This window comes from Oryctolagus cuniculus, chromosome 10, assembly GCF_964237555.1.
Source record: "Oryctolagus cuniculus chromosome 10, mOryCun1.1, whole genome shotgun sequence".
Taxonomy (NCBI): Eukaryota; Metazoa; Chordata; class Mammalia; order Lagomorpha; family Leporidae; genus Oryctolagus; species Oryctolagus cuniculus.
In genome coordinates this window covers 3,214,793-3,358,971 of record NC_091441.1, presented here as the reverse complement: position 1 = coordinate 3,358,971, position 144,179 = coordinate 3,214,793, and the positions used below count along the sequence as shown (strand labels likewise).

The following is a 144,179-nucleotide window of genomic DNA, read 5'->3' as shown; positions in this document are numbered from 1 at the left end:
CACTGAATTTACAGCCGGCAGGACTGTGAGATAGTGCGCTGTGTGCTGAAGGCACTGGATTCGCGGTCACTTGTCAGGCAGCAGTGGGTGACAACAAGCCCTCTGTGCCACAGGTTGTGCTCATGGCACCTGCTGGCTTCACATGGGATGCGTCTTACCTGCCTTTGCCTTCATGGCTTCTGGCTTTGATGCTGAAAAAGGCTTCATCCTCGTCCCAAACCTTTAAGATGTACCCCACATGCTTGCATGTTTACGTGGGTCTTTAAAAATTCACCTGGAACTCATTTTCCTTGAAGGTCGAGGATGTTTACCCTTGTTTGCTTTATGATTAGCCTGTGGTCAGAGGAAAATTTTAAAGAAACTACATCCTCCCCATTGATTTGGCTGATATCTGGATTTAGAAATTTAGCCACTCGGGGGTCAGCACTGAGGCGCAGTAGGTTAATCCTCCACCTGCGGCGCCCGCCGGCATCCCATATGGACGCCGGTTCTGGTCCTGGCTGCTCCCCTTCCCATCTGGCTCTCTGCTGTGGCCTGGGAAAGCAGTGGAAGATGGCCCAAGTGGGAGACCCAGGGGAGGCTCCTGGCTCCTGGCTTCAGATTGGCGCAGCTCCGGCCATAGTGGCCCTTTGGGGAGTGAACCAGCGGATGGAAGACCTTTCTCTCTGTCTCTCCCTCTCACTGTCTGTAACTCTACCTCTTAAATAAATAAATAAATCTTTAAAAAGAAAAGAAAAGAATATAGCCACTCCACCTAGGAGACAACCAACATAAAAACAGACTGATGTTACCTTCTGTGTTTGACGTCTTACCTCGTTGTCCACATAAAAATGTATTCAAGGGGCCAGCCCTGTGGTATAGTGGGTTAAGCCACCGCCTGCAGTGCTGGCATCTCATATGGGTGCCGGTTCAAGACCCAGCTGCTGCATTTCCAATCCAGATCTTGTTAATGTGCCTGGGAAAGCAGCAGAAGATGGCCCAATGCTTGGGCTCCTGTGTTTTTCATGTGGGAGACCTGGATGAAGCTCCTGGTTCCTGGCTTCTGTCTGGCCCAGCCCTGACCATTGATGGCCATTTTGGGGGAGTAAACCAGTAGATGGAAGACTTCTCTCTCTGCCTTTTCCTCTCCCTCTCTGTAACTCTGTCTTTCAAATAAATAAATAAATCTTCAAAAATAAATTTGAGATTGGCTTGCATAAACTAATGCATTAAAGTAAAACACCTTAACAATATATAGGTTAAAGTAATTTCAACAGTGTATGTTACTTACCTTCTCTAAGGAAGAAGTATTTCTTTGAATCAGCGTCAAATGTGATGTACTTGAAACCAAATGGATCCCTTTTTCACAAGGTCTTTGAAGCTAAAGAGCGCGTGTGGATGGCGTATTTGCTCAGTGGTTCCTGAGCTGAGTTATTCTAGCTGTGAAAATACTGCTATAGATTGCACACAGCTGGCGTGTCCCGCGTTTTCTCTGCTAATCATTGGTAGTGGAACAATCAATCTAGAATTCGATCATTAAAGGATACATGGATTTCTAAAATTAAATTCAGAATCCTCATGTAAAGTGGTTGGTGGATCTCTTTCAAATAAAATAGTCCCGATGGTGTTTGTCTTGACGATGAGCAGAACTCGGTGTTGCCTGGCCTTTCAAGCTTGCCTTTCTCCTTTCAACAGCTGTAACTCTTCGCCACCTTATCATTCTCTGGACTGCCAATCAGTCTGTCCGTCCATCCATCCGTGCGTCCGTCCATCCATCCATCTGTCCGTCCGTCCATCCATCCATTTAATCAAACTTTGGCTGCACTATTAGCTTTATTTGAGGGGAGAGTGGGTGATTCTTCAGAATATTATTTTGGATGCTTAGAATCATGAAATTTTAAAATGTGCATTCTGTAAGCACAATCAGTATGCTGAATCTTATATTCTGAAGAAAGATTCAGAAAAATGACTCAGAAATAAAAATTTGCAAACCAAGTATTAAAATATCAGCTAAATGTGTTTAATGTCTACTCCATATCACGTTCAGTTGTGTTTTCATTAGGTACTGCTCTCAGTTTCTACTCAATTTTTAATCATCTTTATAGATCTGGTATGAGTTGAAGGGTATTCACTGGGAAACATATACCACAATCTAGGAGGATGTATTCATTATTTTCAAAATTTTTTGCAGCTAATGTTGATGGAATAGGGCTGGTATGGGAGCAGTAGCTAGTGGAATGAAAAGTGATCTGTTTATGGGCATCTTGGAAGAGCTTATTTTTTATTTCCTTTTTTATTTACACCAGATGAATCAGTGTAGTATTTATGGGAAATCGGGGCAAGGGACAGGGTCAGTAATAGGGTCTATTTCCTTTTCTCTTGAGCACAAAGATTGTTATATAGACTGGCATTTGCCAGAGTATTACTGTTCTGGAATGTTAGTCCCAAAAATAAATCTGGTGATTGAAAACACACATTAAAAATAAGCATATTTAGGTTTGCTAAAGTCAGCATTTCTCAAGTCTGTTTGACCAGAGATCCTATTTTTTCAATACTTCTGCTAACATCCCATGGAGCTAGTGTTCTGTGGAAGCGGCAGACACATGCCAGACCAAGATTCTGTCCCCAATACCGCATGGCTTCTGGTGCGTGCCCGGCCCAGGCAGACACGTCTATACCTCCCACAGGAGCCTGGAGTCCTGCTCTACATTCTGCTTAGTAAATAACTTCCTGTAGCTCTTTCTTCTGAGCCTTGCCTACAAACGTCTTCAAACTTGCAAAGTTGTCCTTTACTGATACAGCAATGGAAGTGCCTCCCATTTGCCCCACTGGGGAGGGAAGGACCCCCACCCTGCATAGTTTGAGACAGCTGAACACATGACACCCAGGGCCAGATGGATGGCATCAAACAGAGGTCACCGCCCCAGAAGAGGAGCCCACAGCCCTGCAAGGCCCTAGTGGGGACCCTCAGTAGCAGAGAGCAGCAGCCAGGCCGAGGGGTAGACTTGCTGGTGGTGACAGGTGAGGAGGCCCTGGCTCCCTGGGGGTGGGATCAGCCTATGGGCAGATGTGCATTGGCAGGGAGGTGAGACCCATTAGTTGGGGTCGGCACGGGTACAACTGGTTCAGATGACGGGGAACTCCCTGGATAGGGGGTCCTTTTGGTGTGTGTGGAGCGGATCTGCGGGGAGCAGGGGAGCTCACAGGTAAGCTCTGGGGCAGAGCAGGGCTCACCGTGTCTACCACGGGAGCCGTTAGGCCTCCCGATGCTGCTGGGTCAGGACCCTTGAGGCAGGGCCTGCGGTGAGTTTGCTGGGGAGGGGCAGGGCCGTGCTCCTCTTCTCCTCCTCCGGGGCAGAATGGCCCTCGCCCGCCACCTCAGTGTCTCTCCCGACCAGATAGCCATGTGGATGCGCCTGGTGTTCAGACTCGGCCAGATCCGTATGCAGTAGGCGCTCTGGCTCCCCTGGTGCGGCTCCTGCGAGCCCGCCTGATGGGGCTATTATGCGTGATTCATTACGTGCCATTGATCTTCGGAATTTTGATTAATGACAGGGAAACCTGAAAAGTTCAGAGTTTGGCGTTGGTTCAAATGAGCACCCGGAAGTTCAAATGCTTAATTCAAACTGTCTAAGTCTTTTGGATAAGCAAGTGTGGTTATGCAAAATTAGCCTGAAAAATCTCCTGGAAGCAGCTCCTCTCTTCGAAATTTCTGGTATTTCCTGCTTCTGCTTAGACCACGGGCCATAAATACTGCGAAGACATTCTTTCTTTCTTTCATTTGTTCTGCTCATTTAATTCTGGCTAGAGCCCAGGTTTCTAGGTTTTTGGGGACAGGTAGCAAATCATGGTGGGAAAGTTCAGGGTGGCATTGTGTGACTGTCATGTTTCCACCAGATGTGCAGGCGCTCGTATGCACCTGGGCACACAGAGCCAGACAGGCACATCAGCTCCCAGGGTTCAGAGTAAAGAGTTATCTATTTATCCCTGGCAAACCGACTTCAGTTTTAGATCTGTGAGAATGTGCTGATACTGTGTGAATGCGCAGATGTCAGCTAGACAAAGCAGGGAGTTGATAAATGACAGTGGGAGAAATTCCCTCCGAAACCTGCGTTGACTCTTCTCAGCGCTCACTTCTGGTTTCAGCTGGGTGGGCCTGGGGGACAGACAGTCTGAAAGGTGTGTTCCAAAGGTCAACAGAGATGCTCCCCCTCAGGTCGGGGGCCTGGGGGGGGGGGCGGGGGGAGATGTTCCGGAAGAAGGGCTCTTGAGTGAGAACATTCCAGAACCTTGTCCACTCCAACCCCTCCTGTATACCCTCTTTAAAGTCAGACCCAGGTCCAGGTTTCATGAGCCAGGGCACCCTGGCTCGTCTGGGGAGCAGAGTGCAGCACACTGAGCACTGTAGGACGCGAAGGACTTGGTGTGGGAGCAGAACTCCACAGGGCTCCTCCGGCGTGTGAGGCACTACATGGTTATTTGCAGTCCGTGACCTACTTCAATTCCTCTGAGACCAAACTGTAGTAAATTATGTGTCCATTATGATAAGGAATTCTACTTGGATTTGGGTTATCCTGAAAATATTTGTAAAATAAATTCACATTTCTGACCATGTATTTCTTGTGCACTGTAAATCCTAGAAAACATTAAAACAAGCATTGGACATAAAACCCTGCAACTCAGAATTCTGGTAGCATCTTCACTCGCTCTCCACTCCTTGTGTGCAGCTCATCTGGACATCAGTGATGGTGCGTTCACTCTGCAGGCAGCACAGGAGGACCAGGGACGACTCACGTTTCCTCAAGTTACACAACTTCAGTTTCGAGTCAAACGAAGCCCAATCTCCAGCTTCTGATGAGTAAAAAACGGAGATTTCACTTGAACCACAAACGTGGTCATGGCGTTTATAATGTCACTGCACTATGCCCATATCATTGCTCAAAATTTTAATAAATATTTATGTCTCTGAGAGGCAGAAAGGCAGAGTTACAGACAGAGAGAGGGAGAGGCAAAGACAGGGATCCGCCATCCTCTGGGTCACCCTGTGTATGACCACAACAGCCAGTGCTGAGCCAGGAGCTTCCTGTGGGCCTCCCACGTGGGTGCAGGGACCCAAGCACCTGGGCCATCCTTCCCTGCTTTCTCAGGTGCATTAGCAGGGAGCAGGGTTGGAAGGGGAGCAGCCGGGACTCGAACTGGCGCCTACGTGGGAGGCTGGCACCGCAGACAGTGGCTATACCCACTGCCCCACAGTGCTGGCCCCAGGGTTCAAATTTCTAAACAAACAGAAACATATAATGGCTTTGAACTTTGGCCACAAATTTTCTTAGAAGAGAATATACAAATTTATCAATCCACAGCCAATTAGTAAATCCTAAATGATTCTAGATAGTTATTATGGAAAATCAATAGAAACTTTTGCTATTTTGATTTTTAAAAATAATTTAATTTTAATCTTTTGCAGTTAGAAGTTAACATTTAAGGACCATATATTTCCAGTTTATTAATATTATAAACATAACAATCTGAGGCCAGCACTGTGGCATAGCAGGTAAAGCCGCTATCTGTACTGCCAGCATCCCATATGGGTGTTGGTTCGAGTCCTGGCTGCTCCACTTCCAATCCAGTTCTATGCTATGGCCTGGGAAAGCAGTAGAAAATGGTCCAAGTCCTTGGGCCCCTGCACCCAAGTGGGAGACCCGGAAGAAGCTCCTGACTTCTGGCTTCAGATTGGCTCAGCTCCGGCCATTGGGGCCATCTGGCGAGTGAACCAGCGGATAGAAGACCTCTCTCTCTCTCTCTCTCTCTCTCTCTGTCTTTTAAAGATTTATTATTTATTTATTTGAAAGTCAGAGTTACACAGAGAGAGAAAGAGAGGCAAAGAGAGAGAGGTCTACCATCCGATGGTTTACTCCTCAATTGGCCGCAACAGCCGGAGCTGTGCTGATCTGAAGCCAGGAGCCAGGAGCTTCCTCTAGGTCTCCCACATGGGTGCAGGGGCCCAAGGACTTGGGCCATCTTCCACTCTTTTCCAGGCCATAGCAGAGAGCTGGATCAGAAGTGGGCTAGCCGGGACTCAAACCGGCACCCGTATGGGATGCCGGCACTGCAGGCTGCGACTTTACCCACAATGCCACAGCACCAGCCCCTGCCTTTCAAATAAATAAATAAATCTTTAAAAAGAAACATTAACAATCTGGTTTTTCTTCTTCAGTGTTTTATCACTTTATGTGAAAGTAGAATCTTCTTAAATATCATGCTTAGAAAACGAACACACTTGCAAACACAAAAATAGGGACCCAGTGAAGACTGTTCTGTCATCTTGGTAGCATGTTTGATTAATTTATTAGACTTTCAGTTTCTTTTTTTTTTTTCTGAGTTCTTCCTATGATGGAATTTATGTAAGAAAATGGATTCTTACTGGGTTGACATTTAGCCTTATTTTACACAAAATCGACCCTATCAGGGTGTGACTATGGAATATTAATGGTGAACATGGACGTCTTGTAATGTTCTTGTCCCTCCTTCTGGGGCTGAATCACTGACTTGGAGGAAACACGACCCTCCTGGTCATCTGCAAGTTGCCCTCAGGATAGCGCCCGTGGCTCTGCGCAGGTCGCCCCCAGGTGGCCAAGGCAGCTTGTTCTGTGTTGCAGGGATCTCTCCCCAGCCGGTGCCCTTGGGCACTGACTCGCATGCCCACAGCTTTCAGGGTAAGTGGTAACACAGGAAAATGGCCCTCTGGTTGGAGGAGACATGGCCACATGTCAGCAAGCTTTCTGACATGGAAAATATGGCTCCTCTGATGCAGTGTTCAGAGTAAGATTAGGAAGGCAGGGAACAGGGCTCTGAGGTGTCAGCTGCACCCCTGTCTCCAGACTGCTTCCTGGAAATACCGGGCTTTAAAACTCCAGGCTTTCATTTTGCCGCTGAAAAGCCGCTTCCCATCCCAGGCGCGCGGAGATGTCACGGATGACGTTTGGAGAAGGCAGATGAAATGAAGAAGACAAAGAGGACTTCTTTCCTAACGGGTGAAGTCAAATAAAGAGAGCCCATAGAATTTCCACAAGAGAGTGGATGATTTTATTTTCACAAATGAGAGGACTGTTTTTCAAGACGGCGTCACACACACCACCCCTGCACTAGTCAGGTGATCTCCCTGGCCAGTTCAGAGCAGCTTCCGTGGAGTGGCATCTCATGAGCGTCTCGAGGTTCTGATGTTTTCCCATCGTAGAAGCCAAAGTGGGGTCAATATTCTTGACTTTGCTGGTTCAGTAGCCAGTTTTTGGTGAACGGTTCCTTGGAACCTTGAGTCCTTTAAGGAAATGTAAATGGCACGGATGGGACAGCTGAGAAGTCGGGTTCAAGAGCTGCTTCTGAGCACCGGGAGAGCCGTCCTTCCCCAGATACTTCCTAGTCTAAGAAGCAGGAACAAGTTTGTGAGGCCAGATGAAGGGTAGACCAGATGACCCCAGTTCCTTCCCACCACAGGGTCAGGAGAGAGCTCAGTGGAAGAGACTATGAGTAGCAGACAGGTGTGAGGGGCTGGGTCTCCCTACTCCTCCTCCTCCTCCTCCTCTTCCTCCTCCTCCCCCTCCTCCCCCTCCCCCTCCTTCTCCTCCCCTCCCCTACTCTCCCCTCCTGCTCTTCTTTCTTCTCTCACCCCTTCTACTCCTAGCATAATGGTCCATTAAATTTAAGTCTACTGTGACACACACAGTCAGTGGTAAAATTTTAACCCTGCCTGTAATTCCGATGCTTCCAAACTTTGTTTAATTACAGATTCTGGGTTGAAGTTGAGTTTGGATTAAGATCCTTGGCGGTGAATGGGCAACACCTCTGAATCCTGTGACACCCTAAAACTCTCTGTGCAGTGTTTCCTCTGATGATCTAAGTGCAGATGCTTTTTCCCTAATAAAGGATTTACTTTCTCCTCTTCGTAAATTAACTGCTTTGTTTCCCCCAAATAAGGTAGAAATGAACAAAACCCACCCCGTCCTGGAGTGAAGCAGTCACCAGACAGCTCAGTCTCTGAGCACAGCCGATCACCATTGGCTGTCTTCTGTAGCTCCAAGAATCTGACCCGTGCCGTGCGTTTCTTAGCTGACATTAGTCACATCTACCCTCACACAATGGGCTGTTCCATGTCACTTAGCATTAAAACGTTGAGACCTTGGAAGAAGGCGTTCTCTTGACTTGGCCTCCTCATCTTCACGTGTTCTCCCCGAACCTCTCCTCTCTGTGAATGAATGTTTGAAGTTTCTTTTTCCAGCATCCGTGAACTCTGTCCTGCTGTGATCTGCATAGGAATTACTACACCGAAACTTGAAACAAAGCTGAGAGAGCTTAAAATATCACTTCCGGTACCTGCCGAAAGGCACACAGATGCAGTTAAAAACCAGAGACTTCTGTTTTCCTGTTACCGAGAGAATAAAACAGCATAGAGTAGATTCCATTGGCTAGAAACCCCCGGATACGATTACACAGCATCACTTTAAGTCTTTGTTATATTCTGCTATTAAACTTAAGGAATACAAAATATAAAATGCAGCCCAGGCTGAAGAAAAAGATCACGTGGGTCTTATCCTTGCATGAGAGAAGAGCACCCTCCCAGCTGATGTCTCCTAAAATCTCATGGAGAGGGGCTCCTTAAGGTGCCTACGGATGCGTGTTAATGCACCAGGGCCTTGGCTAGAGAGCACTCGGGGAAGGGAGGGTGACAGTGTTTTGGAGTCTCACAACTTAGTAAAATGAATACATGCCTAAATTTTTTTTAGAGACTGGGATGATAATGGTGATAATGTGTTTTTAAAATGGCATATATATTGTGTATATATTTATATGTTTATTTATTTATTGTCATCTATTTGAAATGCAGAGAGAGAGAGAGGAGAAAGAGAGAAGGAGGTCCTCCATCCACTGTTCACTCACTAATTGCCTGCAAACAACTAAGGTTGTGCCAGGTTGACCAGGAGCCTAGAACTCCATCTGGGTGTCAGGGACCTGAGTACCTGGGCCGACACCTGCTGCCTCCCAGGGTTTTCATTAGCAGGAAGCTGGCCTGAAAGATGAAGCAGGACTCCAACTCAGGAAGTCCAGTGTGGGATGTGGGTGTCCCAAGCGGCTAATTTTAATAGGAACTAAAGTGACCTATAGGTTCAGTTTGGCAATAAAACTTCAACAAAAGATATTATTAGAAATATCACGCAATTTTCTGGCTTGTGCAAACATACAGCGCTCTCTGGAAATGATGGCTGCTCTGGACTTGCCACTTGGCTCAGCTGAGCTGCTAATGTGCCCTTTGGCACCCACTGAAAGAACCTTCTTAACTGAATCAGGAAATCTCAGAGTTGGAAAGGCCACAGAAGCCACTGGTCCACCCAGCTCAGGGCCAAATCCACACAGGAAACTGCCAAGTTCAGACGAAGCAGCTGAGATTGTTTATACAGTATAATTATCTGAATTAATAGGTTATAAAAAGAATTAATAAGACATAAATACTTCCCTCAGATCTGCTCCCTTCCTAACAGTAAAGCTTCAAGGTTGTAAATTTTCTCAAAACATGAATTATGTGATCAATGTGAGTTTGAGTGGCATGACTGATTGATGGCACCTGCTGATTTAGAGTGTTCCTGCCTTGCTCAGTTGGTCCATCCGGCTCTTTCTCAAATTCAAAGTCTTATCCTTACTTTGGTCTGTGTGAGCTACTTTATTCCTGGAAAATTAAATATAACATTTTAATCAAAAAGTAAGGAAAATAACATCGTGTGATTTCTATACAAATACAAGAGAAAAGAAGGAAACACATATTCATCTGTGTGAGAGTCAATGCTGAGATAAAAGGGAACTCCTGGCATCCAAGTTAAGATGAAGAGAGAAGGATATTAGAAATAAAAACCTTATGAAATCAATATGCTCGCCAATATTGAAGAAATAATGAAGTTTTACCAAGGAGTTGGAAAAAAACCGAGGATTCTAAATAAAAATTTGTTTGGTTAAACTAAGATTAAGAAGCAGAGTGTGGACATTCACCACTTTTCTCAGTCTTTCAAACACCAAATTTCACGTGACTATTCACTTGCATAAGTGCAATATTAAATTATATTCCATCTTAAATTCATTTCTGTGTGTCTTTGTGCACTTCCTGGGAAAAACGTGGCATTGCAAGAGTTGCAGTAGGTGACTCATTTGGTGGACGTGGAAGGGAGGCTTATGAAGTGGTTGTGACCTGAAAAACAAACAGGAATCTGCCCTGGCTGGTGCGTCTCCCCCTCTGGGAGGGCCTGAGTGTGGCTGAGTGACTCAGAAAACAGGGTGCACGAGGTCGTGTTCAAGGACTTGTAGCTGCAGATCCCTGGAAGACCCATCTGAAGTCTTGAATTAATGTGAGAAACGAAGACATTTCTATCCAATTATTTGGCTGCCATTGGGTAAAAAATCAAACCAAAACAAACAAAACAAAATGCCCTAATGTTAAGTTTCCTTAGTCAGGGAAAAAAGTCTGCATTTGCATTTCTTTATGAAAAGCTGATGCAAGTCGTTCTGTAATGGAGAAGAATAAGGAGTTGAAGTTGAGAACGTGCTTACGTGATGTTCATACGTGTTCATACGTGCCACACACCTTCACTCTCTCATAATGGATTGACGGCTCTGACCCCTTCACAGACTGCAGGTGTGTCTGCCGGGGCGCTTCGTGCCTGATGATGCTACTTTCCGCTCTTCACAACAAGACGCTGGCTGGAGTCGGGGCCACGTCTGATCTCAGGTCCAGGGGCTGGGGGCAGCTGTGCTGCCCACGTGGCCAAGTCAGCACGGCCATCTGCCAGTTTTGGTTAGCAGATTTTGGTCACTGACATCTCTAGAAAAGGTACTGTCAGAGATTAAACCCAAAATGCTTCCTCCCTGATAAGGGGAGGAGGAGGAGGAGAAGAGGGAGAGGAAGCAGGGGCGAAGTCTTCCTGGATGACGTGAAATGCTGCAGTAGTCCACCCTCATTCAGGGGCACGTGTTCCGAGACCCCCAGTGCCTGTCTGCAGTCACAGGTAATATGGAAGCTGATACACTATACCAGTGACGGACATGGTTGCTAAGCGACTAATGGGTGTGTAGTGGATACACAGGATGAAGGAATGAGGCACGCATGTCCAGGGCAGGATGGAGCACATAGCACAAGATTGCGTCATGCTACTCAAAACTGCACAATTCAAAAGCTAGGGATATTTGAAAATATTTATTTATTTAAAAGACAGAGTGATGGAGAGAGAAAGCGAGATACAGATGAGAGAAGAGAGGGAGGAGAGGGGAGACAAGCGGGGAGGGTTATCCATACACTGGCTCACTCCCAGGTGACTATAACAGCCAGGGCTGTGCCAGGGTGAAGCATGGGTGGAAGAGGCTCAAGTACTTGGTCCATCTTCTGCTGCTTTCCCAGGTGCACTAGCAAGGAGCTGGATTGGAAGTGCTGGGACTCAAACCAGCACTCCGACATGGGTTACTGGTGTCACAGTAGCAGCTTAGCAATCAGGGAAATGCAAATCAAAACCACAATGAGGTTTCCCTCACCCCAGTTAGAATGGCTCACATTCAGAAATCTACCAACAACAGACGCTGGCGAGGATGTGGGGAAAAGGGACACTAACCCACTGTTGGTGGGAATGCAAATTGGTTAAGCCACTATGGAAGTCAGTCTGGAGATTCCTCAGAAACCTGAATATAACCCTACCATTCAACCCAGCCATCCCACTCCTTGGAATTTACCCAAAGGAAATGAAATTGGCAAACAAAAAAGAGGTCTGCACCCTAATGTTTATTGCAGCTCAATTCACAATAGCTAAGACTTGAAACCAACCTAAATGCCCATCACGGTAGACTGGATAAAGAAATTATGGGATATGTACTCTTTAGAATACTATACCGCAGTAAAAAAACAATGAAATCCGGTCATTTGCAACAAAATGGAGGAATCTGGAACACATCATGCTGAGTGAAATAAGCCCGTCCCAAAGGGACAAATATCATATGTTCTCCCTGATGGGTGACAACTGACTGAACACCAAAAAGGAAACCTGTTGAAGTGAAATGGACACTATGAGAAACGGTGACTTGATCAGCATAGCCCTGACTGTTAATGAACAACTTAATACGTTATCCCTCTTAGTATTTTTTGGGTCTGTTCTACTTAATACTACTGGTTTAATTCTGTAATTAATACACAGTTATTCTTAAGTGTTGAAAATTAACTGAAATGTGATCCCTGTTAAACATAAGAGTGGGAATAAGAGAGGGAAGAGATGTACAATTTGGGACATGCTCAAGCTGACTTGCCCCAAATGGTAGAGTTAGAAAGATACCAGGGGATTCCAATTCAATCCCACCAAGGTGGCATGTACCAATGCCATCTCACTAGTCCAAGTAATCAATTTCAGTTCACAATTGGTCATAATGAAAGGATTAAGAGTCAAAGGGATCACATAAACAAGTCTAGTGCCTGCTAATACTAACCAATAGAATAAATAAAGGGGAGAGTGATCCAACATGGGAAGCGAGATACTCAGCAGACTCATAGAATGGTGGATGTCCTAAACAGCACTCTGGCCTCAGAATCAGCCCTAAAGGCATTCGGATCTGGCTGAAAAGCCCATGAGAGTATTTCAGGCATGGGAAGCCAAGACACTCTGGCAAAAAAAAAAAAAAAAAAAAAAAAACAAAACCTAAATGAAAGATCTCTGTGAGTGAGATCCCAGTGGAAAGAACAGGTCTTCAAAGAAGGAGGTACCTTTCTCTGAAGGGAGGAGAGAACTTCCACTTTGACTATGACCTTGTCTAAACAAGATAAGAGTCGGTGAACTCAAAAGGCTTCCATAGCCTTGGCAGCTCATGACTGGAGCATAGGGAGATTACTGATGCCATAAATAGGAGTGTCAATTTGTAAAGTCAACAACAGGAGTCACTGTGCACTTACTCCTCATGTAGGATCTCTGTCCTTAATGTGCTGTACATTGAGATTTAATGCTATAACGAGTACTCAAACAGTATTTTTCACTTTGTGTTTCTATGGGGGTGCAAACTGTTGAAATCTTTACTTAATGTATACTAAACTGATCTTCTGTATATATAGAAAATTGAAAATGAATCTTGATATGAATGGAAGGGGAGAGAGAGCGGGAAAGGGGAGGGTTGCGGGTGGGAGGGAAGTCATTGGAGGGGGGGGAAGCCAATGTAATCCATAAGCAGTACTTTGGAAATCTATATTCATTAAATAAAAGTTAAAAAAAATAAATAAAATGCCAGGTTGAAAAGAAAAACAAAACAACAAGTAGCCGCTTAGTCAGCTGCACCAATACTGGACCTAGGGATTTTATTTAAAGACTTTATTCATTTATTTGAAAGGCAATAGCTTTAGATAGAGGGAAAGACAGAGAGAGAGAGAGAGAGAGAGAGAGAGAGAGGTCTTCCATCTGGTGGTTCACTCCCCAAATGGCGGCAATGGCCAGAGCTCGGCCATTCTGAAGCCAGGAGCCAGGAACTTCTGGGTCTCTCTCACAGGCGCAGGGGCCCAAGCAGTTGATCTGTCTTCTGCTGCTTTCCCAGGCCATAGCAGAGAGCTGGATTGGAAGAGGAGCAGCCAGGACTAGAACTGGAGCCCATATGGCGCCCATAAGCTCCACAGGTGGAGGCTTAGCCTACAACGCCACAGCGCCAGCCCCACTGAGGGATTTTTTATTTGCGGATTTTCCCATTTACTATTTTTGGACCGTGGTTGACAGTGGTAGCTAAAACCATGGACAGAAAACCGTGAATGAGAGGGGCGCTACTACACTTGGCTCTCAGAGGCACACCTGGTACGGCAGCCTTGCCGCGGAGGGAAGCTTCTCTGTCCATCTAGATCTAACGCCAGTTCCTGGGGAGGTGAAGGGATGGAGAAGAAACTTCGCGGGCTTGACGTCCCAGAATTAAGCAAACACCACCAAAATATGGAATTACGAACGCTGATAATAATGCTTTATTTTAAACGCGCTTCTTAAAATGTGTTTTCCAGACGTCTCTGGGTGTTGCGGTGTTTATTAGTGCTGCGTGACTCTTTTCTCTTACGTCTGAATCATTCCATCAAGGGTCTCGTAACCGATGAGCACCTGGGGAGCAATGAGTTGTCTCTGAGGCACCAGCATCGGCCTCACCCAGGAGCTCACGCAAACAGAGACAGGCCGGCCCACACGGCGCTCAGGGCCAGAGTCTGCACCCTTGCAGGATCCTGGGTGCTTGGTGACAGTGCTTGAGAAGTGCCTGTCACATTGCTCACTGCATCTCTCCAAGCAGGGCTCCACCTGCCCAGAGATGGGGACTTAGAAGATGGCTGGGCTTAGTAGAAAGGAGCTGCCATGGTGAGAGTCTAACAGGCACATGCTCTATATCCAAGCTACGAGGGTGTTTTGTTATTTATGTGGAACCATAAAACAACAGGATTTTTAAAGTCCATTTATATGCATAAAGCTGGCCCACATATTCTCCAATCAATGCATTTATTTTCATTATCCTTGCCTGATAGCCAATAACCCATAAATTATCAACCTTGTCATCGCAACTTTTACAAATTCTAAAGTTGCATATAATGAACTTTTTGGATGATTAAAATGACTGTCAGGGGCTGGTGCCGTGGCTCACTTGGCTAATCCTCCACCTGCGGTGCCGGCATCCCACATGTGCGCCGGTTCTAATCCCAGCTGCTCCTCTTCCAGTCCAGCTCTCTGCTGAGGCCTGGAAAGGCAGTGGAGGATGGCCCAGGTGATTGGGTGTCTGCGTAGGAGACCAGGAGGAAGCACCTGGCTCCTGGCTACGGATCGGCGCAGCACCGGCCGTGGCGGCCATTTTGGGGATGAACCAATGGAAGGAAGATCTTTGTCTCTCTCTCTCTCTCACTAACTCTACCTGTCAAAAAAAAAAAAAAAAAAAGTGGCTTTCTTCATCTTAACAACAGTTTCATCTGCAGCCCTGGGATTGTAACTGAGCTGCTTATAATTGGTGAGAAAATGGGGCACGTGTGTCTGCACACCCGCATCGGATCCACACCTGTGCCATCCACTGGGGTATTTCGGCTCCTGGCAGTAAATCCCAGCTTCTGTGTCTCCTAGCCGTCTCTGTGACCCGTAAAGGTGATCTGGCCGTGTCTGCTGTGAGAAGAGACCTGACCAAGATGAGCAAGCTGGTGGTGGCACTGTGAAAGCGTTGCTGTGCAAGAGGTCACCGTAGGCCTTTTATAAAGACCGAGTGCAGAGAAAGAATCTGCTGTCTTGTGCAACAAGGCAAGACGCCTCCTGATGGCTGAACTGAAAGGATGGAGGGGGGGCCGGCGCCACGGCTCACTTGGTTGATCCTCTGCCTGCGACGCCGTTATCCTATATGGGCACCAGATTCTAGTCCTGGTCGCTCCTTTTCCAGTCCAACTCTCTGCTATGACCCAGGAAGGCAGTGGAGGATGGCCCAGGTGATTGGGTGTCTGCACCTGCATAGGAGACCAGGAGGAAGCATCTGGCTCCTGGCTTCGGATCGGCGCAGTTCCAGCCTTAGCAGCCATTTGAGGGGTGAACCAACAGAAGATCTCTCTCTCTCTCTCTCCCTCTCTCTCTCTCTCTCTCACTGTCTATAACTCTACCTGTCAAAAAAAAAAGGATGGAGTGAGTACAGGATAGGAGACTAGGAGACAGACCATGGACAGAATCCACTGAAATAAAATGAGGCGCCACAACACACCTTCTTCTCGCCACAGCAGAACACCTGTGAGCCAGGCTGTGTTCCCGTGACCAGTTGGCTTCTAGAATTTCCAGGTTTTCCTTTCTGGGATAGCTTAGACTTAAGTCTAAATTAAAGGAAAAATGGTCATCCAATTAAAATATGTAAACCATTTGTATATGCTTCTTTGTTGTTGCTAAGTTCAATCAGTGTAGCACCCAAATAATTAATTGATAGTTTCTTGCAAAGTGGAAAAATAATTAGTCATCAAGCACATATTTTTTTTCTGTTGCTCAATGGATGCCCCTTTAAAAAGCTAAGATTGAATATAAAAAAAATGTTTAATTGTCTTATTACTTTCCTTTTCAGTATTGACCACATAGCTGGCATCAATAATTACTTATTATCTTAATTCCTGCTGTTGCTAAACAACCATCGAGGTCCCTGGAGAGGGCAGCAATGCCAGGACACCGGGCCTAGCTGCAGGATGTTCCCCCACTTGGGAGCGAATGCCCGTGGGCGTGCCGTGGGAATAGGGGCAGCTACTTACATTCTAGAAGCCATGCTTTTGTTTCTTGTCTGTAAAGTGGGTTTAGACCTATGTCCAAGGGTTATTTGGCTGTTGAAAAGTTACCTAGGGGAGTTCTTAGTACCGTCTGGGATGCGGAAGCACTTGGTAAACAGAGAGAAGCAGCCCTTGCTGGCTGCCCTGCCTCAGGGCTCCAGGTGGTGGTTCGAGGGGCAGAGCGGAAGAGCGGAGCTGAGAAACGCACAGGCGAGAGCATCGAGAACGCAGCTCGCCTGGTAGCTGGGCCCGGCCTGTGCTGTTTCCTGGCACGGTTCCCGCTTGCTGGCCAAGCCGCAGAAACCGCACTGAAACGCGTGACTGTCTTCCTACAGCTCCCGCTATTTGTACGCCACCTCCCAAAAGGGTTTATTTTCAGTCGCCAAACAAAACTCTGGCAGCCTAAGGACAGGAGGAGGAGTAAATAGAGTCATTCCAAGTTTGCTGTGTGCGCGTTGGGAGTAGGCGTTTGCCCTGGCAGCTAGGATGCCCACAGCCCTTGTGGGCGTAGCTGAGATCCATGGACAGCTCTGCTCCTGTCTCCGTCTTCCAGCCAAGGCAGACCCCTGGAGGCAGTGGTGACGGCTCAGATTATGGGGTTCCTGCCTTCCCTGTAGGAGGTCTGGATTGCCTTCTGCCTTCTAAGCTCCCCGCCTGCCCAATGTTGGACCAGCCCTGGTCTTTGCAGGCATTTGGGGAGTGAAGAAGCACCTGGGAGCACTGTGCCCCTCTCTAACTCTCTCTCTCTATTGCTCTTGTTCTCGCTCTCACCCTCTCTTGCTCTCTTGTTCTTTCTTTCTCAAAAGAAAAAAAAAAAAAAAAGGAAAAGAGTGAACTCTCAACCCTGCTCCAAGGTTTGGTTCATTAACGAGAACTTTCCTGGCAATGCTTCAAGGCCTTGGTTTCCTCAATGGGCTGAAAGGAAGAACTATATCAAAGACAAGCATTGGGTGATTTTTTAATAAGCATGAAGCTTTGGACAAAGCAAGGGCAAGGAAGGACTGTGTGTTTCCTGTTGCTGGACAAGCACATGACCCGGAAGTGGAACTTAGCAGCTGCGTGTCAGCTGGCATGTCACATGGTCCTTGTTAGGGACAGGCCCTAGAGGTGCAATGTTCTGTAGTTTGTACTTAAGGGACTACATCTGTGACTCTCAGAATAACCTGGAGAAAAACCGGGAAACTCACACTGTACTCGCAGTCGTGAAATCTTTCCGGATGTGATGGTCACCTTTGCCCTGCCTCTGTCAGCACACTGAGGAAGCCATGGCTGCACCTGCCTGGAGCACGAGAGTGGAGGTGAAGCTTCTCGAGACCGGTGTGCTGGCCACGGCCACGTGTGTCGGTCTCCAGGGAGTGTGGGGCAGCGGGAAAGCTGCTAGGGGTTGGGTGACACACGTGAGTTAGTCCCTGGCTCCGTCTTCCTGCACACGTTACAGTCATCTGGTAGCCTTCCAGCAAAATCATGGCAATTCATCACGAATTGCCTTTTTCCTCTCACTATTCAAGATGGAAGTTTTCAGTACTGATGCTGCAAAGTGGCATTATGTTGATGTATGCTAATGAGCTCCATGGATGCTGTCATATTACATTGTTAAGAAGCGACACTGGTGAAATATTCTTGCATCTACCATGGTCTTGCCAACAGCCCAGGCGTGCCACAGAGAAGCAGCCAGGGACCCACACCTTGGCTGTTGGGTGGCTTCTGTCTGGGGTGGATTTGCTGAGCGCGGTGGGAAGGGAGGCAGACGGGGTGCTGTCTGTGCCGTTGGGTGTCATCATAGAGACGGGGTGCTGTCTGTGCTATTGGGTGTCATTGTAGAGACGGGGTGCTGTCTGTGCCATTGGGTGTCATCGTAGAGATGGGGTGCTGTCTGTGCCGTTGGGTGTCATCATAGAGACGGGGTGCTGTCTGTGCCGTTGGGTGTCATCGTAGAGACGGGGTGCTGTCTGTGCCATTGGCTGTCATCGTAGAGAAAGCGTGAGCAGAGGTATTCTTTTGTGACACACGCGATGTGCTGTGTGCATGTGTGTGCAAGCGTCGGTGTGAATTTACGGTGGACTCCTGGCCACATGTCATTTCCAGGACAGTACCTCTGTAATGACGCGCTGGCATCTCCTGGAGGAGCTGCTGGCTTTAGGACTTCGGCCGCCTGCTCAGGCACAGTGCAGCGCCTGCTGGAGCCCGGGCGTGGTAAGAGGCCCGTGTATTCTGACGGAGAAGTCTACCAGCTAGACTGAGTTTGTGGTTCCTGCGAGGCTTCCCATGCTGTGTTTTTGTCCCTGCACATCTGAAGCCGCGTTAAACGAGACGAGATAGTGGTGTGTATGGAGGTGTCCTCCCAGGGGTGGAGACACGGCCAGGAGAGCCAGTCCGCAGGCCGTGGGACAGGAAGTCTGTGTGTGCTGCAGTAGGGCCTGTGGGCAAACCTCTCCTGCCAGTGCCTTCACGATGGAGCATGTCATGAGTGTCCATCCTGCTGTCCTAGAACCCCCTGGGTGACCTCCATCCCCTGCCACTGCCCGTGTGTGTGGTCACACGACCTCCATGCCCGCTCGCTGCCCATGTGCCGACACACGACCTCCGTGCCCACTCACCGTCCATGTACCAACACCCAACCTCCGTCCCCACCCCGCTCACTGCCCGCGTGCTATCACACAACCTCTGTGCCTGCTCACTGCCCGTGTGTCAGCCTCCTGACGTCCATACCCACTCGCTACCCGTGTGTCATCCTTGGCCACCATCTCTTGTCCTGTGTGTGCCATCCACTCAGCGCCTATTTGAATAATCAGTCATCTACTCTACTGAAACACTTAATGATCAATAAAAACTGGGCCTGATGCCTTTCAGCCGCACGCCGATATCCGTGCATCGTGGTGACAGCTAGGAAGGGGGTGCTTTTGTGCAGGTTCTGAACAGTGCCCCGCCCTCCTCAGGTGTCATGTAGGCAGCTTGCTACCTGGGCTCTGCCTAAATTCCTCCCTTCCTGACAAGGTGAACGTTGTCATCTCAGGACAGCGACAGAACACCCATGATATTAAAGTACTACACCAAGACTGCTAATTCAAGGAGAAACGAGAACTCACACCCAGAGTCATTACCGGGTGTTGGCTGGTGAGTTCCGTGCATGTATGCCTGTGCCTGTGCCTGTGTGTGTGTGTGTGTGTGTGTGAGGGCTTGAACTGGGTTTTATTTATCTCCAGACCAGAGGAGCTTCCATTCAAAGTCTTTGGCAAACTAGATACTCCAGAAGAGTTAGATAAAAGCCAATAACAGTGTAAAGAAAACTGTAAAAACTGTGATGACGGAAACGTAAGTAGTTCTGAACTACTCGCATATCCACAAACCATGCAGTAATAGCTAAAATAAAGGCTCATATGCTTTTATATCAGTGACGGGATTGCTATTTCAGGGTAAAAGAGCGTGATTTCACGGGGAGCTCAGGTCCATGGTCAGTAAGAACTAATCACCAGGGGCGGGCGTTCAGCTGGGTGGTGAAGATGTGGCTTGGGACACCTGCAACCATGTCAGAGTTCCGGTGAAGGAGTCCTGACAGTGTTTCCAACTCCAGCTTCCTGCTGACACACACTCTGAGAGGCAGCAGGTGACGGCGCGAGGACTTGGGTCTCCGCCACGCCCTTGGGAGACCCCGATGGAGCGCCCAGCTTTGCTCTTCCTGTTGTGTCGCCTCAAAGCCCGGTCACGTCTCACCCGAGGTGCCTGCAGATTGATGATCTGCACTGGGCTGCATCTGGGGTTCTCCTTACGAACCGAGCAGGACGGAGCTGCTTGCTAAAGCAAGAGGAAGCCGTGATCGGAGACCTCTTGGAAGGAGGAGCGCCTGGAGCCCTTCCTGCACCCCCTGCTGTGGAGAGAGAGCAACTCTGCCAATCCTCCTCTGACACTGTTTAGCAAACGAACTGGAGTAGCGAACAGAATGCATTGGCCACCTTGTAGCAACCAAAGCCTTCTCTTTGCAAACAATCACACTGGCTGTCATGTTGCTGCCAGTTTCCCAGGAGGAAATGAGTGGCAGCCGTGGCAGTGAGGCTCCCAGTGCGCTTCCCTCTCCCATGCCCCTTGTGCTGCTCCTGCCGGGGGCTGGAAGTCTAAGTGGGAATTACCACGAGGCAAGGGACCAGCTAGAAGCTAAGCACTCCTCCCGCCACGGCTTTTCTCCTAAGGACTGGATATGTGTGCAGTGTGCCGAGCTCAGGAGGGGGAGGGAGGAGGTCTGGTGTTTACCTTGCGAACAGCGGCATTCAAAGACCAGGAAAGAAATCTGCTGTTTGCTTCTGCTAAATGACAGTATTTATTATGCACTCACAAAGGGGTAAAAACAGCTACTGTTGATTATTTTGACATTCAATCGCTTGCAGCCCGTGAGGGATTAATTATGACATGGCACAGTCATCCTGCACCTGAACTCCCTGGAGCCGAGAGGAAGGGTCCCGTCTACCACATCACGTGTCAGGTGGCCGGAACACGGCTCTCTCTGGTCTCGGTTCTCTTCCTGGAGATCTGACTGTGAACTCCGTGGCTTCATTGACTACAAGCATCTCTGATTCAGATCGAAGTGCCCAGCTGGTCTGTATGGAGGACGCTCTTGTATACACAGTCAGATTTTCCTAGCCGCGGCTGGGTTTTCACTGACTTGACGTTTAACTGACAGGTCCACAGAGACGAGGTTCCTGCTCGTCATCCATAGAGAAGGTGAGCACGGCTCTTGTCCCGTGTCCACCCTTGCTCCCTGGAGAGATGCCTGTGGAGTTCAGGTGGCTGAAGGGATTCCTGAGCTGGAGTGAGAAGCTGGAGCCCCCGTGGAACACAGCCCTCTCATGAGGGAGGTGGCATCCTGACCACTAGGCTGGACGCCTGCCCCTGGCCACCAGATTTTGTGTGTTGTTGTATTTTGAATGCTGGTGAAGGTATGAGGGCACGTCAATAAGTTCATAAAAATATGGAATTAAGAAGAGTTTATTTGGGGCAAAACATATTGAAATCCATGCGTGCATGTTTTTCTAATACTCATTTTTCATGAATTCTCTGTGGACCCTTCCTTCATACATACGGGTCCTACTTATACCTGAGATTATCTGTGACGGATGGATGATGACACCTTGGTGACATGACTGCAAGGTAACGAGAAAGGCATGGAGGGAGAATGGGGACCCAGGCCATAGTCCCTGGGACCCCAAATGGGTTGTGCCCCATAAAAGCCAAGGTTTCCCTCCCGAGAGAGCCGGGAGTGGAATGGCTTTTCCCGCTGGCCACACGCCCATCTTTGCAGGGCCCGGAAGACCCCACTTGTCGGTCTCAGTCCCACAGTGGGAGACAGAGGGTGATGGGAAGACTGGAGATTGCAACTTCGCAGAGCGGCTCCAGGCCTGGGGAAGTCTCAGGCCCCCGTGGCCGGGGGGAGTCCTTTAGAACAAAGAGCTGACCTCAGGGCAACGCTGGGAGCTGCGTGGGAATCCCATTCCACCTGCAGGAACTTTAAACCTCATGAAGAATCTATGTGTGGCAAACACCTGACATAATAGATTTAGCCAGAAGTGATATTTTATTCACTGCCTTGAGATAACTGCCCAGTATCTTACCTTGAGACCCCAACGCAGGCAACCTTGATGGGACCAACCTGCTCTGTTCTGTTCAGCTTTCCTATTTCTGTATTGTATACAAAAGAAAAATCCAATGGCATTGAAGTTAAATAATACATTTTTTCCCTCCTAGAACCAATAAATCTGTTTAAAGATGCATTACTACTTTTCTTGAGGGATAATTTAGACTATGTATCAAAAAAGGAAAATCAATAGTTTTTTCTATTACAAATAATTGCCTGTTTGACTCTTTTCCATTTTTTCTCTTTTATTTATTTTGGCTTCAAACTATTTCCACGGAGAACGTTGCGTGCCTTCAGTCTGGAACTGTGGGAGATGGCGCCCGTCCGTGGGCTCCCCCTGCCCTCTCTGGGATTCGGGAACATTGCACTCTCAGCAGTCAGAAATTACAGAGGGAGCCTGGGAGCATGCAGGGGTGCAGCTGGTGAGCACAGCCCCGCATTGGCAGCAAAGGCCCCCCTGTGTGGCGTGGCTGCGTGCAGGGTGCGGGGCTTGGCGGACTCGTGGCTCGTGGGCATGAGTGAGATGGGCGTCTGTCCCCAGGGTTGAGCTTGTTTGCTGTGGGAACTGTAGCCTGACGACTCAACCCAAGGCCGCGAGAAGCAAGACCTTCAGGTGTGCAGAGCTGGGGCTGATGAAAACAGGCCTGAGCAACAGCGGTGCAAGGGGTGGGGAGAGAGGATTTGGTCCGAGACACAGTGAGAAGGGAGAATGGACAGGGCCTGGCCCCTCCCACTCCCCACCGTGTGTGGGAGGCAAAGGAGAGAGCTGTGCGCAGGAGGCCTCTGCAGTCTCTCTCTGGATTAGGTGACCAAAGGGAAGACGGTGATTGGCACCAAATGAGTGTGGAGTCGGGGACGGGGCCTGCTCAGGTGCCCGTGTGCCGTGAACAGCTTCAGTGGGGATCTGGAGGCTAAGCATGAAGTGGAATGGTGGCAGGAGAGCAGCAGTCAGGGGAGTGGCCGCAAGACGGCCGGGGTGGCAGGAAACCAGGAACGCTGGGCGCACCGAGCACGGAGGCCTCCGCGCAGGGAGCAGAGGCAGAGGCAGACTAGGGGCAGCCGCCGAGACAGGCAGGCCAGTGAGGGGTGCTGCGAGGGCCCCGGCTTGCAGCAGCTGGGCGGGGGGGCTGTGGCCTTGGCCGAGTGAGTGGCGTGGGCTCCTTGCTGGGAAAGAGGGCTGAGTGCAAGGTGTGGAAAGGAAAGGACAAAAGGCAAAAGAAGGAAGAGAAAGATTGGCAGGCTCGATCCCGCACCGGTTTTAAGAATCACTCCCACAAACAGAAAATGGAAAAGCAAATGACAAACCGGGAGAGGCGTTTCTAATAAGCTAGAAAAGGATTCACGTTGTTGATGCACAACCAGTTGCATTTATCTGGTGAGCAAACAAAGAAAGTGGGAAGACAGAAGTAGGCAGACTGCTTCCCAGTGGCAAGCGGAGCCACAGCCGCGTGCTGGCCTCCAGCTCGCTGTGGCCATGTCACCTAAGGGGCTGGCTGTAATTCAGCAAGGGCACGATGGAGCGGAGCTTCACACACTGCTCTCTGTGGATGCAGCCGTCCACTGCAAGCAGTTCCACCCACACTGCGAGACCCTGTGACAGCACACATGTCATTTGGTGCGTGGATCCCTGACCCCAAGGGAGTAATGGCATGTCCGTGAGGGCTGGTGCCTATGAGGCTCTTCACGTTCCTAGAGAGAGCTGCAAATGTCTGAGCGCCTGGGCTGCATGCACTGGGGGTATGGCCAAGGGGAAATGCACTGGGAGAGTAAGAAGCCATTGAAAAATGATATTCGGACATGGGAATGGGTTTATGATGTGGCATGAAGTGAACACAGCAGGATAGCAGTGTAAGATACTAATTATATTTTATTTTTTTAAAGATTTATTTGTTTATTTGAAAGAGTTACACAGAGAGAAGGAGGGGGTGGGGAGAGATCTTCCATTTGCTGGTTCACTTCCCAGATGGCCACAACTGCCAGAGCTACGCTGATCCGAAGCCAGGAGCCAGGAGCTTCTTCCGGGTCTCCCTCGTGGGTGCAGGGGCCCATGGACTTGGGCCATCCTCCACTGCTTTCCCAGGCCATGGCAGAGAGCTGGATCAGAAGTGGAGCAGCCGGGCCTCGAACCAGCACCCATATGGGCTGCTGGTGCTTCAGGCCAGGGCGTTAACCCGCTGCGTTACAGCACCAGCCCTGTAATTTTATTTTTTAAAAGTGCACATATGAAAAACGTGTGCCTATAAACTAAAATTTCTGCTTCCCTTCAAGTTGTAGCACTACAAGCAATTGTCTTTTCTTCTGCATGTCTAGACACAAAATAGTGCACTTTCATGAGAGCACGTTTGTCTAGAAAAGGGAAAACAGTAGGGGCAGACGCTGTGGTGCAGGGGGTGAACACCCTGGCCTGAAGCGCCGGCATCCCATGTGGGCGCCGGTTCGAGTCCCAGCTGCTCCACTTCCATCCAGCTCTCTGCTATGGCCTGGGAAGGCAGTAGAAGATGCCCAAGTCCTTGGGCCCTGCACCCACATGGGAGACCTGGAAGAAGCTCCTGGCTCTGGATAGGCGCAGCTCCGGCTGTTGCGGCCAATTGGGGAGTGAACCATCGGATAGAAGACCTCTCTCTTTCTCTCTCTGCCTCTCCTCTCTCTGTGTAACTCTGCCTTTCAAGTAAAATAAATACATATTTTTTAAAAAGAAAGAAAAAGGAAAAGAGTAAACAATATTGTTTTCAGAAAGAAATAATGGTGACTGGTTGATGGGGAAAGGTGGCTTCCGAGTGGAACTGGGCTTCTGCTGACCAGCGTGATGCAATGTGTCCTCAAGTTCAAAGGCCTTAAGAAAGCGGAGCATAGAAAGGAAGATACACTAAACATACAAGAAAGAATTCATGGAGCCACCCAAGGAGGCAAAGAAAGGCATGGAGCCATGAACTCGGTGGAGGAAGGGGGGTGGCCCTTCCTCTGGGGGAGGGAAGAGTTGTGCGAGGACAGGTGTTCAAAGGGCGGGGCCAGGCTGGTGAGAGAACTCGGGTAGGGGGCATTTTCTGGAGCTGCTGAATTGGCGACCCCATGAGGACTGCCCTGTTTGTGCTCGCCCATGCACCCAGGAGCCCGGGGATGGACATGAAGAAGACCCGCAGAGTGCCAGTCTGGGGCTTGGAGGTGTGGTCTGATGGGCAAGAGGCTGAGGTCCCAGAGTGAGAGCAGAAGGGAATGGTGGTGAGGCTCCAGCGCACTTCAGCCCCGAGCAGGGGCGAGTGCATCTCGTGGCAGAAGAGCCTCCCTCAGCAGCCCAGCAGTCCCGGGGGCAGCCGTCCACAGCTCTCTCCGGTAGCCTGCTGGGGTGTTCCTGGGTGCACAGCATTTCCAACAGTCCTGGTAAAATCCGAAACACAGAGCTGGCCCTCTTACCATGAAGCTGCATGAAGGAGAAAGCACGAGGGGCTGTGTGATCCACGCTGCCAACGCCGAGGTCCCGGCCCTTCCTGGGACACCTGGGCTGCCGGTGTAACCGATTCCACCGCAGCTGCTCATGCTCAGGTCCAAGGACTGCAACCTCGGATGCTTTCGGGGGCCACACAGAAAGCAGGACGGATGCCAGGGAGGGGGTAAGCAGTGGGGGAGAGTGGGGCCTGCGGTAAGCTGGAGAGTGATGGACGCTCGCCTACAGGCATCACAACAAGGGCGCTCACAGCAGTGCTGCCCGCCCCACCGTGCCCACCCGCTCCCATCGGGCAGGGGCATTGCCTTCCCAGATGGCAGGCAGGCTGTCGCCGGCCTCGTGTTACAGTGGGCTGCCTTCCACTCTCTTCCACACCACACCGAGCCCATCTTCACTGGAGAACGCTCCAGCACTCCGTCTCCCCCCGGAAATGTGACTGCTCCCGGGGAGCGGGCGCCGAGGGTGTGACGCTTCCAGAGTGAAGCCTCTTCAGTTCACGGTGGCGCGGGGCGGACTGAAGGGGGTGCTTCGGCTCTGTCTGGAGATCTCTATGGTTGCAACAAACTGGGGAGGGGGTGCCGCTGACATCTGTTGGGTAGAGACCAGGAAAGCTGCCAAGCGTCCTCCCATGCATGAGAAGTGCCTCCAGCAGGAACTGCCCGACGCCAGCGTCGGTAGCGCAGTGGATGGGAAACTGCACTAGCAGGCAGCCATTGCTCCCTCCCTCTCCATCATTCAAAAGGCACGAGCCCTATCTGCCCCTGCTCCACCAGCCCCAAGTAATGAGCGATGACAACCAGGTTTGTTTGGCCAATGGTCGCCGCCCTTTTGCTTCTGCCTTCTTGCCTCCTGGGGCTTCCTCTCCTCTTTCCTCTTATTCTAGTCTTTTCTGGGTCACGTTTCCCAGAAGGCTCTCTGCAGTGAACCGCTGGGCCTGGGATCACAGGACATTCCCATGCGAACGGTGCCGGGGATAGTGCAGGCAGGCTGAGTCAGCATCACCCACCTCGGGTAGTGAGACGGGCCCCTCAGCTGCACGGCCGGCCACCCAAACCCGTCAGACCACGGGGAGCCCGCCCACCGGACAGCCACGCCCGAGTCCTTTCTCCCAGCATTGCTTCTGTGAAGGTGCCTGGCAAAGCTCAACGGGCATTACAGAGGGAGCCCACCCCTCCACGACCAGCAGCGGAGATGATCTTTGGGTACCAGGCCCTGTGCAAAGCCCCTGCCCATCCAAAACGCTCGCTGGAGGAGGAGGCAGATCTGCAGAGGCACAAGTAGGAGTCAACTGTGTAAAGAACAAGTCAGAGACACAGGAAGTGACGTGGAGGAGGGCTGAGTCCCCAGAGTGTCTCCGGGGTGGACCAGGGAGAATGCAGTCAGACAGGGCCCAAACCTCTGTGGTCTGAAGTCTCTAGACAACTTATCCTTTCAAGCCTTCATAAAGTGGGAAACCAACTTCCATTCGTGTATTTAAACCTGTTCATGTTGAACCTCCCGAGTGCCATCACTTCCCAGGAGTCTGGAAAGCAAAGCTAAGCAGCGATGCAACGGTTTCCCTTCAAGAGTGCGCTCGTGGTGGAGGAAGACAGGACCGAGCACGGGTGACACACTGGATGCTGACTGATGCTCTGAAACACTGACAGCGACTGGGGCAAAGCAGTGAAGCCAGGAGCCCGTGAGAGACTGTTGGCAACAGGCGCATTTCAGCAGAGGGCGAGAAGCAGCCCCGTGAAGTACTGGCAAGAGGACCCTCTGAGAACAGGGAGCAGCCGGGGCAGACCCTGAGGCAGCTGTGGTCAGCGCCGACTGCCTGAGAGGGGAGGAGCAGCACAGCTGGGTGTTACGAGGGAGAGAGGATGTGAAATGCTAGGGGCTGGAGAGACCATCATAGACGGCTGGGTTTTATTCCAGCTACAGTGGGGGAGCCATGAGAGGCTGAATCAGGAGGTAATTTAATATTTGTGTTCACGAGTATCCCAGTGACTGCTTTGTGTAGACAGCAAACAAGGAGATAGCAGGAAGCTTAGTGAAGTTGAGCGAATGACAGGTGATGGTAGCAGGGTGATGATGGTGACCACAGCTGCATTAGTTAGGATCAGAGTTAGCCACAAGTGACCTTTAGGTCATTGCAGTGGCACCATCCATAGCTGGTAGGGGGCTCCACTGTGCTGCAGACCCAGGATTTTCTATCTTGCTCCACCATGAATGCCTTTCATTCTGAACCTTGCCTTATTGTCCAAAGTGGCTGCTTCAGCTCCAGCCAAAAAATTAGCATTCTAAGTGGAAGCTGTAACACAGCCTTAGATGCTTCACTTCCTTGGTATTAGCTGGCCATGGATGTGGGCACTGATATGGCTTTGACGTCCCAGGGAAAAGACACTCACAGGCCATGACCAGCAACAGGGTGGCCAGCACACTCAGGGTGTGGCCGTGGGTCAACCCGAAGGGGATGAGATGTGTGTCCCAACACAGAGGACTGCTCCCGTGCCATCTCTGGGCCTGTCTGCTGGGAGCCTGGTGAGCAGGCAACGAAGGGAGACATGGGACACGCACTGTGAGGTGTTTCCTGCTACAAGCCCGGATTCTCCCTGTAAGTGTGGAAGCTGTCCCATTCACCTGTAAACTGAGAATGGTCCACTTTCCCATTCATGCCAGAATTTCAGACCTCGGTGTAAATGCTGAATTTTCTGTTTTCCTAAAAATAAATGCTGGTAGCACAAGGAACCCTGTTTTGGATGCCAGGCTTAGAGACTCCCGCAGGCAAGGTGGAGGAGCTTCGCAATTTCTTTGTTTGGAGGGCTGATTGAGCTTGATTCTGAGCCCTGCGCTGTTCCACCAGCAGCAGTGTGGAGTCTCAGCCCTGCCATGGGCTGGGTGTGGGACTTGGCCCCCCAGAGCCCAGGCTGAGCTGTGCACAAAGACCCGAGGACTGTGAGGACCTGGTGTTTTGGTTTTTCTTTTCTGCATCCTAAATTAGCAGCACATCACACGGGATTAGTTTCTGCAGCTTATGGCCTGTCTGCCCCCAGCACGCGCGAGCGGACATAGGCTCTGGTGTGGCCACAGTGTCCCAGGACCTCTTCATGAGCTCCGGAGAGCAGCGTGGCCCACAGCCTTCAGGGAGGCCAGTGCCTGCTGGCCGCAGGAGAGCACTTGCCCCCACCAGTTGCACGTGGGCACACACCTGGAGCCCAGCTTGCCTGTTCTGGTCCTGGTAACCACAGTTACCTGTCTGCCCGGCCAGGAAGCTTCGTCTTCGGATCACCAGGGACAGGCACGGAGGCAGATGGTGAAGGCCACTCAAGGACATCTTCAGCACAGCGCGGGGGAAGGCGGAGTTGGTTCGTGGCCCTGGATTCCGCTCGCTTGGCCCAACAGCCTCAGGTATGGCACCCGTCCTGGCTCGTGGGTTCCTGGTGCTGGAATTTTCGGTCCTGTGGCAAATGTCAGCTCCCGAGCATGCCTCGCCTGCCCGGCCACGTAGGAAGCCGGGCGCTGATTTTCCAGGTGTGCACGGCCACTGAGAGCAGCAGGGTCCGGAAGCAGCAGGCGCGTTGCTCCGGCCAAACACGGAGCTCTTCCTGTCGCCCTCGCGGGAAGGCGTGTTTTACAAGAGCGGTGTGCGGGGTCTCACAGTGTGCCACAGTGCCTGATATCTATCCCATGTCAAGATGAATGCAATTACTGCAGAACTCTCAGCATCGGCAGCCCCCTCCCCCGAAAATATGCTTTTTAATTGAAAGCATTTTAAGGTTTGAGAGTAAACACACCAGCTATTTTCGATAGGTAATTTAGTATATTTGGTTACTTGGGAATAAAACAGCATCTCCTCCAAGGCGGGGGGGCGCATCCTTCAGTCTGTGTGAGAGGGGTGCCTCTTGAGCTGTGGTTGTCGGGGTTCACTGAATGAAAAAATGACAGCACAGGACGGAGACACAAACATGCAGACTCCCAGGAGAGGGATTTTGGGGGCCGGCACTGTGGCACAGCGGTGAAGCCGCTGTCGGGGACACCGTTATCTCATATGAGAGCCGGTCCCAGCCCCGGCTGCTCCACTTTAGATCCAGCTCCCTGCAAATGAGCCTGGGAAGGCAGCAGAGGTTGGCCCAGGTACTTGGGCCCCTGCCACCATGTGGGAGACCTGGATGGAGTTGCTGGCTCCTGGCTTTGGCCTGGCCCAGCCCTGGCCACCAGCTCGGTCTCTGTCAGCAGTTTTAGCTGTTCCTTTGTTCCTCTCCGACTTCACCTTTCTCCAGCTGCGAGGGGGAATGGTAAAATCTACTTTGCAAAGATTTTTTTGGAGATTAAATGAAATAGTACAGAATGTACCAGATGCTAGCAGGATTGTTCTGGAACTTAATAAAAATAATTCAAAAGTTCAGCTGGAAGAAAAAAATAACAGATATTTCCATTATTTGAAATACTCTCATAAATCAGAAATTAGCATCACAATAGAAACTTTTTGTTTGAAAATTGAGGAGTCTCACAATACAAGAAAGGGTTCCTAGTAGGAGTCGATGCTGCCCAACACATGGTGCTGCAGAAATCAGCTGTTCAGGGGGACCAGGACACATCCCCCCCCATAAACCATCGTCCAAAGATCCCTGGTAAAACTGAGGATTAAAGCAGAGAAGGAGGGGCCGGCATTGTAGTGCAGCAGGCCAAGCCTTGCTTGCAATGCTGGCACCCCATGTCAGAGTACCCACTGGAGGCCCGGCTGCTCTGCTTCTGATCCAGCCTCCTGCTAACGAGCCTGGGAAGGCAGCAGGTGATGGCCCATGTACTTGGCCCCTGTCACTCCTGTGAGAGACCAGGACGCAACTCCTGGCTCCTGGCTTCCGCCTGGCCCAGATCTGGCTGTTGGTGTCCATCTGGGAAGTGAGCTAGCAGAGGGGAGCTATCTGGCTTCCCCCACTTCCGCCTTTCAAATCAGATCAACCAATGAATAAAATCTTTTTTAAAATACAGAAAAAGGAATTTTGAAAATATATAAAAAAGTTAAGTGTTTATGTGATTCCAGGACAGGGCAGAATTTGTGTGTCCCACAATGGAAAGACACAGTTGGATAGAGTGACTGATGACCTGACTCTGAGGAGGTTAAAATATCCTGGATGTAAAAAATCCAAATCCAAGCTCAATGGCAAATGAAGGGAAAAGAATACTTCCATTCCTTTTTTGTTTTGTTTTGTTTTTAAATAAGAGAGACACAGATATTTTACAAAGGAAGAAATTAGAAATCTACCAATATGTGAAAACTCTCTTTTTAGTATAGAAGAATGGGAATTTGAACAACATGCCATTTAGACATTATCAAACCAGCAAAGATCCGCCATCATGATCCTTGATGCGGACGGTGACGTGGGGCTGGGGACCTGCACCCCCCGCCTGGTGGGTGTCAAAGCTCACAGACAGTGTGAGCTTCGGCCTTCACACAGCTCAAGCCCTGGACCCCATTCCTGTGCGTCCCTCCTTCCCTTGCACGGTCTCCCTGCCTCCCACACACCAGAGCCCTCTCCCCTCTCCCCTCTGCCGACACATAGCCTCCAGCCCTGTGCAAAACACCGTCTGCCCGCAATTATTTTGTAAAGATCCAGAAAACCTGCACAAAACCAAATAAAAGCCACAATTACGTTACCATGGAGACTACAATGCCTTCACTTTCTCGGTGCTGCAAGCCGCTTGAGGGGCTTGGCCTGCTTGGATGCGGCGGCCACGAAGTGGACGCTGTGGCCCACCCTGAGCGTGCCACCTCCCTCCCAAGCCACCCACTCTGCACAGAGGGCCCCGGGAGTCGGTCTCAGGAGGCGACTCGGTGCCCTGCGCCCTGAGTGCCTGCCCAGGAGTCGTCAGGAGCCCCTGCAAGCGGCTTTCTCCCCAGAGGGCTCTGAGGCCAGTCTGAGGGGAGCCACGTGGAGGCACCCACCCTTCCCCTTCCCGCAGGTGCCAGGGGGACGTCCTCAGCCCCGGCTCCTTGTCAACCCTGGTCCCCTCCACCAGAACCAGAGCCGTGGGCTCGCCCCTCTCTATCTGAATTAGAGCTCAGGTTTAGTCTGCGGCCTCTGCCGTAGAGGGTCCTCGAGAAATTGACACAAAGTCAGAAATAGACGAATGACTAGCAACAGACACAGCGTGCGCTCACGGCAGCACTGCTCTCTACCTACAATGCCACAGTTTCCTCTTTCTGTGTCCACGCCCGCCCGGCCTCCCACTGCAGCTGTACGCCTTGCCGAGAACCTGGCACAAAATGAATGGTACGGAGTATCTGGTGACCTTGGAAGTGGCTGTCTGGCCTGGCGGTTAAGATGCCTACACCCTGGGTTTGACTCCAGCTCCAGGTCCTGACTCCAGTTTCTTGTCCGTGTAGACCCCGAGGCATAGTGGCGATGGCTCAAGTAACTGGGTTCCTGCCGGCCATGTGGGAGACCCAGACTGAGTTCCTTGATCCCGTTCCGGCCCTGGTCCAGGCCTGCCCCCGAAGTTGTGGGCATCTGGGGATTGAGTCAGCAGATGGGCGAACTCCCTCTCCCTCCCTCAAACAAATAAGCGAAACTTAAACGAAATATCCACTAGACAGAACACTGCACATTCGGAGGGTGTTTTCCAATAATGTTTCATAGTAATGAAAGGTTCTGCTCCACATAGAGTGCTGTCACAGAGGAGACCAAGGTCAGTGCACGTGCTTGGCTGGGGGTCCAGTGTCACGGGAGAGAGCAGGTCAGAGCCCAGGTCGCACTGCTGCTTTACTCTTTTTTTTTTTTTTTTTGACAGGCAGAGTGGACAGTGAGGGAGAGAGACAGAGAGGAAGGTCTTCCTTTGCCGTTGGTTCACCCCACAATGGCCACTGCGGCCTGCGTGCTGCGGCTGGTGCACCGCACTGATCCGATGGCAGGAGCCAGGTGCTTCTCCTGGTCTCCCACGGGGTGCAGGGCCCAAGGACTTGGGCCATCCTCCACTGCACTCCCTGGCCTCAGCAGAGAGCTGGCCTGGAAGAGGGGCAACCGGGACAGAATCCGGCGCCCCGACTGGGACTAGAACCCGGTGTGCTGGTGCCGCAAGGCAGAGGATTAGCCTAGTGAGCCGCGGCGCCGGCCGCTGCTCTACTCTATAGGTTTCCATGTTCTTGTTTAGCACTAAGCGTGCCTTACGTCTGCAGTCTGAATTACATTCACCTCTACGTGAAGTGTATCTTTTTGTCCACAAAGGTCAGGAGACGCCCATCCCTAAGGGCACAGGTAAGTAGCAGAATCAGGGCTACAAGGCGGGACAGCCGAGCCCTGCTTCTGCGGCAGGAAGCTGCCTAGCTCTGCTCACCCTCACCAAATGGGTCAGGCTGAGAATCCCCTCCACTGCTTGCCAGCCCGACCTCCGCCGGCTTCCCTCGGCCTTTCCCCACTCCAAGGCCCCGCATTTGTAAAGAGACCCCAACGTCCCTTCCGTTCCTACGGCCAGTGCCCGGTGCAATGCCCGGTGTACAAAGCCGGCATGAAGAAATGCTTTCTCATCTTCCAGGGAGCAATCCTGGGAGAGGCACAGCGCGCAGCGAGGCTGCGAGTGAGTGCGGCACAGCGAGGCACTAAGTGTGCGTCCCCACGGCATCTTCGGGTGGTCTGCCCCTCTCTGCCATGGATGGTCCTGCCCACACTTGTATAAAGAGCCTCTGTTTCCTGTGGCCACATCAGCTTCCTTGCCTCTCACCTGCCGGGTTCGTCTGCTGGGGCTGCCTTGGGCTAAGCAGGCCAGCACAGAATGGATGGCCGGACTCACAGCCCCAGCAAACGGAAGTGGAGGGCAGGGGGTGGGCGGGGTGAGCTCCCAGGGAGTCCTTCCTCCTTGCCTGGCAGGTGCTGTCTCTGTATGTCTTCCCTGTGTCCTTTGAGTGTGTCTGTGTCCTGTCTCCTCCGTGCACAGGTGGCCTGGCCACACGACCTCGCGTGGCCTCAGTCACTCTGGGAACACGGGCACATCCTGGGCTCTTGAGGGCTTCAACAGATAAAGCCGGCGGACACAACTCATCCTGTGACCCCTGCTGCTGCCTCAGCTGTCCTGGCTCCTTGCTCTGTTCCTGCGTGGCCTGTCGTGGAAGTGAGTGCCCTCCGGCCAGCCTCCACAGCCCTCGCCCCACAGGCTGGGGCAGCTACAGCCACACCACTGCAGCTTCTTGCTGTTTCGTTTCCTGCGAGTCGGCGGCCTGTTTTCTCCACGCTGTTCTGAACCTGTCTCCCTGGTCTCTCTTCTTTAAAACCCATGGGGGCGTCGTCTCCATTTGTTTACCTCGGCAGGTGCTGCGGCCTTCCTCCTGCTCTCTCCCCTTGGCCTCTGGGGTTTAACACCGGACCCTCTGTGCCAGGCCTCCTTCTTATGTAAGCCACTGAGCATTTCCCAGCCACCTGTGTGTCAGGCGCTGCTGGGGAGACCCTGGCAGTCCCAGAGGAGGACGACCGGGTTTGTTCTCCAGGGATGCAGCTTAGACGCCTGCAGGGGTGAGTGCTAAGAGCTCTGCTGTGTTCACAGGGCTTGGAGACACAGCTCTGGTGCCTGGCTGTGCTGGGGTGGGGGCACCCAGGCATCAACATTCTGTCCAAAAGCCACCAGGTTCCCTGGATACAGAAAGTGTGAAACACGGCCTTGCCGCCCTAAGTCGGAAGACAATAAAACAGTCCTTGTGGTGGAGCATAGAGACAGGATGTGACGCTAAGCATGGCTTTATGGGATGAGTGACAGCTAGTCGGGGTGGTGGGAGGCGAGAGAATCAGCACAAACGGGAAAGTGGGGACACACGGTGTGCTCAGGGGCCACGCGAGGCTCAGCAGGTAGACCGGGCGGAGCTGGGAGAGATCCCGTGACATGTCCTGGGCTGGCAGGTGTGCCTGTGCCTGGCTCCGGCCTGGACGTCACTGCCCTGCGCACTTAGCAGAAGCAATGTGCCGCTTGAGAGCTCAGGCCCGCAGACCCCACCTCCGGGGGCTCTGGCTCAGGGGTGCGCGGCGGCCCAGCCTCCGCCAGTCAGTGTCTCGTGCAGAAGACGCTGGTGAGGAGCTGCGAGCGAGCCCGCAACGTCCCACCAGCGGCTCCCAGGAATCTGTCTATCCTCTGTCCACCAGAGCCGAATCCCCCATCTCTCCCCTTGCACCCTCTGTCCTGTGTGACCCAGTGACATTCACACAGATGTGCGGATGAGACAGACCCCTGCTCCCCCCGCCAAGGGGAGGAGTTTTGAATCTCTCTGCTTCTCTGACGGGAGGACCCGGGCTCCTGTCTCCAATGCAGCTGCTCTCCCGCTCTGTCCCCCCACCCCCCACCCCAGTCTTCCCCTTCCCTGTTGCCAGGACAGCTGCTGCTCCCTAGGGTCACCCTTCCCTGGCCCAGGCCTGGGGGGTTTCTTAATCTGTCCTCATGCCTCCCTTCTACTGCTCGGCTGCTGGCACTGCTGGTCACTGTGTGGCCCTGGGGCTTCCCTGCCCTGCCCACAGCCCTGGCTGTGCGGTGTCTGAGTGGCTCAGCCGTAGCCACCATGCGGCGCCGAGTCCGTGGGTTTCACGGGGCTGACCGGGGCAGCAGGAAGACTCCACGCCCTTTCCATGCTTGGTGCTGTCAGGGAAGGCCCACGACTTGTCTGTCTCACGCATGGACATTTTTCTACCGCATACGAGCCCTGGGCACTGGTTCCAGGATGGAGATCCAGGGGTGGGCCCAGTATTTATCTTCCTTTCTTGAAAGGGTGTCCAGGTTAGAGCAGTGCACGAGGAGAGGGAGGGCAGCATTCTGGGGGTGGGGGGTGGACACAGGCCACCGGGGGCGCCCCCAGCTGATGCCTGGCTTCCCAAGGCTCTGTGCTTACCCCCAAGAGGAGGCAAAGGCCGGGTGCCCTGCCGTGGCCCCCGGCGCCTGACCCCGGCTCCCCAGGCACGGGTGCTTTGCTGTTGGACGTGACGCAGCTGGAAACACACATTTCGGCGCATCTGGAGAGCGGAGAAAAAAGTAGCCCAGGAGCAAAGCATTGGTGAATGTCAGCTGTTTACTGACTTTCGTGCTTGGGAGGGAGACACCGAGCCCCGCGACGGGAGTGCCGCAGTGGCCCGTGGCGGGGGGGTGGCCGGGGTGGCCGGGTGGCCGGGGTGGCCGTGGTGGCCTGGGCGCGCACACCGCCCCAGCGGGCCTGCCCCGCCCGAGGCCCGCGCCTCTGCCCCGCGAGCGGCCGCCGCAGCGCCCTGCTGTCGGGAGCTCAGCGCTCCTGTCGCACTGAACACCAACAGTACGGGTGATTTTAATGGACATACTGCTTCGAACCGAGCGTTCACCATCTGTTCAGCCCCCGACTTTGAATGCAGAAAGCGCATATTTCACAATTACATCTGTAAGTAATGATACAAGCAATTGAAATGCATGTATATGTTCGCACAATGCAGCCGACAGCTGGGCCGCTCTCCCCCGCTCTCGTGGCGCGGGCACAAATCAAAGGAAAATATTCCCCGGCTGCGTGCGGCCGCTCCTGCGGAGACCAGGGCCTGCGCCCGAGCCGCGCCCGAGCCGCGCCCGGCGGGTCCCGGCCAGCTCGGCGCGGTCCACCGCGGCGCCTCCGTCCACCTGCGCCCTGGCCTCGGCCCGGCGTGGGCCGGCGGGGCTGTGCGGGCCGGGCCGAGGGGCCGCATGCCCGCTGCCGGCGCCACCCTCCGCACAGCGCTGCAAAGCGCGCTCCCTGCGGGGCGGAGGGACACGCAGCCGCGTGCCCGAGACCACGACACCGCGCGCACGCTCCGAGCAGGCCCAGAGAATGGGCACCACGTGACTACGGCCGCTTACCCAGAGCTCTGTGCGGCGACGCCACGTGGCCGGCGCTCCCCCACGCCTCCGGGTCACTGCGTCACGGCCCTGCGTAGCGGCGTCATGACGTCACCTGGCGCGCTGTCATGGCGCTGGGCTCCGTGGAGCGTGTGGTCCTTGAAAACCTCCGTGCCCGGATCGCACAAACCGTGCTGCAGTTTGGAAAGACTTTTTTTCCTCTTTTTTCCACTCATCTCCATTGCATATAAGAAACGCTCGGTGTTGTGCCGGGCCGCGACCGCGGGAGAAGACAGAATCGTCGGAAGGCGTCGGCACTGTCCATACCCGCGGCGTGACGTCATAGCCGTGCTGGGTCTGTATTCTCCCACGTAGTGGGCCCGTGTTGTGCCTCTGTGGCCCTGCCGACAGAAGTGGATTTGCGTGGGGACTTCTGTGCCACTCGCGAGGGCTCCCCGTGGAGACGCTTCCCGAGCTCGCCGCGGTTTGGATTTTTAACTGCTGTGGTCAACGCATTTACTGTTTTTCCCCGTCTGGTTAAGGTGCTGGCTTGAAGTGATGGGAGATTTATTCCTGGAGCATTACTAACAGCCTAAGTGTCTGGAAACGTGCAGAGGGACACGCGGGTGTGGCGGGTCCGCTGGATCCGCTGTCGCTGGCGCCTCGCGTCTCGGCCCCGTGCAGCAGACGCTGTTGAGAGCACACACTCTCATCTGTGGCCTGCCTGGTGTACCCCAGCGTTGATTTATTTAGAACATTCAACCCGGAATTCACTCCTCATTTATTACTTATGCAAAATTTGAATCGAAACGACCAGTGAATTGCGTCTTCAAAGAAGCCGAGTTTAGTCGCGAATTCCACAGCCCACAAGAGACACAGGTAGACTGGCGGGAAGTCCAGGCGCAACCCTGGCTCCGCTGTCCCTAAGTCACGCCGTAATTCAGTTGGGTTTGCCATGACCGTGAGTCTCTCCAGCGGGTTGGAGAGGCACACGGCGAACCTTTGCCAGAATCGCCTTCGCTGGCGCAGTGAGCCAGGATATACCCAGACGAGCCCTGCCGGGCGCTGGATCCGCTGGCGAGGCTGTTAGAAGTATCTGCTTCTCCATCAGGTTCCCTGAGTTGGTCACCCTCTGCGCCTCCGTTTCCACAGCTACAGGGCGGGGAAGAATCGAAAGACTGACTTCCTGGCTCTGCAGCTCTCAGTGAGAACGTGTCTGCCCCTCACAGACAGTTGCCTCTGAAGACGAGGCTGAGAACCGTAGGGCAGGGCACCCTTTGGTGCCTCTTCCTGTTTCAGGGCTGACTCTTTTAGGAGTCCGACAGTCTGTCCTCTGAGAAACACAGAGGACAGCAGGCTGCCACTGCTTCTCTTGCCTGCCACCTGTGGCTCTGGTCCAGCCGGTGGCGCCTCCCGCTGCAGGGCCTGGGACTTGCATCTGCCTGAATGAGCTGTTGAGATGCAAGGCGCGCACACCCCAGAGCCCGGGGAGGGAATCCTGACTTTGCTGAGGGTGACTGTGAGGGCTGAGAAATTTGGAGACCGCGGCCAACACGCTGCAGTTGTCACTCAGCGTTTACCAGTATGCAAAAGAGGCGGGAGCAGTGGAATCCAATTAAGGAAAAGGGTGAAGCGGCAGATGTGAAGGAGAGAGCTGGAGAGACACAGAGCACATTTCCACTCTGTATTGTAGGGAGAAGAAGGCTTTTAAGTGCTCACAAAACATGCAGATTGTCAACACCCAAGTCAGGCCTAGGAAAATGTAGCGTGAAGCGCCAGGAAGATTTCACAGTGTGGGAGAACGTTCTCTTGCATGCAACAGATCACACATCAATTCAGCCCCGATGTATTGTTTTTGAGTTCTCCTGTATGGTAGTAATGTGTTTGCAGCAAAGGGAGCAAGCATATCTGGACGTCCGATTGTGACTCCCAGGCCGGTGTGTGGAAGGGGAGCCGTCAACATGGGGGCTGGCTTGCAGAAGTGGCACCGTCAATTTGTAAATGCGGCGGGGTCTGGGGTGGATAAGGCTCTGGGTGTGAACTGCACTTGCTCTTGTCATATGGAGTTGGGATGGCTTGTGTTTTCTCGATTTTAAAACATAAAGGGAAGGTGAAAGGATTTTCTACAGCTTAGGAAGGTTCTAAGAAATTCTAGAAGTTCTAGAAATCCTTGCAGCCTCTCTGAGCGCACACAGGATTTGCTGCTGGCCTGAGGCCATGATGAGGGTGAGCGGATAGTTTGCCCAGGCATTCCAGCCCTTGGCCTCCCGAGCTGGTGACAGCAGAGGGCTTGGAGCAGGTGACGTGTGAGTCCCTGTGGGCAGCAGAGCGGCTGTGCTTTGCACCCAGTGCCTTCCTCCATCCTGAGTCACGTCAGAGCTTGTGCCGATGGTGGCAAAGCCGATAGTGAGGGAGGGACTCTCGGGTGGGGGTGGGGGTGGGGAGGCCAGGAGCTTGGATTTGAATATCTGGGGAGGGTTGAGAGAACAGAACAAACCAGTAATAGACCAGTAGTCATGGCCATGAGAAGCACACTAATCTAACCAGTGAAGGGACAGAAGCCCTCACCGGGAGCGGCCACCCGAGCCTGCAGGAGACGGAGCAGACGCAGTGTCGCTGCTAGGAGGGATTGCACCCGGGCCTCAGAGCGGCCGCAGAGAACACCCCCATTAGGTCATGGTTCACACCAGGCATCGAGCCGCCTGCTGCTAGCTGGCTTCTCACCTCCCAGGAACATGACCATTAGTTATCAGATAGCGGGTGGGAGGGATGCCGGGCAGGAACAGAATTACCACCTGCATGTCCCCCCTCGGCTTTGTTGCCTTCAGTGGGTGTGTGTAGGATCCAGGGGGTCACTGCATGATCAGCTTTTGGAACTAAGTAAAGAGCTTTGAACAGAACTGTCATCCATTTCCCCCCACAGGCACATGTCTGGATGGGACACAGGACCATTTCATAAAGGTGTGTGAAAGGGACCGGATGGTGCTGCCCTGATGCCTTCCTTCCTTTGCTGGCAACACTCGCTGGCGCCTTGGTGATGGCTCTCTGTGATCCCTAAGGACCTCGTGGCTCCCAGTTCTTAGCACTATGTAGTGACCCCTGATCACTTGCACTCTGCCAGATACCGCGGAGCCTGTAATTGATCATGGGTGAAAGAGAGAAGAAACCTTGGCAGTAAAGTTTGAAAAATTCGTTTGTCTTATAGTCAGTGGATGGGAGCCATCTAGAACAGAAAATGTTCATGCCTTGGTCATGGCATATGGTACTTTCAGATAACGTTGCCTTTATTTGAGACTTTGGTCAGTACAGAGTTCTGATGTATTCATTGTTTTACAGCGCAGGTGTTGGCCTCCACCAGAGGAAGAAGAAGCAGTCGCTGCCCTCAGGAAGTTCACGTTGAAATCAGTGTAGGTGCACCTGCGTGTGGGCATTGTCCTGAGGCTTGGCTGTCACTGGGCAGTGCTGGGGATGCACGCACAGTGTCACTGCAGAGCCCGAGTGCGATGAAATGATGCTAGCAGGAAACAGATTGTCCCCGCCGAGTTGAGAAAGCAAATACACAGAGTGGTGAAGAGGAACGGGATTTAAGTGATTCACGTTTGGCGCAGTAAACGGGGCGGGTTATGTGTGTTCCCAACGCAAGCCTGCTGTGAACTTCTGGAAGAGCCCCTCCCGGCGGTCCCCGGAGAGTCAAGGGGGCCACACACACTCTAACCAGGGGGTGCTGAGGCAGTTCTTGTGTTGAGTTGTTCTGTGGTTAACAGCTACCTATCAGAGCGTGTGATTAGGTTGTGAATATTATATTAGCATTAAAGTCTCTGGCTTTAGCTTAGTCTCAAGACTAAAACACCAGCAAACCTAAGAGCCTTCACAAGACACCAGCTGTAGCTACCATTTGTATTACCCGTCTGTGTATCAAGTATGGGTATACCCGTGCATATGCTTGTACGTGTGCCTTACACATGCCTGTATATGTGTGTAACCAGGATACACACGTGTGTGTGCATTTATGGGCCATGTGTTGCTGTTTTCAGATGCAGAATTGCTCCGTTGTTTCCCGTTGTGAGCGTGGTTTTGAATGGCTCTCAGAATGCGTGTTCTGGGAGGATTCTTGAGCTGTGACGTCTGGAGTAGGTAGCTTGTGAGGGAGTTTTGTCATAGCTGGGCCTGGGTGCTCACTCACTGTTGTACCTGTGTCATCTGCTTGTCCTTGCTAGTGAGCCAAAGAGGCAGGCAGTATTGGCTCAGTGATGTGTGTGGATAAGGAAAAGAGGCCTGCAAGTCGTTTGAAATTCCCCTGCACTGAGAGCCGAGTCCAGGGTTTCTGCCTCCAAAGCCTGTGCAGGCCCCACGTGCTGTTATCTGCGGGGCGGAAAGGGAAGTTCTAGGAACTGGTGTACGTGGTGATGCAGCCAAGCAGGGAACAGCAAAGCTATTTGCTTGTTATAATGTTGTATTTTTAAAAAGTGATTATTTCTTTATTTTCAAGTTCTTGAAGGTCAAATAGAGAGAGAAGGAGAGCATGCACACCTGTCTGTTGGTTCAGTCCCCAAATGCCTACAACAGCCAGGGCTGGGCCAGGCTGAAGCCAGGAGCCCTGGAATTCCATCCGGGTCTCCCAAGTGGGTAGCAGGAACCCAAGTACTTGAACCATCGTTTGCTACCTCCCAGCATTAGCAGGAAGCTGGATTGGAAATGAAGGAGCCGGAACCTAAACTGGTAGTTCCATGTGGGATGAGGCCATCGCAAGCAGTAGCTCAGTTTCCTGTGTCATGTTTGCCCTAAATTTGGGCCTTTTGAAAATGTACTTAAGGGTTTTCTTAATAGTCTTTTCAGGGTCCCTTTCCTGTGTTGATATTTGTCAAAGATAGAGCAATGATTTCAAAGCAATGAGCAAAATACACAGACCAATACAGATACAACTGCTGAAAAAGGACCTGTCTAAGGTTCTGGGCCTGACAACCGTCTGAGGGCAATGAGCTCTGCAGGGACAGGGCACTGTCTGCGTGAGCACTGGTGGTCCAGCCCCTGCAGCCTGGGCGCGTGCTGTTCCTTGCTCAGGGCTCGGGGAGGGTAAGCCTGTGCTGGCGAGTTCACTACACTCACTGTACTAATGAGATGCTTCAACAGCACTGCTGCCCCTATAAGCAACAGGGTGACCAGTAGAATGCTTTCAGCCTTCCTTGATTTTGAAATCCTGGAAACCCTAAGAGACCAGCTGTACTCCTTCCGTGCAAGGGGAGGTCCTATAGATACTTAAGTTGGGAGCGTTGTCCTTCCTTCCCTGTGTCGTGTCAGAACCTGTGCCACCTTCCCTTCCTTCTGCCAGGGTCCCCATCAGACCTGAAGAATCCCAGAGGAGAGCAGCGGCTCTTGCTCAGCACTTTGGATGGCTCTCCTGTCCCTCGGGGCTCTGAAGTTGAGGGTAGGATGTGAGGGTGGGGAGCAGACATACTCGAGGGAGACCAGAGCAGCCCCTGGGCTCCAGAGATAGGCAAGGGAGTAGGGTGAGGCCCCGCAGAAGGGAAGTGGACTAGGGGCAGAGAGGGCCCTCAGGATCCTTGCTTTTATAAAGATTTATTTATTTTGAAAGGCAGAATTACAGAGGAAGAGGAGAGAGAGAGAGAGAGAGAGGAGAGAAAGAGGAGAGAGAGAGAGGGAAGAGAGGAGAGAGAGAGAGGAGAGAGAGGAGAGAGGGGGAGAGGAGAGAGAGGAGAGAGAGAGAGAGAGGGGTCTTCCATCCACTGATTTCACTCCCCAAATGGCTGCAATGGCTGAGGCTGGGCTAGGCCAAAGCCAGAAGCCTGGAACTCCATCTGGGTCTTCCATGCAGGGGCCCAAGCACTTGGGCCATCGTCTACTGCTTTCCAGCGTGCATTAGGGAGCTGGATGGGAAGTGGAGTAGCTAGGACTTGAACCAGCAATCATATGTGCTGATGTCACAGGCACTGGACCAACCCACTGTACCATAACACCAACCCCAAGATTCTTTCTGTACAGGTCGTCCCAGCTTGTCAGGCTGGGGAAGTAAGAGAACAAACGGAATAATCTTTGTTCATTGGACAAGATGAACGTGTGTTCATTGGCAAGATGTCGTGTGTTCATGTCTGCCCAGAACTGAACTTCACAGTCGGAGCCTGGAAGGAGCATGGACTCCCCATGGCCACTGAGTAGCATGAGGGGTGAGAGCCCGGGAGTGGTTAGGGCTGCATCCTGCACTGCCCAGTGCACAGGGTGAGTCTGTTGGTCTGCCCAGAAATCGCAGAAAGGAATGGGGCGAAGAAGCTAATGAACAAAAGTGTGGGGTTCTAATGGAGAAGCTCTTGCTGTTCTCACTCATTTTGCAGTTTGAGGGCTAGAAGCAAAGAAACCATTGTTCTCTGTCACGGCCAGTTCTGAGGAAAAGTGGGAGGGTTGAGAGTACGAAGAGGTGAAGTGGGAGAAGGGGCGAGTGACTGTTCTGAGAAAGGGAGCTGGGGGAGGAAGTGGAAAGTAGGATACATGAAGAAATGCTGTGAAAACGAAGAGGAGGTGAGATGCAAGGTAGCCCCAGGTGCGTTTTGACAACAAAGTCCCATTGCTCAACTTGGCTTTTCCCATCTCCTGTGTTATTTAGTTCTTGATTCAATTCTGTGAAAGAAACGTGGGTTTCATGGATGAAGATGGAGAGAGAAAGAGGTGAAACTATAGCTGCTTTCTTAGTAATAGGGAAGGCACATCTATCATTCATTCCATATTCATTTAATGAATTCTCATGGAACAACTGCTGTGGGCCAAGTGCAGGTTGGAGGCTTGATCCGTGGCTCAGCCTTTCAGGTGCATCTGGCCTCGCAATGAGGACCCGCATTGCAGAGTAGGTGCCTGGGTTTGAGTCCTGGCTCTGGCTCTTGATTCCAGCTTCATGCTAATGAAGACCTTGGGAGGCAGCAGGTGGGTCACTGCCATCCCTATCAAGACATGGGTTGAGTTCCTGGATTCTGGCTTTAGCCCAGTCATTGCAGGCACTGGGGAGTGAACCAGTGGATGGGAAACTTCTCTTCTTCTGTCTCTATGAAATAAATAAAAAAATTAAAGAGTCAAGTTTATTGAGGCATCACAGTAAAATTCACTTCTTTAGGTGCACAGTGTCATGACTTTCCATGAATGTGCAGTGTCCTCAAGGCTTCTTACCCCATTCCAAGGCCAGGCACCCTCTGGTCTGATTCATGTCCCGATAATTTTAGCCTTTCTGGGATGTCATACAAATCAAATTGTAAAGCCTGTATCCTTTTGTGTCCGGCTTTTCCCGGCCAACACAGCACCTGAGAGTCATCCATGGTGCTGTGTGTGTCTGGCCTGCTCTTCTCCCATGCTGAATGCTACTGTATTACAAATCTTTGCCCATGTAGCTGTTGATGCCGTTTGGATTATTTCCAGATTTTGGAAACTATGAACAAAGCTTCTATAAAAATTTCCATGTAAGTCTTTGGGTGGACATACGCGGATGCTTTTATTTTTCTTGAGTAAATACCCAGGAGTGGTTATTTAACTTTTAAGGGTATGTCGAGCTAATTCCCAAACATGCTATACCATACTTTGCTCCCTCCAGATGTGTATCAGCCTGAGTTTTCCACATTCTCAGTGATACCTGGAGTGATCAATTTCAGGCATCGCAATTAGTGCCTAGTGGTGTTTGTTGTGGTTTTCATTTGCACTTCCATTATGTCCAGCAGTATTCTTTACATGTGCTTATTTGCCACCTGCATATTTTCTTCGGAAATCTTGAAATAGTTTGCTGTGATTTCATTCATTCATTCATTCATTCGTTTATGAGATGGGAGAGAGCGAAAGAGTTCCTACCCACTGGTTCACTCCCCAAGGACCTGCCAGGGCCGAGACTGGGCTGGGCCAAAGCTAGGGTTGGCAACTCAACCCAAGTGCCCTACTCAAGGGACAGGAACGCAGGTGCTCCAGCCATCACTACCACCTCACAGGGTCTAAAGTAGCAGGAAGCTGCAGTCAGGAGACGGAGCTTGGTGTTGGATCCAGGGACATCTTGACCCACCTCTTAACCACGAGGGTAACCGCTTGTGCTGATTTCAGTAGTTCATGCATTTGCCTTAGATTACTTCTATGTGATCTTATGATCAAATTTTTGAGTTCAATTTCTTGCATTCTTTCTATCTCATCGTCTGGAGTGTTGTGTTCTTTTGGGAGTGTCATATTGTCTTCCTTATTCTTATTTCTTGAATTGGTGCACTTGTTGTTCGGCATTTGTGAAGATACTTGGTTTCTTTTCTTTTCTTTTTTTTTTTTTTGTTTGCTGTGGTGGCTTTTATGTTTGTACTATAACTCTGTAGATAAGTGGAATGTCTGCTTTCAGTGAAAGTGAATCTCTAGAGGCTTGTAGTGGATGTGGCCAGAGAGCTCTGTTCAGTTCCCCAGGGTTAAGGGCATGCCTAAGGTGATACACCCAGGTTCGGAGTGGTAAATCTCTCTCTCTCTCTCTGTCTCAGTCTCTCTCTCTCTTTTTATTAAAGGGAGGTTATTCTGCTCGGCTGAGCTCCTCTCCTCAGTGGAGAGCAGTGCCTGAACACTAGCCCCAGTGTGTATAATATATGTCCACTCTGTCCCAAGGACCACACAAAGGATCTGTGCAGTCCTCAGTGTAAGTTCAGATTCCCCAGCGGTGTCTGTCACCAGGTATCCAGGAACCCTCGAGCTTGTGGATTCTCCCACTGAGACTGCTCAGAGTCCCGGCCACACTGTGAGTCCTCCCACACACCCTAAGTTTTTTTTCGCAGTCAGGGTACAGAAGCCTCACACAGTCACAAGCTCCTAGCCTCCTGTTAGTTCTCCCCACTGGAGTCAGGAGTCTCCACTCGGCTGGTTGCCAGATGCAGACATGAGCTGGTGCAGCTGTTAAAAATGTCCAAAATGGCAGCTGCTCTATCGGCTTGTTACAGTATGCCATTAAAGTGATCTGGGAGAGAGAAACGTGTCTGTCCAGTCCTTTTTCTTTCTCCTCTAATTAGGCTGGTATACTTTCCCCACGGGGATCCAAGCTAGGCTCCCTCCAGGCTCTTCCTGCAGCTTTTTGCCAGTGGCTTGGGCTGCTGAGGTCTGGTCTCACCTCACTTTCCAGCGCTGGTGTGCAGGCTCTCGGCTCCTGGAGTTCCAAGCTGTGGGTGCCCACATCCTCCATGTAGGTGCACTGTGTCCCTCTAATTTCAGTAGAGTTTCCTCTGCCATTTTCTCCCTAGCTCTTCTCTGAGACTGCACTCTCTCCAATTTTTTAAAACTATCTTCTCCTGTGCTGGAGTGGTAAGTTTCCACCCTACTCCACCATCTTGGAACCGCCTCACTCATCTCAAGTTGCAATTTTTAAAGGTTCTCTGGATTTTTCTTTATATATACTATCATATCACCCTTAATTCTTCCTTTTCAATCTGGATGACTTCTATTTCTTTTATGATATGTTAATTATTTTCTCTTTATTTGAAAGGAAGATTATCTATTTCTATATATAGACATATATGTGTATATATATACATACATATATGTTTATATATAGAGAGAGAGAAAGAGAGAGCGAGCGAGAGAGAGAGAGGGAGAGTGTATAGAAGCAATGATCTCATCTGCTTATTCATCCCTCAAATGCCCACAATAGCCAGGGATAGACCAGGCTGAATTCATGAGCCCAACACTCAATTTGTGTCTCCCATATGGGTGGCAGAGACTCAAGTATTGAGTCATCATCACCTGCTGCCTTCCAGGGTGTGAATTAGCAGGAATCTGGAAGAAGAAGCTAAGCCAGGATTCAAACCCAGGCACTTGGATATGGAATGAGGGTATGCTGAGTGGCAGTTTTAACTGTTGTGCCAAATCACCACCCTACCTTCTGTTTCCATAACCCCCAGTACAATGTCAAGTAGGCAGAGTGCAAGTGGATGTCTTTGCTCTGTTGTTGATAAGAGGAGAGATTCAGTTTTTTTATCATTAGGTTTAAAGTTAGCTGTACTTTTTTTATTATTAAAAAAAAAAGCTGTACTTTTAAAATAGGTTTGCTTTATCAGTTTGGGAGTTCTCTTGAATGCCTAGTTTGCTGTATGCAGGAAAATTTGGGTCTTTCTGAGTAAATGTGTGTCCTAGAGATGAATGTGTATTTCACTCTATTAATACTGATTAACTCAATTTACTTTATAGTGTTGGTCAAGTCTATTATATACTTGCTGATTGTTTTCTCTGTTTCTTTTATCAATTAATGAGAAAGGGGTGTGGAAATCTCCAGTTCCAGTGATGGATTTGCTGTTTCTCCTTGCAGTTCTATCAGTGTTTGCTTCATGTATTTGAAGCTGTTATTACATGTGTAAACATTTAGAATCATTATGTCCTGTTGATGAATTGATCCCTTTATAATTATGACATAGCTGTCTAAGAAAATCTTGGTTCTGAAATCTACTTTGTTGACATTGATATATATAACCTCCCCAACTTTTAAAAATTATTGTTTTAAAGTTGCGTGATTCCCCACTTAACATTTATTTAGCCTAATTTATGTCTTTCTATTTAAACTAGGTTTCTTATTGACAGAATATAGGTAGATGTGGTTTTATTGAAATCCAATATGAGAATCTGTCTTTAACTGGAATGTTTTAGATAATTTGTGTTTAATGTAATTATGATATGGTTGGGCTTAAAATCTATCATCTCACTATTTTCTTTTATGCCATCCAGTTTTTGTTTACTTTTTAATCTTTTCTGGCTTCTTTTGGATTCTTTGAGCATTTCATCTCTTTTGTTGGCTTATTAGTTGTAACTCTTGTAGTGGTTGATTTAGAGTTTATAGATCTAACTAACTTAGAATAGTCAACTTTCAGGTCATATTTTATTACTTCATGTAGAGTGAAAGAAATTGTTAGGTGTTCCTTCTCTTCCAGCCTTGTGCTAAGGTTTGTTATATATGTTGTAAATCCCTAACTCCACTATTATTTTTGTTTTAAACTGTCAATTATTTTTTAAAGTGATTGAAATTATAAGAATTCTAAAAAAATATTTATCTACATAGCTAAATCCCCAGTGGTCTTCATCTGTTGTGTTGATCAGTGATTTCCAACTGGTGAATCGGCTCTTCCCAGGGGATGCCTGATGATAGATTTGGTGGTCCTGGCTGGGGAGGGGGAGTTTCTGACGTCTGACTGACAGGAGCAGGGGATGCTGCAAAGCCTTCTGCAGGGCACAGGGATCCTCCCACGGCAAAGGCTCGTCTTGATCAAACACGAGTGGGTGCCACTGTTGAGCAACCTGGGGTATACCCAGCTCTCCATCGTCACCACTGTCCTTCCTGAAGGACCGCCTCACCATCTGGAGTGCCGTTGAGTTGGTGATGAATTCTTTCAGCTTATACATGTCCGAGAAGCGTTTGTTTCAGCAGTGTTTTTGAAAGTTATTTTCATTGGTACAGATTTTAGGTTGACAGTTTTTCCCCCCTTTTAAATCCTCTATTTTCCCTTTATTTGCTATACTTTAAAGGTACTCCTTCTACTGCCTCCTTGCATTGCTTTTGACAAGAAATATGTTATAACTTACCTCGGCTCCTTGGTACATTGAAGTTGGCCCATGCATGGCTCCCTGATGTGGTGCTCATTACAAAATATTTATTTACTTTCATATTTCTCTGTATGTGTTTCATTTTTGATTGTTTCTATTGCTAAGCCCTGTTTGCACTATTCTTTTCTTCTATGATGTCCCATGCTGCATTATTGCTATTCTATGCATTTTTTAATTTTTAAAATTTTTAAAAGATTCATTTATTTCTTTTAAAGTCAGAATTACACAGAAAGAGGAGAGGCAGAGAGAGAGAGAGAGAGAGAGAGAGAGAGAGAGAGAGAGAGAGGTCTTCCATCCATTGGTTCACTCCCCAGATGACTGCAATGACTAGAACTGAGCCTATCCAAAGCCAGGAGCCAGGAGCTTCTTCCAGGTCTCTCACGTGGGTGCAGGGGCCCAAGGACTTGGGCCATCTTCTACTGCTTTACCAGGCCATAGCAGAGAGCAGGATCGCAAGTGGAGCAGCCAAGTCTCGAACAGGCGCCCATATGGGATGCTGGCGCTTCAGGGCAGGGCGTTAACCCACTGCGCCACAGTACTGGCCCTGCATTTTTAATCTCACACAACTGTGGATCATGTCTGTAGTTTTCTTTGAATTTTTATTATATTTTCAGTGTTGCTATTTGATAATTTATAACATCGTAAACATATGGATATAGCTTTACTATGTTTCAGTGTTGTTTGCCTATTAATTAAAAATTGTTTTTCCAAGTCAGTTTTGATTAAACAAAATTTCATCTTAATATTTGTCATATTATCCTCTTTTGGTGTGGTTGCTAATTTTTTGGATATAATTTCTTGTGAATTTTGCTCTATTGGGCACTGAATATTTTTGCAAACTCAGAATCACTTTTAAAGCTTGTCTTCAAAGTAGTAATGTTTCTCAGAAACAGTCTCTCCCTTCCCTAGTTGCCTTGACTTTGTTAGGTGGGCCTAGAGCAGCAGCATTTATTCTATTCTCACCATTCTGATGAACAGTCTTTTGCCAATATTCATCTGAAATCAGATACCAGAGAGCAGTGAAATAACATTTTTCAACTGCCAAAAGAAGAGAACTATCCAGCTAGAATCCTGAAAATGACAAGACCATCCTTTATATTGAAGAGAAAATTAAAAAACTCTCAAGAGGACAGAAAAGCTAAAAATCACTGGTTGTAGTAGACCTACCCTTAAAGACTGAAGTTTTTCAAACAAAAAGGTATGATAAAAGAAAGGATCTTTGATCTTGGAGCGGGAAGAAAAACCCATGGATGAGTAGAAACGTGAGTATCTACAGTAGATCGTCGTTTTCCTCAAGAGTTTAGTAAATTACATTTTATGTTTGAAACCAGTGTTCCAACAGCACTGATACTCAAGACAACAGTGTTTTAAATGGAACAGGGAAGGATCTGAGCAGAGGTGATATCTCCACACTTGAAGTGGTAAAATGTTGAAACCACTAGCCCATCCGTCACACATGTCTATTTCAATACCCAGAGCAACCACTAGAAAAGCTCTACAGAGATACATTCAAAGACAACAGAAATAAATTATGATAGATTGCTAAAGAAGTGTTTAAGTAACTCATTGGAAGTCAGGAAAAAAGAAACAGGGTAGCAAGAATCAGAGAAAACAAACAAAAAACACACTGGCAGACTTCAGTTTTAACAATTAACATATATGGACTTAATACACTTTTCAAAACACAGACCTGGGTGAGGTGTATGCAGACAATTACTCAAGGCTGGTTTAGCAGTTGATCATTAATGAAGGGTGACTGTCAAGGCAGAAGCTTCATCATAACCTGTACTCACCTATGGGACATGAGTAAGGTCCTGATCACATCCTGGACTCAATGTTGGAGATGCATTCTTCAGAGTCAGTTAAGCTCCGCCATGGGGCGTCACCTCAGGTCTACACCTGCCAGTGCACACCCCCGGTATAACCCAAACACAGCCCATGGGACCTAGGCAGACACTGTCCCAGCCCTGAAGCTCTAGTACCGTAATTGCTGGTACCATCTTTACCTGAGTTCACCCCATGGGACCTCAGGGAAACTCTGTCCACATTCCTTTGCTCTGCGGCTACGTCTGCCAGTGCATTCTTCCCTCTTAGATTTGAATAAGGCTCTCTCCATATACATTCCTGCATTCACTCTGTGGGACCTGGACAAGGACCCACTTGCTTCCTTTGCTCCAGGCCTGCGCCTTCCAGGGCACAACTCTGAGCAAACCTGTGCTTGCCCACTGGGATCTGGTAGGGTCCTCTCCACATTCCCCAGTGCTGGTGCTGTGGCTGTTGATGTTATAAGCCCTGGTGCCACCCACATCCACACAGAGGGACTTGGGGAAGGTCCTGTCCACATCCCACAGTTCTGGAGCCACAGATAAGCGTGGCACAAATGCTGGCGTCACTGACCCTCATTCAGAAAGAACTGGGTATGGTCCCTTTTGTGTCCCACAGCACCAAGAATGTGTCTGCTGCCATCACAAACCCCAGTGTGACTGGCACTTAACTCTGCAGGGCCTGAGGACACACTTTGGAAGCCCACGTGTGAACTTCTGCAGACTAGACAGTTGCAGCACTCACAGACATTGTTGACATCGGTTTTAGCTGAAGAAATCAGAGTATACTTCTGGAATCACCTAGATTCAAAGCCAAAGCAAGTACCTGAGGAAATACTCCTCAGCCTATCTATTGAAAAAGGGTTTTCCTACAGATCTGACTCAATGTAGAAGAACTGTTGTACTAGAGGCATAGATATTAATGTAGGGAAACATGAAACAAGGAAAAAGCATGACACCTCCAAAGGAGGTGACCTTGAATTGAGGGAAACCTGTGAAGTGCCCAGAAAAAAATTAATGGTTCTAAGGAAACTCAATGAGATGCAAGAAAATCCAAATAGGAAATTCAAGGAAATAAGGATAAATATGAATTTTATGAATGAGAAATTCAATAAACAGAAAAAACCTCAAAGAATAAGTAAGAAAATTCAATCAATAAAATAAACAATTGAGGCTTCAACAACAGAATAGACTATTAGAAGAAAGAATTCCTGATGTTGAAAACAAGTCTTCAGTCAGACAAAATAAAGAGAAAAGAACTAAAATAACAAAGCCTATGAGACATATGGAACACCATTAAACAAGTAAATATTTGTACTCGGGCTATACCTTAAGGAGAAGAGGAGGAAAAAGACATTGAGAACCTATTTGATGCAATAATAGCTGAAAACTTCCCAAGTCTTGAAAGAGATATGGACATCTAGGTACGGGAAGCTCAAAGAGCACAAACAGAACTCAGACAAAGAAGACTTTCTCTGGGGCTGATGTGGCACAATGGGTTAAATTGCTTCTTGCAATGATGACATCCTACTTCACAGTGCTGGCTCATATCCTGGCTACTCCACGTCTAATCCATCTTCCTTACAATGTGTCTGGGAAGGCAGAAGAAGATGGCCCAAGTACTTGGGCCTCTGTCATCCATGTAGGAGACCAGGATAAGAGTTCGCATCCCCTGGCTTTAGACTGGCCCAGATCTAGCTGTTGCAGTCATTTGGAGAAATAAACCAATGGATGGAAGATCTCTCTCTCTCTTTCAGTTTTCTCCTGTCACTCTGCCTTTCAAATAAATAAACAAATTTGTCAAAAAAACAAATACATAAAACATAAAAAGACATTCTCCAAGGCACTTTGATAATAATCGATAAAAGTTGAAGACAGGGAGAGAGTCCTAAAAACAGTGAGAGAAAATGTCCAGTTACATGGAAATGAAAAACATTAGACTAACAGCAAACTTCTCAGCAGAAACCTTACAAGCCAAAAGAAGATGGAACAATATATTCAAAATTTTGAAATAGAAAACTCCTGCCACCCAAAAATACTGTATCCAGCAAAGCTATCCTTTAGAAGTGAAGGAGAAGTGAGGTCTTTTCCAGACATGCAAAAACTGAGGGAATTCATCACTACCAAACCAATCCTATTAAAAATCCTTAAAGGAGACCTGTGTAAGAGGTGAAAGGATTATAACAAACGTCATGAAAGCACACAAAAGTACAAAACTCGGTAATAGAGCAGGAACACAAAAGAGAAAGAGAAGGGAATCAAACATTATCAAGATAGAAAGCTACCAACCTACAAAGATAAATAATAAAAGAGATGGAAGGAAACAGAATAGATAAAACAATGAATGAACAATCAACAAAATGACACGTTAGTTTTGCTTATCATTATTAATTTTGAATATAAATGGATCAAATTCTCCATCAAAAGATACAGAATAGGGGCTGGCATTGTGACACAGTGAGTTAAACCACCACTTGACATGCTGGATTCCCATATGAGTGCGGGTTCAAGTCCCAGATGTTCCACTTCTGATCCAGCTCCCTCTAATGCACCTGGGAAAGCAGCAGAAGATGGCCCAAATAATTGAGCTCTTGACACCCACAAGGGAGACCTGGATGGAGTTCTAGGCTCTTGGTTTCAGCCTGGCCAATTCCTGATCATTGCAGTCATTTGGGCAGTGAGCCAGCAGATAGAAGAGCGTCTGCCTTCCCCCTCTGTCTGTAAATAACTCTGCCTTTCAAATAAATACAATAAATCTTTTAAAAATGATAGGTTGTCTGAATGTATTTAAAAATAAGACTCAATTATATGCTGTCCACAAGAAACTCACTTCACAGGTAAAGATACATGTAAGCTAAAAGTGAAGGGCTGGAAAAAGACATTTCATGCAAATGAAACTGAAAGGAAGCAGGAGTAGCCATCCTCATCTCAATAAAATGCTTCAAAAAAGTGTAAAAAAGAGACAAAGAGGGTCATTATATATTGATAAACACATTAATTCAGCAAGAAAATTCAACAATTGTAAATATATATGTACCCAACAACAGAGGAACCTAGTACACAAAGCAGATATTATTAGATCTAAAGAAAGAGATAGACTCCAATACAGCAGTCTTTAAGGAAACATTCCACTGTTATCAAGGGACAGATCATCTAGAAAGAAAACCAGCAAGTGCACATCAGAATCAAACCAAACTACAGAGCAATGGATTCAGCGTTTCCCCAGTAGTAGCAAAATGCACCCTCTTCCTATTAGCTTGTGGAATGCATTACAGGATATTCATATATTAGACCATAATTCAACTCTCCATAAATTTTAAAGAGTTGAAATCATATGGTGTATCTTTTCAGATCACAATGGAATAAAACATAAATCAACAACAAGAACAATAGATGATGTACAAATACATGGAAATGAAATTACACACTCCTAAATAACCAATGGATGGATCATTGGAAAAATTTAAAAGGAAATTAAAGAAAAATCTTGAAACAAAATGCAACATAAAACCTGTGGGACAGCAAGAATAATAATAGAGAGACATTTAGATCAATATGTGCATAGAAACCTTTCAAATAATAATATTTCAAATGGACAGTCTAACAGTGCATCTCAAGGACTTAGAAAATAAGACTAAACTTAATCCAGAATTAGCAAGAGGCAAGAAATAATGAGGCTCAAGGTAGAAGTGAAGGAAATAGAAACAAAAAGTAAAAGATGAAAGATAAAACAAAAAGCCCATTTTTTTTTTTGGAAAAGAAAAACAAATAGAATAACCTTTAGTTGCACTAAGGAAGAAAAAACTCAAATAAAATAAGAAATTAAAAAAGAGACATCGCAGTTTATACCACAGAAATACAAAGGATCGTAGGAAAATACCATGAATAACTATGTCCTACAAATTGAAAAACCTTAATGAAATGGATAAGTTCCTGGATACATATAATTTACCTAGAAAATTTAAACAGAACAATAACACGTCATGAGATTGAGGCAATAATTAAAAATCTTCCATCAAAGAAAAGTCTAGGACATGATGACTTCACAACTGGATTCTACAAACCATTTAAAGAACTCCAGTACTTCTCCAGCTATTCCAAAACATTATACAGACGGCAGTCTTCCCAATTCTTATTACATGGCCAATAAGACTATGATGCAAAACCAAAGACTTAACATAAACATAAAACTACACACCAATATCCTTGATGAACATAGGTGAAAAAATTCTCAACAAAATATTAACAAACCAAATCCAACAGTACATCAAAAAGATCATATATCATAATCAAGTGGGATTTTTCCCAGAGATGCGTGGGGTTCAACATTAACAAATAAATACACATAATAAATCACATCAGCAGAATGAAGAACAAAAACCATATGATAATATTAATCGGTGCATAAAAACCATTTGATAGGAGTCAATATCGCTTCATGATAAAAACTGAACAAATTAGGCATAGAAGGAATATACCTCAAAATATTAAAGACTGTGTGTGACAGACCCACGGCCAATGCCATTCTGAATGGGGAAAAGCTGAAAGTGTTTCTCCTAAGAGCTGGAAAAAAGATAAGAATGTCTAGTTTCAACAATCTTTTCAACATAGAAATGGAGATATTAGTAAGAGTATTAGGGAGAGAAAAATAGTAAAGGGCACCCAAATTGGAGAGGAGGAATCAAAATATTCTTGTTTGCAAATGGCATGATTACAAATACAGAAAAGCCTGAATACTACACCAAAAAGTTACTAGAACTGTTAAACAAATTTAGTAAGGTTTCAGGATCCCCAGACAAAAAATGATAACATTTTTATACAATGACACAAATCTCGCTGTAAGGGAACTCAAGAAAGCATTCCCATTTATAGCTATGAAAATTAAAGTATTTAGGAATAAATTTAACAAAGAAGTGAAAGATCTCTCAGATGAAAATTATAAAACAGTGATGAGAGAAATCCTGGAGGACATACGAAAAATGGGAGGACAGAGCATGTTCATAGACTGGTAGAATTAATACTGTTAATGCAAAGCAATCTATAGACCCAACTCAGTTGCCATCATGGTATCAATGACATTCTTTCTAGAAATAAAAAAATAATCCTAAAATTTATATAAAACCTCCGAAGACTCAGAATAGCCCAAGCAATCCTGAACAATGAATAAATAAATAATTAGTCCTGGAGGCAGCACAATACCTGACTTCAAAGTGCACTAGGAAGTTACAGTAATTAAAACAACGTGGTATTTGCTTAACAACCAATACATAGATCAATGGAAAAGAATAGGGAACCTGGAGATTAACCCACACACATACAGCCAACTGATTTGTGGTGAAGGTGCTCCAAAAATACACTATTTACTCCTCTCAGTAAATAGTGCTGGCAAAACTGGTTACTCATGCAGAAAAATGAAGTTCGATCCCTAACTCTCACCATATCCAAAAGTCAACTCAGGATGGATCAGATACCTAATGTAAGATCTGAAATCTTGAAATTCCTAGAAGAAAACAGAGGAGAGACTTAAAAACATTGGTGTAGGCAATGACCCCTAAAGCAGAGGCAACAAAAACCAAAATTAAACAAATGAGATTATATTAAACTCAGAAGCTCTGGTACAGCAAAAGAAACAAACAACAGAGTGAGGAGACAATCAGTAGAATGGGAAGAGATATTTCCAAGCTGTTCATGCAAGAAAGGATAAATAGACAATATAAGAAAAATGTCAACAAAAAGTAGCCATTTTAGGTAAGAAATGGGCAAAGGATATAAATAGATATCTCAGAAGAAGAAATAGAAATGGCTGACAAATGTTAGGAAAAACACTGCAGAAAAGTTTCGGAAAATAGGGATAGGCTTAAGACGTGACACTAGTTTATAAAATACAATTTTGATTTATTGAATCTTATCATAATAAAAATCTTTTGCTCTTTGAAATCTCATGTGAAGTGGATGGGAAAAAAAAAACCTACAGATTGTTACAAAACATTTGTAAACAACATGCCCAAAAAGGAATAATATCTAGAATATATAAAGAATTATCACAGCTCAGTGGTAAAAATATAAATAATCTAATTAGGAATGGACAAGCAACATGAACAGACAGTTCATTGAAAAAGATGAGCAAACAGAAAATAAGTATCTGAAAAGGTGTTCAATATTATCACCACCTGGCAGGTATAAATTAAACCCAAATGAGCCATTATAGTGGGCTTACCAGAGCTAACAGAAGAAAGTAGTGGCAACTTCAAGTGCCAGTGAGCCAGGAGACCCTGCTCATGACGGTAATGGGAACACACAAGGGTTCAGCCACCCTGGGAAAGGGGCTGCCATTTTGTTTTTTTTTTTTTTTTTTTAACAAAAAAAACTAAACATGAAGTTTCCATGAAACTCAGCAGTTGTACCTTTTGGCAGTTATTCCAGGAAATACAAACAGTGCACATGAAAACCTGTACACACCTCTTTCTTTCTTCTTCCCTCCCTCCCTCCTCCACACCCTCTTCCCATCCTTCCCTCCTGCCCTCTCTCTTTCCTCCGCTTTTCTTCTTTCAGCTGACTCAGAAGGAGAAACAGCTCAGCTGTTCTTCAGCAGGCTTATGCATACCATGGAATACTACTACTCAGTAAAGGGAATAAATTCTGGATACAAAGACCTTAGATGACTTTCCAGTTATGTGCTGATGGAAAAAAAGTCAATCCAAAAGACTGCGTATTGTGGGGCTGGTGCTGTGTCGCCGGCATCCTATATGAGCCTGGTTATAGTCCCAGCTGCTTCTCTTCCAAGCCAGCTCTCTGCTATGGCCTGGGAAAGTAGTGGAAGATGGCCCACGTGCTTGAATCCCTCCACCCTTGCGGGAGACCCTGAAGAAGCTCCTGGCTCCTGGCTTCAGATGAGCTCAGCTCCGGCCATTGCGGCCATTTGGGGAGTGAACAAGCAGATGGAAGACCTCTCTCTCTCTCTGTCTCTCCCTCTCACTGTCTGTAACTACATCTCTCAAAGAAATAAAGAAAAAGATGGCATACTGTGATTCCATCTACAGAACATTTAAAAAATGACAAATGGGAGATGGATTAGTGGTCTCCAGGGGTTATGCTCTGGGGGAGAGTTGAGGAAGGAGAGTGTTGTTGTCAAGTGGCAAAACAAGGGACTGCTGGAACGTTCAGTATCTTTACTGTGATGGCAGAAACATAGCCGTGTGCTACAGCTGTACAGAACTAAATAAGTGCAAATGGATGCACACAGAACGGGTCACCTGGGTGGTAAGTTGTTACGTCAGAAGCAGCAGGCTAGCACAATGCTGTATAATTCCACATGAAGCTAAGAGAAGGCAAAATGATCTAATAGAAACCAGCACAATGACTGTCCATGTGGACGGGAAGGCTTGACCATGGACAGGAGTGATCGAATGTTCTGGTGAGGCAGAACTGCTTTGTATCTTGATGAGCCTAGGGTTACACAGACGTATGCATTTGTCAAAACTTATCAAACTTCACGCTAAAATAAGTTCTGTGCATTTCAAAAAATGGAAATTAAACCTCAGTAAAAAAATTGTATCTGATCATAATTTGAAAATTGGATTAAATGATCTGAATATTTTGTAGCTAAATGAGATCTCGTGGAATAATTTCTCTTACTCATATTGGATATTGAAATCCAGTCTAATTCTTTCACTCAGTTGTTAATATGTATATACCGTTTTCATAGTATCAAACTATTAAAGCATAAATGAGAAGTAGATAGTGGCAAGGACCAAACACCCGCTTGCATTTGAACCGTGGTTCTTCACCTTATTGGTTCTTGGTTTTTAACCAATCACTTATCCTCTCCAAGCCTTGTTCCCACCTTGACCAAAGGAGCGATTACTGCTGATGTTGCAGAGTTCTCGTGAGGACGCATGAGAAAGTAGATAGTAGGTGTTCAGTGGGCTCCAAGCCTCCTGTTACTGCAAACCAGTTACGTTTTTATTTTTTATAACCTACACAATTAGTCTTAATCTAATGGAAAACGATAGGTGGTGAATTAGCACTCCGGATCTTGGGGCTCTGTTTATTCTCCGTGTGAAGAAACCGCTCAGTGCCGGGGCTGTCTCATGGGCACCTACATGTGTCGTGGTGTGCAGGGCTCCTATTCAGCCCATTGTAGGGGCTGCGAGAATAATGAAAAACCAAAGCATCGGGTGAAATGCCAACAAGACTCACAGAGTGAAAAATGGAGCGATTCGGTCAAACCGTGAGAGCACTCTGGGGCACCGCAGCCTGTGCGCTGAGACTCTGATAGGAGTCAGCTGGACGTCCCTGCTGCGGGGAGGCCACCTGCTAGAAACAGCGCTGGTGAGTGCAGCCACGGAGTTTCACACGTGGAGGAAGTAGCCGAGAGTTGCTACTGTGGCCGGGTCCTGGAGCAGCAAGGCCCAGTGGCTGCCCCACAGCCTCGGTCCCCACGAGGGGGTGCTCAGCGACCTCACTTGGGAATTGGCTGCGTGTGGCACGAGATTCAGGCTCGGGGAACCATGGTTCCGGTTGCATTGCCACGGCTTCACTGCATCGGCGTGTGCTCATCAGCCAAGAATGCGACTTGCTAACCTGGACCCAGGCTGCGTACTTTATGCTGGTTGTGGAGGAGTACCGCCCGGGGCTTCAGGGGATGGGTGTCGTGACTTCGCTGAGAGAGGGCCACTGCTTTCGTGCACGCCTTGGAATTGGGGAAAAAGTCCAGTTCCCCCACGGAGGCACAGCCGTTCTGCATGGAGATTCGTGTGCAACCCCTCGCTTTGTTGTGCCTGCGTGGACATTACATACGTGTGCCGAAATGGGGAGTGAAAACGGACAGATGGGAATAGAGAATGTTTCCCTCTCTGTGCAAAATGAGAACTATAAGAGAATCAACAGTGGCCGTTCCTCGTGGCATTAATTACCTACAGAATGAAGCGTCTAGGCGGCTGTGTCTGAGTTTTGCCTCGGTATCGGTTTTGAGACTTCAATCAGAGTGTGACTCAGTTAGTGAGAGAGAAATTGCTCGGGCTATACAAGAGGAGCATAAATATTATGCGTCACTTGGTATCATAATTAACTGCGTGCTTCACATATTTCTTTCATGTCTGCTTTCACAATAGGTAATATAATTTACCGTTAATAGGATTAAAATGCCTTTTTTTAAATAAAAAAAAAAAAGGTAAGTACTTCAGCGGTTTAAACTGTTTTCTATTTGTTTTGCACTGATACCTGTTTTACCACAGGCAATCGCTTTATACCCTGCGGAAGAAAATAATGAGGAAAATTGGAGATAATGTATGTCGTCCAGAAGCAAAAGCTTTCCCGAGGATTAGTTCTGCTTTTGCTCAATAATGAAGCAGCCGCTTTCCACGAAGCACTGGGAAGGACGCTTCCTGACTTCCCGGCAGTTCAAAGATGGGGGCAAAGCAGGCGCGACCCCGGCCTCGCTGGGGAAGGCGCAGAGTTCGCCTGGGAGGATCCATGCTGGCAGCTTGGAGCCCCCCAAAGAGAAGCGCGCCCACTCAGAGGCCAGTGACGGTGGGAAAGGCGGGCTGACTGCGTGTTTCTTCACTTTGCATCTTGATGCGTGCTCAGAGCGCAGCCATGCAGGCTGCCTCAAAGCCACGTGGGTTAGAATCCCCACTCCAGCTCTGAGCAGTGCAGTGTTCAGTGTTCCACCAGGTCAGACACAGAACCCTGGACCCGAGGCACCACGTGGTGTCTCCCACGGAACTGATTTAATTTGATCTGTAAAGAACGAGCGACGGTTTCACCCACAGATGTCCCAGAAGAAGGTCCAAGCGTCACGCTTTCTCTGAACACCTGCTAGCTCTGTCAGGGGCTGTGTGCTTGGTGGAGTGGGGGTGTGGCATTAAATGACAGAGCTGTAAAGAACAGGGGGAGGGGCAGAGGGGGAGCTGAGTTCTGGAAATGTCAGATGGTTTGCTCAAGGTCACCGAGCTGTCAAGTGGGGGAGCCCGGCCCAGAATCCTGGGCTGCAAACAACCTCTCCAGCGCTTTTCCTGATACGCGGTGCTGTGGCCAAGTGTCTCTTTGCAAGTGTTCCCCTCTTTCCAGCCTTCAGAGCCAAGAGGAACTTGGCACCAGCCGCTGTGTGCTCACTGCACCGCCGATCTGCCTCCTGACGTTGCATTAGGGAGCCATGTGCGTTTGCCAAGGATGAATGAGTTCATTAGCACTGAGACTAATAAACTTTAAAAAGTTAATAATGTGAATATGTTTGACTTGGAATTATGCACAAAGGCCTTAGGAGCCACACGAGTAACGGCTTGCTTTGTGTGCCGGGTTTTTTCTATGATTTCCCTGGTGTGACAGACTTTCTTCTGAAACCCAAAATGACGCTCATTCTCAAGACATGCTGGTCACCCCTCCATTGTCTGGCAGTCTCCCCAGTCAGCCAACTTCTAACATTAGCAGCCAAAACAAATACAAGCGGTGATGAAACAATAAGCTTTATTTCAACTGTGATTTTTCTCCCTAATGAGTTGGTTTATGGTCATATGAGTTCTGCTCCTTCCCCGTCTCTTGACTGATTTAGAGAGAGACCGGAGATGGGGTGGTTGAGCCTTCAGTGCCTTGTTTCAGCAGGCGTTTCTATCGGCAGGTTCTCACCAGTGTTGACTTGGGTCCACCGGGGCACTGGGGGCGAGCACGGATCTCCAAGCACACGGTATGCTTTCCCCAGCCCCGTGGATATGGCAATGGGTTAACGACGCTTCCTGAATATTCTGGCTCTCTGGCTCAAGTTCTGGCTGCTCCACTTCTGATCCGGATCCCTAATGTGCTTGAGAAAGCAGTGGAAGATGGCTCAATCGCTTGGGCCCCTGCACTCACGTGGGCGACCCGCGTAGAACTCCAGGCTTCTGGCTTCGGCCTGCCCCAGTCCTGGCCATTGCAGCCATTTGGGAAGTGAACCAGCAGAGGGAAGATCTCTCTCTGTGTCTCTCCCTCTCTCTTTCTATAGCTCTGCCTTCCAAATAAATAAACACATTTTAAATAAATAAATATTCTGGCTCTTGTGTGTGCACTGTTGCTATCTGAAAATGAGAAATAGCTCTATGATGAATCTCATGTGGACTTCATGACATCTGATATAGGGAGATTAGAGAGAGTTTTTGGTCATGGAATTATTCTCTTATTGATCTCCAAGCGATAACATGCTTTTCCTGGAAATGTCAATAAATATTCCTGGCAGTCAATAGTTTAATACAAAAAGTCTTTTCTCCCAACATTGACCCACTCATCATCACTCTAGAGTTAGAGGACCTGTTGTGTTTTGCTTCTAGAATGGTCTCCAGATATTAGAAAAACACATGCATTTATTTGAAGGGCATTTCATCTAATCCCTACAATTTTTTGATAGTTATTTTTCTCTTTTTTAAAATTGTTATTGAAAGGCAGAGTTACAGAGAGAGGAAGAGACAGAGGCAGATATATAGGGAGAGTCTTACATCCGCTGATTCACTCCACAGATGGCCCAGTGGGCAGGGCTGGGTCAGACTGAGCCAGGAACCAGGAGCCTAACCCAGGTCTCCCCCACGGGTGCAGGAATAGCCTCTGCTGCTTTCCCAGGTGTGCTAGCAGGGAGCTGGATTGGACGTGGAGCAGAGGGACGTGAACTGGCACCCGTATGGGACAAGAGCACCGTAGGCAGCAGCTTAACCCGCTATGCCACAGCGCCAACCCCTTAGTCAGTTTTCTTAACTGGCTCTCGGCTTGAATAGAACATGGGCCTTGAATACTTCCCAGTTTGCCTAAGTAGGGGAAATTTAAGGCAGATGTAAAGGAAGAAGCTGGGATACCTGACAGAGAAACACCAGTTACGATGGCTCCAGCAAAGCTGATGGGGGCAAGACGCAAAGAGGAGCAGCCGCCTGGGCAACAACAGGGTGGGGGGCTCCTCTCACTGCCTTCTCCCGCATGCATGGAGCCTTGGGCTGGCTCTGCCCAGCGGTTGGCAGTGCAGGCTCTGCTGCCAAGTTGAATCCAAGCTCTACCAGTACTGACTATAGGAGAGGCTCTGAGCTGCGTCTACTCATACTTACCCCTGCCCCGTAAGAGACTAGCGCCTTTCCTATCTGTACCCCACTTCTCCCAGTCCTCCCACTGTCCCCATCAGTGCACTGTGCGCCACCTCCCCAGCAGCCTGTGTCCCTTGGGCTTTCTATCCTAGCTCCTGGGGGAGATGTGGAAGTGGGCGGGTGTGAGTGCTGATGGGTGGATCTGTTCATCTCCGCCTCCTTCTTGCTGGGACCCTGGCCCAGGGCTGCAGCTCAGTGTGGCCAGCTTTCTTTGTGCGGGCCCTTCCTCCAGAGGCCATCCTGGACCAGGCTTGGGAAACCGTTTCCTCCCCAGATCCTCCAAATGTTGTGACGGGAAGAGCCCCCCCACCCCGGGCCCGGAGCTGCCTCACCTCTCTGTTTGTTCACGTGACTGCCTGCGTTTCTGCAAGGCCCCTACCTTTCCACCCCGAGGGCATCCTCACTGCCTTCCACAGCCTTGGGCCCTTTCCTCTTCTGGAGAAACTTCTCATGCTCTTTTTCTGATCAAGTTCCCTGTATTGACCAAGAACCAGCCCAGGTCTCACCTTCGCGGTACAATGTCCCCGCCCACAGACGCCTCTTGCTTCTTGGAACTTGTGGCTTCTCCTAACTCACACCTCAGCCAATCAGGAGCGAGCTTGTGGCTCCTCCTAACTCACACCTCAACCAATCAGGAGTGAGCTTGTGGCTCCTCCTAACTCACACCTCAGCCAATCAGGGGCGAGCTTGTGGCTCCTCCTAACTCACACCTCAGCCAATCAGGGGCGAGCTTGTGGCTCCTCCTAACTCACACCTCAGCCAATCAGGAGTGAGCTTGTGGCTCCTCCTAACTCACACCTCAGCCAATCAGGAGCGAGCTTGTGGCTCCTCCTAACTCACACCTCAACCAATCAGGAGCGAGCTTGTGGCTCCTCCTAACTCACACCTCAGCCAATCAGGGGCGAGCTTGTAGCAGCTGCTTTCAGCTGGCCTTGCCAGGTCATGGTCACTTCTCAGTCAGGCATCCCTGCTGTTAACTTTGCAACGAGAGAGTGAGCTCCAGGAGGCTGGCTTCCCTGTTTTCTGGTCATGCATTCATACATGCAATTATTGAGCACCGTCTGTGGCCCTTGCTCTTCCAATCACTGGGCTACAACAACAAAGACAGTGCAGCTTCTACCCTTGTGAACTGGACTGTACGTTCCAACGGGGATATGGTGGTTGCCTTACAGACCGAGCAGTCCCTAGGGAGACAGGTGTTGCTCATATGCACTGTACTATCTGGCAGGGAGAAGGGCAGTGCATGACCAATAACGTTGCAGGAAGATGGACGTTCTGGCACGACATGAAAGCAAATTAGAGGGCACCTGAACCTGGGAAGTGACATAGATGAGGCCTGGGAGACGAGATGAAAACAGGCAGGTGTGAAAGAGGAGAGAGGACCCTTCCAAGCAGAAACACGCATGAGTGTGCAGGCCAAGGGGTGGGGGAAGAGACCAGGACATTTTTGAAGAACTGAGAACAGAATGGGGGGGGGGCAGAGATGAAGCAGTGTCCCCTGGGCACTTGGGGCAGACAGCAGTAGGGGGTTGGGAGGCTGAGTGAGCCTGGTAGGCCCAGTGCGGTGCGAGCACTGGGAACCCATGGAGAGGTATGGCTGGATGAGCAGGCTGGGCTGCACATGGGAAATGGAAGTTGGGGTGAGGAGGCAGAGGGGCGTCTGGGTGATGTTTCCTGCGATGGGCCAGTGGCCTGGCCATTGCTGCTGAGGCTGAGCCGTGTGGATAGCGCATGGCCTCTTCCCAGGGGAGGAGAATAGGACTCACTTCTCGGATGGCTGACGGCTGGGGCTTGGCGGGCGAGGTCTCAGCTGTGATTTCCAGGCGGAAGTGCCACGCAGTGAGACGGGGAAGCCTGGGGAAGAAGGCATAGGGGCGAAAGGTTTTGGTTCGAATTGCGGGCATGTTGACTTGCGGTGCCTGTGAGACTCCCGCCTGCAGGGAACCAGCAGGCAGATGGATAAGTGCCTCCGAGACTCGGTGGAGAGATCTGAGCTGGGATTTATCGCACAGGTGAAATGAGGTGGAAAATGTCACTGTGTTCACAGCTGTCCTCATAAGGTTCCCAAGAAGGGCACAGAGTTGGTTTGGAAAGAGCTCCCTGCTTAGGGTCGGGGACCCTGATGGTGGCAGAGCGGTTCTGGCTACGGGGGGAAGGTGGCACCTCTCAGGTCAAGGCCGTGGCCGTGGGAAATGACCCCTCCCAGGTGTCCACATCTGCACTTGGTTCTGTGAGGATGCGCACCGAGGGGCAGGGTTCACACCCAGACTGCTTGGGGGAAGAACTGGGGTGCTGGAGGACCAGTAGCCAGGGGGAGTCAGAAGGGGGAGGGGGCTTGTGACAGTCCCTGGTTGGACTCTTGACTCCCAGTATAGGCAACTGGGCCACAATTTGCAGGTCTCCAAGGGGCCAGGAGGCCCACGTGATACCCTCCAGGTCTTCTGTTGGTTCTGAGAATAAAGTAGCACACAGCACGGATCCCCTGTCTCCATGGACATTGCATATGTCACTGCTAACAAGCTCGCAGAAGCCGCTTACCACCTGCAGTTCCTGAGGCCAGGGCCCGTGCACTGGGATGCCAGGCGGCTGGGCACCCGCTCCCTGTGTTCTCTGCCCAGCAGCTCACAAGCCAGGTGCAGGTGTGGTCCAGGCTGCATTCTCCTCTGAGCTCAGGGCTGTCTTCTGAGCTCGTTGTCAGACCTCGGAGGCCGCCCTCTTCCACTGACTGCCGACCAGAGGCCTGCCCAGCTCCTCAGCAGCTCGGGGTCAGAGCCACGTGGCTCTCTTAGGTGACAGCTCATTTCTCCGAAGCTTGCAGAAGGACCTCTTTCCAGCCTGCTCAGACTGGGCTTTATACTCCTATAATGAAATATACTCACAGGAGTGGCTGCCCCAAGGCCTCTGTCACGTAACACAACCCAGTCTTGTCCACCCCCCTGGGTTGTGCACAGTAGGAGGCAGGGGTCTTAGGGGCCAGCTAGGAATCCTGCCTCCCACAGAGGATGAGGGCAACAAAGGAATAAACAGAACACGGATGGCAGCTCTGGTGGTATAGGACACCACGAGGGCATCATGGGAAGGCAGCTTGCAGGGGGGCCTCTGAGAAGACACCCACTGAAGAGCACAGGCTCCCCTGTGGACAGCGACGTGGGTGGAGTGTGGCCTTCCCAGCGGACAGCAGCTGGAGGTGCGCGTGTCACCGTGCAGGGAGCACACCACCAGAAAGAAACCCCGGAGACTCCACGCAGAGTCAGAGGGTTGGGGGCGGAAGAGGGTCCCAGGACGCCAGCCGGCAGTCCAGAGCGTCAGGGGCTGTGTGTGCTGTGCTGCCTGGAGGCTGCCAGCGGGCTGGCTGGGCCCGTCCATTGCTGGGCACAGTCTGGGAAAGGGAGGCTGACTTGGCAGCTCGCAGAGGCGCCAGTGGGGTGGGAGACAGGTGGAACAACACATCTGGGCCAGTCGATCCTTGCTGTCTGTGGATTTGTATCCACAAACAGTTGCCCTATTTGATGAAATTCACTTGTAAGCTCAAAACCAACACTTGTAGTGCTGTCCCGTCTTCTGGAGATGTCTGCACAGAGGGCCAGCACGCAGGTCCCACCCAGGTCAGGCAGGGCGGTACCCTGGCTTCCTGTCCCGCCCAGGTCGGGCAGGGCGGTACCCTGGCTTCCTGTCCCGCCCAGGTCGGGCAGGGCGGTACCCTGGCTTCCTGTTTCAACTCACGCTGTGAACAAAGGTCCTCTTTGGGGTCTGTGTCAGGTCCGGTTCTTCACACACCTGTGCTGTCTGTTGGCGGTATCTGGACAGTGTGCCAGTGCTTAGTGCTCCCAGGGGCAGGAAGACTGGGGTGCACTCCGAAAATATAGATGATATGGAAAGACTTTGTTCAGGCTCAGACAGGAGTTAAAGCGCGGGTGACGATGAGGCCAATGCCAGTGAACCAACGTATGTGTTTAATCGGGTGTCTCTAAGCAGAATCAGCGTAAAGCAAAGGTGCCCACCAGTTGCTGAGCGGCTGTGGCCAGCAGCTCGGGTCGGGGGTGGGGGGCTTGATCCTGTCGCTTCTCTGGGAGCCGTGCTCAGTGCTCCTGTGACTTTGATCCTGTACTTCCGCCGGGAGAGGAGCAGCGCTCAGGGCGCACAGGAACTGGGCCCTGAACTTCCTCCAGCGTTCACCAGCTCAGCGCTCACGGCGGCGATGCAGTGCTGCCGTCAATAAAAAGCAGCCTCCGGATCTCAGTGTGTCCCCCACACCGTACCAGATCCCTCACTGTGTTGTCAGCTGCTGAGTGGAGGACAGCACTGGCGTCCCCTGTGGGGCAATGCTGTGCAGGGCTCCCAAGGGGACAGGAGGGACCCAGAGCAGCTGTGGGCCTGACCACCCGCTCTCCACTTCCTGCGTTTGCTCTCCGGCGCCAGCTAACCTTGGTGAGACGCAGCTCCTCACCTGTAACCCGAGGAGAGCGCTGGGTTATTGGAGAAAGGAAAGACGGGCCTCGGGTTTCTTTCCAGGAGAGCCTTGTTTAATGGTGCAGGCAAGCACCGGGCCCACAGAGCAGATGCTCCGTGCAGGATGGGGAGTGCATAATTAATTCGTACTTCGCCTCCCCGTGTCTCCTCGGGACCTGGAAACCACCAGGCAGATGGATGGGTGAACCCCTGAGAGCGACTTCCAGAACAGCTGTGTAAAAGAGAAGCCACCACCCCTGGCCTCTCCTTCTTGCAAGATGGTCTTCCATGAAGGGCCCTGGGCTCCCGCTTGCCTCTCCCACCTGGAAACACGGCTGCACCTGGGACACAGACCTGCCAACTTCCTATCGATCCATCGCCAGGGCGGAAAATGAGGGGCCTCGTTTTCTTCCACATTGACCAGCAGCTCTCTTCAAATAAAACCATCTGTTCTGCGATTGACTGTGTGCTCGGCAGCTAATCGGGTTTTTTCCTTTTAAAGAATAACTGTAATGTGATCAGAGGTTGACGAAAACTTTTGCTTTTCTGGGTCCTTCCTCGTGGAAATGTAATTTAATGGGCGCAACACATATCTTTAGCAGAGATGTGTCGCCGATATTACTACAGTATTAAAAAAAAAGGCATTTTCTTTCATATTGCCCAGGACCCAGTGTTGATCTAATTTCAGGAAACTCCTGAACCATAGCTGAACTCCCCTGCAGAGGCAGCTAAGCCTTTGGAATCTAGAGAGGCTAAAACCAATTGTTAGAAATGACTGCATCTCCCTCACATTCACTCCATTTTCCAAAATGACTTGAGCAATGTTATTAAGACGTTGGCCTCCCAGTCCCAATCCTTATCAAGCTCGGCTTGCTTAAGAATCAGCTGGCGGGTTTCTGAAAATACGCGTCCTCAGCTCCACTGCCAAACATTCTGACCCAGGAGGTCCGGGGCCGGCCTGCGAACGTGCATTTCAGACTAGCTGGTGGGGGCTGCACGCACGGAGCAGTGCCGTAGGCACTGGGCTCAGAGGCAGGTGCCTCTTCCCCCAGTGCCTTCCAGTGCCAGGCTCATTTAGGAGCCTTGTTAATACTCGGAGGAAGAATGAGAAAGGGGTAATTTGTGCAAGTGTGGGAGGCGATCAGTTAAGAAGCCCAGCCCAGAGGAAGGGCCAGCTATCACTTAGATCATCTCTACTTCCTGCGCCTATTCTCGGCTTTGTGCAGGTGCATGTGTGTGTCCGTGTGTGCACCATGACTGGGGGAGCTGGCAGAGGCAGTAGGCAGAAGGCGGATGCTGGCAACCCGAGCAGTCACCGAATCCCTGATTTTGCTGTTTTTCCTCGTGTAGTTTCCAATTCATTTGGGGCTTTTACACAGTAAACACAGTTATAAGGTTTCAGACCTCAGTGCCTGACGTGTTAATTCATAATTTTCCATAATCAGCGCTTTCCTAAGACTAACGTCTGCAGGCTTCACGCGTGTAGTTGGGAGGGAGTTTGCAGACTGGGTTTTGCTGTTTAATAGACTTGGGCCTGTAGGAACAGCACCGGGTCTCTCTCAAGGCAGGAAGGGGGACTGAGAACGGATGCCTACAGAACAGCGTGGTGAACTGGCTTGCAGCCAGAGAGTTTACTTGCCAGTGGGAAGAAGCTGGTTTCCTTTCAAGACAGCTTTGGATAAAATGCCTTTTCTAAGTGTCTCATCTGGTTACAAAGTGAGACTACAGAGAAATCTATTTGGCTGAAGTGCTGTGTGCATTGTAAATGTAGCACTGCAAAGAAATGGGCTGGGAGGGAAATCTGGGGGGAAACTAAGTCAGCGGGCAGGGGCAGACAGACGGCGTTCTCTTCCTCTGTCCTCTCCTACAACCTCAGGCACCGCTCGCCGTGGCCGGGCGTTTCTCTCTTCACCCACGCAAAGCCGGGGGCCCTTTGGCGTTTCTTGTGTGGTCTGGATACCTTGGCTGCTTACTGGCTGTGTTTTGTATCATAAAATACAAATCCAGTCAAAGCACAGCCAAGAACAAAAAAGAGCTTTCTTGGAAACCGCGTAAGGGACTGCCTGAGAGTGCCGACAGCAGTCCCGCGATTGGTGAACTGCAAACCGCACACACCGGAAGCGGTGGGTCAAGGGCACCCTCACGGTCCCTGTGAGCTGCCTGGAGTCATCTAGGCCACATGTACACTGAAGGGGACTTCTCTATCCTGCTGTAAGGGTTTGGTACTGATGGCCTAGCCCTGTCTCACTCCATTCACAGCTTTGGTTAGAATACAGACTATCATATCATGAGCACACTAAATATACTGCAACAGAAAACTGCTTCACATCAAAAAGTCTTGGATTTAAATCTCATGTCTTCACTAGCTGAGCAGTTTCTCCATCTGTAAACTGAATCAGTACTCTCTGTGCTACCACAGAGTTCAAATGGCATGCATTCTTTTTTTTTTTTTATTTGACAGGCAGAGTGGTCAGTGAGAGAGAGAGAGAGAGAGAGAGAGAGAGAGAAAGGTCTTCCTTTTGCCGTTGGTTTACCCTCCAATGGCCGCCGCGGCCGGCGTGCTGTGGCCGGCGGACCGCGCTGATCCGAAGGCAGGAGCCAGGTGCTTCTCCTGGTCTCCCATAGGGTGCAGGGCCCAAGTACTTGGGCCATCCTCCACTGCACTCCCTGGCCACAGCAGAGAGCTGGCCTGGAAGAGGGGCAACCGGGACAGAATCCGGCGCCCCAACCGGGACTAGAACCCGGTGTGCCGGCGCCGCAAGGCGGAGGATTAGCCTAGTGAGCCACAGTGCTGGCCCATCAAATGGCATGTATTCTAAGAATTCTGATATTCCTCAACAAACCAAACCATGGGATGCTATCAGGCCTCCAGAGCAAATGGAAGCTGGAACTTGGCCTCTTGTCCCTGTCCAGCTCTCTGTCCCTTGTTTTTATACAGGGGCCTTCTTCACTTCTCTGGTCATCTTAACAGAAGCCATGACAGCCGGCTGCTCCCAAGCTATACCTAAGTCTGTGCAGACAGAGAGACTGCCCTGACGGTCTCATGTCCAAGTCAGACACACTTCTGAGAAGACTCCTTGGCTGGGGTTTCCCAGGCTCCCTTGCACTCACCAGTGGTAGCTGCAGTCTTGCCTTGTTATTGTGGGACCACTTCCATTCCTCCCAGGTTGGGGGCCCAAGAGGCAACTCATGAATGTGGGTGTTATATGCCGTTGGTACACATGTACTTCAGCAAGATCACAAATGTAATATCCAGCTGTCTTTGTAGACCTCAATGGGTAGTGTCAACTATTCTTAAGATTGGGTGGTAGGCAGCAAATAGGGAAGAAGAATAGGTTGGTAGCCATAGACTCAGCCAAAATTGGAGAATTTTATAAATTGCCAGGACAGCTTTGGCAGAGTCTGCTCCATTCTCCTAATCAACCCCCTCATTTTCTCTTCTCTTCATCAACCCTCCTGTCTGGCCAAGGCAGGCCTATGGGAAGAGAATTTGTGCTGTGAGGGAGTCGAAGACATCTAACTAGGAATAATGGGATGGGATGCAGCGAGGGGCAATTTATGCGAATTATGAGAGAGATTTCCTGGGAGCAGGATCTATCGACTAGAGGATAGGCTCCCGGGGAAGTGAGCGCCATCGCTGGAGTCGGTTAGACTCTGGCTCAGCTCCATAAACAAAAATAAATTCGGTTGTCTCCTTTGATTCTCCATGTGTGTGGACCGCACGTCACCACTGAAAAGTTAGGTGGAAAAGATGCCAAGTAATTGACTTAGGGGATGTGCGGCAAACTTGGAAATGATTCCTCCGTCAGGTTCTGAAGCCCTATTGTTGTTGTGTCGCTTTTCTGAAGTCCTGCCAGCCGAGGTGAGGTCACTGCCACAGGTGTTTTGGAATATCTCAGCCAAGTGAGCCGTAGGACTCCATGTTCCCTTAGACTCCACCACTTCCAATGGCAGCTGAAGGTCAAGGTACAAGAGCTAACCCACCTGGGGTTCTGTAGAATCTCCGAGGCAGATGTCAGACAAGTGACACAAGGTGCCACCCTGTGCACTGCCACTCAGAGACGCAGCATTCAGCTGGCCTGAGTGTCAGGGAGATCCGTGCCTCCATCCCTTTAAAGTGGGTACAACTCCTCCACCCAAACCTTTGATTCAGAAGACGTTCTCGTTAGCTGATCAGTTACCAGCGTGAATGAGCACACGTGTACTGTCTCATACTTCAGCCATTAGCTAAAGCCGCCTGATCAATCTACCAGTGAAACAATTAAACGTATCAGGCATCCAAAAGGCCACAGAATTTATCAGTAGAAGGAAATGGAGATGTGTCTGCCTAATTCACCCACTGGGGACCATGGCACAAATTTTTGCAGCTTTACTCATTTTTAACAAGTTTTCATCTAGAGAGGTAAAATAACATGCTTACATAAACATTCTTAAATAGTGGGAAATTGCTTCCGCAGAAATTTTGCACTTTTGTTTCTCAAGATCCATGGGAGAGTTAGACACACGAAGAAAGGAGAAAGTGAAACAGTGATTGATGAAGTGTCTGACCCAGCAGTTGAGAGGAGTTAGGATGCGCACGTCCTGCGTCCTATCCTAGGGCTGGGTTTGACACCCGACCCCGCTCCTGGCTCAGCCTCCTGCTGATGCAGATCCCGGGAGCAGTGCTGACAGCTCGAGGGACTGGGTTCCTGCCGCCCATAGGGAGACTTCGGTTGCACTTCCGGTTCCTGGCTCCAGCCCCTGTCCAACCCTGCTTGGCAGGGACATGTGGGGAGTGAACCAGCAGATGGGAGCACTCTATCTGTTTCTCTCTCTCTCTCTCTCTGTCCTCCCTCTGCCTCTCAAATCAATTTTTTTAAAAAAATACTAAAAACAGCAATGGTCTTTTTCATTCCATCAAGGGTCTTAATCAAGAATTCTCCTAGATCAGTGTCGCGGCTCACTAGGCTAATCCTCCACCTTGCGCCGCCGGCACCCCGGGTTCTAGTCCCGGTTGGGGCGCCAGATTCTGTCCCGGTTGCCCCTCTTCCAGGCCAGCTCTCTGCTGTGGCCCGGGAGTGCAGTGGAGGATGGCCCAAGTGCTTGGGCCCTGCACCCCATGGGAGACCAGGAGAAGCACCTGGCTCCTGCCTTTGGATCAGCGCAGTGCGCCGGCTGCAGTGGCCATTGAGGGGTGAACCAACTGCCTGTTAAAAAAAAAAAAAAAAAAAGAATTCTCCTGATTTTTGATTTTTTTTTTTAGGCAAGGATATGATAATGTGTCTTCGGGGCAGAGGCCCCAAACAGTGGTGGGCTTTAAGCAAGACAGCACGTTTCCCTCACGTGAGATCCCTTGTTGATATGGCCGCTCCAACAACTGAAGCCTTGGGAGCAGGCTCCGTCTTGCAGCTCCACGGCCTCGAGAGCGGCCCTGGTCCACACGGGACCCCGAGCCTTGGCACCATGTCTGCGTTCTGGGACCGGGAGGGAGAACTCAGAGGCTGCCCACGGAGCTTGCCCGGCTCCCCTTGGGCAGCACCTATGCGGATGGCCACCGCTGGCGAAGAGGGGGCTGGAAGACTCGCCGTGCGCCCAGCTCCGGATCCCGTTACCGTGAATTAGAGGGACGCCTGAGAGAGGAAGCTGTCCCCGCCCCGTGGAAAAATGCTAGGGAGAAGTGCAGAGCTCCCTGCCGCAGGGCTGTGGGGAGGCCATCCTGCCCCGTGTCTGAGCCTGCTGGTGCGTGGCTGAGACCCCGCACCTGCTGCGTCCCACGTGACGCGGGGGAAGCCGGCGTCTTCCCTCAGCGAGGGCGAGAGGGTGTTCAGTCATGAACTGCCCAATTTCTACGTGGCGTGAAGTGAGCGTTTTACACCAGAACACTGGAATTCTTCCTGCTCCTGAGTTGCCGTCATCTTTCAGTGTTTCACTTTTATTCCCACATAAAAACGTGTGCTCCAGTTTCCTGGCTGTTTGGACGCAGCCTTCCTTCCCTTTATTTTATCACGTCTGCTTCGGGAGTGAGAGCGAGGCGCTCACCAAGGGCATGCAGATACAACAGGAAGCACAGATCTGGCTTCTAACAGGGGGCCTGCAGCTGCCGGCATGGTAAATACATCTGTTTCTGTGCGAGCTGGAACAACAAAGTATCCATTATGACGATTTGACAGAAATTCTAGCGTTTCCTTCTGGGGATGGCAAATCATTCACAAAAACTCAGGTATCTGATCGTGCACGTTTGCTGGGCTCTGGTTAAACGAAATAGCATCGAAAAATATGGTTTCCTATTTTTTGTTTAAACAAGTGTAAAGAAGTCAACGATATCTTAATTGCAGGGAAAAATGGTAGGTGTACTAGTGGCGTGGGTTATTGGCGGACTCACTGCAAAATACCTCGCATTATTTCCCAATAATTGCATAGTAACCGCCCCGCGATGCCAGTGAGCACAGGGGTAGCTGCGGGGTAAGCTGCACGTGGGACAGGAGGGCAGATGGCGTGAGTCACTGCTGGATGTCTCCTCCCGAACCGAGTGCAGCGCCCGGGCTTGGCAGGGACGGAGGAGCAAGGGCGGGTATCCCTCAGACAATGTGCTCGAGGGGATTTGTGAGCAAACGCCGGGTTCCCTTCATTTTAGAAAAATACGGACTTCCCATGCTCACAGCAAAGAATGGTACGCACAAGACTTCGTTCCAGCTCTTATTACTCATCACGGGGGGGTCCTAGTACCACGTCGGAGAGCCCAAACGCATGGAATCGTGCAAAACTGGACTCACACCCCGGTGCCCACGACCCGGCTCTGTGGCTGCATGGCTCAGAGCGCAGGAAGGGGAGAAGAACGCCCGGAGCTGCTGTAACACGCAGGAAGGACCTACCCCGTGGCAGCCATCGCAGAACAGTCAGTTGCGTCTTCTAATTTCATCTGAATCAAGCTGAGGGGCAGATCACGTGACTAACAGCACGGCCGATTCCCAATCTCTCTGCCTCTTTCTCTGTCTCTCATATATCCGTGTGTATATTGTATATTGGTGATGAAACATATGATACTTTTGGATGGGTTTAGAAACAGCTTATCTTTGTTTAGAGCCATATGGAATTCTTAGATTTCTCCATGTATTCATTTGTTAATGAATTAATTTAAAAAGTGCATTCTATTTCTAAACACTGTGAATGCCTCCCATCCCTTGTTAGTCATTGGTTCGTCTTCAGCAGTAGTATCTTCAGTTGCCACTACCAGGAAATTGTCCAAGGACAGCACCAGGAACTGCCCTGCGTTCGCGCTAGCGGACCTTAAGTGGGAGCTGATTCTTCCCTCCGAAGGACTTTAAAATGTTGCTCCCCTTACCGCAACACGCGGATTCTGGGGGAGAAACATCAGGTAGAGGAAGGCAGGAACCAATGCGGGGGGAGGGCTGGGCTGGGCTGCAGAGGGGGGAGGGTTTTGTTGGGACTGCACCCACGGGGAGGGGCTGTGGTGTCTGCAGGTGCTCCCAGGGCACCCACAGAGGGAAGCTGTGATCCAGGGAAGGTGTGGCTGCAGCAGGACAGTAACAGGGCACTGGTGGGGGTGGGAACAGCTCCCTTCATCTCGGCTACCATGGCCCAGGGCCCTCCCGGTGACTTCTGGGGAGAGGAAGCGCAGGCCTCCCCTCACGGTGTCCGAGTTGGTTGCATGTAGCGATGGCGTCTCAGCTGCAGAAGTACACACACGGCCCTGATCCCGCCAAGCGACTTCACTTATTCTTTTTTTTTTTTAAATTTTTTTTTATTTTTTGACAGGCAGAGTGGACAGTGAGAGAGAAAGACAGAGAGAAAGGTCTTCCTTTGCCGTTGGTTCACCCTCCAATGGCCGCCACGGCCGGCGTGCTGCGGCCCGCGCACCGCGCTGATCCGATGGCAGGAGCCAGGAGACAGGTGCTTCTCCTGGTCTCCCATGGGGTGCAGGGCCCAAGCACCTGGGCCATCCTCCACTGCACTCCCTGGCCACAGCAGAGAGCTGGCCTGGAAGAGGGGCAACCGGGACAGAATCCGGCGCCCCGACCGGGACTAGAACCCGGTGTGCTGGCGCCGCTAGGCGGAGGATTAGCCTAGTGAGCCGCGGCGCTGGCGACTTCACTTATTCTTAACGCATCCTTTCATTATCTGCATAAAGTACAAGTTGACAAAGCCCTCCTCCTTGGAGCACTCGGCCATCCGCCCCTTGCAGCCTCCTGCCTGTGCTGGGACTGTCCCCGTGGAGTGGACTTGGTGTCCTGAGGAGCGCTGTGTTGGCCATGTGGGAATCCTGGTGCCCCACGGAGTCCCTCCTAACTGAGCTGGCACCAGACGTGGCTGCGCTGCCACCTTCTTCCTCACTGCGAGTCGTCACTCCCATTGCCAGGTCGTTTGAAACAGCCGCATCCCTAGTGGGGTCTGAAAGCGGAGGGCGACACACCGGAAGGGGACAGCTCACGCTCTGACTCTGCCTTCAATGACTTGTGCGGCGCAGGAAGTGAGGGAGCCCCGCCCACAGCGAGCCAAGGGCGTGAGCAGGGCCCCTGGCACCCAGCAAGGACCAGCCCTGGCGGCCAGGAGGTGTGAGCCAGGATGGTGGGAAACACAGGCAGCTCTGGGAGTGCAGAGAGATGCTCAGCCCTGCAGGTTAAGGCCAGCACACAAGTTCTTCTGCGTCAGGTAGGAGTCAGCACCACCTGGAGCAGCTCAGGGCCGGGGGACCAGCCTGAGGGAAGTGCCCGAGTCAGTGGGGACGGTGGCAGGTGCCGTCGAGGGTCGGGGTGGCTGCATCAGTGCCTTCATGGCTCAGGAGCTCAGTGCCCCCGGAGCTGAGACAAGACAGCCGGCGGGGTGGCGGACCCAGAGTAGGACCGGCCAGGGCGGCCAGGCCTGAAGGCCAGGGGTCTGCTCAGGAGACGCCGTGCTGTGTAGCCTAGGATCCGCGGTGGCTGTGCGGGGAGGGCAAGGATCTGTCAGGAACGTTCCTGCGTGTTCGTGCTGGAGTCGCGGGGGGCTCTCTTGCCATTACTGCTTCTCCTCCGCGTGGCCTGGCTTATTTCCACAATTGTTTGCATTTCAGAGAAAGCGCTCCCTCCTTGTGCGATTCTTCTGGGCTTGTATTCATCTGACTGTGCCATCAGCACGCTGATAATGCACATTTTATAGGTCATTCCCCGATGTATTTTGGTTCTTTTGGTCTCCAAGGTAGTATACCTAAATGTAACATGTTAACTATGCAACTCAATTTTATTCCTATGGAAAACACGTCCAATATACATCTCCTCGCGAGTTAATGCTCTCGGAGCGCATTTGTGACCCAGCGTGCTTCTTTATGTTGACATATTGTTCATCGGGTTTCATTAGTCAGATGCTATGTCATATCACATATGGAACATGAGGGAAAGTGACATTAATGACAATCTGGTGACATTCACTACTATGCAACACATCAGGTTAAAAATAAAACAGGGAGAAAAGATCTTTCTTATTTTCAGCAAGGTCTTTTCTTCTTTTCCCTTACTGCTGAGAGAGCTGCGTGCTGTGGATCAGGTGCTAATTACTGGTGGCAAGGATTTGTGGGTAACTCCCTACGCAGGCAGCAGCCCACGCCTGCATTTGTAGGTGGAAGGAAGAGGAGGATTTTTTGCTGAAGTCTTTGTTGCCTCCTAAGTCTCCAACTGTCCAAGCCATTCAATTGTCTGTGCACGCCAGCGTGCCTGGCGCTCAGCACCCCGTGGGTCAGCCCGAGGTGGAGGGGTCTGGCACACGGGCCGTTGCACTGGCTGAGAAGTAGCTGGGAGGTGACACGGCTTCCACCCAAGGCACTGGCAACCTAAGTATGGGCCTTTCTGTAGTTGATGGTGGAAATCTGTGCTACCAAGGGAAGGCACTCAGCCAGCACCACGACCTCTGATGGCCCCTCAGTCTCAGAGGGAAAGGGTGGGGAGGGGGGCGGGGGCTAAGTGAAGGGGTGGCCCCTCTGGCCTCTCCTCCTCACGCAGAGGAGTTCCTGCTCCGGCATGGAGGGCCCAACTTCCTCACCTTCCTCCGGTGGCTCAGCTGGAAGGACAACCCTGATTCCACAAAGACCCTCAGCGTGGGCAAGGTGGCAGGGGTGGGGGGGCTGGAGATTCCACCAAAGACACTCAGCGTGGGCAAGGTGGCAGACGGGGGCTGGAGAGTCCACCAAAGACACTCACCCTGGGCAAGGTGGCAGATGGGGGGCTGGAGAGCAGACAGTGAATGGGAGGACAGATGCGTGTTCTGAATGTAAGCCAACCCCCCAGTTGTGGGTTCTGTCTTTAAAAATGCGGGAATAAGGAGGTGGCCATTTGGTGCAGCCTCAGATGCTTCTTGAATTCCTACATTGCATATCAGACTTGCTGGGTTTGCGTCTGGGCCCAGATATGATTCTAGCTCCCTGCTGTGCACACTCATGGGGGAACTGGAGCCCATGCCACCCACATGAGAGGCCCATGTTGAGTTCCCGGCTCCAGATTCAGCCTGGCCCAGCCTCAGCTGTTGTGAGCATTTTAGCAGTGAAATAGTAAACGGAAGGTCTCTCTGTCTGTCTCTGTCTCTGTCTCTCTGGCTTTCAAATAAGTAAAAATAAATAAATATATGTCTTTTAAAATGCGGAAATAAATTGAGCTTTTCACTGAGGATGCTGGTATACTGTAATTTTCTGCGTTTTAAGTCCACGTGCCTTGTTGTGATACTGTAATTACATTAGTCGCAGGATAGCCTGGGCAGCATTTAAATCACTGGCTGTTTGGATTTCTAAGCCCCAGCCTTGGAGAAGGGAGTGGCTCACCCTCTTTCACTGCCACTGCTAACCAACCATAGTGCACCATTGAGGAAGACCTCATGACACTCCCCAAGGTGCTCACACACAAAAATAAGATTAGGCTCAAGACGGAAACTCTCTGGGTTATTGTCCTTCAAAGAAAAACTCTGTGAGGGTAGGTCCACAGACTGCTTCTTAGTTTAGCAGTCCTGTAGCAGGAAGTTCTGGTTTTTATGTATTCATATATTTAAAGTTTATTTATTTGAAAGGAAGAGGCACACACACACACACACACACACACGGGGGCTGGAGAGAGAGAGAGAGAGAGAGAGAGAGAGAGAGAGAGAGAGATCTGTCTTCCGTCTGCTGATGCATTCCCAATGCCCATGCCCATAATAGCTGAGGCTGGACCAGCCTGAAGCCAGGAGCCAGGAACTCTGTCCAAGTCTCCCACATGGGTAGCAAGAACCCAAGTACTTGTTCCATCATCTGTTTCTGCCTCCAGGCACATTAGCAGGAAGCTGGATCAGAAGTGGGAGTGGGGATCGACCCCAGACACTCCAGTATGGGGTGCCAATGTCCCACAAGGTAACCTAACCCACTGAGCCACAGTGAGTCAAGTGAATGTCTACCCTTGCTCTCTGAAACAACATGAAGCTCTCATTTATGTTGTTCACCAATTTCCAGGGGGTAAACCCTCTGATAGGAGCTGGTTTCCAGCTGTCCCGGAGATACCCCTGTGCATGGCATTGGGAAGGGATGAGCACCACTGGCTTATGCCTCACAGTGGCTCACACTTAGAAAATGCAAGCAAAGATGACTGGCACTAGCAGTAGTGCTTGCAAGAGCCTTTGAGGGTGGGATTCTCGAGTTAGATCACTTACAGGCCGGAAGGTAACACGACCTTTCTCTGGTGGGAAGCAGAGTCTTGATAATCCCTGCCATGTGGCAGAATTGCATTTACTTGAGTGATGCATTTAGATGAGATATAAATGAATAGGCTGCCATGACTTGTGGTTTCCGGTATTTGAGAGACAGAGAAATGATCACTCAGTAGCTATGCAAGTAGTTAACTGTAGTTGCATGATACTCATGGATTGAAGAGAGGCTAACCAGATACCAACAAGATAAAGGGGAGAAAATTGGAAAACTGCCAAAGACTCTCATTTCTGAGAGCCAAAGAGAGGAAGACCATGTTGAACTACAAGACCAAGACCTCATTTTAAGACAAACAGAATGTCCAAGATTCCTGCATTTAAGCCTTGATGAGCCTATGCTCGTGTCAGGACCGTGACAGGAAGCAAGGTTTTGTGAGGTGGGGAAAGTCTGTGCATGCTGGAACACTGGGCCCCTGTAACCCCGAACTTCTGTCTGCAGGACTTGTCCGTTCCTTCTTTTCATTGCAATCTCTCTTCCTTGAAGACTGTGCAGCAGTTGGGGTGTGTGGCACAGAAATACTTGTGATCCCCAAGACACGCCTCCCCCTTCCTTCTTAACCACTACAGAAATATCTAGAGTCAGATTCCTCAGTGGCCTGATGGGAAATCATGGCCTAAGCGGGGAAAGATATTATTCATATAAAGTGTTGCCAGCCTGGCTAGTAGGTACTGGCAGAAGCTGTTCGAGCTGTGGGTTGGCTCCAGGAAGTTTGGAAAAAAATCACAGCCTATAATAAGTGGTGGCCAGCACCGTCTTGGCCAAATGTTTGATAAAGGACCATGAAGATCATAGAAACAGAGCTGTTGGGATGGATCTGTAAAGCCCTCCAGACAACCATGTGTATTAGGAAGGCCCCAGTGACTTTCCTTTTGCTAAGGCAGAAAGGAGTGCACAGGCCACAGAGCGTCAGAGCCATTCAGAGGCCCCAGCATGGCTGATAAGTGTCCGGGCTCCGAGGGTCTGCGGGCTGAGCGGACTCCAGAGCAGCAGCAGTCAGGGGCTGCACCAGCCATTGAGGACTAAACGTGGACACGATTGCTACAGTAGGTGGCGCCCACTGAGGACTAAACGTGGACACGATTGCTACAGTAGGTGGCGCCCACTGAGGACTAAACGTGGACACGATTGCTACAGTAGGTGGCGCCCACTGAGGACTAAAGGTGGACACGATTGCTACAGTAGGTGGCGCCCACTGAGGACTAAACGTGGACACGATTACTACAGTAGGTGGTGCCCATTGAGGACTAAAGGTGAACACGATTGCTACAGTAGGTGGCACGCATTGAGGACTAAAGGTGGACACGATTACTACAGTAGGTGGCGCCCACTGAGGACTAAAGGTGGACACGATTACTACTGTAGGTGGCACCCACTGAGGACTAAAGGTGGACACGATTGCTACTGTAGGCAAGATCAGAAGTCGACCACAAAACCGCTTCCTCTGTTATGTAGGATGGATAGTGGACCATAGGGTTCCTAGGTGCAAGATACATGTGCAACTGATAAGAATATTAGTCTATATAAAATATCAAAATAGATGAGCTGTAAGCTACTGCCAGTAGCTTCAAGAACCTGCATCCAGCTCCCATATCCAAGGTCATGCTCTGACCCAGAACTCGTGAGTTGAATGAGAAGCTGGGTGTCTGTGAGAAGACCTTTATCATGAGGTTATGCCACAGTGATTTCCAAGATCCTTTCCCACGGGAAGTCGCGTTTGTAGCATTCCACTTAGCAAAAGTGCCAGCAGCCGCAGAGGGCCGTGTGACAGCATCTTTTTGTCGTGGTTCGGGATCCCGGTGAAGACCAAGTGTCTGACCATGTGAATGAATTGTTCCTCACATGCTGGCTACTGACTTCACCACATTGTGGCTAGACAGGTACGGTAGTAATTCTCCTGGGAGCAGAAAGAGGTGCCCAGTACACGGGGTGATGTGGCCTTGGGACTTGCTGTAGCAGTGGGCGCTGTAGGTCTTTCCGGTGATGTTCTCCTGGTAAATGACTCCCACACATGGTCACTAGAAACCATCTCAAAGATGTCACAGAGGTCTTCCTTAACCTGAGTGGATCTGAGTGGCACAGGGGTGGACTGTGATGAATGTTGTCCTTCCTTCTCCCTGGTTTCCCCAAATCCCTGTCTCCTTTATACGCCCTCTCTCCCAGTATCTGGATCCTTCCACCATCAGCAAAGCTTCTCTGGGGGCTGTTCCTTGGGCTACTCGAGTCACTTTGAATCCACGTGCGTGCAGCTGGGAGTACCCAGGAGTTTATGTTCCCTTGGTGCAGATCTTAGCCTACGAATGAGAAGTTCAAGTACAAGACTCAGCTACTTTGCCTCAAGTCAGGACAGCCCTCAAGTATACTTTACACTCTGAGTTCTCCTGGCGGCTCGGGCTGAAGCTGCTTGCTGTGGGGTCCTGCGTGAGAGCCCTCCTTTCTTGACCTCCCTGCTTCCGTCTCTAATTCACCTGCGCCTCCTCGATCAGCAGCTGGCTGCGCGGGGAGCCTGGTTCTGCTTCTGGAAGAGCTGCTCGTGATGTTGTCTCTCCCTCTGCCCTGGCATGTGAGGTCCTGAAGGGGCCCGGTGCTTTCCCAAAGCTCCCGGACGTTAATCCTGAGTGCGGCGCAGGGTGCACTGTAGTGGACAATCTCCAGAACATTCCGGTGCCATTTTAACAAGCCTCCAAGGCTTGCATACAACTTACAGGAGGTGAAATATTTGCTTACTAAAACTGAGATGTGATTTGCCTTTTTTGGAGAAAATTATGGAAGCTGTTCTTTTTAGAAACGTTCATCCTTTATTTTGACATCTTCCGGTGTGATTCAGAGACTACTCATTATAAAGGGTCCATTACATTCTTATCAAGGTGAGGAACGACACAAAAAAGGGACGCCTTATGGCAATACAACTTATTTTAAAGTAAAGTTTGATTTTCAAAGATCTCACAGCATGCAGATGAATTTCCCTTCCACTTGGCGATCATCCTATTCACCGAAAGTTACAACGAGATGATTCATGCGCATCAGCCAGGGATTCACAGTCTTCAGCTCTGAGGCAGGGCCTGATGAGATAACGCACAAGGAAGGAGCGCAATTAGAGCAGCAGACGCAGCTAAGCCTTTGATAAAGGTGGCAGTGCCACCACCACAAAGAGGGGCCGTCGTTACCACGCTGTTTCCCACCGCAGACATGTTGAAAGATACCTTCTCAAGTGACTTGGGTGTGTGATATAATATATAATATATAATATAATCTGTGTGATGGGAGAGAAGCTGACCTATGTAAACTCACGGTTTTAGATAGCGATGAGACCAGCCCATGCAGCAATGACCGGAAATGCCTTGGGAAGGGAAGTTGCTCCACTGGGTGCAACCAGTGTCCGCCCCGGGCCCCACGAGGAAGTGGGCAGACATGGGGACAAGTGTGGAGAGGCTCTTTGTTCCCGCTGCCGTGGAATGTTTCCGAAGCCCCTCCCTCCCAGTGTCAGTGAATGCTGTGTGCTGCTTCCGGCCTGTGTGAGACCGCCAGCATTCTCTCTCCTCTTCCCAGGCTGGTTGGACACAGTTGAGACTGGATGCCAAGGGGGAGGACTCTGGAGAGCTCAGCTCTCATGACGAGAGTGGAACGGGAGTCAGCAAACGCCTTTGAGCTGGTGGCCGAAGGCTGCTGTTGGCACCACACAGGAAGGCAAGGCTGTTTCCGTGGCCTGCGGCACAAGCATGGTGACCGTGCCTAGTGACAACGTAAGGACTGCTCAAAAGTAGGTCCTAAATGTTCTCCCTAGGACTGAATGGAATGTAGCTGACGCACGGCTATGTTAATTCACTTAATTTAATTTTTCTCAAATGTGTACATACTCCGTTTGCTTGGATTTCAACATTTGTTGCATCACAACATATTTGCATTTAAATTGCATTCTCAGGGGGTCGGCGCGGTGGCTCACTTGGCTAATCCTCCGCCTGCGGCGCTGGCATCCCATAGGCGCCAGGTTCTAGTCCCGGTTGCCCCTCTTCCAGGCCAGCTCTCTGCTATAGCCCAGGAGGGCAGTGGAGGATGGCCCAAGTGCTTGGGCACCTGTACCAGCATAGGAGACCAGGAGGAAGCACCTGACTCCTGGCTTCAGATTGGCGCAGTGCCGGCTGTGGCAGCCATTTTGGGGGTGAACCAACGGAAGGAAGACCTTTCTCTCTGTCTCTCTCACTGTCTAGAACTCTACCTGTCAAATAACAACAACAAAAAAAAGATTTAAAAAAATAACATTCTCAGAAAGCTTTTGGAAGTAACTTCATGTGTTAAAAATCACATTATACTCTACAAATATATACAATTATTGCTAGTCAATAAAAATTTAATTTCAGTTTTAACAAGAAAATAATCGTAATCCTAGGCTGTTGACATAACAGGTCTGGTTCTGCAGAATCCGAGCACCTGGACCTGGACGCTGATCCGGGTCCTCCAGCTGCCCTCTGCCCTCTCTTTTCTTTTCTTTTCTTTTTTTTTTTTTATTTGACAGGTAGAGTTATAGACAGTGAGAGAGACAGAGAGAAAGGTCTTCCTTCCATTGGTTCAACCCCAAAATGGCCGCCACGGCCGGTGCTGCGCTGATCATAAGCCAGGAGCAGGTGCTTCTCCTGGTCTCCCGTGCGGATGCAGGGCCCAAGCACTTGGGCCATCCTCCACTGCCTTCCCGGGCCACAGCAGAGAGCTGGCCTGGAAGAGGAGCAACCGGGACAGAATCCGGCGCCCACATGGGATGCCGGTGCCGCAGGCGGAGGATTAACCAAGTGAGCCACGGCGCCGGCCCCACTAACGCCTTTCTGTCTTGGCTTCCTTCCCATCTGCAGGGAGCCCCTGGCGCCCCCGAGTTCTCTTTCATTCCCCAAACCAAAACCCACTGAGGAATTAATTTAGACTACGGTGTAATGAGGCTTAATTTATTGTATATTTCTACAGTACTTTTTAAAAGGATAAAATTTAATGCAAACAAATAAATAATGGAGAATGGAGCTTCAAGACAGACCAAAAGTGTCTGGTGGAGTGCAGTTCTCTGCACGACGCTGAGATCACTGGTTCCTCCGTAAACACTGGCAGGGCGTTGAGGTGACAAACCAGCCATCTAGCATCAGACAGAACCAGGCACAGGCCCTCTTATTGTCAGGAATCTGCGGCATCAGAAAAGTCACATAAATTACCTAGACCTCAGTTTCCGCGTCGGTACAATGAGCCAATGCAGGAAACTATGGTTGTTACGCAGATCTCATTGATTGTACCAACACTTAGTCGAGCGTCTAATAGTAAGCTCTCAATAAATGCTTTTTCTCTTTTGTGTGGTCAGAGCCTTGCAGGATATTTTCACTAATGCTTTTATTAACAAACACATGGGGAGGAGAGAGAGAGAGAGAGAGGGAGCGAGAGACAGAGAGAGCGAACTCCCATCCACTGGCCTACTCCTGCAACAGATGGCAGCTGGAGCTGGGCCAGAGCCGAAGCCAGGAACTCCGTCCAGGTCTCCCACACTGGGGGCAGAAACCCGCTTACGTGAGCAATCTCCCTGCCTCCCAGGACGTGTGTTAACAGGAAGCTGACGTCGGGGACTGAGGAAGGGCATCAAACCTGAGCTTTCTAATGCGAGACACAGGTGTCTGACTTCGGGCGAAACACAAGCCTCGATTCGATTGTTTTAAAATCCGTGGTCTATGTGTCTTCCACCCACATTTTCATGCTTTCCTTCCACGGGGACTAAACACGTAGCCCGTATATTGCAGTCCCTTCTGGCCATGGTGTGGGCGCGTTCTCTGCATCCCAGGTCAGTCCCCCGCAGTGGTGCTACACCATCCACTCACCAGAGAGTGAGCTTGCTCACCAATCCCGCGGGTAAGAAAGCTTTATTCGAAATGCGTGTACTGTGCATGTGTGTGTACCGGACCACGTCAGTGAGCCCACAGCAGAACAGAGTTGACTGCCATGGAATTAGAAGTCAAACCTTTTGACCTGTCTTTGGGTTTGCGATTTTAACCACAGTGGGATATAGTGGAGGATTTTGTGCTTTTGGGGACAGAATTGTGAAGCTGAAACAAGGCCAGGTTCACTGGCTACTTGACCCTGTACCGTGGGGTGATCGTGCCTTGCTATCATGCTGATACAACATTGTGGAATGCCATACACCAGGCAGTGCTCCCGGGCTCACCACCTCTGGGAAAGTCGGCCTTGTAGAAGGAGCCGTGGAGCGGCTGAGAGCGGCTACGAGTCATGGGGACTTTAAGACAGTCCATTTCAGTTGGTTCAAGCCAGAATTGAGTTGATGTTTTTAGAAGTATTAAGTTTAATCACTTGAAAATGATTCATTGACACAGTTTTAGAATTTGCAAGGAAGACATTTTCCCAGTGGCTCCCATGATCAGATGTCCCGGTTCACACTCGCCCTTCGGGGGACCTGAGGCCAAGTGTCCTTGGAGCGGCGGGTGGACATGGAGGGGTCCGCTGCGCACGACCAAGGGGCTGCTTCTTCAAACCAAGCGCCTCTGAAATTTATTTTCAAAAGCAACAAATGAGCTTACGTCCGTGTTCCTGTGGATTCCTACATTCTTAAGTGACTTCCCTTCTAGAAGAAAATCTTTCTTTTCTGTGTGTGTGTGTGTCTAGAATGTTAGCCAAACCACAGTTAAAATCCATAAAGGACTGTTACTTTATTATGACCCAATTCAATGCAGGCTTAAATAATCCAAGTTTTTTTTGTGTGTGTTTTCCAGAGGAATTCTAATTAATCTGGGCCCACATAGAAAGCTTCTACTGTGGTTTTAGCAGAACATGAACGGGTAGTAGTGAAAGAAAAAACTTCTCTAAATTGGAAGGGGGCCTATGACGATAACATAAGACTCCCAGGTTTGGGGACGGCCGAGTTGCGCCCGTGGAAAACTCGTCGCAGCCACTAGTCAGGGAAGCAGAGGGCTTCTCCATCGTAGCTTCTCAAGAACCACGGAGAGCAAGGAGTGGCACCACGAGTGTTTGGTGAGCAGAGTGGTCAGCTGTGGCTTGGCACGCAGTGCTGAGTGGTCACCGTCAGGACACCTGTGGGTTGAACCGGAGAGCCGGGCTGTGTCCCCCGGAGACTGCACACTTGACGGAGGAGGCCTTACAGAAGTGCCAGATGGATTCATGGCATGTTTAACAGTGCTCTTGGAGGAAAGACGTTTCCCCTTTTCATTTATGATCGAGCTAAGCTTTCTTTACATGATTTTCATTTTGCACGAAATTGTTTGGAAAATGTTGATGGAAGAGAGCTCTTTTTCCTGATTTGCCTTTCATTCCCATGTCTTGGGAGGGTTTTTCAAGCTCTCTGTTCGAATGGAAATAGAGTTCAGCAGTTTGGGAATTTTCTGTTGCCCACAAGAATCCCCAAACGAGCATTTGTGCTGTCATACCCTGTACATCACAGCAACCTCAAGTCCACGGTGAAGCGCGTTCCCAAGCTACAGCCCTGCAGATCTCATCACAGCGGCAGCTTTCCAGGGCCCAGCTGGCCGTAGCACACCCCGCGGAGGGCCTTGCACCCTTGGGAACCCAGCCCATCCCAGTCCCAGACAGAAACTGCTCACGAACCCAAGACCCAACGTGATCATAATAATGTTTATATTACTCACTCCAAGGAAACAGCATCTTAGGTTTGAAATTGCAGCTCCCTGGCCGGGTTAATCTTCCGAGACTGGAGGCATGGGTGGCTGCCGTACTGAATTAGAAGCACCAGCTGGAACCCAGTTGTGGCTCTGCCAGCTTGTGGTTCAGGCAAACCACAACTTTCAGTGGCTCGGGAGAGACGCACCGCCCTCCTTTCCCAGTGTCTTACTCCGGCTTCCTAATGCTCCCACTTGTTGCTTTTCCTTTGACTCACGAAACAACTTCCTTTCATACCTGCAAAGTGGTGGCAGGACTCTCTCATTGAGCTTTGTGTTTGCCCTCCAGTGATTGTCCAGTTCCTATTCCTGCCCCGCCCCTTGTTTAACTGCTTATCCCAGAGCTTTCACAAGGGCCAAGACAGAGCAGGGAGACCACGTGCGTTCTGTCTGTAAAATCTCCAACTGCAAATTGAGTGAGGAGTCGGGAGGGAGGTGACGGAGGAACTGGGACCTCGCATGAGGGACCTGAAAGCGAGCAGCAGTGAGAACCCCGTGGAAGTGCCGGGCCTGTGTCAGCTCTGTTGACTTGGGTGCGTGATTTGCCTGGGGAGGCTGACCCAGCTCTGGAGGTAGCAGCACAGAGAGCATCTGCAGAGGCCATGCAGCTAGCACAGTGACTGGAGCTCCCAGCAGGCAGCCCCGTGTATGGCCCTGCAGCGCCCTGCCCCTGGGTGGGTCTGGGGTTGGGAGACCCACCAAAGAGGCAGAGCCAATGAACAGAGACACCCAGTGGGAGCAGAGACCCGGTGAGGGCAGACTGTGCCAAGCCCACGCTCCTCGGATCCTATGTAATTTAGCATTAGGATGATAATGAGTTGGGCATTTTTTATACATCCTATTCTTTTTCAGGTAGAAAAAGTAGATATACGCCGGCACCGTGGCTCACTAGGCTAATCCTCAGTCTGCAGCGCCGGCACCCCGGGGTTCTAGTCCCGGTTGGGGCGCCGGTTCTGTCCCGGTTGCTCCTCTTCCAGTCCAGCTCTCTGCTGTGGCGTAGGAGTACAGTGGAGGACGGCCCAAGTCCTTGGGCCCTGCACCTGCATGGGAGACCAGGAGGAGGCACCTGGCTCCTGGCTTCGGATCGGCGCAGTGCGCCGGCTGCAGCACGTCGGCCGTAGTGGCCATTTGAGGGGTGAACCAACAGAAGGAAGACCTTTCTCTCTGTCTCTCTCTCTCACTGTCTAACTCTGCCTGTCCCAAAAAAAAGTAGATATATTACAGAAGTTATAAAACACCTTGTTAAATGTTTAATTATTTTTGAAAATTAATGAGTGATTACTTACAACTCTACTGCTTAGAGACAGTGATTGTCAGTGGTTATTGGTGTCAAGGTGTATTTCTTCCAGTTTTTCTGTGGAAGAATATAAGAATCTATAGGTTTCTTCATAAGTGAGATCACACTGGGCACGTAATTCTGAATTGTTCGTACAGTATTGTAATAGGAATTGATGGTGGTGATGGATAAATGTCCTTCCATGGTGTGACTGTAGCCTGTTATCTGCCACACACCCTCCAGTCACCTGTGCTTTGGCTGTTACTGCACTTGCGTGAAGCGTCCCGAGTCCCTGAGCTGCGTGCACCCTGTGCTGGGATGGCCACACGGAATCCACCTCCACGGAGGTCTGAGTCACTCAGTGTCAAAGCCATTACCGTTTAAAAGGAGGGAAGTTCCTCCACAGACTGGAGTCCGCACTCCTCTTCTGCTGTGGACCAGTGCTTGGGTTGTAGGGAAAAGAGGACCACACAGAGCCCTAAACAGCGCTCTCACATGCAGCTCGGTGAGGCTTGGATGGTAGAGAATCATCCAGACTGGGTCCACAGTCGCTTCCCAGCCGTGACCCCGCGGGCCGTTGCACACAAGTGGCTGTCACAGTGGAACAGCAGCAGGGACACAGCACTACACAGTGGCAGCGAGGGCAGCTGCCCAGCAACTCCGCCAGCCTCACAGAACCCCTGGTCACAGTGACAGGAGGCCTAGAGGAGCCTCAGCACCTCAGGGAGCAGGTTAGGGCAGCCTTGCTTGCTGCAGATTGCGCTGAGAGAGGACTGGGGGAGAGGAACAAGCGCGGCCCTTACAGATGCTCGATCGGTATGTTCACAAGGGACTCCCCTAACATGTCCCGCACTAGCATGTGACAAGATCATGGACGCATACGGTACTCACGTGACTCTGAAGTGGATTCTTGCAGGTGGATTCTTAGCAGTAAAAGCACTGGGCCCACAATCACGAACATAGTTAATGTTCTAGTGTTGCAGAAAAAGATCCACTTATGTGTTTCCAGAATTTCTGGAGATTTTAGTTTCACGGCACCCTTGTTGACACCGGGGACTGGATGTGAGGACCCAAAGGGAGCCCCCCACGAGGCAGGGGCGTGAAGAAGACAAACATGAGCTGCAGTTCTCAGGAGAGGGTTGGTAGCAGAGCCGGGACAAATGGGACCCAGGGGACAGGCACGGCAGTGACTCCCAGGCGGGGCTTCCCATTTTAGGGGAGGACAGTGGATGTCAAGCGTGCTTGAGGGAGGAAGAGGCAGAAAGTCAACCTGGCACAGGCGTTTGGGATAGCACTGACGATTCCAGCTGGGATGCCCACACCCCGCATCCCATACCAGAGTGCCTGGGTTCAAGCCCCAGCTCTGCCGGGATGCAGCTTCGTGCAGTCAGAGGTAGCAGGTGATGGCTCAAGTACTTGAGTACCTGCTACCCACTTGGGAGATCTGGAGTGGTTTCTCTGCTCATAGTCCCTGCTCGCAGCCAGGGACCATCGCAGGCAGGCAGCTGGGGAGTGCATTGGTTCACCCTCCAATGGCCCCGCGGCTGGCGCACTGCGGCCGGTGCACTGCACCTATCCGAAGGCAGGAGCCAGGTGCTTCTCCTGGTGTCCCATGGGGTGCAGGGCCCAAGCACTTGGGCCATCCTCCACTGCACTCCCGGGCCACAGCAGAGAGCTGGCCTGGAAGAGGGGCAACCGGAACAGAATCTGGTACCCCAACCGGGACTAGAACCCGGTGTGCCGGCTCCGCAGGGCAGAGGATTAGCCTATTGAGCTGCGGCGCCGGCCATAGTCTAGAATCTTAATACCTATTTCACCAATTGTCCTAATAACATCCATTTATATTTATATAAGGGGAGCACGTTTAATGCATTTCATATATAGAGATTGAGGAACTTAGTGATACTTCACACCCCACCCTCCCTCTCACCCATCTCTCACTCTCCCTCCACCTTCTTTTCCTATTCCTTCTTCAATTTTTACTATGTCATACTTTCAGTTTATATTATAATCGTAAGCTTAAGCCTCCAGTGGATAAAGAATTCAACAAATAGTAAGAAGAAAAAACACTCTTCCTCAGCAGGAGAGACGGGCTGTAAGCAATCATCCAGTCAAAAATGTCAGTTTCATTCCTATACATTACATTTTTTGGTACTCTATTAGTTACCACAGATCAGGGAAAATATTTGGTATTTGTCTTTTGGGGACAAAAGACAAATATACTTATTTCACTAAGTGTAATGGTTTACAGTCACATCCATTTTGTTGCAAAAGACAGGATTTCCTTCTTTTTTTATGGCTGAGTAGTATCCCATAGTGTATATATACCACATTTTCTTTATCCAGTCACCAGTCTGTGTGCCTCTGAGTTGATTCCATATCTTAGCTATTGTGAATTGAACTGCAATAAACAGGAGGGTACAGGTAACTCTTTCATATGCTGATTTCAGTTTGTTTGGGTAAATTCCCAGGGGTGGGATCATACGGTAGATCAGTTTTCAGGTTTCTGAGGAACCTCCGTACTGTCTTCCACAGTGGCTGTACCAGCTTTTGCTCCCACCAACAGTGGATTAGGGTACCATTTTCCCCATGTCCTCACCAGCTTTGTTGTTGGTAGATTTCTGTGTGAGAGCTGTTCTGACTGGGGTGAGGTGAAAGCTCACTGTGGTTTGGATTTGTATTTCCCTGATGGCTAGAGATCCTGAGCGTTTTCCATGTGTCTGTTGGCCGTCTGAATTTCATCTTTTGAAAAATTCCTATTCAAGCCTTTTGCCCATTTCTTAACTGGGTTGTTTGTTTTGTTGTTGTTGAGGCTTTCCTTTCCAACAGCTGTCCTTACATCGGGCTTAGGAGCTTCTAAGGCTTGTACATAAGGAAGTCCCATTGTAAGAGGCCCCATGGCCCGTGGGCTGCGGGGCTTCTTGTCATGAATCATTTTCTGCCTTCTATTTCCATCTCTCTTTTTCCAGACTCTTCTAAGGAATGAAAGGGGTCTGTATCGCCTGCTCTAAGCCACTCTCAGCAGAATGCTTCGTGCGTTTGGGCTTTCATTATAAATTGTTAACACAATGATGATGAAAACTGGCTCTGGGGCCGGCGCCGTGGCTCACTTGGTTAATCCTCCACCTGCAGCACTGGCATCCCATATGGGCACCAGGTTCTGGTCCCGGTTGCTCCTCTTCCTGTCCAGCTCTCTGCTGTGGCCCAGGAGGGCAGTGGAGGATGGCCCAAGTGCTTGAGCCCTGAACCCGCATGGGAGACCAGGAGGAAGCACCTGGCTCCTGGCTTCGGATTGGTGCAGCGCCTGCCGTGGCAGCCATTTGGGGAGTGAACCAACAGAAGGAAGACCTTTCTCTCTGTCTCTCTCTCTCACTGTCTATCTGTCAAAGAAATAAATAAATATTTTTTTTAAAACACTGGCTCCAACAAGGTATGTCATTATTTCTCCCTTATCCTCACCCCATGGACTCAGCACCGTGAGATGCTGACGTGGTCTGTATGTTCTGTTGATTTCAGTTTCCTTTGCCATTCTTCACTTTTGTATGTTGGTTCTTTCCTTTTTCTTCAAATATGTTGATGTGTCACAGCTGGAATTTTCTAGTGCAGTGGACACTGTATCTCATCCGAGGTGGCCAGGTCTCACTGGCTATTCCACATGCACTCTGGGGCCGGAGGTTGGGAGAGAGGCTGGAACTGGACGCCAGCTCTGAATCCCAGGCCGGCCTCCACAGTGACCTGTGGCCTGTCCACAAAATGCAGGCTCCTGGGGCTTCCAGCTGGTGATGCCAAGCTGCCTTGCAAGTCGAATTTTCTCCTTTGTCCCTTGGGCAGTGGCTTGTGCAGAGCACGGCATGACCGATTGCCATCCTGTGTCACTGGAAGATGACCCTCCATGGTCCTCACTGCTCTCTCGCTGCGTAGCGTGTGTGTGTGTGTGCTACTTGAGCAGGGACCTGCTTGTGCCCACCCCAGTCTTCCCCCCCCCCCCCCGTGATTTCACTTGCAAATGTTCCCGATCCGCTAACTGCAGTGGTGCCCTGAAAAAGCGTGATCCGTGCTGATCTCCAGACAGCCTAACAGCTTGCTTATGCATCTATTTGGCTGGGATGGAAAATTAGAACAGCTTTAATCTGCTACCAGCGTCAAGCAGGGAAGCACTCCCTGGAGTGAGGAGTTGGGCGCATCCCAGCAGGCTCTGATGAAGGCGGCCTCCTCGGTGTCAGTGCCGGCAGCGCTCCCAGCAAGGAGGGTGCCGGCTTGCTGTGGGGGGGTGGGGGCACGCTGCATGCCAAACTGTCCCACAGCTGAGGAGCAGCCGAACAGAAAAGCACCAACAGGCAATTCTTTTTTCTGGGTGCCCGCATCAGTGTGGATAATTGAATACAGGTCTTTAAAAACGGACACATCATGCAATTCGGTCAGATGGGCATTTCAGATTTTAGTCATGAGTAGTTAGGGGCTGGCTGAAGTGTAGGAGGGAGGAGGGAGGAAAGTCTATTTTGGGAGAGGAGAGTGATCAGGCCTTTGCATGTTTTTATCAGTTCATGTAGAATTTGACATATGGTAAACGGGAAAAGATAGTATTTAAAATCCCCATAAATATACAGGGTTGAGAAAAAGTACCAAAGTAGAGAGTGAAGCGCCTGCCAGCGCCACTCCCCTCGCTCCAATAACAGGGTAGCAGAACCGGGCTGCGTGTCCCTGCGAGGACCACATCTGCTAACGCAGGGCGCCAGCGCGTGGGGTCCAGGATGGCTTGGTAATTAATTCGAGCCATTTGTGCCCAAGGACTCCAGCTCTCCTGGCAGCACCCACTGGTCTCTATATTTGGAATCATGAACTTCACCGCTACTCTCCACTCTAAGGGAAGCCAGATTTGAGGTTGACTTGATTTGGCACATTGCTTTGTTTTATGGCTTCCTGTCAAAACCCCCAAATTAATACAATGTTATGTTGACTGTTGTGTTTCTTAATGCAATAAAGCTGTCTCAAAATTACCGTTGGATGCAGCTTTTCAGAAATGATAAAATGGTAACGGGCCTGTCTGTGGTTGAGGAGGAGTCTTTTTTGCACTTTTTAATTGAAATATATTTTAAGGATGTCATAGTAGACTTGGTCATCATAAACAAATAGCCTTTGTCTTTGGCAGTTAAAAAAAATAAAATCTCTGGTAAGATATTTCATTAGCCTAAGTCTGAAGTTCATTGTGAAGCTAAAGAGATATTTGATGAGAAAGTGCTTTGAAAAGTTAAAAGTATTAAGAAAATATTAAACCCAGCACAAATTATTTTTGGTAAATGAGTAATAATGGCAGTATAAAATAGTTCATTTTGACTGGAGTTAATTCAGTATTACAGGAAATTCTAACTATACATCTTCCAAGTAAAAGTTTCCATCTTTCTTCAAGACAGGAAATTGTACCACAATGAAATATGGGGGGAAATTTTATTTTTAGCATTAACCAAATTTTGTTAAAGCACCTTACTGATAATATTCAGGAATGTTTTTGTATATGTGTGTGCATGTGTGTGTGTATGTGTGTATGAAAATAACTACTGAGTAGCAGGTGAATGCAAACATATTCTCTATTTCTTCACCTAATATGAATGTGATTACAACCAACTGAATCTTCTTATTTTAGTTCCATTTTCTTTTTCCTGATCTGGAAGAGGTTAACCACATTTTCTTGGGTGCAAAGAGGGAAAAAACCCCTTGTGAAGTCTTTGGAGTGTGGATAAAGAACTGACAGTTGTATTTGCTGAACAGCTTGGGACGTGGCAGGAAGGCAGTGGGTAAGTGGCTGGAGCTGCCTCCACCTGTGTAGGCCCTGCCTTGGCTCACAGACAAGCCTGAGGGCACTCAAGGGGTGCGTCCTGGGTGCAAGCCTCAAGTGCACCCAGCTGTGGACGTTTCCTCCAACTCTTATCTCAGACAAAACTAGGGAGGTAGAACTGTGGTCCCTCCTTTATAATCTCTAAATGCTGTGTATCATTAGGCATCTGAAGTGTGTTAGTCACCCACGATTTTTAAGAATGCATTTTCTGTTTTCTTAATATTAATAAATGAGTGGGATACTGATTGTCTACAAGGAACCCCAAATAATTCTCTGTGGACAGTGAAAGAAAGGGGAGAGAGAGCATGCTTCTGAGGCCACAAAAGCAAATGAGACCTTAGACAAGTGGCTGCAGAAACTAATAGGATACGAAACAGAGAGTGACGCGAAGAAGGCAGGCAGGGACTTTGCGGGAGGTGTGCTGAGGAGCAAGCAAGCTGCAGGAAGTAGGGTGGGCGGAGGGCACAGAGCGAGACCTGTGAGCCACGCCAGCTCTTTGTCCCCTACCTGGCGCAGTTTAACGTCTCAAATGTATCTTCTGGAACAAAGACTCATCATTCTGTAAAGACAGTTGGCTGGAGAGGGGGAAAAGAAAGGAATCGTAGCCACAGTAAGGAGCTGCTATCTTTGAATGCTGCATTGCATTCAATATAGAGATATATTTACTTATCCTTTAAAGATTTATTTACTTATTTATTTGAAAAGCAGAGTTAAAGAGAGAGGGAGAGAGAGAGAGAGGGAGGGAGGGAGATATCTTCCATCCACTGGTTCACTCTCCAGACGGCTGCAAGGGCAGGGGTAGACCAGGCCAAAGCCAGGAGGCAGGAACTTCATCTGGGTCTTCATCATGGGTGCAGGGGCCTAAGCACTCAGGCCATCTTCCACTGCTACCTCAGGTCATTAGCAGGGAAGTGGATTGGAAGTGGAGCAACCAGGGCATAAGCAAGGACTGGTGCCTACATGAGATGCCAGTGTTGCAGGCTGCAGCTGAACCTGCCGAGCACAGTGCTGGCCCCTTGCCTGTTGTTTCTAAAGGTACATTTTTGCTTTTAAAAGTGAGTGAATTAGCTCAGAACAATTCAGGCAGTTATTATCTTCTCCCTCATGGGGGACTGTGCGTTCCCCCAAATGAACGGCACTCAGTGGTTCACAACACCCTTGTGTGCTTCAGGACTAAGCACACGTAGCAGAGCACACATTAATTCACCAGAATTGTTGGCTCAGAGTTTGTACTTGTGGCACTGACATAAGCCCTGGATCATGTTAAAGCATCTGTTCTTATACATTCATTTCAAAAACGAACATTCACTTAGTAACTACACCAATCAACTTGTACTTCTAAACTGAGTCCTAAGGCATTGTCAAATAGTGGAATGCAATTGGAAAAAATGGCTTATCAAACCACACGGAGAATTATATTAAAATCATAAACTATGGAACTCATAAATAAGGAACTCAAGTTCCCAAAAACTTGCCCTTAATGAACTATCCCATCAATCAGAATCAACAAAATTTACTAAATCCAAGCCGGCGCCGCAGCTCACTAGGCTAATCCTCCGCCTAGCGGCGCCGGCACACCGGGTTCTAGTCCCGGTCGGGGCGCCAGATTCTGTCCCGGTTGCCCCTCTTCCAGGCCAGCCCTCTGCTGTGGCCAGGGAGTGCAGTGGAGGATGGCCCAGGTGCTTGGGCCCTGCACCCCATGGGAGACCAGGAAAAGCACCTGGCTCCTGGCTCCTGGCTCCTGCCATCGGATCAGCGCGGTGCGCCGGCCGCGGCGGCCATTGGAGGGTGAACCAACGGCAAAAGGAAGACCTTTCTCTCTGTGTCTCTCTCTCACTGTCCACTCTGCCTGTCAGAAAAAAAAATTTACTAAATCCTTGATGCAGATGCTAAAGTTTTTGCATATTTGTGTTTGTGTGTGTATGTATATATTTTTAAAAAATAAATTAATTGGCTCAAAACACTTAAAGTAGTTGCTATCTCCTCTCTTGAAAGGCATTGTACATTCCCCCAAATTAATGGCACTCAATGGTGCCTGACAAGCCTGTGAGTTAAGGATGCATAGACGATAGGCAGATAGATAGATAGATAGATAGGTGATGACACACAGAGATAGGTAGATGACACATGCAAACTTATTTAAAGTAGGAAAAGAGCACACAGAAGCTCCATATATACCTGTCACTCATCTTCAACCATCATCAACTCATGACCTCTCTCATTTTATCTGGGTCTTTCGCCTAGTTCCCTTTACCATATTTCTGTAAACTTGGAGAGAAATGGTACCACTTACTGTTCATTAGTCTCTACAACTTTTCCTTGATAAGCCACACACAACAAAATTTTTTACCAGTGACATTTGCCACATTCACAGTTTTCTGCGACACGTACTGCTATCTAGTTCCCCAAAAGGAAGCCCCATGTGCATACAGTAGTCATTCACCATTCCTGCCTCCCCTGGGCTCTGCAAAGTCACAGATGTGGTTTGTCTCCATGAATTTCCTGGTTCTTGATGTGCCATAGAACAGGAAGCTGGTGTACTAGGACTTGATGCCTTTGATGGCTCAAGATATGCCATTGTGTACGTACCATGTTTTGTTCATTCATTAATCAACAGACATTGAGTTATTTCTTCATTTGTTTGCTTGTTTGTTTGTTTTCTTGGCTTTTGCGATTAGTGCTGCTGTGATACCTGCATTTTCTCAGTTTGAGCACTTCTCTTCCATTCTTTCAGAAAGACGGGAAGGCAGCTTGAACAGCTCCTTTCTGTGTGGCTGTGCCAACAATTTGATACAAATGAGGTCCAGTTGTGTCAGTGTTTGTGGTGCTAAAAATTGAATTTGACTTCATAATCTTATGAACTATTTAGAAAGTTGCTTTCTAGCTTAGTTTTCCTTGTACAAGATAAGCTCAATAAAATATTTATTCTTTACCATGTGCCTAAATACCTACATCCAAGAAGAGCAGTTTTCCATGGCTGAAAAACAGAAGTCCCATGTTATACTGACATCTGGGCTTAGGAACTAGGACTAACTCTTTCTAAGAGGTTTGACCTCCTAACAGCTACTGAGAAACAGACCTCTCTATAAACTTTGTCCTGGGACAAGGTGTTTGTACGTAAATCATCACAGGTTCCACTTTCCAGCCCAGATGCCCATCTCGCAAGCCCGTCCTGCGTTCTGGGCCAGCCTGGCCCGCTGGCTGCGTGTGCTCGTCCCTGCCCTGCACAGCGCATTGTTCGTGCCTGAGCGTGCCCCAGCCACGCTGGTGGAATTCTCCAGTGACTTCCTTCACCGGATCTTGTCCTGGAATGTGTCCCTGAATGAGGCAACACGCTCTTGTCAGTTAAGGCACTTTACCTCCTTGTGAAGGTCGCCACGGCCCCTTGGCGCAGGCATGGAAGATCTGAGACGGCGATAGCAAGGCAAGTGAGCACCTGGGTCGTTTTGACGTCCCAGTCCCAGGCGTTCCAGCTGGAATGGAATTCTCAAGGATGATGCAGACCTGCGTGCTTGGTGAAGGGACCAAGGCTGACTTAGCAGCAAACACAGCCTTCACCCCTATGTGATGTGAGCTGGTTGCTTTACTCAGAACTCCTCACTGATAGTCTTACTCCCCAGGTAGTTCCTTTTCTTCTAACGCTTGGAATGCTTGCTTTTCTTTTTTTTAAGAATTATTTTATTTATTTGAAAGAGTTACAGAAAGATGTAGAACGAGAGCGAGAGCGAGAGCGAGAGAGAGAGAGGTCTTCCATTCCGCTGGTTCACTCCCCAAATGACTGCAATGGCCAGAGCTGCACTAATCCAAAGCCAGAAGCCAGGAGCTTCTTCCGGGTCTCCCATGCAGGTGCAGGGGCCCAAGGACTTGGACTCTCTTCTACTGCTTTCCCAGGCCATACAGAGAGCTGTATCAGAAGAGGAGCAGCCAGGACTCGAACCAGCACCCATATGGGATGCCGGCACTGCAGGCTGGGGCTTTAACCTGCTGATCCACAGCCCCAGCCCCTGGAACGTTGTCTGATACACTTGTTCCTGTCTGTCTGTTTATACTCTGTCTTGCTTGTTTCTGAAAAGGTAGGGAACTCTCCTCCAGGTACCATCCTTGGAATTGTGGATATGGGGATATAGAGCCATGTTCTCCTAGCACACTAGGAGGTGCAAATGCCCCCAAACAGTACCCAATTACATAGGCTGTCTTTAATGCTATAATTAAATGACAGAAAGCAGCAAAATGCATTAATTATTGCAGTTGGTAGAACTGAGGATTTGTTGCCACCCATTTAAAAATATGAGGTCAGGAAGAATTAACAAAGGAAAATAACGTCTTTGGAAAAGAGCAGAAGAGGGACTCACAGCCTCTCTGCCAGATGTGTCTGCAAACCCCTGTGTTCAGGGAAGCCGTGCCTTGCAGTCGGTTGCATTTATAATCTGCTGGAATTCTTGGAAATTAGCTCTTCATGCTTCTGTCTTATCATTTGGCTCGTACTCTCATCTTGTTGGAAACTCAAAGTCAGACCTTCATGGCACCAAAGCGAATCTTTGATCTATGCAGCGCCTAACTGATGCTGAGACGCATGATATTAATTTCTTCTTTGCATGTGTTTCAATGTTCTTGGAAATTTGTCTGACAAATTCTTCTAAGTGTAATTTTCAGCTAGTAAGCTAAAGTCTTATGTAAGCTATTGGATCAGTCTACGTACTTTTTTTATCTGCACAAACATACTAAAATATTGATAAATGCATATCTTCAAAAATTTTTGAAAATATGCATTTAACCTTTTGTGTGCTTATTTGGGAAAGAATCCAAAGTGAGTATTCTTCTTTTCCTTAAGCAGAGGTTTTAAATTATTCATTACCCCTTTATGTTTTTCTCTCCATGATGCATTGACTGTATTGCTTTAAAAATGATTTCCATTGTTGTGTATGATAACTTCCTGTGCCTCTCCACAAATTAAAAAAAACACTAATTTTTTCTTCACTGATAATTTCTGCAAGTTGCTTATATAATATTTTATTCACATTACTTTTGTTATCAAAACAGAATTATGTAAATTGCACTACACATCTTTTAGTATTAATCAACTCATTTATTACTTAAAACTCTATACTCAGCACCCTATAAATGTGTAATTTTTATGTGTCAGTTAAAAATTCAGAAACGTTATTTTAAAAATTGTTTTCTTGGAGTTCCTGGATTTTCTCTTTCAAATTAAAATGCTGAGGTTAGAGTTTGTACAAAAAATGAGTAACTGGAAATTTCAGGGGAGAAATGAATATTACCTGACTAGGAGGACATCTATAGAGAGTTAAAGAAGAAGATGTTACTGAGCACATTTCAAAGGGGCATTGGACGGCAAAGCAGTTTCTGTTGGAACATAGCGTGCTGTCCAGCGTCACGGCACGCACACGTGACGTCATGCCTTGTGCTGCGTGTAGCCGAGCCTACTTTGAGAACACGGAGTGAGTGACAGGCACTCTGTTATCCCCGGAGTTCCTTTCTGCCGATCGCTTTCCTTCCGTGATCCCCTCCTCATGCCTTTTGGGGGAATTATTTTAACCACATTTTGACTTATTTTATCATAATTTATTTTATCATATTTATCATATTTTATCGTAATTAATCATAATTTAAAAAAAGATACTCACCAGCTCCTGGGTATGAAGGGGGCGGTTTCTACAAGCTGCATGTGCATTTTAGCCAGCGGCCGCGACAGCACTGCACCCAGGGAGTGTTTTCCTTCTGGTCAAGTTGGGGTTTTGTTGTCATCTCTTGGGTCTCGACAGCACATCATCACCAGTGAAGATGAGAATAAGCCTTCCACCTCCACCTCACTGTGGAAGGAAAGCTGCCCTCAGTTTCAGGTCATTTACTGATTAAACCACAGAGTTTGCTCTGGCACTGTTCTGGGAATGGGAGAATCAGGGTTGTGCAATCATACAGTGGTGGTGGCAAAATTAGAACATGACAGCGGCTGGCGTGGGCAGTGACCTGCAGTTAGGACGTCCCTCAGGTCACCCCCACCCCGTGTCAGAGGGCCACGTCCAAGTCTGGCTCTGCTTCTGATTCCAGCCCCCCCACCCATGTCAGAGGGCCACGTCCAAGTCTGGCTCTGCTTCTGATTCCAGCCCCCCCCACCCCCCACCCCCATGTCAGAGGGCCGCATCCAAGTCTGGCTCTGCTTCTGATTCCAGCCCCCCCCAACCCCCACCCCCATGTCAGAGGGCCGCGTCCAAGTCTGGCTCTGCTTCTGATTCCAGCCCCCCCCCCCCCCCCGCCGAGGCAGCAGATGATGGCTTAAGTGATAGAGTCCCTGCCACCCACAGGGGAGACCAGTTTGAGTTCCAGGGCTCTGGACCTCAGCCTGGCACAACTCTGGCTATTGCAGGCATTAGGGGAGTGAATCAGTGAATGGAACATCTCTCTGTATCTCTACCTTAACGATAGAAGATAAATAAAATGTAATAAATAAAATTTAGGCCGGCATTGCGGCTCACTAGGCTAATCCTCCACTTGCGGTGCCAGCACCCCAGTTGGGGCACTGGGTTCTGTCCCGGTTGCCCCTCTTCCAGTCCAGCTCTCTGCTGTGGCCAGGGAGTGCAGTGGAGGATGGCCCAAGTGCTTGGGCCCTGCACCCCATGGGAGACCAGGAGAAACACCTGGCTCCTGGCTTCGGATCAGTGTGGTGCGCCGGCTGCAGCGGACATTTAGGGGGTGAACCAACAGCAAAAGGAAGACTTTTCTCTCTGTCTCTCTCTCACTGTCCACTCTGCCTGTCAAAAATAAATAAATAAATAAAATTTAAACATTAAAAAATGCAGACAGCCTTTACTCAATGGGGCCGTTGCCAGGCCAGGGAGCGCCCATCTGCACAGTACCCGCTGCAAGACCCCGGAAGTCTCTGGGAGAGCAGGTTCCCTTCCGCGGGTGCTTCCCACTTTCTATCTGGATGGCTCAATCTCCGTGCTCTTAGGGTGGGCCCGTTTCAGCCGTACTTTTCTTTATTCTCTCCTGCGTGCACCGCGGCCCCACTGTGTGCAGCATGAGCAGCACCCACCCTGAGGTCTGTGCAGGGTCCCGCGGGAAGGGCTAAGCGGTGCTCACACCACAACCGTGCATCTAAAGGGGAGTCACACCCCTTGACTTCCGCTCTTGTTCACTGCATGGGCCGAGAGTGACACAGCACACACTCAGACATTGTTATTAATTTATCCTAGGCCAATCTTGAGAAATGTGCCTGCAGGCTACACCATTAAATCTCTAGTCTGTTGCTGTTGAAACCAAAGTAGTCTGAGTGAGAAGAGAAGTGTCCTGGGCCCTCCCCCCTCCATCGTGGGTCCCCAAGACTCAGGAAGAGGAGGTGGGAAAAGTAATACCCAGAGAAGGTCAACAGCTAAGTCAAAAATCTATGTTATGGGGCCGGCGCTGTGGCGCAGCAGGTTAACGCCCTGGCCTGAAGCACCGGCATCCCATATGGGTGCCAGTTCGAGACCCAGCTGTTCCACTTCCAATCCAGCTCTCTGCTGTGGCCTGGGAAAGCAGTAGAGGATGTCCCAAGTCCTTGGGCCCCTGCACCCACGTGAAAGACCTGGAAGAAGCTCCTGGCTCCTGGCTTTGGATCAGCATAGCTCCAGCATTGCGGCCAACTGGGGAGTGAACCATCAGATGGAAGACCTCTCTCTCTTTCTCTGCCTTTCCTCTCTCTGTGTAACTCTGATTTTCAAACAAATGAATAAATCTTTAAAAAAAAATCTATGTTAGGAGAGGACGAGACATTACCAAGAACTGTTTTGTTTTAATGCTTTCTTTTGGATTCCATTGAAAATAGCTTTAGTATGTTTGCTAAAATATGTATTTTTAATTTTTAAAAAATTCAAACAGCACAAAAAAAAGCAAAAGCAAAATGGAATTATCACATGTGAGACTCTGCTCTCTTAAGGTGGCACAGAGGGACATCCATCCAGCCCTGTATCCAAACACACACACACTCATACATGTGCATGTACACACCCACATCACCAACACACACACACACACACACACTTCCGTGTGTTGCGTTGCACTTGACGAGCACATGGACATGGCGTTAGGTTTCTTTGTCAGTTGCACAATTGGGTTGCACAACATATTTATGTTTTTTAAAAAGAAAGAGTTTTCCTAAGTCACTACTATGCTGGTTTAATTCCTTAAATGTTGCAACCTATTTTAATAACCTAATATTTCAAGTTTCTGGATTTGATGACGTCTGAGCGCCTACACAGTATAACTCCATGTAGAATGTCTGCTTTCATTCTCCACAGTCTTCTGAGATCCCTCCAGGTTGCGCTGGAGAACTAAGGACATCCTTCAGAAAACGGTCCTGCAACCGTTTTGTGAACATAAGCCAGCTGTCCCTCTCTGTCCCTGGGTGTCGGATCAGTGGAGTCAGCACAGATCAGAGACACTCAGCCGTGATCACGTCGGCACTGAACAGCACAGGTTGTGTTTTCCTGTCATTGACGCCTGAACAATGCAGCACAGCAGTGATTTACGTAGCGTTTACGTTGTCTTCCTTACCAGGAGTAAAGCAGACACACTTCACCGTGTGCAGGAGGATTGCACGGGTTATATGCGAATATTAGTATGAAAAGCTTGAGCATGCAAGGATTTTGTTTTGTGTAACGTCCTGTAACCGCTGCCCCTGACCTCAGGCTGACTGTGTTTCCAGTTACTCTTAGGTAGACCTAAGAACAGACAACTGCACGCTCACCTATTTCTGAATTTCTTTAAAATCCTTACTAATACAAGAGAAATAAAGATGTTAGGCAAACAGGTCAAACAAAACAGCAACAAAAACAGGATATGACTGTGTCGTGACAAGCCATCATGCACAAGTACTCTCTTGTTTAACTATCGGCATGATGGTGTCTTTTGAGACATTTTGTATGCTTTACCTTACAAGTATATTGTAGGGGAGGGTTTGTGGTGTAGCAGGGTAGGCCTCCACCTGTGATGCCGGCATCCCATATAGACACCCATTCGAGTGCTGCTCCACTTCCCATCCAGCTCCCTGCTCATGTGCCCGGGAAAGCAGAGAAGATGGCTCAAGTGCTTGGCTCTGGCACCCATGTAGGAGACCCAGAAGAAGCTCCAGGCTCCCGTCTTTGGCCTGGCCCAGCCCTGGCTGTTGTGATCATTTGAGGAGTGAACCTCAAGTGGATGGAAGGTTTTCTTTCTCTCTGTCCCTGCTCCTCTCTCTGTAACTCCACCTTTCAAATAAATAAATAAGTAAAATCTTTAAAAGAAGAGTTGATTGTATACATAAACTAAAACTGCCAAAGTGATCAATATGGTTGTATTTAACTAACTTACTTAAGGTTATAAAGTTCTATCTACTCACTGAGGGGACACTGTTCTAAAATTAAAGAATTGGAAATAAATCACAACATGTACTTTTCTGCCCTTTAACAGAATGTCACACGCAGACAAAGCAAAGATATTCTGTTTGGAGCATGGGTGAGTTTTGGGGTGAGAGATTGATTTAAAACTAGTGCGGTGTCTATGGAACTCAATGCCACCTCTCTAACACAGCAGGTAGAAAACCCCCAAACAGGCAGAGACCATTTCGTTCTCCTCGGCTGTTGACCTTGGAGACCACCTGGGTCCTCGCCCATCTCCAGGATGCGGCGAGGATGTGAGGGGTCCAGGGCTCACCAGGCGCTTCCCATCTCCTGCACTCTGACTGTGCTCCTGCACTGTGCGCACACAGGAGACCCGCGGGAAACTCCAGCAACCCAAGCAAATGCTGTGGGGTGTGATTGGTAGGGCCTTCGACCGGGCACACAGCTGGGTGGCTTTGGGAACCGTCACAGGAAAATCTAACTTTTTTCCCCTTGCTGAGAATGCCTGACCCCTCGAGGGCTCTCAGACAATTTAGGGTAAGAGTCTCATGCAAGACGTGCTAGGGATCCTGCTGACATTTTGCAGGGGATGGAGTAGGATTGGCGAGTCTGCTGTCAGTCCAGATTCTCCTCTTGCCCAGTGCATCTGCTGCCTTTCACCTTACAATTGCAACGTGGGAGCAAGATGAATGTTGAGAGGACAGAATAAATGTGGTGAAAATCTTCCCATCTCTGCTTTCTACCTCGCGTTCTTCCTGCAAGGCCTGCTCATGTTCAAATCTGTCTAAAGATTTTGCAACAAAACCAGTCTCTCTCATTTTAAACTTTCCACTCCAGTAACTGTCATTATGACAGAGCTTGCCCAAACCTGATTGCAACTGGTTTAAGCACATTAATTTTATCCCTAGCATGAATATAAACTTTTGAAGACCGTGACAATGAGTTCTGCTATTTCTTACTGCCTGTGAGGCTCAGTATAGCACCAGGCAGATAGAAAGTAAGTGATCCATACTCATTTGTGAAAGGTGTGTAGGAACCAAGTGATTATACCCAATGGATCCCAGAGGCTTCCACTAAGAACCTTTTTAGAAGGATAATAAAAACCCCACCTATAATCAATTGATTGAGACCCATCAACTATGACTGTATGCCCAAGATACACATATTGATCGAGGAGAAGTTGGGGGACACTTTGTAACACATTAACTCCCCTCCTCTCCTCCCCTCTGACCTTGGTGAAGCTTTGGTCATCTTTTTCTTTTAGCGCATCTGTTTTCACACTGAGAGCTGTTACCTTCCTCTGGATCCAAAATACTACCGTCAGGACACAGTGAAGATGCAGTCGAAGTTAAAGAGCTTGTGCTTGTAGTGACTCCTAAAGCAGTTTGAGATTTCCTCGGATACCCAACAGACCCTAGGATAGGAATGGAGAAAGGAGTTGTCTGTGCCCATCTAAAATTGGGCTTTTGTTTGTTGTCCTGGAACATGCAATTAAAGTACTGAGGGATATGAAATGTACTAGAAAAACAGTGATTACAGTGATGAAGTTCTAGGTGTAGACTACGTAGGAGAGAAAACGAGGAAAGAACAGTAGTCTAAGAAGTGGGGGCATTGGAGACACTAAGGTGGAGGAGAGACTATGAGGTGAGTGGGTAGAACGTTGCTTTGGGATTTCAGTGGTGGAGCTGTGCTGGTGAGGCCATGATCAGCGTGTGCACAGAGAGGAGTGGATGGCGTCTTGCAGGGGAATGGAGCGTTCGGACGAGATGATCTGCAAACGCAGGGAGAACAGACCAGGGCGGCAGTGTGCTCCCACATGCAGAACACGCTCCCTGCCGTCCTCCCACCCTGGCTCTCAGTCCATCCTGGCCTCAGTGGGGAGGTCTACCTGTGGTCGAAACTCAAGGTCTCTTGATCTGGCTTCTGTGGCCACAAAGACGAGGAAACTGCTGTCCCTGCCCTGGTCCTGCACAGAGTGCTGATCAGGGGTAGGATACTCGTTAAAGACGCCCCCGTGTACCTAAAGAGAAAGAACGCTTTCTAGCAAGCCAGTACATAATTAATGTACTAACTCAGCTCAGCTCATTATTGGAGAATGGTTGTTGAATTCTCAGAATTCATTTTCATCGTTCCAAGTCTTCTGGACTCTCAGACTATAATGTTGCTGCTAAAGCATGTCTCACCCACTTAGGAAATCCTGCGCCTGCCGTTGCAAAGCAAATCATTGGTCCATATAGACATTGGTGAATCAGCTGAAAGTGCAATTAACAAAGTTTCCACAAGTAAATGACTTGGGTGGGTGAAATAAATTGAGTATGGTGTGCCACCAATTTTCATAAATGTAGCACGCATTTCAAGAAAGACTGATTTGAACTTATGAGAAGACCAAATGCCATATATCATTAGGACTTGGCAAGTCATTCCGGTTCTCACAAAGAAAAAATCAATCCCTGTAGTCTTTTTGCTCCAGGGAAATCATGCCAGTATCTGTTTATTTTTATAATGCTAGAAACACATATACCCACATTCTTATATTTGAAATGATAAAATTGTATTATGCAGCTATAAAATATTATATTTCAGGAGGCATCCTTATGATTTAGGTTAAGTGGTTCCCACTTAGCTCACTCCAGGATGATTGAAAAAGTATTACCGGGGCTGGTGCTGTGGTGTAGCAGGTAAAGCCACTGCCTGAAGTGCTGGCATCCCATATGGGCGCCGGTTCAAGACCCGGCTGCTCCACTTCTGATCCAGCTCTCTGCTATGGCCTGGGAAAGCAGTAGAAGATGGCCCAAGTCCTTGGGCCTCTGCACCCGCATGGGAGACCTGGAGGAAGCTCCTGGCTCCTGGATTTGGATTGGCACAGCTCTGGCCATTTGCGGCCAATTGTGGAGCGAACCAGCAGATGGAAGACCTCTCTCTCTCTCTTTCTTTCTCTCTGTCTCTCCCTATCTTTCTCTCCCTGTGTAACTCTGACTTTCAAATAAGTAAATAAATCTTGAAAAAAAGAAAGAAAGAAAAAGTATTACCCCTTCCCTGTTATTCACTTTGGGCCGATGGAACAGTCCTTGATTGGGAGAAAACAAAATACATTTCACAGTGGGCAGGAGGAGCCCTGGATGAGAAGGGAGGGCCCAGTGCCCGTCATGGCCACCTGCCTATTTCTCTTAGTTTTCTGTGAGCCTCCTGCTTCCCAAATCTCTCTGAAGGGGTCTTCAAAAAAATTCACGGAGGAGCAGGTGTGTGGTCTAGCAGTTAAGATGCCAGGTACGATGTCTGCATCCCACAATGGATCGCCTGGGTTTGAGTCCCAACCCTGGCTCCCAGTTCCAGCTTCCTGCTAATGCAGACCCCGGGAAGCAGTGGGTTATGGATAGATGTTGGGTCCCTGCCACCAGGTCAGAGAACCACACTGAGTTCCTAGCTCCTGGCTTCAGCTGCAGCCAGCTTGGGCCATTGCAGTCATGGGGGAGTGAACAAGCAGATGGAAGCTCTTCCAGACTGTCTCTCTCTGTCAAATCAAAAAGGTTTGTAGAGATTGCCTGTTATGAGGAAACTATGCCTTGATTTCAGATTATTCTGCAAGAAAATAATCTGCTCATTCTAGTTTCCACAAACGTTTGAAGTCCTTTCCTGTTTGGGAGTGGGAGGGGGGATTTCTGTGGAGGCTCAGGACAGTAAAGTCATCCTGGGGAATGAGACAAGCAGCTGGTAGAGCACATCTCGTCCTTACCAGACTCACTCTGATTTGCTAGGAAGCCTCGGCCTCCTGGGGCAGCTCGCCCTTTGTAACAGTGTTGTAACCTCTCCTGGACATTGGAGATCCACAAGGGTGTCTTGCAGGTGCAGAGGAGGAAGACTGGTCCTGGTCAGCTGTGGTGGAAGAGAGGCTGTGGAGAGCTGGCTTAAGCCATTTGCAGTGACCAGGAGTCACTCGCTTTGAGCAAGGAGGGACCGTGGCTGGGCCTGTCAGAATTTCTGTCTGCAGTGCTTATGTGGCAGGTCTGGATGTGCGGGGCCGGGGGAGGGTGTGCTGGGTGCTGAGCCCTAAAGTTCTAGGTTGCTACAAAAAAGCTGTGAATCTGCAGAGCTGACGTTGTCCCTGGAAGCTGCCGCGCGCCCGGGGAGAGGCGCGGGAGAGCTGAGTTTACAAACAGGGCACTGGAAGTCACTGCAGAGTGCAGCTCTGCAGGCCTCACCCTGCCGGTGACATAATTGGGCCCAGAGGTGCCTGCAGGAGGAGGAGAGCGAGGCTTCGGAGGTGTACGGGGACTGTGGGCTTTCTCGGGCATGAAATACAATCCTAATTAAAACAATGGTCTTGGAGGTTGGCCGTGTTACAAAGAGCAGGATGCCTTCAACAGGGATCGCGTGTAACCTCTGTCTGCACACAGCTCGTCTTCAAGCGGGCAGAGAGGATTCACACACCCCAGCTCAGAGGCAGCGATGTGTCCCGGAAAGACATGGTCTTGGAAAGCTCAGACTTCACGTTCCAGCCTAACGTGGGTGATGCGTTCACGCTGCTTGCCCAGCCCGGCCTTGGCTCTTGGTTGGTTTGTGGTGGGAGGAGGAATCAGTGGGTAAACAGCCGTGTCCCAGCCTACATGCAGTGGGTGGAATAAACCTGTTTCCTGATTCAGAGCTAGTGTTCTCGGCTTCTCCCTCCTCTTGTCACCCTCACTCTCCTTCCTGACAGCAAGCATGGTGCCCCGATCAACTACAGCGACGAGTTACACGGACTCTTAGGTGTATATTGGGTCCCCTTCCAGGACAGTCTGCAACGCGCACAACCACACCGTGACTGTCCTGGAAGGGGAAACTGCGCCAGCCTCTGTCCATAGACAGGGGTGCCATGAAACAGAAGTTTAAAGAAGATCATTTTATTTTTTAAATTTTTGAAAAAATATTTTTATTTATTTGATAGACAGAGTGATGCCAGTGGGGGGAGGTGAGGAGAGAGAGAGATGGAAATTCATGGTAGAGGTAGAGGTAGGGGTTGGGGTAGAGGTGGAGTAGGGGTAGGGGTAGGGATATAGGGTAGAGGGTAGAGGAAGAGCAGAGACATGGGGGTGGGGGAGTTTTCTATATACTGGTTCACTTCCCAAGAGGCCCCAACGTCCAGGGTTGGGCCAGGCTGAATCCAGGAGCCAGGAACTCCATCCAGGTCTTCAAGGTGGTTGGTAGGGGCCCAAGCACCTGGCCATTTCCCAGGTGCAGTGACAGGGAGCTGGATCGGAAGCGTAGCAGCAGGGACTGGAACTGGCACTCAGATCCTGGATGAGGGCACGCCGAGCAGCGCCTTAGCCTACAGTGCCACTGCCACCACGCCTGCCTCCACATCGTTTCAATCATTAAAGACATGTATTTCCTTATTTTAAATGCATATTTATGCAGTGAGCTTGTTTTGGGCCAGCCCTGGACAGAGAAAGGTGAACTCAGCACTGCAGGGGAAATTTGTGTTTCCGTGGCAGCTGTCCATTGCGTAGGTCCTGGCAAAGTCTCCAAGAATCTGGAGGAGGCTCTCTGAGTCATTAGAATGTGACCGTGTGGGAAATACTCCACAACTTTGCGAACTGTAGACAGCGTATAGCAAGGCAAAACAATCCTCGTCTTCTGATATGCAGTGCTGCCCACAGAGATTCAGCTGAGTGCTCTCTTCTCCCTTCGGAAAAACAGCTTTTACCTCTCTGTGCCGTTTGTCCCTTTATTCTGTTACACTACAGAAATTTGTACCTTTCTTTTAACTTCTCTTTTGAACTAGTTATGATAACTGCTTGATTCGTGCACTGATTGAGTTTATAAAATATACATGTGTTTGTTGTGTATCTGGGTGGCAGCTGTTACGATTTTCCCTTTTTCAGAAATAGCTTTTTATGAACACTAGTGAACCTCAGAGAGCAGAAACCTTGTAGTACAAAGAAAACAAAAAGGTAAAATGTGTATCACCTATGACCCCACTCCCGCAGGAAGCAGAGGAAACAATTCAGGGTTCTGCTGCATGTTAATGAGTATTTAAACAGATGCTTTGGTAAAATTGGATTTATTCCACGCACAATGGCTTGTAACAGGTTTTGGTCTTATTTTTAGCAACGCAATGGGTAATAAACATTCTTGCTGCACCCACGATCAGGTCCAGTTCTTTTGAACTCCAATTTGCTTCACGACTCAGCTAAAATAATTCTGACTCATTCTCATGTGCCAAAACATTAAACTAAATGGCAGTGTGGCATGGACATTGTGGTCACCAAGGAGGATCCAGACATCGGCTTCCAAGTGTGCGATGGGGGGCAGCAGTTACAGGGACCCCCCGGAGCTACTGACCCGCAAAGGCCGTGTTTCCTCCTTCAGTTCTCAGGTTCACTTGGAAGATGGCCTTCCTTGCTGTGTGTTTTCCTTTTCGAATGTGTCATGTGCAGTATGAGGAGATGTTAAAATTTTGTGGAGAAGTGGAATTGAGCATACATTTATTTTGGTGCAAAGAACTGTTTAGATCCTGACGTTTACATGTACTTTCAAAATACTTACATTCTATGAAATTTTGGGGGCCTATCAAATGCATAGTCATGGTTCAGGGATTACATCATGCGTCATATTGGATTTTTTTTATCGTTGAAAATTGGACATCTTTTTTAAAGTTTTATTTTTATTTGAAAGGCAGAGTTACAGAGAGGTAGAGGTAGAGGTAGAGGTAGAGAGAGAGAGAGAGAGAGAGAGATCTTCTGTCCTCTGGTTCACTCCCCAAATGGCTGCAACAGCCAGGGCTATGCGAGGCCAAAGCCAGGAGCTTGGCGATTCCTCCAGGTCTCTCACGTGGGTGCAGGGGCCCAAGTGCTTGGCCCATCTTCCTCTGCTTTCCCAGGCACATCAGCAGGGAGCTGGATAGGAAATAGAGCAGCCAGGACTCGAACAGCACTCATATGGGATGCTGTGTTGCAGGCGCCAGCTTAACTCACTACACCACAATGCCAGCCCCCATAGTTGGACATCTTGCTTCAAATCTAATAGCCGCTTGCTTTTGTGTCTGCTCTGTGATTAGCAACGCAGCAGGATCTGAGAGCGGTCGATGGCTGGACACACCCCACCACCCTTCCAGAAATTACCCTGAGTTTACCAACCTGAGGGAATGGTATCAGTGACTGTTCAAAGGCCATGATTACATACAAAATATCTTTGATGTCCTGAGAAACTAATGTGGGTCTGGTATTACAAATTTATCTAAACCAGCCTTGAAGTTGTTATCAGCTTTTATTTTAAAATATTTCAAATAGCATAGAAAAGTACAAAGGAGAGTCCAATGAGCATACATAGATTTAGTAATTTCCAACATTTGCCACATTTGCTTCATATATGAATGTTTTACACACATATGCAATATTTTTGGAAGCAAGAGTAGATATATCAATATCTCACAAGATGGGGTTTATGACAAAGATCATAAAATGAGGGAAAAGGGTTCTGTTAATATGCAAAGCATGCGATTCCGTGAAGGCAGCATTGACAAATATCTACATACCAAATACTGCAGCACCCACCCTGCTTCTAACTCGGGTATTAACTTTCATGTCTGAAAGAAAACATGCGGCGTTGACTTTCTGTGTCTGGCTTATTTCACTTAGCATGTGATCTGCAGTTCCACCCATTTTGTTGCAAATGTCAGGACGTCGTTCTTTTTTGTGGCTGAGTGATGCCACGTTCTCTTTATCCGTTCATTCATTGATCATCTAAGGTGATTCCATATTTTTGCCATAGAGAATAGTGCTGCAATAAATACGGGAGTGCAGGTCTCTTTCATATGCTGACTTCTTTCCTTTGGAAATATTCCCAGAAGTGGGATGGCTGGGTCATATGGTGGATCTATTTTTAGTGTATTGAGGAATCTCCATCTCAATGTGCTTTTCTGTAAGGGCAGCAGAAATCTGCACCCCCACCAGCAGGGTGCTGGGGGTCCCTTTCTCCACACCCTCACCAGCAGTTGTTATTTGTTGACTCTTTGATAGGAGCCATTCTGACTAGAGTAAGATGATATCTCATTGTGTTCTTTAGCTGCATTTCCCTGATGGCTGGTGATACTGAACATTTATTCATGTCTTTGTTGGCCATTTGAATTTCTTCTTTTGAACAATGTCTGCTCAGATCTTTTGCCCGTTTCCTAACTGGATGGTTTGTTTTGTTATTGCTGGGTTTCTTGAACTCCTTATATATTCTGGATATTAATCCTTTATCAGATGCATAGTCTGCAAATATTTTCTCCCATTCTTCCTGTTCTCTCTTTGCTCTGTTGATGGTTTCCTTTGTGGAGCAGAGGTTCTTTAGTGTGAATCCCATTAGTCTATTTGTGTTTTTATTGCTTGTGCTTTTGGGATCTTATCCAAAACATCATTGCCTATGCCAATATCTTGGAGTGTTTTCCTTTAGTAGTTTCATGTCTTACTTGAGGTTTTTGATCCATTTTGAGTTGATTTTTTATAGTGTGTAGTGTAGGGGTCTTGTTTCAATCTTCTGCATGTGGAAGCTCTTGGAGGCATTGTACACACTTTGCCGACTGTGTGCGGTAATATTGCTTTCTGTCTTCTGAGCCATTGTTCCAGACTGAAACATAAGTCACTATTCCAGTTTCTTTGGTTTTAGAGAGTATTCTGAGTTTACCCATTTTCTTTATCATTTAACAAAGTAGCACAAGATCCTCTTTGCAGCCTCTATCTTGTATCAGTATCCTTACAGTGAATCACTAGCACGCAGTATCTTTGCCTAGGTCCCATGCTTCTAGAAGGCAGCGGTAATGACTTAATCACGGGGAACTTGGAGCACACTGCACACAACCGACGTGCAGCCAGGGCTCGCCACTCTAAGTTGACTGCTTCTTTGATTCCTTCTATAACAGTAGTGAGCCTCTGCCTTCCTCATACCAAATGGGAAGACCTCGCTTCAGTGCATTAATTCATCTTCATGGGGATGTTTCACTGTTTAAAGACATCGTCCCCATGTCCCATAGACCACTGCCCGGTTGCCCTTGGCGAATTCCCATTGCCCCCGAGCTGCTCGTCACAAGCTTCACAGGCCAGCAGGGCAGTGGGCGAGGCCCCAGGCCTCCCCTTTCTGTGCCAGCCAACCATGAGGAAGATGCCCAGCTGTGCTCATTCACTTCCCCTGCAGATCATGCAAGCAAGGCCTTGGGCCGGTGCAAAACAAAGCATGCTGGTCTCTTTATTTCTTCGCTTTTCATCCTGCTGTACAAATTGGCAAAAGGCACAATTACTGGGAGTTATCCTAAGCTCTCTACTGAAGGTCCCGCAGCAAAATTTTTTGAAAGAAGGAAGCTTTCAGTGTCTTGGACGTTTACATGGAAAGCATTAATGTATTTGGAAAGACAGTAGAAGAGAAGACATGGGAAGAAGTTGGGTTGGTCTTTTTTGGGGTGAACATTAGAAGATGACTTGGATGTGTTTGCTCCTGCAGACATCACTGAGTAGAGATCCATCGATAAGTCTAGGGAGGAAACACGAATACTCCAGTGTGAGTCAGGGCTGCCTGGCGTTCTTCCATGGAATGATGCCTTTCACAAGGCTTTGTGGAGCGCTGTCCTGGAAGACAGGCATCTGGTACTGTTGGGCACCTCCTGTTTTCAGCAGGGAGTTTTGGATTCAGACAGTGGTAGATTCCAGCCTCAGGCCTCCATATCCCAGGGCCAGCGGGACCAGCCGCCTTTCTCCCTGCTTGCAAACAGAGGTGGCAGCCACCAGACAGCATGCTTCCTGAGCACGCGAGATACTGGAACCTTCAGCCTGTGCCGGAGTCTGCTCGTTAGTGCACGTTGTAGCTGTGGACGATTAATGGGCCAGAAAGGCGCAGATGTGGTATAAAATCAAGTCTTGGAGGCGGAAGTCCTGGTTTGGAGCTTAGACCTGTCTGTAGCAGGTCGCCTGGTCATGCTGCAGCACCATACTCCTCAGGCAGCTCCCTGGGCTGAGCAAGGAAGTTCATTTCTTTGTCCTGGTCCCTGGAGTTGCAAAGGAACAATTTTTCCTCTAGATTGGGTAATTTCTTCTTTAAGCATTTATATCTGCCATACCAAATATTGTGCTTTGGGTGCAATATGTGCACTCAACAGGTATATTTGGAACACAGGGGCGTACTTCTAATCTCTGTGGGCCATCCAGCCTCTAGCACTCTGTAGATGAAGTGTCAGCACATCCCTGTGCAGACACTTGGAGCAGATGTGGGGTCCTCGTGGAACCCGTGTGTCTTCATGCTGTTCCCTAACTGTCTCTTGGAATCCAGCTGGGAAGATCTCTTGCTTATCTTTTCCTTTCATGTAGGAAGCAACTGATCCTTGCCCTCTCAATATGGGTTTCCAGGAGGGGAGGTGGGAGGCCATGGAGTGGTTTGGAAGGCACACCCCTCAACATGTCTATCCACGTCCGCATGGACTGAGCGCCTTTGCACGCCACATTGAGAACTGCTTCTCTCTCCCTTCCTCTCTTTCTCTCCCTCTCTCTTTCTCTCCCTCTCCCTCCCTTCCTCTCTCCTTCTCTTCCTCTCTCCCTCTCTCTCTCAAGTTTTAAATTTCCCCAGCTAGTGTAAAACTTAATGAAAGCCCTGGAGTATACAATAGCATTCTGAAAACAGGAATTTGTGACTGCTGTGAATCATCACTCACAGCAGGGACCCAGAAATGTGAATTGTGGGAGGAACACACAGAGGCCCCCTCTCTTTTTTACTGGGAATTTATTACAGGCGGGTCATTATTTACAATGCACCATTCACATCCTCTAAAGAGCCCATAAACTGGCTGCTGAATATGCATTTTGTTCTGTGGTGAACACAGATGTTTCCAGCTAATATCCATTTCATTTAATTTCTTTTCTCTCTCTTTTTTTCAAATTCTATCTTGCTATTTCTGCAGCAGCTGGGTAACTATTTGCCCATCTTCGGTTTGGGAATCACTCCTCATATTTATTATCATTGGTGCCATTCACGTTGCTATACTTAAGGGTCTGTCAGCATTTCCATTAAAAACTTCTGTTCCTGTGAGTTCAGACCCAGGCTGGTAGAGTTTTCTGTGGGTTAAATGCTGTGCATATGAGATCAAATGATGTTGTGCATATGAGATTTCAAATGAGTTGGGATCAAATCACCTTTACAAAGTATAAGGATAGAATCAGTTAGGATGCTATAGTGTTACGGTTTTGCAAGCCGGAAAATGAGGATGAGTGAGACCATTGATTTCCAAAGCTGTTCTTCATGCCCATAAATGAAATACAGATTTTTTTCAACCACTATAGCTTTTCTTTGTTTCAACCATTAATCTTTGAACTTTCCATTGGCAGTGGTGGTTGAATGACTCACCTTCAAAGCAAATCCTATGTTGAGCACACTCTGACAGTGCAGTGGGCTCCATCCCCTTTGCTGTAATGTGGTGTGAGGACACATGCGTGACGCCTGCATGGTGCTCAACCCCTTGCCTCCAATGTAGAAGAGGATCCATAGATGCGGATCAAATTGAACGTAGTTATGACTGTATTGAGTGTGTCAGACACTGTAGTACTGAGTTTTGTCACACCGTACATCTGCAGATGCACTGACTGCAAGTCCATGTGTGTGGTTGTGTTTTTCCAACTGATCTGAAACCTCTCTGTGGCATGGGCTATAAGACAAACAAGCCACCAGCATTTCTCGAGTACTTGATATGCACCAGGGGAGGAGTCTGATGCCTACGATCTTGAGTCTTTTCTGCACTGAGCTTCAGAAGGGCATCTTTTGGCAAATAAAATGGCAGTACTCGGCTACCATGTGGTACACACCACCCTTCAAAGGGCTAAGAGATGTTCCCTAGATGCCTTGAGTTCTTGTTTTGGTAATTATTTGTGAGTTGCGTGAAGTCATGGAATTCATAAATGCAAGGCTCTCAACGACATGGCTGTCTCATGAGAAACCCTTGTTCTTACCTTAGGGAAACACTCCCTCAGCTCTGCGGTCCTCCTCACAGGATATGGCTGTGAGCAATGGGTGGGGGAGGGGACCTGAGTAAAATGAAATTCCTATCTCAAAGTGAACCCAAGGTGTATGCCAACAAGAATTTTGGAAAGCCACCTTAATTCACATTAGGTAAATTCATTAAGGAAAATATAGATTTCCATTTTCACAGAGTTTCTGTTCTTTATTAAGAATTCACTTCCTAACCTAAACACTACATTAAGATTGTCAGTTTTGGCATGAACTAAGGTCATCTTTCTATGAGTATGGTCATATTTTATGAGTGCTAAGATTATTAATGAGGTATTAACAGAGGATTAATGGAGGATAGTCATGTTAAATACTTACTAAATAGAGAGAGTACATTGTGCAAATTTAGATGTTCAAATTATTCTGGACTTAAGATCATCTTAGTATGCATTTTCATAAGAAACTGAAATAGCTCTTTTAGCATGATTAAAAACGGTCAAGTTTACATTTTAGAAACATCTAATTTATAACTTTCACTGATATTCATTAACCTTGAAAAAGCCTTTCAGATTGAATTATTCTTGTGGAAGGTCCTCAAATGCATGTTCTTGTGATCATCAGGGCTTTTAAAATCTCTCCTCCATTTGAGCGATGGCCTCTAACTTCTGTCTTTGTGTCTCAGACGGGCTTTGGGGCAGGAACGGTCTTTTGTCTCCAGTCTCAAATGTCTTCCTCACTTTAGAAAAATTCCTCAGTCTCTGTTTCTGTTAAGCAAGCGTCAGAAACCAACGGAAGGAAATCCATGCCTGCGCCAAAAACAAAATTAACATTACACTAATGAGGTGACTTGAACTTCTCAGGCCCAGGGCATTCACTGAGTGAAAACTGAGACTTCCTGCTGCCTCTGCTCATGCATACCTGGACGTTTCCCAGGCTGGGATCCTCTCAGCTGTGGGTGACTTCACCGTCAGTGGGAAACTTGATCCTGCAGTCCAACTTCGGAAAGCTCTCTTTCTTCCCCTTCCTCCCCTCCTTCCTTTTCTGTCTTCTTCTTCAGGTTTTCCCTCAGTGACAACAAATGAAATATTTAGCTGCTGTGAAGTAATACGTGCACACACATCACATGACAGTTTTCTTGGAGTTTTAACTCCTTTAAGCCTCACAACTGTTTGGGTTTTCAAATTGTCAACTCTATAGGCCGATAATTAAACCTTGTTGGGAGTTACAATAATAACGTTTAGGAATCTTGTCATTACGTAAAAATTCAGTAGGTGATAATTGATGAGTCTGTTTCAGTGTACCATGTAAATGGTACAGAATTCCAAACTGTTTTCTCTAAGTTATCTTCTGACAATATGAAGTTTTAACTTGATCTATATAATATTATTGTTGCTCTACCAGGAATGGAGTTTCCAGGTCCCTTTTTCTGCTCTCGTGCCTGGTGTAGCTGATGCCATCAGCTGGGCGGTTCTCGTAGCCCTCCATTCACAGCAGAATGAAGCACACAAGGACTTTCGGGTTAACATGGTGTCCAGTCAGCAGCAGAGTGAAGTGCACAAGGACTTCCGGGTTAACGTGGTGCCCAGTCAGCAGCAGAGTGAAGCGCACAAGGACTTCTGGGTTAACAGAGTGACGCGCACAAGGACTTCTGGGTTAACAGAGTGAAGTGCACAAGGACTTCCGGGTTAACGTGGTGCCCAGTCAGCAGTAGAATGAAGCGCACAAGGACTTCCGGGTTAGCAGAGTGAAGCACACAAGGACTTCCGGGTTAATGTGGTGCCCAGTTAGCAGCAGAGTGAAGCGCACAAGGACTTCCGGGTTAACATGGTGCCCAGTCCACAGCTCCCCACCCAGCAGCTCCTCTACGGTGCTCGAGCTCCCACGAGAAACACAGAATGGTAAAGCCTACAGCACTGAAAGCTTGTCATGCTGGGATATCGTGCAGCCCTCCGAGAGAGAAGTTCGGAAGCACTCTAGAACGTGGAGGACTGCTGAGGACCTCATCCAAGTGAAACGAGCCAGGCACAAAGAAATGCACTGGGTCACTGTCACATGCGATACCCAGAGTGGTCAGATTGAAGAGACAGGAAGGACAACTGGACAGAAAACCAGAGCACATGGGAGAACTCAGTACCATCCTAACCAATGGGATCTAATTTATACGTACAGAAAAATTCACCCCAAACCAGAAAACACATACCACGTTCAAGTGCCTACAGAACAGATGCCAGGATACGTCACATCCAGGGCCATAAAATGTGCACCAAGTTTAAAATAATTGAAATCATGTAAAAGAGTTTGGCAAGGCACCAGGATATAAGACCAAAAGACAAAGATCAATTGTGCTTCTGTATACCAGCAATACACACTTAGAAGGCAAAATTAAAAATGCAATTTTTTTAGATTCTTAATGAAAATAAAATATTTAGTTATAAATCTAAAACAATGTAGACTTTGAATGCTAAAAACTATGAAACATTGATAAAAGACATCAAAGAAGACCTGAATAAATGAAGACAGGCACTATTTTCATTGATTAGAAAACCTGACATACAAAGGTTAACAATTGTCCCCAAATTAATATATAAGTTTAATGAACTTCACATTAAAGTCCCAATTTTTTGAAATATGTATGTATTTATTTATTTAAAAAAGCAAGAATTACAAAAGAAAGAGACAGAGAGAAAGAGATCTTCCATTGACTGTTTCACTTCCTAAATGACTAATGGCTAGGGCTGGGTCAGGTTGAAGCCCAAAGCCTGGAACTCCATCTGGGTCTCACGTGTGGGTGGCAGGGTCCTGAACTATTGGCCATGTTCTGCTGCTTCCTCGGGTGCATTATCAGGGCGCTGGATTGGAAGGGAGCAGCCAGGACTTGAACTGGTGCTCAGTGAGATCTGCACCACAATGTCAGCCCTCCTACCAGCATTTTTGTTTTTTGTATAGACAGGATTATTTTAAATTTATCTATAAAGATAACATAGTTAGAATAGGAAAACAATATGAAATAGGAAGGATACATTTTGGAAGAGTCATAATGCCCAAATTTAATAGTTAATATCCAGGTAATCTAATAATATCTAAAATAATAAATAATAATAAATATTTTATAATAAAATTTAATAATATCTAAATAATCTAAATATCTAGACTATCTAGGTAATCTAATAATCTAGACTATACAGTGTTGGTTGAGAGAGATGCAGATCATTGGATCATAGCAGAGAAACAGAAATGCTATCAAACACAACTGATTTTTGAAAAAGATACAGAAGCAATGCATTGGAGGAAGCATTTTCTACAAATGTTACTTGAATAATAGGGTATTAATAGGTAAGAAGTAAATATCAGCCTACAACTCACATTTTTTATAGAAATTAACTCAGTATGGAGCATAAAGTTAAATGTAAATCTTCCTAACTTTTGGGAAAACATAGTTCAAATTTTTGGAATTAGGGCTTAATGGAAAATTGGACTTCACCAAGATCAGAGAGATTTGCTCTATAGAAGATCCTTGAAAAGGAAACAAGACAAGCCATAGGCTGGTCGAAAATATTTTCAAACCAAAAATCTAGAAAAGGATTCCCATGTAGAGTACATAAATAAAGAACTCTCAGAATTCAGCAGGAAAAATCGAAAAATCCAATGGGAAAGTGGGTAAAAATCATAAACAGGCATTTAGAGGAGAGGATGTGCACATGGCACGCAAGCACGTGGAACAATTTCCGATATCACTGGACACAAGAGATGTACAAAGTGAACCCAGGGAGAAGTCGCCACACATTCACTAGAGCAGCCAGCATGAAGCAGAATGGCAGTACCAAGTCTGAAGAGATGTGAAGAAGTGGGTTTCTCATATATTGATATGGAACTTTCAAACGCTACTGCCACTTTGGAAAACAGTTTGACAGTCTCTTAACAAACTAAACTTACATGTCCCAGGGGTCATATTCCTGAGCACTTAGTCCACAGCAATGAAAATTTATGTACGCACGAGAAACCTGTACACGGTTGCTCATAGCAGCTTAACTGGCCGTAGCCAAAAACTGGAGACACCTAAAACCTCCTTCAATGAAGTGAATGGTTAAACACACAACGGTACATCCTGCCTGTGGACATAGGAGCGATAAGGAGAAAGAAATTAATGATACATTGAATAGCTCGCATAGGCATCATGGAAAATAAAAACAATCTCAAATGGTCACTTACTCTATGACTAATGGAATCTTCTTCAAAGGACCAGTTAGAGATGAAGGATTTAGCGGTTGGCAGCCATTCGGGATGACGGGACGGTGTGACTCTAAGGGGGATGGGAACAGAGATCTTTGTGGTGATGGAGCTACTCTGGGACTGTGGTAGTGACTGTACAAATCTGCACACAGGATGAATGGCCTTGAACCACACGCACTGCACTCTTGCTGGCTTCCTGGCTTCACTGCTGTGTGCTGGTTGAGTCAGATGCCACCCGTGTGAGAGATGGGAAAAAGAATGCACAAGCCCTCGCTGTACTACTGTTGCAACTTCCTGTGAACCTGTACTTATCTTGAAATTGAAAATTAGGGCAGGCACTGTGGCGCAGCTGGTTAAAGCCCTGGCCTGAGGTGCCGGCATCGCTTATGGGCGCTGGTTCTAGTCCCGGCTGCTCCTCTTCCGATCCAGCTCTCTGCTATGGCCTGGAAAAGCAGTAGAAGATGGCCCAAGGACTGCACCCATGTGGGAGACCTGGAAGAACTTCCCGGCTCCTGGCTTCAGATCAGCGCAGCTCAGGCCATTGTGGCCATTTGGGGAGTGAACCAGTGGATGGAAGATCTCTCTCTCTCTGTCTCTACATCTCTCTGTAATTCTGTCTTTCAAATAAATAAAATAAATCTTTTAAAAAAACTAAAAATTAACAAGGCAAAAAACAGCTAACACAACCCAAAAGTCAACATTATAGTTTATGGTGAAACACTAGAAGACTTCTGATTAAAATTAGAATTAAGATAATTTTATTTGCTATCAACATTAATCTTCAAATTTGTGCTGTGAATTCTAGCCACTGAAGAGAAAGGAAAAAATTATTAGAAAGAGATTAAATTTTTGAAGCTTTTTTAAAAAGTATATACACATGGGGCTGGTGCTGTGGAGTAGCAGGTAAAGCCGCCACCTGCAATATCAACATCCCGTATGGGCACTGTTTCAAGTCTCAGCTGCTCCACTTCTGATCCAGCCCCCTGCTAGTGTGCCTGGGAAAACAGTGGAAGATGGCCCAAGTTCTTGGGTCCCTGCACCCATGTGAGAGACCCGGAAGAAGCTCCTGGCTCCTGGCTTCAGATTGACTGCTCCGGCCACTGTAGCCATTTGGGGAGTGAACCAGTGGACTGAAGACCTCTCTCTCTTTTTCTCTCCCACTATCTCTGCCTCTCTGTAATTCTTTCAAATGAATAAACAAAAATCTAGGGGCCAGTGCCCTGGTGCAGTAGGTTAATCCTCCACCTGCGGTGCTGGCATTCCATATGGGCGCCCGTTCTAGTCCTGGCTGCTCCTCTTCCAATTCAGCTCTCTACTATAGCCTGGGAAAGCAGTAGAAGATGGCCCAAGTGCTTGGGCCCCTGCACCTGCATGGGAGACCCGGAAGAAGCTCCTGGCTCCTGGCTTTTGGTCAGCACAGCTCCGGCTATTGGTGGCCATTTGGGGAGTGAAACAATGGAAAGATCTTTCTCTCTGTCTCCCTCTCACTGTCTGTAACTCTACCTGTCAAATAAGTAAATAAAATCTTTAAAAAAAAGAATAAATAAAAATCTAAAAAATTGCATACATGCAATACCAAATTATTATAAAAATACCTTAACATTAAAAAACAAAGTACATAAAGCAAAAGTTAAATGTAAATATGCTTTTCTATATACTGGTAATAATAAGCTTAAACTATTTATGGCAAAATTATAATATTACCTCAAAGAAAATGAGTAGTTCTCACCTTAAGAAAATATTTAGTAAAGAAAATGAAGAAAATAACTCTACTTGGTGACACAAAGAGAGTTAAAGAATTGGAAAATGCACATCATACTTCTAATTACCAAATTACAAGTGCGAATATAATAATTTTCCTTAAATTTTAGAGTAATAGTGATGTGATCTTCTGGGAGACTCAATAAATGAGCCTGAGATCATCTGAAAGAATAAATAAAGAAAGTGATTTTTGTAGCTTTATTGAGTTGTAATTTATATACAATAAACGTCTCTCAAATAAACAATTACTTTTAGTAAATTTACGGAACTGTGAAATCTTTAGTAGAATCCAGATTTAACTGTCTCCATCACAGAAGAAAGGAGCACTACGTCCACTTACAGTCACTGTTATCACCCCAGCCCCGGGAATCACTGGCCTTTCTCCTGCCTCTGCCGTACATTTCATATAAATGGAATTCTACAAAATTTGTCCGGCTTCTCTTACTTAGCATCTTGTCTTCAAGGTTCATCCACGCTGGGGTATAGATCAGCACTGCACTCCCTTATATTGCAGAATAATTCCCATACATGGACACACTGCATGTTGCTTACGCATTCTAGTTGATGGACATTCAGGTTGCTTCCATTTGGGGCTACCATGAAACATGCTGCTGCAGGCACTGGCATATAGGCCTGTCAATACGTGCTGTCACTGCTCCTGGGCAGATGTGTAGGAGCGGGATTGCAGCTGCAGATGATGAGTATATGTTTAGCATTGCAAGAAAGTAACAAATTGTTCCAACATAATCCCACCATTCTGCAGAAAATAATTCTAATTCTAAAGGTGTAAAAAAGATTATAATGGGAAATGACCTATCATATATTGTAAAGTTATTATAGTACATATAAACATGTGGTTTATATTATAAATTATACTATAAAGATAAAATAATTTAAATTGTTTTCTAAAACTACAAACTTATAGATTTGTGGAAACTATTTATAGTTACCAGGAAAAGACTCTTTGGGTATAGAAAATTTTAGAATGTGATCAAGAAAGCATCATAAATTACCGGGGAGTAATAGATTACTCAATCAATTGAGCTACAAAACTGACTCTGGGACAGGGAGGGAATAGGTTAGAATCTCACATTGCTGCATACACAAATTTAAGTTTTTAAGAGGTGAAGGAGTTAAATATTTTTGAAAGACTCTGGGGTGAAAAGATGTTTTGTTGATGACCTATAAAGTTACTTTGAAATTATGAAGCTCTTCCAAAAAACTGAAATAGAAAAAATTAAAAAGTGAACTGAGCAATAGATTTAACTCTATAAGGCTTCATTTCATCAATAATATTTAAAGTATGAAGTGTCACATACAAAATAAGACAACTTAGAAAAACAGACAAAAATGCAGCCTAAATGACAAAACAGTAATGTTAATACAAAGAATGCTTCAACTCTGTAAGAAAAAGATAATATCCCATTTTTAAAGACAACTGAGCAAAATTTTCTAACGAAATTCAAACTGAACACAAATATGTAATGAAAATATTTAACCCTTTTAATATAAGATTAAATTTTAAAACATTGTTTTTCACCCATAACAAAGGCATATATATCTATAATTTTTTAAAAGATTTTATTAATTTATTTGAAAGGCAGAGTTACAGAGAGGTAGAGGCAAAGGCAGAGAGAGAAAGAGAGAGATTTTCCTTCTGCTGGTTCACTCCCCAAATGGCCGCAATGGCCAGAGTTGTGCCAGTTGGTAGACAGGATCCAGGAGCTTCTTCCAGGTCTCCCATGTGGGTGCAGGGGCCCAAGCACTTGGGCCATCCTCCACTGCTTTCCCAGGCCACAGCAGAGAGCTGGACTGGAAGTGGAGCAGCCGGGACTCCAACCTGTGTCCATATGGGATGCTGGCACGGCAGGTGGCAGCCCCTGTATCCATAATTTCTAAGACTGTTACTGCACGGTGGTGAGGAAGCAGTGAGAGGGACGTGGTCTGGAGACATTACCTTAAGGTTCATTCTCTTTATTTTAATAACCACACATCTAGGAGTGCGTCCTATAGGAATGGTCAGAAATGTCTGCCAAGATTCATGCACGAGGATGGTCATTGTAGCATGATTTATGGTAAAAAACTAGAAATCATGTGAATATCCCAGAGTAGAGAAATGAGAGATTTCAGTACACTCACTGAAAAATGTTTTGTAGCTGTTAAACATCATGTTTTCAAAGACTACTTAGTATCATATTAAAATTTGCACACCACAGTAAATAAAAACACAGTATGCGATAGTACATGTAGTATAATCCTGACTTTATGAAATAAAATTCTGTCCATATAGACCTCCATTTTTCTTCTCTATCAGCTGTAATAAGCAGAGGTAAATCTTCTAGGATACCGTTGTGGTTATTTATGGTAAGGAAAATTGTGGTTGCGCTTTGACGTATAATGTCTGTGATTTCCAAATTTTGCACACCCACACACAACACACACGTGGTTTCTCATGCAGAGAAAAACTGTTTACAGGGAAGGCAGAGAAATGCTCATTTTGTCAGCTCTCTTAAAACCATAGGTCTCTCTGCAACCTTCTTGGGAAATTACAAAAGAAAACAAAACACCCCTAACGGTGAACAACTGTGTGGAGCAGGCCTGGGAGAGCGGAAGGAGACGGAGCCGCGGTGGCCACTTCCGGTCCGCCATTGCGGCTGCGGCCACTTCCGGCACTGGGCTGGGCCACTTCCGGCATCTGGGCTGAGCCACTTCCGGCACTGGGCTGGGCCACTTCCAGGACTGGGCTGGGCCACTTCCGGCACTGGGGCTGGGCCACTCCCGGCATCTGGGCTGGGCCACTTCTGCCATCTGGGCTGGGCCACTTCCAGCATCTGGGGCTGGCCACTTCCAGCACTGGGGCTGGGACCGCCCCCGGTCTTCCCGGCGTCGTGTCCAGTCTTCCCCCTGGTTTCACGCCATGCCACGTAGACGACGCCCTCCCTGCTGCCCCGCGTTCTCACACACGCGCCTGTCCACGTCCCTTTCCCTGCCGGGTCTGCCCCGGTCTGCATGGCGCCCTGGCTTCCCGCAGGCCGCGGGGCCCCTGAGTGGCCATCGCGTGGGCTTGGCCGGCCATGCAGCACGGAGGGATGCCCAGCTGGCCTGCCCGATGCTCCTCAGCACGGGCCAGCACACAGGCCTCGGGGTGCCCCGGGGGCCCTGGGCACAGGGGTCCCGGCCCCCAGCTCGCCGAGGCTAAGCCTGGGGCGCGGGTGAGCTCCAGCCGGGAGGGCCGGCTCCTGACGGAGTGAGCAGCCCTCCTTGTCAGGCGGCAACATAACAGCCCCGTGGGGGAGGGAGACCTGGGTGGAAGGGCGTGTGTGGGCTTCCAGGAACATTCTGGAAGGAGCCCCGGGAGAGGCGCCCTCGTGCTGACTGTCCAGAGGGAGCCCGGCCAGCCAGGCCTCACCCGGCGCTGAGGCTGGGACGGGGGCCTGTGCCGGGGAGACCCTGGAGCTGCAGCCACAACGGAAACACATTGTGAAAAATCATTTTTAATAAAGCCCTGGCACTGACCCCAGACACGTGCGTATTTGTATTATTGACTTCTGGGTGACGTGATTTGTTAGGAGGGAAAAACGTCTTTCTGCTCTTGTCTTGAGACCTGGGGATAAAAAAACATAAGTAAAATGAGAGAATCTGGAGATATAAAAGCAGTGAGCAGGATGAAGGAAATACCTCTGGGGTGTTCGTCTGCGTGGTCGCCGTTTCTCATCTCTGCTACATGAATGTGATAGTTCTCCCCTTTTTGATGGCGTCATTATGTAGACTACAGATTCAATTCCATTTACAAGTCAATGGTGTGAGATTTTATGACAGTTCTTTCTTAGTGGGTTGATTCTGTACGATCCTTTTCAGTAAGAAAAAAAAAAATGTAAGCAGCAGCCCCAGTGGTTGCCTTTCTGGCCTCTCCATAGAAGGGCTCAGCCAGGCATTGCCACAGCAGGGCTCTGTGCTGCGTTCCCGGGGGCCTCGGACTCCAGGGCTGCTCGGCCCCTGCTCCAGGAGATGCTAATTCATGAACACAAAGGGCTGGAGCTTGCCACAAATCCAGTGTGTGTGTGTGTGTGTGTGTGCGCGTGCGCGTGTGCGTCTGTGCACACGCTAGAGTTTGCCTCAAATCCAGCCTGTGTGTCTGTGTGTGTGTGCACAGGCATGCCTGCCTATCCCAGTACAGGAAGGGGAAGGAGAAGTGAAGAACTTGAAAGAGGATCTGGGCTGGGGTCTTACTAAACCCCCGGGGGTGGTAGCAAAGGTTTTCAAACTGGTGTTCAAGGCCCAGTGAGACAGAGGTCTAGGCAAGGGGCCTTGGGGTGGGAAGAGGCCCTGGCCCACAGGGTGTGAGGTGGTATCAGGCAGCCCTGCCCCACTTAGTGTCTACCTTGAGATCCTAACTCCCCAGTCCCTCAGAACTGACTCTGTTTGGAGACAGCACCTTTAAAGGGGTCATTTAGTTAAAGTGACATCATGAGGCTGGGCCCTAATCTGGTGTCTTTTTACATAGAGAAGACTTGGGCAGAGTGAGACACAGAAGGGGACGTGGGAGAGGTGGCCACCTGCAAGTGGGGGGGGGGAACTGTCCGGAGCAGACCCTTCCGCCCTGTCCTCAGGGGAAGCACCTTGATCTCAGAACCGTGAGACAGCATGTTCTGCTGTGGCGCTGACGGTGGATGGGTTTGTATCATGGCAGCCCTCGCCAAAGAATCCCCCCGGACTGCAGGAGTCTCTGGGGGAGAACATGGCCTTTGCAACGAGAAAGAACCATGCAAAGGGGAGGGCTGTTCACCAAGGAAAGCAACACACACGGGGCCAGCAGAGGAGCCTGGCAGGCTCGGGGACTGACGGCAGGTGTGCAGGCGGGCCGGGCACATGGTGGCTGTCCAGCAGACGTGGACTGAGCCCTGCCTTGTGCTGTGCACTGGGGGCGGAAACACCAAGAAGATGCTCTTCAGAAGCTCACAGGCCAGCGTAGGACAGGTCTGACGATAATTGCAACTCCACGTGACGACAGCTAGGGCAGCCAAGGGCTCTGAGACTTCAGAGAAGGTAACAGTTTTGGTTGCACATCCCTAGTCTGAAGACTCAAATCTGAAGCCATATGAGCACCAGCGTGACGCTACAGATGGAGAATTCCTCCCGACTTCGCGTAATGGGCAGGTTGCAGTCAAAATGCAGGTGTCCTAAAAAGAGGGTAGAGAAGTACCTTCAGGTATGTGTAGAAAGTGTTTATGGGACAAATTAGTGTGTTTAGACTTGGGTTCCATTCCCAAGATTTCTCATTATGTCTATGCAAATGTTCCAAAATCTGAAAATATCCAAAATCTGAAACACTTCTGTTCCCAAACGGCTTGTTGCCAGATTCCACCTCAAAGACAGACCAAGTGACAAAAGGAGTTGGTGGCTGGAGGGCTCCAGGAATGGACAGCATTGGGTAGCGACTGAAGGAAGCGAGATTCCAGAGGGCGGGAGTGAGAACAAGGAAAGGAGTGCCCGGAAGAGCAGGGGACGAGCACAGCAGGGCACAGGGCACCTGCAGGGGAGCGGAGGCTCCAGGACAGAGGACGCTGGCTGCCAGGCACAGTCCGAGGCTTCAGTTGGAAGATCCAGCGGTGTCGGACATTGAAGTTCCAACAGTGGTGAGTTTTCTTATGTGCTATCTTTCTTATTTGACAACATTGGCCCCAATTTTATTTGAATCACATTCAGGTGTATTTTAGGATGGCAAGAAAATTAAGTCAATTTAATCACTCATTCTTCTACACTTGTAGAAAAATTAAATAATTTCCATGAAGCTGGAATTTAAAACAAATTTTTTTTACAAATATTGGAGTTTTAGTAGACCATTGGCATCTTTCCCTTATAAAAATTACAATGTTATTATTTGTGCCCAAGCTCTTAAATGAAGGAAATAAGTACATTATAGAAATCACATAGTTGTATGTTTCGCTTTATTAGTTTACAATACAGGGGTTGTGGCTTTCTGTGCCTTCTAGCCACGTGACTGTCTACATTTACCTTTCCATGGCTCTTGTGTCTTCTAATAGTGGGAATTAGGCCAAGGGACTGCCAAAATCCTGGCCGTGGCGAAGCAGAAATTCAGACTGACCCATTGCTTTCCTAGTATTCTGTGTGCGATGTGCACTGGGGTCCCTGTCCAGCACCACTGTCGCTCCCCGTCTTCATGGAGGAACGACACAGGACCCTGCGCTGTTCTTTCGTCTGCTCGGCCTTCCCCGGGTTTGCTGCTGGTTCTTCCCGGGTTGGCTACTATCCCTTCCACCTCCGTGGAAGGGCAGTTCCCCCTGGCCACATTCCCCACTTCCGCAGGGGAGCGGCACACCGCCGGCCGGTTCTCTCGGGGGCTGCACGGGTTCCCTTAGATGTTCCCCATAGATGTTCCCGGTGCATGCCGTCTCTCTCCTCCTTTATAGTCCTCCTCCGCCAATCCCAACTCGGCTGCCCACACGCCAAGTACGCTGCTCTCCAATCAGGAGCAAGTCCTACAGTTTATTGGTTGAACTGGAGGCAGCTGGGTAGAAGCTGTTTTCTCCTCTCCCAGCGCCATATTGTAGGAGAGCAGATGCATAGAATAAGTCTTAATTCCAGTAACTTAGTCTAGTCCGAGCTGCTCCCCACAGAGGAGAGCAGATGCATAGAATAAGTCCTAATTCGAGTAACTTAGTCTAGTCCGGATTGCTCCCCACAGATCCCCCTTTCTTTTTATTTTTTAGCGTTGATACGCGCCTGTCTTCGGTGTCCCGCGGCACACACTCTGCTCTACTTGCTAGAGTTGCCACAGGCTCTTACAAGTCCTATCAATCAGGCAAACCGAATCCGGGTCCTCTCTTCGCCATGTTGTGAGGAGGTTTTTAGGCGCTGATGCGTGCCTGTGTTCGGTGCCCTGCAGCGCATGCTCTGTTCGAGCCTGCAGGGGCTTACAAGCCCTATCAGGCAAACCGAATCCAAGCCTTCTCATTGCCGAATTGTGGGGGAGACTTATTAGTGTTGGTTCGTGCCTATCTTCGGTGACCTGCAGCTCATACTCTGGTCGAGCTGCTTGCTGGTGCTTATCGCCTTAATCAGGCAGACCGAATCCAAGCTCTCTCATTGCCATGTTGTGGGGTGACTTATTGGTGTTGATAACGTGCCTGTCTTCGGTGACCTGCGGCGCATAAGCTGCTAGCCGCCCGCAGGTGCTCACCACTTCCCTAATCAGGCAGACCGAATCCAAGCTCTCACATTGCAGTGTTGTAGGGAGGCCTTTCTATTTCTCTATTTCTCTATCTCCGGGCATTCCTATTTCTCCCATTTTACTTCTATCTTCCAGCATTCCTATTTCTCTCACTTTGCTTCTAAACTTCTATTTCTCTTATCCCTGCAGCTTCCCGGCGGCGCTCGCCCCGAGGCTGCTTCTCGGCACCTCGCCCCGCGGCAGCTTCACGGCTCTGCGTGGCTTCCCGGCGCCTCGCCCCGCCGGCGGGTTCCCGGCTCTGCGCGGCTTCCCGGCGCCTCGCCCCGCCGGCGGGTTCCCGGCTCTGCGCGCACGCTCCGCGGTCTCCACGCACTTCGCGCCCGCACCACGGCCTTGCGCCAACGCCCCGTGCTCTCTCTGCACGCGGCGGCTTCCGCGAATGTTTCCGCCACCACCGGCATTCAGTCCAAGTTCCCCGGACTAACCTGGCGAATCCTGGTGGCCCACGTCTCTGCCTCTGGTTCCAGATCTTCGCCTCTTGCTCCCCCGGGCTGACTTGAAGAATTCCAAGATGGCTTGGCCTGCACTCGCGGCTTCATCCTCCCTAACATTTTTCTCTACCCGGTATGTTTCCCTAAGTTTTCTTCCAACAATATTCCTCCCTCATTTCTCCTGGCCTCTCCCCACAGTCCGTATCCAAGTCTAAGTTTCTTATAGGTTTCACTTTCACTTTAAACCTGCAGTCCGTATCTAAGTCTAAGTTTCTTCTTGCTTTCACTTTAAATCCTAACTTCTTTCCCACAGTCCATATCCGAGTCACGGCACCATTATGTCGCTCCCCCTCTTCGTGGAGGAACGACACTAAACCCTGCCTAGGCTTCATATCCGAGTCACGGCACCATTATGTCGCTCCCCCTCTTCGTGGAGGAACGACACAGGACCCTGCGCTGTTCTTTCGTCTGCTCGGCCTTCCCCGGGTTTGCTGCTGGTTCTTCCCGGGTTGGCTACTATCCCTTCCACCTCCGTGGAAGGGCAGTTCCCCCTGGCCACATTCCCCACTTCCGCAGGGGAGCGGCACACCGCCGGCCGGTTCTCTCGGGGGCTGCACGGGTTCCCTTAGATGTTCCCCATAGATGTTCCCGGTGCATGCCGTCTCTCTCCTCCTTTATAGTCCTCCTCCGCCAATCCCAACTCGGCTGCCCACACGCCAAGTACGCTGCTCTCCAATCAGGAGCAAGTCCTACAGTTTATTGGTTGAACTGGAGGCAGCTGGGTAGAAGCTGTTTTCTCCTCTCCCAGCGCCATATTGTAGGAGAGCAGATGCATAGAGTAAGTCTTAATTCCAGTAACTTAGTCTAGTCCGAGCTGCTCCCCACAGAGGAGAGCAGATGCATAGAATAAGTCCTAATTCGAGTAACTTAGTCTAGTCCGGATTGCTCCCCACACACCACTGGGTACAAGTTTGTTGTTACGTTCCCAACTCTGATTTGACACTTCATATGTGGTGTGCTTGTGTGTTTCCACGTGTGTTTCACTCAGCCTTGAGTTCCTGCTGCTCCCCTGGTTGCCTACCCCAGACTGGGCACAGCCTTTGTCTGGGGGTCACACGGGCCACCTCCCCAGGCTGCACTTGCAGTTGGCTCACAGTGGTGGGGCCACGGCTCTGAGAATCTGGGGAGCCCAGCATTAACCTCCTGGGGCTGAGGAAGTGGCTGCCTGGCAGAATTTGCCAAGCAACTCAGTTCCCCCAGGAGAGGATTCCTGCTTTGCACACCAGATAAGGAAGGAATTCCAAGGTCGCAGGGCTACCCCTGCACCCTGCTCCGACTTCGCATACACATGGAATTCCTTTTGCCACTTTCTGTGTCTGGTCATTTCAGCAGACACAGGAAGTGTCTGGATTCAAATGTCAGTTCTGCTGCTTACAGATGTTTTCCTTTGGATAAGATAGAGTGTCACCTGAGCTTCCATTTGTACAGCTGTAAAAAGAAAGTTAAAAATGATAGTGCTGACTTTGCTGTTGTTGCTACGACAGAACACCAGCAACAAGTACGTCTGAAATGCTGGAGGAATGCTAGGCATGTAGTATCTGCTCAGGAAATGTTGGTGTTGAACCTTGATAACCCCTGCTCGCTCCTCCCACTGTCTAGTGTGGGTCAAGGCGTCTCCAGTAGTCTCCGATTGCAATTTTTTCCTTCCTTCCTTCTTTCCTTCCTTCCTTCCTTCCTTCCTTCCTTCCTTCCTTCCTTATTTGAGAGTTACAGAGAGGCAGAGGCAGTGAGAGACAGAGAGGTCTTCCACCTGCAGGTTCACTCCCTGATGACCTCAATGGCCGGAGCTGCGCCATTCTGAAACCAGGATCCAGGAGCTTGTTCCGGGTCTCCCACAGGAGTACAGGGGCCCAAGGACTTGGGCCATCTTCTACTGCTTTCCCAGGCCATAGAACAGAGCTGGATCAGAAGTGGAGCAGCCAGGACTTGAACCAGTGCCCATATGGGATGCTGGCACTGCAGGAAACAGCTTTACCTGCTACTCCACAGCGCCAGCCCCTTGATTGCATTTCTAATCATCCTTTGGTGGGCTGGCTGAAAAAAGGGTTACATTCATATTAACAAGGCCCAGTCACACTTGCTGGCAGCACAAAGAAAACTTCTTAGTGGAGCTGGACAAGTGTTTGGCAGCTATGAATAATGAGCAAGAGCCAGTCACAGCGCCCACCTGCTGCATGTTTGACCTGGCTCAGTTTTCTGTTCTGCCCTCACTCCCAGATCTTCCTCCTGGCCAAACACTTGGGCTAAAGTGAACTTGCCTTCTGCAACCAGTTCCAGGAAGGATTAACTGGTTCCATTTGCAATGAGCCAGCTTGCATAGCGATATGGACAAGCTCCCAGATTTAATCATACAGTGGACTGGCTAGAGGGAAATCCAGTCCAAGACCCAGGCTCTCACATGCCTGAAGGGTCTGGCCTCTGAGAGCAGCACCTCTGGCATAGCCCAGTGAGCTCCTCCCAAGGGTGTGGCTGCACAGTGAGGGGAGAGAGCCAGCTGCCTCCCTGTAGCTAAGGGTGCCCTAGTGAAAAGCTCAGGTGCAATGCTCCTGAAGCCAGACCAGCTGGTTTCTGAGTGTCTGGGCTGCCAAGGGGCTTGACCTCACCCATCTCTCACCCGTCTCACTCTCTAGGAACAGGGACTCTGGCGTTGCTTGGCAAGGTTCACCTCCTGCAGGCGCTGACCTTAGGGCTCTTGCCTGCATCTGCAAGTCTGTACATGGGTGGAGCTGCACAGCCTTCCTGTCCTTGCACTGGCCAGCCTGCTCCTACAGTTCCATCTGCAGAGTCATTGATGAGCCCAGGGATGTGCAGGGAACCTGGAGACGCAAGAGCCACTCACCTGCCCCTCAAAGAATGCAGACTATAAGGATGGCAGAAGACAAATGAACAAACAGAAGACCACATGGCCTTCCAGAAAGATGGATTGGGATTGAATCCAAACCCAGGACAACCTTTCAACCTCTCTGACCCTTGATTTCCTTCCCATTAAGTTGAGGTTAGCAATATCTGCCTTAGAGTGATTAATACGAGGACCAGCACATTTGCATGTGCTGCATTGGAAATTTGCATGAAAGCTTGCATCCCCCCCTCAATTTTCTTCTCAGTTTGAGTGCAAACATTTCAACAGGGAACACTCACCACCGTAGGTACTTGGTCTCTCTTCCAGAGATAGCGTTGTAAGTTGAAGATTGACCATCTTGTTCTTTTCTGGGAGGAAACTGTGAGAAGAAACAGTGTGGAGCTCCGAGCATGTTCCTGTCTGGGATGCCCTCGTGAATCCTGACTGTCCCTGTGCATGGACAGGCACTCTGTATCTAAGCCCCAGAAATAACAGGTGGCAATAAAGGCAATAACAGTGTCTGTTTTTGAAGCGACTTTCACAGTCATTTGATGTCATGGATAGCAGTGTTGACTGCAGTGCTGTCTACGTGGTACTTAGTCAAAAGAGTTGGCAAGGGTGACGATGATGAAACAGGAGCCATTCCTGTGACTCTCCAAGGCCTCAGTGTCTACTGCGAATCGAAACCTAATGCGGACACTTTGGGAACTCTAGTACAAAACTCAGGCCTCAGCTCGGGTCCCTCCGCTCTGCTGTACCTCTGCCGACATCTGGGAAAGTCTGCACTGGAAACTCCATTCCTGGGATGAGTCCAGCACTCTGACTCTGTTCATAGTTACGCTGACCCTGGACTTCTGGGCTCTGGAGCCAGCCCATTCTCACCTCCGAACACCTGCAGAAATTTATAGTTAGCCAAGCAATGCAAGGAGGTTCCAAATGTGTCAAGGGATGATGTTTGGGCCTTGAAATAGTCACAGATTCCTAGTGTCATGGAAGTCAGGTGTCCCTGAGCAGATGTCAGAGCATCTTACCCTAATTTCCAGGTCTGTGTCCCCACCCGCTCCTGATTACAACCTCCTTCTGACGTGCACCTGGGAGGCAGCAGGTGTTGGTTCAAGTAGTTTGGTTCCTGCCACCACATGGAAGCTGTGGGTCGGGTCCCTGGCTCCCAAGTTAAGCCTGGCCCATCCCCAGCAATTGTGGATATCTGAGGAGTGAACCAATGGGTGGAGATCTCTCTCTCTCTCTCTCTCTCTCTCTCTCTCTCTCTGACTTTGCTTTCAGCTCTGTTCAAATAAATAAGATGAATGAGGTTTTTTCTAAAAAGAAGACCTTGTGAGGGATCATTTCTAAACTAATAATAAAAATGCTGATCACCTCCTGCTTAGACAGTTCTGTGGTTTGAATGTGTGTCCCTCTAAAACCCAAGCTGAAATAGAATTAAAGTCTAGTGGTATTTGCAGTGACTTGGCTGGGAGGACCTGCCCTTGGGAGTGGATTAAGGCTGCTATTGCAGGTGTTTGTTCATTATTGTGGAAATGTGCTTGCTATCAAAGGGCAAGTTCAGTCCCTGTCTCTTCCTCTGGCCCCTCACTGTGGGACGCCTCCACCACATGGTGATGCAGCAAGGGGAGCCTTGCCAGATGCCGGCACTTCGCTGTTGGGCTTCACAGCTTCCGGAACTGGAAGTCAATAGATTCCGTTCATTATAAGTTGCCCAGGCTCAGATACTCTGTCACAGCAGCACAGAACGGGCTAAGAGACACCAACTGCAGTGCGGGGCCCCCTCACATTTGCTGTAAGTCCTGGTGCATTCAGGCTTGGGTTCGCATTGTTGTCCATGGCTGGAGCCCAGTCCTACAGGCTCAGTGACTCTCCATAGCGTCTGTCCTAGGCCCCCTCCAACTGCTCCCTTCCCCTGACCCTCCTCTGTCTTTGCATGGTGACTCAAGACGACAAGTCAAGGCAGTGCTCAATATCATCACCCACCTTTCATGGAAGAGGAGCCCAAAGCTGGAGGGCTGTCTCCCCTGTACTGCACAGGTCATCTTGTGACATGCTGAGCCAGGTGTAGGCTTGGCTGCACTACCAACTGATTTGGAAAATAAAACATTGGCAATTGTGCCATGTGTCTTGTACCTGAAGCTACTTATTCCAGGCTCTGAGAGCCTTTGTGTGATTATCTGCACTTGCCAACTTTGTTCAGTAAAGCATGACAACATGCGGCAAGGGGAATGTATAAAGAAGATATGCTTATTGAGTCTACCGCGAACTTTGAGCTTTCTCCAAGTACTTTTTAAACTCTAGCTGGATTCTGACTTAGATGACTGGTAATGACACTTTGTTTCATAAGCCTTTATATATGTGATGTGAAAGTGTTGAGATGAAAAGTGACAATGTGGATGTTTTCTATATGTCTACCACAATTGTATATCTGGTAATATGTAGATAAACTGAAGCTTCACTTTTTTCAGATGATTAGTATTGCAAAGTGTTTGCATAGTGCCAAATGTACAACAGTTTTCACTTACTTTATAGCCCTGAATTAGAAAATTTTATCTTTTTTGCTTTAAAATACAATTAAAACCATTAGTAGTCTTAAAAGTCTGATGACTTAGTTGCGTTTAGCATAAGCATTTTAAAGATCCGTTCTTATTGAGTGTGCAAAAGGCAGGACAGGTCAGGCCGCAGGGTCCCTCTCAATTCCCCCATATACTGGTGCTTTTGGAATACATTGGATAGCACGTGCAGAGACCTCAAAAAGTTCCTGGATTCTCCTTATATGTGGGAGCTAAAATTAAAAAAAAAAAACAAAACTCAATCTGAACACAGAATGTTGAGTATTGGGAGCTGGGCGGATTGGGAGGAATAAAAGGTTTTGTGTAAAGAATAGGGTACGCTGGGTATGGTTCCTCAGTTGTGACAAGGATGCCAATACAAAATGTTAGTAGGGGAACAGGGTGAGGGGTACTTGGGAACTCTTTGTATTTATACCTCACGATTTTTGTTTTCTAAGTTTAAAGCTATTGTGAAATAAAATGTTAGTAAAAGTTCATGGGAAAATTTTAATATCCACGTATTTCACATTATGTATTTTCCATGAACTTTCTGAATGCCCTTCATATGCATAGACTTTGGATGTGTTTGCTTCAAAGTAAACTTATCATGTAATTCCAGTTTTGAGGTCACCTTGTATGTATGAGCAGAAATTTCATAGGTGTATAAAGGTCAGTGTCCCAACCGAATTTGTCCACTCCACTTTGCACGTGGACTCCGAGGACAGAGCCACTCACTGCTGTCTGCAGGGACGTGACTTGACCACCTCCACGTCGCACTGACTTTTTTTTTTTTACCTTTCTTGTCACTTCTGCCTAAACAAACGAGGGAAGATTCTTTCAGTCTCTCCTCTGAAAATCCTCACTCGGCCAGTTTCCACCAATCCGTGGTTACTGCAGCGGACGGTAGCCGGTCTTCTCCGAGTTCTCATGTTCAAAGGCTTTCCTTTAACAGGTTTTAGTACTGACAAGCTCTGATCGTGCGTCCCACTTCTGAGACAACTTCGCAGAGATGTAAAGGTTAAATTTGACTTTGTCTTTTTAAAAATTTTATTTAAATTGTACATGCTTCATGCATTTCACATATACAATTCAGGAACTTCCTACCCTACCATCCCCTACCGCCCACACTCCACCCTTCTTCCTTCTCCCCCTCCTATTTCCAGTCTTAATTTTTACAAAAATCTGTTCTCACTTTGCTTAATGATCATAAGGTTAACCCTACACTAAGTAAAGAGTTCAACAAATAGTGTGAAGGAAAAAAAACACCATTCCTCATCAGAAGAGACAAGGGCTGTAAACAATCATTGAATCTTAAAGTGCTCATTTCAATCCAATACATTATATTTTAGGTACTGGTAATCAGTTTTTTAAAATTTTTATTTAGTAAATATAAATTTCCAAAGTACAGTTTATGGATTACAATGGCTCCCCCCCCATAACTTCCCTCCCACCCACAACCCTCCCATCTCCTGCTCCCTCTCCCATTCCATTCACATCAAGATTCATTTTCAGTTATCTTTATATACAGAAAATCAATTTAACATATATTAAGTAAAGATTTCACAGTTTGCACCCAAACAGAACATAAAGTGTAAAATACTGTTTGAGCACTACTCATAGCATTAATTCACATTGAACTACACATTAAGGACAGATCCCACATGAGGAGTAAGTACACAGTGACTCCTGTTGTTGACTTAACAATTTGACACTCTTGTTTATGGCGTCACTAATCTCCCTAGGCTCTAGTCTTGAGTTGCCAAGGCTATGGAAGCCTTTTGAGTTTGCGGACATCGATCTTATTTAGGCAAGGTCATAGTCAGGGTGGAAGTTCTCTCCTCCCTTCAGAGAAAGGTACCTCCTTCTTTGATGGCCCGTTCTTTCTACTGGGATCTCACAGAGAGCTTTCATTTAGGTCCTCTTTTTTTTTGCCAGAGTGTCTTGGCTTTCCATGCCTGAAATACTGCCATGGGCTCTTCAGCCAGATCCGAATGCCTTAAGGGCTGATTCTGAGGCCAGATTGCTGTTTAGGACATCTGCCATTCTATGAGTCTGCTGTGTATCCCACTTCCCATGTTGGATGGTTCTCTCCCTTTTTTATTCTATCAGTTAGTATTCGCAGACACTAGTCTTGTTTATGTGATCCCTTTGACTCTTAGACCTATCAGTGGGATCAATTGTGAACTGAACTTGATCACTGGGACTAGTGAGATGGCATTGGTACATGCCACCTTGATGGGATTGTATTGGAATTCCCTGGCACATTTGTAACTCCACCATTTGGGGCAAGTCCGATTGAGCATGTCCCAAATTGTACATCTTGTCCCTCTCTTATTCCCACTCTTATATTTAATAGGGATCACTTTTCAGTTAAATTTAAACACCTAAGAATAAATGTGTGTTAATCACAGAGTTCAACCAATAGTATTAACTAGAACAAAAAAAATACTAAAAGGGATAAAGTATTAAATTGTACATCAACAGTCAGGACAAGGGCTGATCAAGTCACTGTTTCTCATAGTGTCCCTTTCACTTCAACAGGTTTCCTTTTCTGTGCTTGGTTAGTTGTTACTAATCAGGGAGAACATATGATATTTGTCCCTTTGGGACAGGCTTATTTCACTCAGCATGATGTTTTCCAGATTCCTCCGTTTTGTTGCAAATGACTGGGTTTCATTGTTTTTGACTGCTGTATAGTATTCTATAGAGTCCATGTCCCATAATTTCTTTATCCAGTCTACTGTTGATGGGCATTTGGGTTGGTTCCAGGTCTTAGCTATTGTGAATTAAGCTGCAATAAATATTAGGGTGCAGACAGCTTTTTTGTTTGCCAATTTAATTTCCTTTGGGTAAATTCCAAGGAATGGGATGGCTGGGTTGTATGGTAAGGTTATATTCAGGTTTCTGAGGAACCTCCAGACGGACTTCCATAGTGGCTTGACCAGTTTGCATTCCCACCAACAGTGGGTTAGTGTCCCTTTTTCCCCACATCCTCGCCAGCATCTGTTGTTGGTAGATTTCGGAATGTGAGCCATTCTAACCGGGGTGAGGTGAAACCTCATTGTGGTTTCGATTTGCATTTCCCTAATTGCTAGTGATCTTGAACATTTTTTCATGTGACTGTTGGCCATTTGGATTTCCTCTTTTGAAAAATGTCTATTGAGGTCCTTGGCCCATCTCTTTAGTAGGTTGTTTGTTTTGATATTGTGGAGTCTCTTGATCTCTGTAGATTCTGGTTATTAACCCTTTATCTGTTGCATAGTTTGCAAATATTTTTTCCCATTCTGTAAGTTGCTTCTTCACTTTCCTGACTGTTTCTTTTGCAGTACAGAAACTTCTCAACTTGATGCAATCCCAAATGTTAATTTTGGCTTTGACTGCCTGTGCTTCTGGGGTGTTTTCCAAGAAGTCATTGCCGGTACCTATATCTTGCAGGGTTTCTCCAATGTTCTCTAATAATTTGATGGTGTCTGGTCATAGATTTAAGTCTTTAATCCAAGTTGAGTGGATTTTTGTGTAAGGTGAAAGGTAGGGGTCTTGCTTCATGCTTCTGCACGTGGAAATCCAATTTTCCCAGCACCATTTATTGAATAGACTATCCTTACTCCAGGGATTGGTTTTGGATCCTTGATCAAATATAAGTTGGCTTTAGATGTTTGGATTGATTTCTGGTGATTCTATTCTGTTCCATTGGTCTATCCATCTGTTTCTGTACCAGTACCATGCTGTTTTCATAACAACTGCCATGTAGTATGTCCTGAAATCTGGTACAAGTTTGCTTTAGCTATTCAAGGTCTCCTGGGTCTCCATATGAATTTGTTATGTTCCCTTTTTCATCTCTGATTTTATTGATTTGGGTCTTTTCTCTTCTTTTTTTTTAGTTAGCATCATTTTTCCAGATCTGAGAAGAATGTCTTTGGTATTTTGGTTGGTATTGAATTGAATCTATAAATTGCTTTTGGGAGAATGGACATTTTGATGATATTGATTTTTCCAATTCATGAGCATGGAAGATTTTTCCATTTTTTGGTATCCTCTTCTATTTCTTTTTAAAGAAAAAAAGAGATGTTGTAATTTTCATCGTAGAGATCTTTAACGTCCTTGGTTAAGTTTATTCCAAGGTATTTGATTGTTTTTGTAGCTATTGTGAATGGGATTGATCTTAGAAGTTCTTTCTCAGCCATGGCATTGCCTGTGTATACAAAGGCTGTTGATTTTTGTGCATTGATTTTATATCCTGCCACTTTGCCAAACTCTTCTATGAGTTCCAATAGTCTCTTAGTAGAGTTCTTTGGATTCCCTAAATAAAGAATCATATCGTCTGCAAAGAGGCATAGTTTGACTTCTTCCTTCCCAATTTGTATCCCTTTAATTTCTTTTTCTTGCCTGATGGCTCTGGCTAAAACTTCCAGAACTATACTGAATAGCAGTGGTGAGAGTGGGCATCCCTGTCTGGTACCAGATCTCAGTGGAAATGCTTCCAACTTTTTCATTCAATAGGATGCTGGCCGTGGATTTTTCATAAATTGCTTTGATTGTATTGAGGAATGTTCCTTCCATACCCAGTTTGCTTAGAGTTTTCATCATGAACGGGTGTTGTATTTTATCAAATGCTTTCTCTGCATCTATTGAGATAATCATATGGTTTTTCTTCTGCAGTCTGTTAATGTGGTGTATCACATTTGTTGTTTTGTGCACATTGAACCATCCCTGCATACCAGGGATAAATCCCACTTGGTCTGGGTGGATGATCTTTCTGATGTGTTGTTGCATTCTATTGGCGAGAATTTTATTGAGGATTTTTGCATCTATGTTCATCAGGATATTGGTCTGTAATTCTCTTTCAATGCTGCATCTTTTTCTGGCTTAGGAATTAAGGTGATGCTGGCTTCATAGAAAGAATTTGGGAGGATTCCCTCTTTTTCAATTGTTCTGAATAGTTTGAGAAGAATTGGAGTTAGTTCTTCTTTAAATGTCTGATAGAATTCAGCAGTGAATCCATCTGGTCCTGGGCTTTTCACTGTTGGGAGGGCCTTTATTACTGTTTCAATTTCTGTCTCAGTTATGGGTCTGTTTAGGTTTTCTATGTCTTCCTGGTTCAATTTAGGTAGGTTGCATGTGTCCAGGAATCTATCCATTTCTGATAGGTTTCCCTGTTTGCTGGCATACAAGTCCTTGTAGTAATTTCTGATGATTCTTTTTATTTCTGTGGTGTCTGTTGTTACATTTCCTTTTTCATCTCTGATTTTATGGATTTGGGTCTTTTCTCTTCTTTTTTTAGTTAGTTGGGCCAATGGGGTGTCAATTTCATTTATTTTTTCAAAAGACCAGCTCCTTGTTTTCCTGATTTTTTGTAATTTTTTTGATTCAATCCTGTTGATTTCTTCTCTGATTTTAATTATTTCTCTTCTCCTACTAGATTTGGGTCTGGTTTGCTGCACTTTTTCTAGATCCTTGAGATGAACTGAAAGCTTATTTATTTGGTGCCTTTTCAATTTCTTGATGTAGGCATCTATTGCTATAAACTTTCCTCTTAACTCTGCTTTTGCTGTATCCCATAAGTTTTGATATGTTGTGCTGTTATCGTCATTTACTTCCAGAAAGTTTTGATTTCTCTTTTAATTTCTTCTATGACCCATTGTTCATTCAGGAGCATGTTGTTCAATCTCCATATGCTCTAGGGATTCCTGAGTTGCTGATTTCCAACTTCATTCCTTTATGGTCTGAGAAGCTGCATCGTATGATTCTAATTCTTTTGAACTTGCTGAGACTTGCTTTGTGGCCTAGTATGTGGTCAATCCTAGAGAAGGTTCCATGTACTGCTGAGAAGAATGTAAATGCTTTATGTGTAGGATGAAAAGTTCTGTAGATATCTGTTAGATCCATTTGGGCTATAGTGTCGTTTAAATCTGCTGTTTCCTGGTTGATCTTCTGTCCAGTTTATCTGTCTATTTCTGAGAGTGGAGTATTGAAGTCCCCCAGTACTATTGTTTTGGAGTCTAAGTCTCCCTTAAAGTCCCTTAACAAATCTTTTAAATAAACAGGTGCCCTGTAATTAGGTGCATATGCATTGATAATTGTTATATCTTCCTTTTGAATTGATCCCTTAATCATTATATAGTGCCCCTCTTTGTCTCTCCTAAGAGATTTTGTGGTAAAGTTTATGTTGTCCAATATTAAGATGGCTGCGCCCACTCTTTTTTCATTTCTGTTGGCATGGTATATCTTTTTCCAGCCTTTCACTTTCAGTCTGTATGCATCTTTGTTTGAAAGATGTGTTTCTTGTAAGCAGCAAATAGATGGGTTTTGTTTCTTAACCCAATCAGCCAATCTGTATCTTTTAACTGGACAGTTCAGGCCATTAACATTCAATGTGACTATTGATAGGTAGTAAATTTGCCCTACCATTTCCCAAAGATATTTTCTAATTCATGCTTTGAATTCCCTGTGATCTTTTGCTGTGAGGTTTCCTTCCTTTACCTTCTTTCATATTGATGACCGTGATTCTGTGTTTCTGTGTGTAACACATCTTTGAGCATCTTTTGCAGGGCTGGACGAGTGGCGACAAATTCTTTCAATTTCTGTTTGCTATGAAAGGTCTTTATTTCACCTTCATTCACAAATGAGAGCTTTGCAGGATATAATATTTGGGCTGGCAGTTTTTCTCTCTTAGCACCTGGGCTATGTCTTGCCATTCCCTTCTAGCCTGTAGGGTTTCTGATGAGAAGTCAGCTGTGAGTCCAATTGGAGATCCTCTGAGAGTCATCTGACGTTTCTCTCTTGCACATTTTAGGATCTTTTCTTTATGTTTCACTGTGGTGAGTTTGATTACAACGTGTCGTGGGAAGGATCTCTTTTGGTTTTGTTTATTAGGGTTTCTGTGAGCTTCCTGAACTAGGATGTCTCTGTGCTTCTCCAAACCTGGGAAATTTTCTGCTGATATCTCACTAAAAAGGCCTTCTAATCCTTTCTCCCTCTCCATGCCTTCAGGAACTCCTAGAACCCGAATGTTTGGTTTTTTTAATAGTATCCTGTAGATTCCCAACAATATTTTTTAGATTTCTAATTTCCTCTTCTTTTCTTTGGTTTGACTGTATACTTTCCTGTTCTCTGTCTTCTAAGTCCGATATTCTCTCTTCTGCTTCACTGACTCTGTTTTTAAGGCTCTCTAATGTGTTTGTCATTTAATCTATTGAGCTCTTCATTTCATTTTGATTTCTCTTCACTATCACACTTTCCTGTTCTACTAGTTTCTGCATTTCATTTTGATTCCTCCTTAAGATTTCATTTTCACAAGAGAGATTTTCTATCCTGTCCTGTAAGGATTTCTGTAGCTCAAGCATTTGTTTTTGAAAACTTCTAATTGTTCTTATAATAATTTTTTTGAAATCCATATCTTTCATTTCTTCCATCTCATCATCTTCATAATCTTGGCTGGGGGTGTCTTGTTCATTTGGGGGTGTCATAATGTCTTCCTTGTTCTTGTTTCCTTGGTTTCTGCGTTTGTTGCTTGGCATTGTGGAGATATTCTTTGGATTCTTCTTCCCTCACTGTGGTGTTTTTTTCTTGTTATACTATGAATGTATTAAGTGGACTGTCTGCTTTTGATGGAGCCTTAGAGGCTTGAGATGGGTGTGGCCTGAGAGCTCTGTTTGGTTCCTCAGTGTTAAGGGTGTTCCAAAGGTGACACTTCCAGGTTAGGTGTGGTAAATCTCTCTTTCTTTTTTTTCTTTCTTTTTTGATTCAGAAGGGAAGTAATTCCGCACAGCTGAGCGGAACTGAAGGTAGTCAGCTTCTGATATCTGGCTCCTGTGGGTATAACATTAGCCTGCTCTATTCCAAGGACCACACAGGGAATCTGTGCTGCCCTCAGTGTGGGCTCAAATTCTCCTGCAGTCTCCCACTGGGTTGCCAAGGTTTCAGAATTGTAGCGTCTCTGGAGCGTACTCACGTGAGTTCCGTGAGTTCTCTCACCCACCGTCTCTTTTTTCACAGTCTCAGTTCATTAGCACCACACATTCACTAGGTCCTATTCTCCTGTTATTTCACCCCGCCCCCCCCAGTCAGGTTTTTCTGCTTGGCTGAGGGCGGGTGCAGTCCTGAGGTCGCACTGCTTATGACGTATGTCCAAAATGGCACCTGCTCTTTGTCTTGCTCACCTTTGAGAGGTGAACAGAGAGAGAGAAAAACTCGTGTCCGTACTGGTCCCCCCCCCTTTTTTTTTCCTCCCTCCTCTAGTTAGCCGGGTAAACTTTCCCCCACGGGACGTCAAGCCTCGTTCCCTCTAGGCTCCTCCTTCCGCTTTCCTGCAGGTGTCTTGGGCTGTTGAGGTTCGGCTCACCTCGCATTCCAGTGCTGGTGTGTTGATTCTGCCGCTGGTGTCCTGAGCTGTGGGCTCCCACGCCCTCCACACAGGTCCACCGTGAATCACTAGTTCTGGAAGAGTTTCCTCTGCTGTTTCTTCCCCTACTCTTCCTTGAACCTGCAGTATCTCCACTTTTATTAAACTGTCTCTTCCCAGACTATCAATGTGCTCCCTTCCTATTCTGCCATCTTGCCGCTTCCTTCGGTAATCAGTTTTAACTGTTTTTATCTTCACTTATTAAGACTCTACTGAGCAGTCTTGGGCTGAGTGCAAACTCCCAAAACTTGTGCTATGAGGGTGTCCTTCTTCACCTGTCCAGAGAATCCTCAGAGCCAGGCGCTTGCCCACTTCCCAGCCTTGGCCACCAGTCCTGTTCTCTAGCCCACGGAGTTCCTCACGCTCCCCAGAGATCCTCTTCAGTCTCCCATCCTTCACCTGTGCTTTCTCTACCTGACTAGAGAACACTGTTTACGAATTCAGCAAATAGCAGTTCCCTGGTAAAAACTTCTCTGATTCATGCAACCCTCAGACAAAGCTAATCATTTCTTCCTCCTTGCCGTTGCTGTTTTGTGCCCGTGTATTTGTTATCAGGTGGGTTAGAAGCTGTTCTGTAGCTGCTGTATCACAACTACACATCTCTCTCCTTGAGGCACTCGACATCTGAGATTGTGTGTGAATTTCGCGTTGTGTCCTCAATAGCAGGTGCAGGAAAGACATTTGAATAAATGATCCAAGAGAGATAGAAGCAAAGGAAAGAAATGCAGAAATGGGGAAGCAAATAGGAATAGAAGGAAACAAGAGCAAAAGGGGGGATATGATCTGCAAAAATTGATTTTCTCTAATATTCATTGACTCGTTTATATATTAGCCAACATGTTTGGTACTTCAGCTATTTTATATACTATTCATAACAAACCTGTGGGGCATTCACTCTATATTTTTGTCTTTTTCAAATAAATCAGAAACAAAACCTAGAGACAGTAAAGTTAAATGCTTGAGGTCACCAGGACAGTAGGTGGTGGAGCAGGAATCTCAGCCATTTAGTGTTTATATGTAAGTAACATAAATAAAAGGCCATTTGCCCATCATTCTGTGTTTTGACGCCACTAGGTACTGAGGAAGATTTAAGTGTGTTTTCATGATATAAACCAAATGACACGCTAAGAAGATGAGGGTGGGCACACGTGTTTATTTTCAAATGGATCGTTGGACAATGCAAGGCAGGGAATCTAGATCATTATAAACAGTCAGAACCTGACGCAAAAGCAGTAGTAGTGCTCCAGAGAAGCCCTCCCCCGTGAAACTGCGAGAGGAAAGAGGCGCTTGGAGTGTCCCAGCACTGTCCTGAAGGAACAGTGAGTGGAATGCCTGATGCTGCCCGTGTCAGTGTGGCAAGGAATCCCTGTGGTGTCTAGAGCACAAAGCATCATCCCTCAAATGCAATTCAGACCTCCACAGGGGAGTAGTAAGGAGGACACGGTCCAGGGACACAGGTGTAGGGTCGACTTCATTAGTATCGATGGGGAATTTAGGGCAAGTGGATTGGGATGGAGACGTTTAATCCGATAGTTACTCTTGAAGATGAAAAAAGTTTGCTAAGCTGTTAGAGAAGGGAGGCAACACCCCAAAGACGGGCTTAATTAAAAATAAATGAGCATTAAGCTAATTTGCAAGAAGAATGAGACCAAATAGTTCTTCGTTTTGTGAAGTACTGGGTGCATTTAGGCTATGGAAGCTCTGGCTTTGAGAACCACTCTCTGGTAAGCGGTGCAGGTTGCCAGTTAAATGAAGACCAAATGCATCAACACCTGCCAGCTGAGAGTAAAACAACAACATGTGCCATACGTTAAGTGTCAGACGAGTGACAGGTAAGAGATCAAAGGTATATAGTAAGCAGGGGTCACTCCAGGTGGGCGATTGTGTGGGATGTAGGCTGGACTAGAAGTAAAGGTCTTGCATATCACATTCAATATGATAACATCTGTAGTCTGTGCATGACCACAGTGCACATTTCTTTCATGTAAACTTAATCCTTAATCAGTGTATTGCAATATCCATGTATTTATTGCTGAAACGTACAGTGAAGGAAACGGGTAGACATCAGTCCACCTGAACTCCTGTCCTCTCCATGAGCAGAAAGCACACAGAACACCTGGGTGTCGTTTGGCTTGGGAAGCCTGTGGTAGGCTTTCGGACTGAACGTCACGGTTCTGCTACGATGATGTTTGCACCCTCAATATACCGCACCAGAAGGTCCGGACATGTGCTCTGCAGTAGCACACCCATCGTCTGCAGGTGGTCAGTCCCTGGTGCGGATCTGGCTCCATGATTTTGATAGGAATTTCTTTCAACTTGGTCATTACAGTCGGGAAGCCTCCATCTCCTGTCGTGTGTACACAATGCCTACTTTGTAGTACTTTGGGTCTCCAGCACCACAGCATTTTCCAGACCCTCATCTAGGAAGGCCGTCACCGCCTCGAGGGGTGTCTGCGTGGACAAGTAGTAGACAGCGAGGGCAGGCCCACGTGGCCTGAAGCTGAAGGATGGTGCAGGGTGTGCTCTGCTGCTTGCTAACTTTAGGATGAAGTTACCAACCAGTTGCCCTAATTTCTGGCTCTGAGAGGAAGTCAATGGTACATGGCCCAAGCACCTGAGGAGGATATTATGAGAATCAAACTGGGTCACGTGTATCCGTGACATTTCTAAAGCTATAGGATTAAAGCAAGGCACTTTTTGATGACTTGTTTTGTTTTTAAACAAACCCCATAAATTTGGCAAGATAATGACCCCATTAAGAATTCGTTTAAAGTAATTTTTGG

General features: G+C 48.3%; 1 long non-coding RNA gene across 1 annotated transcript; it reads right to left on the bottom strand.

Annotated features, from left to right (window-relative positions):
• Nucleotides 1-80,543: 80,543 nt before the first annotated feature.
• Nucleotides 80,544-98,478, bottom strand: LOC103349404 (uncharacterized). Its single transcript, XR_011379157.1, has 2 exons — nucleotides 98,190-98,478; nucleotides 80,544-80,827 (listed from the first exon to the last, which is right to left on the bottom strand). It is a non-coding gene; the product is annotated as an uncharacterized lncRNA (long non-coding RNA).
• Between the last annotated feature and the right edge of the window lie 45,701 nt (nucleotides 98,479-144,179).